General features: G+C 40.0%; 1 protein-coding gene across 1 annotated transcript; it reads left to right on the top strand.

Annotated features, from left to right (window-relative positions):
- Positions 1-41,935: 41,935 nt before the first annotated feature.
- On the top strand, positions 41,936-117,085 carry ELL2 (elongation factor for RNA polymerase II 2). The gene is made up of 12 exons (XM_060093173.1): positions 41,936-42,218; positions 62,468-62,515; positions 86,518-86,639; positions 91,605-91,768; positions 99,207-99,466; positions 102,058-102,182; positions 102,343-102,430; positions 104,204-104,771; positions 107,364-107,430; positions 110,698-110,869; positions 113,044-113,088; positions 113,180-117,085. Exons 1-12 carry the CDS (start codon positions 42,072-42,074, stop codon positions 113,294-113,296), a joined length of 1,923 nt encoding a protein of 640 aa, XP_059949156.1. The 5' UTR covers positions 41,936-42,071; the 3' UTR covers positions 113,297-117,085.
- Positions 117,086-144,179: the final 27,094 nt, after the last annotated feature.

Raw genomic sequence — 144,179 nt, 5'->3', positions numbered from 1 at the left:
CAGACTCCCCTGGTCTGAAAAGCTTCAAAAGTCATAGGCTCAGTGTCTTGTACATTACACAAAAGATTATTAGGTTATTTAGGTTCAAGTCTGAAGGTGCTGTAGTTATAAAAGGAAGTTCAGAAAATGTATTAGAGAATGTGACTCAGAATCTGAAAGGCAAGTCTTGGGAATGGGGGCATGATTTCTAGCAGATTCATGTTCCTGCAATATATTAAAAACATATTTCTTAACAAAATGTCTTATACTGTAGGTTTGCTCTTTGGGAAAACCTGATACATAAAAAATAGCCATTATAATTTTCAGTGCAATAAAGAGAACTGGATACCCAATATCTGCTAAGTTCCTTATATAGTCCCAAGTGTTATATATCTTTCTCTTTTACTTTTCTTAGGGAAATAAACATATCTTTTTCCCACAACGTGAAAAAAAAATCTCATTGTCCAAAGTTTGGTTGCAACTGTATGGGCAGGAATTCCTGTCACACGTCTGACGTGTGAATTCTTTCCTGCAGAGCACGCTCTGTAACCTGATCCTTGGGTCATCTTCCCTCTTGCTTCATTCTCCCCAGCTAACTCCTCAGTCAAAAGAATGTACTTCTAGACCCAAGGAATCATAGAACTAGCATAAAATGTGCAACATAATCTTTTAATGATTTGTTTTCACATCCCTCTCTATCTGGCATCTTTATCTTACCTTTGCTTGATAGTGCCTAACAGTGCCTGGCTCAGAGTGAGTACTCAAAAAATGTTGACTGAACGAGCAAATAGAGCATCCCAAGGAAAAGACATTAGAAATGAGCTGGCACATTATAATGGAAGAAAAATTGATGGTCCGAGATGTTAAGTAATGTTCCAAGAACACAAAGCCATTAATGGGAATCTCAGGACTAAGTTTTTTGATCTGAAATGTTCATCCACTAAACAAGAGTTTTCAGCCATTTTTTAATAATATGTACCTGGGAGACATGTTCTCAGGGCATAGCCTGGTATGTGGTCAATTCTAAAATATCACTATAGTCCCCACTCTAAGCATATCAAGTGTTTTTTTCTTTTTAATGATCATTAGCAAGCATCATTATGTGAATTCTTAATAATTATAAAATTTTAGAGATATGCCTTAAAACAGATGGTGACAAACTAGTGTGTTCAGGCACCAAACAAGCTGAAACCATTAAACTAGACTAGACTAATATGTACAGGTCTTTTTCCCTGAAGCCACCCACTTGATTTTACCTCAGAGTCATTCTTCTTTAAGTCACCAGATCTTGAGTTGGTGTGTCCCTCTGTTTTATGCTCCTTGGTTATGTACATATACCTCTCTAGACTGTACTTAAAGCTGGAAATTGTATCACTCATTTTTGTATCACCAGTGCCTACCCCAAAGCCACGCACTCAGGAGATGTCAGTTTATAAAACAAGTGAGGATATTCACATGCAAGATGATGAACTTAGATACTCACCTTACACCATACATGAAAATTAATTCAAATGGATCTTAGACTTAAATATAAGTGCTAAATAGAAGAAAATCTCTAAGGTATTAAATTAGGCAAAGATTTTTTTTTAGATAGACAACAAAAACACAAAAAAATTGATAAATTGGACCTCAACCAACTTTAAAACTTTTGCACTACAAAAGACATCATGAAGAAAATAAAAAGACAAGCTACAGACTGAGAAAATACTTGCAAACACATATCTGATGAAGGATTTACATCCAAAATATATAAAGAACTCCTACAACTCAATAATAAAAAGACAAATGACTCCCTTAAAAATGGGCAAAATAGGGGCTTCCCTGGTGGCGCAGTGGTTGAGAGTCCGCCTGCCAATGCAGGGGACACGGGTTCGTGCCCCGGTCCGGGAAGGTCCCACATGCCGCGGAGCGGCTAGGCCCGTGAGCCATGGCCGCTGAGCCTGCGCGTCCGGAGCCTGTGCTCCATAATGGGAGAGGCCACAACAGTGAGAAGCCTGAGTACCGCAAAAAAAAAAGAAAAGGCAAAATATAAGAGCTGATATTTCACTAAAGAAGATATGCAAATAGATAATGGCTAATAAAGATATGAAAAGATGTTCAACATCTTTAGTCATTGGGGAATGCAAATTAAAACAAGTATGAGATATCATTCACACCCACTAGAATGGTTATAATAAATAAGGCAGACAATAACAAATGTTGGTGAGGTGTATAGAAATGGGACCCCTCATACATTGTTACTGGGAATTTAAAATGGTGCATCCACTATAAAAAACAGTTTAGCAGTTTATCAAAGCTAAACATAAGACTACCAAAAGAACCAGCAATTCTACTCCTAGACATCTACACAAAAGAAATAAGAACATATGTCTCCACCAAGCCTGACACAGAAATGTTCCCAATAAACAGGTGACTAGATATACTAAATGTGGTATATCCATATAACAGAATCCCATTCAACAAGATAAAGGAAGGAACTATCAACACAAGCTACATCACAGATGAACTCAAAAACATTAGACAGAGAGAAAGAAGCCAGATACAAGAGACCACATATTGTATGATTCTATTTATATGAAGCATCCAGAAAAGGCAAATTTATAGACATAAAATAGATTAGTAGTTGCCTGGGCTGGAGAATGGGAATGGAGATAATTGCAAATGGGCATAAGGGATCTTGTTGGGAGGATGAAAATGTTTAAAAACTGATTTATAGTGATGGTTGCCCCATTTGGTAAAGTTACTAATAATCATTGAATTATACACTTGAAATGGATGAACTTTATGATATGTAAAATATATATCTCTATGTGGTTTTTGAAAAAGACAAGTGAATGGATCACTGCTCCACTTATATCCCTTGAAAAGATTGTTGTCTTCATTGTCATTTAGTATTCCGTTATACAGATATACCACCAACTACTAGAAGCTCTCTACTCTCCTTATCTTTAAGATTCTTACCCTTCTCCACCCCCCCACCAAAACTCTCTCAAAATCCCTTAGTATATTTTAACACACTTGCCCCAGTCCTTCCATTCACAGGCAAACGTGTGTCCTTTGACAATGGCTCAGCCACATTTTTATAGAGCCTCTCTATTCAGTACAGGTCCCTGGCCCCCAGAATGCTGACTGTTGGACAGAAAAGATAGGATTCGCATCAACAACTATGAAATAGAGGTTCTGAGGATGGCAAGATCCTACTGGATGTGGATGGGAGAAAACAGAAAGTCTTTCTGCAAGAGATGTCATCCAAACAAGACATTGCCTGACAAGTCAGAACTCCCACACCTGGAAATGCGCAGTGCAAGACCTCCTTGACCAGGGCCAGTGGCTGAGTACCTCTCTTTTGAGTGCTGTGAGCTACAGATCTTTGTTCCTGATCTTCCTCTTTTCTTGCCCAACCATGTTCACCTGCTGTTGGCTCTGTTATCATGCCTAACTACTCAAACTCAGGCAGACAAGGAGCAAATAACTGAGCTTTCATTTGAGCCCTGTGATTGTTATCTCCACATCCTCAATACATAATTGTGTCTTAGAAAGTACTATTTCACAAATGCTGTTTTTCTCAAATTAAAGCTCCTGTCACCTAGAGATGGTGCCACAGAGGGGAGGGCTAGAAGAGCAAGAGAAGGGGAAGTCCTGCCAGAACCCAAGCACTAAAGCTCTGGAAAAAGACACCTTCTTAAGTGATAAACATGTCAGAAGGGTACGCTTTCCCCTGATAAGTGTGAATCAAAAATCAGTATGCAGTATCTTATGTTTGACCACACACAGAAAATGAATCCTGGCTTTAGTGGGAAACCCAATGAACCAGAAGTTTGACCCTTAGAGAAGCTGCTGAATCACTGTATGGAAAAATATTACTTAATTTGCTTCTTTGGTTCCAAAGAATTCTTAGATTTTGAACAAAACAGGTAAAGTGTCACTGTTTTCAATATTTCTGTCCTTTACTATTTATCATGCAATGATCAAATTCAGTTATTAAGCAAATACAGAGTACGTACAATATACCAGACACTGGGCTAACATTGATGAATGAGATATATAAGGATGAAAGATGTGTAAGGATTTCAAGTATAGTTCAGTGTTTATAAAAGTATGGCCAGTGGATCACTTGCATCGGAATAACCTGAAGAGTTTTAAAAGGCAGATTCCTGGACCCCTCTCAGGCGAAATGAATCAGAATCTTTGTGAGTAGAGCCCAGGAATACACATTTTAACAAGCTCTACAGGTGATCTTCTTTTTTTTGAAAGCCTAATTTTTAATGAAATGCAGTACTTTATATACAGAACTCAATAGTAATAACAATCAGACATGTGCCATAATAACAATGTACTTATCACAAAATAAGAATCATTGCTGTGCTCCTAGAGAGACCCACATCACAAACAAATGTAACACAGTAGAATAACAGATGTCTCCCTTAGGTTCATTGGTAATTATGTGCCAGAGTGCTCTTGTATAATATTTTCAGTGATGACAATTTTTACATATAAGCTTCTAGAATAAACAGTCTCCAAAGAAACCACTATAAAATTATTGATATCATGAAAATAATGATCACTGTTAAAGGAGGACACAAAGGAGGATGAAATTGATCCACCAGAGCCAGGAAAAGTATCATAGAGGAAATACTGGAGTTGGGTCTTACAGCTAGAACTTTAAGCTGGGTCAACCAGTTTTGAAGCTTTGTCTTAGTCAGGATTCTCTAAGCATCACACTCAAGAACTGGATGAATCAAGTTGTTGTTGCCACTGCTGATCCTAAAAAGACTTGGCTTCTGCCATCCACTCTGGAACCAGTAGAATGATGCCTTGTGACCAGGCTGTTTCCTCCCTTAGCTCACTTCTGAGTCAAGGTCTTCCTTGACGCAGCAAACTGGTATCATTCAAGCCACATATCTAGACACTAGCTACAGGGGAGAAGTAGCTTGTTAGTTTTGTTTTTATGCAACCTTGGGAAGGTGAAATTCACAATGGAGGGAAATATCAAAACATGGAGCGGATGGTCAAGAGATTTTGAGCTGCTATGAATGTCATATGTCTACCACAGAGTCTAACTCCAGAATCTAGGGTTTTAGCCACTCTGCTATACTGCTTCGTACTGTGGCCAGGGGTAAGCAGTACTCTTATTGCCCAGATCTGAGTCTTGCATAGAATGTAGGAGGTTGCCTTAATCTGTTCCAGTTGCTATAACAAAAATACCATAAACTGGGTGATTTACTAACAACAGATATACTACTTCTCACAGTTCTAGATGCTAAGCCCAATACAAAGGCCCCAGCAGATTCGGTGTCTAGTGAGGGCCCACTTCTTGTTTCATAGACTGTCTTTTTCCCTGCATCCTCACACGGCTAAGGGATCTCTCTGTGGTCTCCTTCATAAAGGCACTAATCCCATTCAAGAGGGCTCTGCCCTCATGAACTAGTCATCTCCCAAAGGCCTCATCTCCCAATACTTTCACCTTGGGGATTAGGATTCCAATGTATGAATTTTGGAGAGGCATAAACATTCAATCAATTGCAGAAGTGTTTGGAATAGGAAGGGATGAGCACTACACAGCAGATAGTCTAACCCCCAAAAAGACTTAATATAACTATTTCCAAAGTCCCCTCTCCTTTAATAATACCTAAGCAATCTGAACTGGCACAGTAAATGTGAATGCAAAAATCCTCCCCTTTGCTAATGACCTAAGACCACAAGAAGTAACTGAATCTGTTGATCAATTGCTTCAGAAATTAATAATCCAGTATCATGTATGCCAAGACCCAAATACTCATTTTTCACCTACAAATTTTAGCAGCACTCAGATGGAAAATACGAAATAATTCAATAGGCCAACCAATGTAATTATCTGAGGTTATACCTTGAAGATAATTTGGCAGCCTTATCAGGCTGCAGACCAGCTCAAATTAAAACATTGTACATGATTCATATTAAAGTTCTATAGAAGCAGCAGGTAACTATTGATACTTATCAATGGAACTTGTCTTTTCTGCTTGTGATATAAAATTTAGGAATTCAACACCATGCTTGTCTAAACATTTAAGCATATAAAACCCTATGTGGGGTGGGATGAGTTCCACTGGGGTGGGTGTTCTATTCTTATAAAATTGTCGACACCTACAAGCTTCATTTTTAGATCATACCTCACTCCTTCTCCATGCACTTAAACCACAACTCCTTTGTTCTTGAGCTCATATCAATTGTCTTGATCAGGTTACTGACATCCAAAAAGCTGCTCCAAGGGGTTGAACAATGGGAAGCTATGTACTTTACTTTTGTTTCCAGAAAAAAAAAAAAGGTTTCTTCATGGTCATTATAAGAATCAACCATATGAAGAATATTTCTAACTTTTTTTTTTTTTTTTTTTTTTTTTTGCTGTACACGGGCCTCTCACTGCTGTGGCCTCTCCCGTTGCGGAGCACAGGCTCCGGATGCACAGGCTCCGCGGCCATGGCTTGCGGGCCCAGCCGCTCCGCGGCATGTGGGATCTTCCGGGATCGGGGCACGAACCCGTGTCCCCTGCATCAGCAGGCGGACTCTCAACCACTGCGCCACCATGGAAGCCCTACTTTTTAAAGTCCTTTAGAAAATATTGCCCAGTGTGGTACTTAACGTTCTTATGTGAAGATTCTCACATAAGATTACTCTCCCGCTTGTAAAAATGTGTAGTCTTCTGACAGCAAATACTCTTCCATTTATGACATAATGAAAAGTATATAGAACATGCAGTTTTCATTTTTTTACTATCTACCAGGAACCTTGAAACTAAATTTACTGCTCAATTGCAATAATTACCTTTAGCTGTTTTTTTTTGGTATAATTAACTTTTTTCCTTTATTATTTGGTTCATATTCTCTTACTAGCGTGTTATTAATTTCAAAGTCTCAAGTTATTTTTTTCAGTTTTTATTTCTATTGGTTAAATTTAACATAAAATTTACTCCCTTTAAATGTACAGTTTGATAAGTTTTCACAATTGCATATAATCAATTGTAGATTATTACCACAATCAAGTTATAGAACATTCCTGATACCGATCAGGGTTCTTGGCCTTCCCCAATCAACAGAAATTGATAAGAGGTGAAACAAGAAACTCAGGCAAGGCTTTACTGGGGCCCCTGCTGTAGCAGGGGGTAGTGAAAGCAAGTAACACGTTCCTTTGTTTGCTCCCCAAGGGGGGTGCAAGCTGGTTCCTTATACGGGGTGAGGATAGGGGTATGTCCAGGGGTCAGGCCAGCAGGGGTGGCTTAGGTTTGCCCACTCCTTTGCTGGTGTTGAGTGCAGGGGGCAGGCACAGTACCCTACTTTTGCTCCCGACACCCTGTTTTTGCTGCCAGCTCTTCAGAAGTGGCAGTTGGATTTGTGGGGGCTTTTTGTATCTTGTTGTCCATAATTTGCCCCAACTGCACATGCATGCAGATATTTTTAGTCCCTTATAGTTTCTTTATATATTGTTGCTGGAGGAGACGTTTGTCCAGGTGCAAGCTCTGCAGCAAAGGGTCCCAGGCCCCAGCCTGTCTCGTTTCCAGCACCCCAAAAAGTTTCGTCTCTGCAGTGATCCCTTCCCTTGACAACCAGCCTCAGGCAACCACTGATCTACTTTCCATCACTACAGTTTTACCTCTTCTAGAATTTCATGAGTGGGATCATACAGAATATAATTTTGTGAATTCTTTCACTTAGCTTAAGATTCTTGAAATATATCCATGTTATTTTGTATCAATGTTCCATTCCATTATTAATTACCAAATAGAATTTCATAGTATGGTTATACTACAACTTGATTATCCACTAACCAGTTGATGGACAATTGGATTGTTTCATTGGAGACTACTATGAGTACTGGGGTTATAAACATTCACATACTCTCACAGTTTTTGTATGGACATATGTTTTCATTTCTCATGGGTAAATACCTAGGAAGTAGGACTGCTGGGTCCTATGGTAAGTAAATGCTTATTGTATAAGGCAATGTCAAGTTGTTTTCCAAAGTAGCTGAGCCACTTTGCAATCCCATGAGCGATGTATGAGAGTTCCAATTACTCCACATCTTTATCAACACTTGATGTTGACAGGCTTTTTAATTTTAGTCATTCTGTCAAATGTGTAGTAATTTGCTTTTCCCTGATGACTAGTGATGCTGAGTATCTTTTCATGTGCTTATTGGTCATATTCTTATATTCTTTTCTGAAGTATCTGTTCAAATCCTTTGCGTATTTGTATTAGGTTGTTTTTTTTCTTATTATTGGTTATAAGAGTTTTTTTTTTATATATTCTGAATTCAAGCATTTTGTCAGATATATGTTTTGCAAATACCTCCAACCAGTCTGTGATGCCTTTTCATTTTCTTAACTGCATCATTCATGGAACAAAAGTTTTAAATTTTCATAAAGTCAATTTTGTCAATTGCTTCCTTTTATGATTCTGATTTCTTGTGATCTATTTGAGAACTCTGATTAACCCAAGCTTTTTCAACCTCCGTACTATTGACATTTTGGACCAGATTATTCTTTGTTGTGTGGTTGTCCTGTGCGTCATAGGACATTTATCAGCATGTCTGGCCTCTACTCATTAAATACCAATAGCATGCTCCCCACCCTAATTGTGACAATGAAAAATGTCTCCAGACATTGTCAAATGTCCTTTGAAGGGAAAAGTTGCCCCTGGTTGAGAACCACTGGCCTAACCCAATGTCACAAAGATTTTCTACTATTTTTTTTAGAAGTTTTATAGCTTTAGCTCTTACATTTAGGCTTACAATTCATGTCAAGTTAATTCCTGTGTAAGGTTAATGTAAGAATCAAAATTCCCTTTTTCCAGACAGATATTCAATTGTTCTAGCACCATTTGTTAAAAAGATTATCCTTTTCCCCATTGGACTACCTTGGCACATTATTCAAAACTCATTTGATCTTATAATGGCGATCTATTACTGAGCTCTCTGTTCTGTTCCATTTCCGTATGTCTATCCTTATGCCAATACCACACAGTCTTGATTATTGTAGCTTTATAATAAATCATGAAATTAGGTAGTCTAAATACCTCATTCTTCTTTTTCAAAAAAGTTTTGGCTAATCTGGGTCCTTTCCCTTTCCATGCATCTTAAAACAAGCTTGTCAATTTCTTTTTTTGTTTAATAAACTTTTTATTTTTGAATAATTTTAGATTTGCAGAAAAGTTGCAAAGATAGTATGGAGAGCTCCCATATATCCCTCACCCAGTTTCTGTTTCCAGATGTTACCATCTTACATTACTGTGGTACATCTGTCAAAGCTAAGAAACCAACATTGGTACATTGCTACTAACTAAACTAAACTCTTTATTTCGATTTCACTGGTTTTTCTATGAATATCCTCTTTCTGTTCCAGGATCCAATCTAGAATACCATATTGCTTTCAGTCATCACATTTCCCCTCTCTCTTTTTCTCAGACTTTCCTTGTTTTTCACACATGATCTTAATGGTCTTGAGGAGTACTGGTCAGGTATTCTGTAAAATGTCCCCCAGGCCTTCCCTGGTGGCACAGTGGTTGAGAGTCCGCCTGCCGATGCAGGGGACACAGGTTCGTGCCCCGGTCCAGGAAGATCCCACATGCCGCGGAGCGGCTAGGCCCGTGAGCCATGGCCACTGAGCCTGCGCGTCCGGAGCCTGTGCTCCGCAATGGGAGAGGCCACAACAGTGAGAGGCCTGCGTACTGCAAAAAAAAAAAAAAAAAAAAAAGTCCCCCAATTTGGTTTATCTAATGATTTTCTCATGATTAGACTGGGGTTATGGGTTTTCAAAAAATGCCACAGAGGTTAAGTGTACTTCTCATCACATAATATCAGGGGAGACCTACTATCCACATGGCATCACTAATGATGTTAACCTTGAAATCAATTTCCTTTTTAAAAGCCTGCTTTGATTATTTATTTATTTATTTATTTATTTATTTATTTATTTATTTTTGGCTGCGTTGGGTCTTTGTTGCTGTGCGTGGGCCTTCTCTAGTTGTGGTGAGCGGGGGCTACTCTTCGTTACAGTGCATGGGCTTCTCATTGTGGTAGCTTCTCTTGCTGCAGAGCATGGGCTCTAGGCGTCCGGGCTTCAGGAGTTGTGGCTTGCGGGCTCTGGAGCGCAGGCTCAGTAGTTGTGGTGCACGGGCTTAGTTGCTCCGCAGCATGTGGGGTTTTCCGAGCAGGGCTCGAACCTGTATCCCCTGCATGGGCAGGCGGATTCTTAACCACTGCGCCACCAGGGAAGCTTGCCTGCTTTGATTCTGATTGGGATTGCAATGACTCCACATGCCAATTTGGGGAGAGGTACCATCTTAACGATGTGGAGTTTTCCAACCCAAGGACATGGTTTATCTCTTTACTTATTTAGGTCTTCTTTAATTTCTCTCACCTCCTCTAAGAATGTATTTCTTACCAGGATCTGCCCGCTTCCATTCATTGCCCTGTGCCTTCAAGTAGCTACATTATTATTATTATTATTACTCACATGTTCCAGAGTCTACAGTTGTTAACCGGAATAAGGTCAGTTCAGTAAGATCTAACTCAGCCATTACTGAAAACAGAGCCCAACATTGCCTCAAACTTTTTAAAGGTAGACAGGAAAAAGTGGACAGACAAATTTATATTATTATCCTTAAAATACCCTTATAATAGAGTCATAATCACAATCTGTGCTGACCCAACCTGCAATCTTAAAGTTCACCAACAATCAATAGATAGTTTGCGATCATAAAACAGACTTTTTCTCTGAGGCAAATGAATTTGACTATATGAAATTGATGGCTTTATACTTGGTTGAAATTTCAAATCCTAAAAGATCAAACATGGGAGAATAATATTAAAATCTTGGTAAAATTATTCAATGCTGCCCACACTGTGGTAGAATGGGCATAACTCTGTAGAGTAATATATTTTTAATGGGAATACAGTCTGGTTAACTCTTTTGGAACACAAAAAGCATTAAAATTATTATCTTTGACCTAGTAATTCCACTTCTGACACTCTATCCAATGAAAACAATGCTAAATAGAGTCAGAGAGAAGAGTGACCCTTATACAAATATTTTCGCTAAAACATTTTTTATAATGTAAAAAAATGATACTACTTAAATGTCCAATAGGAAAAGAAATAATTATATTCACACAGCCATTTAATAATGATGTTTATGCAATTATTCTACAACAAGGAGGCAAAAATAAAATGGAGAAAAGATAGTCTCTTCAACAAGTGTGCTAGGAAAACTGGACAGCTACTTGTAAAACAATGAGATGAGAACATTTACTCACAGCATGTACAAAAATAAACTCAAAATGGATTAAGCACCTAAATGTAAGACCTGAAACCATGAAACTCCTAGAAGAGAACATGAGCAGAACACCCTTTGACATAAATCATAGCAATATTTTTTTGGATCTGTCTTCTAAGGCAAAAGAAATAAAAGCAAAAATAAACAAATGGGACCTAATTAAACTTAAAAGCTTTTGCACAGCAAAAGAAACAGCTGACAAAATGAAAAGACAACCTACAGAATGGGAGAAAATATTTGCAAATGATATAACTGACAAGGGGTTAATATCCAAAATACATAAACAACTCATACAACTCAATATGAAAAAAACAAACAACCCAATCAAAAAATGAGCAGAAGACCTGAATAGACATTTTTCCAAATAAGATGTACAGATGGCTAATAGGCACACAAAAAGATGCTCAACATTACTAATTATTAGAAAATGCAAATCAAAACAACAATGAGATATCACCTCATACCTGTCAGAATGGCAATCATTGAAAAGTCTACAAAAAACAAATGTTGGAAAGGATGTGGAGAAAAGGGGACTCTTGGACACCGTTGATGGGAATGTTAAGTTGGTACAGCCAATATTGAAAACAGTATGGAGGTTCTAAAAACTAAAAATAGAACTACCATATGACCCAGCAATTCCACTCCTGGGTATAGATCCAGAAAAAAGTAAAAACATTAATTCAAAAAGATACATGCACCCCAATGTTCACAGCAGCATTATTTGCAACAGCCACGATACAGAAGCAGCCCATGTGCCCATCAACAGACAAATGGATAAAGGAGATGTGGTATATAAATATACAATGGAATATTAGCCCTAAAAAAGAATGAAATTCTGCCATTTGCCACAACGTGGATGGACCTAGAGAATATCATGCTTATTTAGTGCAATAAGTCAGAAAGAGAAAGACAGATACTATATCACTTATATGTGGAATCTAAAAAATAATAAATGAATGTATATGCAAAACAGAAACAGACTCAACAGGTATGGAGAACAAATGAGTGGTTACCAGTGGGGAGAGGAAAGAGGATGGGGCAAATTAGGGGTATGGGATAAAAAGATACAAACTACTATGCATAAGATGGATAAGAAACAAGGATATATTATATAGCACAAGGAATTATAACCCTTAACCTGTAATAATTTTAAATGGAGTATAATCTATAAAAATATTGAATCACTACACTGTACACCTGAAATTAATATGGTATTGTAAATCAACTATACTTCAAAAATAAATAAATTAATTAATTAAATAAAAATGATTTTATAAAAAGCTTTCAGTATTATAATATTAAGCATATATAATGCTATATGAGTTCAACTCTATTTTTTTTAAGCATAGAACAAAAGACTAGAAGTTAATATGCATAATTTTAATGGTGGATAGTGAGACTGTAGTAGTTTTCTTCTTCTTCTTCTTCCTATTTGCTATTTTTTAATAGTGAGGCAAGAAAACAACAAAGTTTTTTTCAAAAAAATTTACCTTATTATTGAATTTCTGAGCTGGAAAAAACTTTAGAAAACTAGTTGACCCCCTGTACTTCATTGATAAGAAAATTTCCTTATCAATAGGAGGCACAGAGAGTTTAAAATATTTGTCTAAGTACACAAAGTGAGTTGGTAGTACTCTAAAACTGATTGTCTCCTGACTCTTTGGATATGATATCACATTCTGGTCATTTTTGTTGTGTCCCAGCCTCCATTTCTAGGGTTAAGGGGATGGCATGGTTCACATGAGCAATATTTAATTAAAACCATTTAAAATTTATTAAATAAAACACCCCAAACAAGGTTAATTTTAATATAAATGCTCTAGAACCTGGAAAATGGAAGGAATTTTAGAGTTGTTTTTCCAATGACTATTTCAAATGCTAAGTAAAAGTGGAGTTTTATCCTAGAAAGCTTTTTAGTTTTGAGATTTAAGATGCCTAATAAAGAACCTATATTATATTTATTTATTAAAAGCTCATCATTCCCTTGTTAGAGTTACTACTGTTTGTTTGCGATTGCCCAAACAGAAATGACAGGGTACAATGTGATCTTATAAATCAGGACTTTCTGTTATGAACTGGTTCACCTTTACTGTTCAGCTCTCATGAACTAAATGATACTGGGCCAGTATTACTAATAATTATCTACTAAATCGTACATTGGACATAACAACTTTTAACTTGGTTTCAAATATCCCAAATAATTTTTCCTGAAGTCTTTCTAAATATAAAAACAAAATCTTAGTTTAATATTTCATACCATTGGAAGATAATCCAAAGGGAATGTATAAGGTTAGTAGAGTGTTTATCTTATCAAAAGTTGTCTGGTCTCTTTGGGTTACTGTTTGGATTCCAGCTAATCAGGCCTATTTACTAGTTTAAGAACTTTCAGCAATTAACAGTATTCAAACAGCACCAATCTGCTATGTTATTTCAGCTGGGAAAACAGCTATATGAACCAATACAGTTTCCCTACTAAAAATAAGTGATAACACTTTCCACTCACTGAGGAGTTAGTTTTTAAGTATGTCACACTGTCACACTGCATAACAAAACCAAAGAGCGTGAAATATCTCAATAATAAAAAACCCAAAAGACATGCCGTGTTTTCAGATTTTAAAAAATAATAAAGTAATTTTGCCAACAAAAACATCATTGCAGGAAGACAAAACAAATACAAAGTGAATTTCAGAGGTAGGCTGTGGTCCCTTTGCCTTCAAGAACCACTACTTTCCTTGTTTGTAAGACTGCTTGGTTTTATTAGCAATTTTTAACAGACAGTAGCTCAAATCAACAATTCATTTGCTCTTCAGACTTTGACACTTCCCCAGCTGCTAGGCCTGTGCTTAACTAAACAAGTACAGTAGTGCAAGTAGAACATTTATGTAACACAGAAACTATAAATGTTCTTTGAGAAACAAAGAGGCCTACTCATTCTAGAAGATATGACAAAGGGCTAAGAGCATTATATTTTCAAACAGATTTAGAACTCCTGTGAGGAATATATCTCTTAAACTTGTTGTAGTTAAAAGCATCATATCATTTGTTTACTGAAAATAAAATATCCTTTCTTTTCTCTAAATACTTTTTTTAAATTAATTTAGCATCTATCTGGTGTTAGACACTGTACTAAGAACTTGACATGTATTCTTTCATTTAATCCTTGAAACAATCCCATGCGGTGTAGATACTAACATTTATCTTAATTTTGTAAATGGAGAAACTGAGACTTAAGGTCACTCAACTATGAAATACTGGAACATGGTTTGAACTCATGAGGTCTGACTTCAGAGCCTGTGCTCTTACTCACTGTGGGCAAATCAAAATGACACTAAAGAATTTTTAGAATAGAAGATATAGCAAAATACCTGAAATAAACATTACTGATAATAAAATCATAAAACACATCCTATCTATGGCCTTTCTTTTCCTGCTGACAGATATTTAGTGACTTCCCTTTCCAGTGCTAATTCTTTCTTCCCCCTCTGCCCCTTCTTCTTCCATAACACACATGCATGCATATACACACTCACACATTTACACACACACACACACATAGCTTCACTAATAGTACCTGTGGTACTTAAAAATAGGGCAGGAAAAAGTTAATGTTCTACTTCAAAAAATGGACTAAATGCTAAGTGGGCCTCAGAGCTTGTGGGGTAGGGAGAGGAAGAGAGATCCTTATTTGAACAATCGATTAGTTGTTCCCACTTGTTTGTTTACTTCTAGGTAAACTCATTTACAGGTATATAGGAACAAGAAAAAAAGTCTCCACAGAACAGCTGGTTCCTGGATTTCCTTCACTTCTCTGTTCAAGCCAGAAGGCCTGCTGTTTACCTGACAGAAACAAATGTAGTGGGTTTTCCAGAACCGAATTAAAAATGAATTTTCTCGGGCTTCCCTGGTGGTGCAGTGGTTGAGAGTCCACCTGCTGATGCAGGGGACACAGGTTCATGCCCCGGTCCGGGAGGATCCCACATGCCATGGAGCGGCTGGGCCCATGAGCCATGGCCACTGAGCTTGCGCGTCCAGAGCCTGTGCTCTGCAACGGGAGAGGCCACAACAGTGAGAGGCCCGCGTACCACAAAAAAAAAAAAAAAGAATTTTCTCTAAATAAACTTAGCTCTTAGTGAAGCAGATCCCGTAGGCTATCATTTTGCAGTTTAAAGAACTTCCTGTGATGAAGCAAATGTTTAACATCTCAGTCTGATACAGAGGCCATTAGCCACATGTGACTGCTGAGCACTTGAAAGGTGGCTAGTGGGACTTGGAAACAAACTGTTTAACTTTCTCATTTTAAACAATCACCTATAGCTAATGACTATCATTTGGACAGAATAGCTCTAGACTCATCTCAATAACTACCATTCACTGAGTATCTACTATGTGCTATAAGGCTACATTTGAGGAAGGTACAATTTTGTCCCCATTTTACAGATAAGGAAATTGAAGCTAAGAGAGAATAAGTGACTTGCTCATGGCTTTACAACTAAGTGGTAAATTCTGGATTTTCCAGCCATGTCTGTCCCTCTCAAGGCCTGATGCTTTCACTACCAATTGTTCTCAACACTGGCTGGATATTAGCTGGTGTGCTTTTCAAAAATACTCATCCCTGGGCTTCCCTGGTGGCGCAGTGGTTGAGAGTCCGCCTGCCGATGCAGGGGACACGGGTTCGTGCCCCGGTCCAGGAGGATGCCACATGCCGCGGAGCAGCTGGGCCCGTGAGCCATGGCCACTGGGCCTGTGCATCCGGAGCCTGTGCTCCGCAATGGGAGAGGCCACAACAGTGAGAGGCCCGCGTACATGGAAAAAAAAAACAAGCTAGAAAGATTATGCTTAGTGAGGAAGGCATGTTGCAAGCTGAGGTATGCTGAAAGCTAGGCCTTTTGTCCCAAACAGCCAAGTTGTGAATGCAAAGGAAAAGTTCTTTAAGGAAATTAAAAATGCTACTCCAAGGAACAAACAAATGGTAAGACAGCAAAACAACCTTTTTGCTGATATGGAGACAGATTTAGTAGTCTGGATAGATTAAACCAGCCACAACATTCCCTTAAGCCAGCGGTCCCCAACCTTTTTGGCACCAGGGACCAATTTCGTGGAAGACAATTTTTCCACACACGGAGGAGGCGGGGTGGTGGAGGGGGTGTGTGTGATGGTTCAGGCGGTAATGCGAGCGATGCGGAGCGGCAGATGAAGCTTTGCTTGCTCGCCCACTGCTCACCTCCTGCTGTGCGGCCCGTTTCTAACAGGCCGTGGACCAGTAACAGTCCATGGCCCGGGGCTTGGGGACCCCTGCCTTAAGCCAAACCTTAACCCACAGCAAGGCCCTAATTCTCTTCAATTCTATGAAGGCTGCGAGAGGTGAGGAAGCTGCCGAAGCAAAGTTTCAAGCTAGCAGAGGTTGGTTCATGAGGTTTAAAAAAAGAAGTCATCTCCATAACATCAAAGTGCAAGGTGAAGCAGCAAGTGCTGATGTAGAAGCTGCAGGAGATTATCCAGAAGATCTAGCTAAGAACATTAATGATGGTGGCTACACTAAACAACAGATTTTCAATGTAGATGAAACACCCTTCTATTGAAAAAAGATGTCCTGTAGGACTTTCATAGTCAGAGAGGAAAAGTCAATGCGTGGCTTTAAATTTTCAAAGGACTCTCTTGTTAGGGGCCAAAGAAGCTGGTGGCTTGAAGTTGAAGCCAATGTTTACTTATCATTCTAAAAATCCTAGGGCCCTTAAGAATTATGCTAAATCTACTCTACCTGTGCTCTATAAAGGGAACAACAAAGCCTGGATGAAAGTATATTTGTTGACGACATGGTTTATTGAATATTTTATGTCCATTTTGAGGCCTACTACTCAGAAAATAAAAGATTCCTTTCAAAATATTACTGCTCATTGACATCTGGTCACCCAAGAACTCTGATGGAGGTGTACTGTGAAATTCATGTTGTTTTCATGCCTGTTAATACATCCATTCTTCAGCCCATGGATCAAGAAGTAGTTTTGACTTTCAAGTCTTATTATTTAAGAATATTTTATAAGGCTACAGTTACCATAGATAGTGATTCCTGTGATGAATCGGGCAAAGTAAACTGAAAACCTTATGGAAAGGATTCACCATTCTAGATGCTATTAAGAACATTAGTAATTAATGGGAAAAGTCAAAATATCAACTTAATAGGAGTTTGGAAGAAGTTGATTCCAACCTCCATAAATGATTTTGAGGGGTTCAAGACTTCAGTGCAGAAAGTAACTGCAGATGTGGTGAAAATAATAAGAGAACTAGGATTAGAATTAGAGCCTGAAGATGTGACTAAATTGTTGCAGTCTCATGAAAAAAAAACTTGAACAGATGAGGAGTTGCTTCTTATGGATGAGCAAAGTAAGTGGTTTCTTTTTTTTTTTTTTTTGGTATTTTGGCCACTCTGTGCAGCATGTGGAATGGTTCTCTGACCAGGGGTCAAATCCAGGCCTCCATAGTGAAAGCACTGAATCCTAACCACTAGGCCTCCAGGAAACTTCTCCAAGAAAGTGGTTTCTTGAGATGGATTCTACTCCTGATAGAAGTAGGTTCTGTGGTAGAAGCAGGTCCTGGTAGAAGAAGATGCTGAGAAAATTGCTGAAATGACAACAAAGAATCTAAAATATTACATAAACTTAGTTGATAAATTAGAGGCAGGGTTTAAGAGGATTGACTCCAATTTTGAAAAAGTTCCAGTGTGGGTAAAATGCTATTGAACAGCATTGTAATCTATAGAGAACTCATTTGTGAAAGGAAGAGTCAATTGATGTGGCAAACTTCATTGCTGTCTTACCTTAAGACAGGCATCAATATCAAGGTAAGACCCTCCACCAGCAAAAAGATTACAACTAGCTGAAGGCTCAGATGATAGTTAGTATTTTTTAGAAATACAGTATTTTTATTTTTATTATTTTTTAAAATAAATTTATTTATTTATTTATTTTTGGCTGTGTTGAGTCTTCATTGTTGCGCATGGACTTTCTCTAGTTGCAGCGAGTGGGGGCTGCTCTTCATTGCGGTGCACGGGCTTCTCGTCGCTGTGGCTTCTCTTGTTGCGGAGCACGGGCTCTAGGCACATGGGCCTCAGTAGTTGTGGCTCGCAGGCTCAGTAGTTGTGGCTCCCGGGCTCTAGAGCTCAGGCTCAGTAGCTGTGGCGCACAGGCTTAGTTGCTCCGCGGCATGTGGGATCTTGCCGGACCAGGGCTCGAACCCATGTCCCCTGCATTGGCAGAAGGATTCTTAACCACTGAGCCACCAGGGAAGTCCAGAGATATAGTATTTTTAAATTAAGGTATGTACCTTGTTTTTTTAGACTTAATGCTATCGCACACTTTATAGCCTACAATATAGTGTAAACACAACGTTTACATGCACTGGGGAACCAAAAAATTCGTGTGACTTGCTTTACTGTGATATCCTCTTCATTGTGGTAATCTGGAACCAAACCTGTGAAATCTCTTAGGCATGCCTGTATTTTTTGTTTCAGGGGTAGTAAAGGCTTGAAAGTGATAAAATAAGAAGAGAAAATGAGAATATTGAATAAGAAGAGAAAATGAGAATATTGACCAAAAGTTGAACAGAGGAATTTATACCATACTCATATGTACTCCAAGAGTCCTAATAAGCACTGGAAACCTGCATTTATCCTTGTCTTGGGCTAGGAGACCACTAAATTGCGTTCTGGGGGTTGAAAAGAAAGTCAACAATGCAAAGGAAACTGCCACAAAAATAGAAAATGCTGCTGTAAACATTATCTTTCAGACTAGCCAAGTATGCCTCTCTCTCCTACAATAAAGAAATAACAAATAAAAATAATTTGTGGTTTAAATTATCCTTAGGAATGGTGCGTGGCTATAAAATGCACTATGGAAATCATCTCTTCATTCAGGAACTCAGCACAGCTGTGCCAATAAGGAGGCTGTGTATGTTCTGAAGCTAACTGAAATTGTGTTCTAAGAATCTGCCTTTAGAACTAACAGCTCTGAAAGCAATGAGCAAAAAAATCTCAAGGATTATTGTAGCAAATGGCTTCAAATAGAAACATCTAGTCTGTTGGCAAGTGCCTTTTAGAAGGCAGGACTTGAATTCTCTTGAGACAAAAACACCAATCATTCCTGTGGCCTGCTGCTTACAAAAGTTACAAAACATAGGTTTTTGAGCTACAGCTGCAGATTCAAAAATTGTCCCAGTAGATTTTGCTTTAGTAATATAAAAAGTAAAACACCCCAAAGAGAGCAGAAAGAATTAGCTAAGGATGTTAGAGATGTGAAAGAAGATAATGGTAGAAAAAAGCCACTTCAAACATCTCCAGACTTGAATTATAAGCCAAGGTTTCTTTTGAATCTTACATCTACCTCACTCCCTGTCCCCACTCCAGGCCTTTTCCCCCACTTTCTTAATAGTAATATATGCCCAAGGCTTAAAAATAACACAAAAGTATGTAAAATAAAGTGTTAAAATCTTATAACCGCTATCTACCCTCAATCCTATTCTAAATACCTAGAAATTTAAAAAAATCATTGTCTAGCTCATAAAAGGTTAAAGGAACACTGTGTCCAGTGTGTAGTGAGTCTGTTTCTCCAGCCTCAGATTTTCTATTAGGGCCACTTGTATAAGCTAGAAAACAGGAGACAAAGAATCAAAAGATGGAGGCTCTACTCCCCACTTCTTCCCAACCATTTTTACGCCTTTAAGCAAAGCACTTCCCTCCCTGGGATGCTTTTCCCGGTCTGGAAAATAAGGAAGGTGAAAACGCTGGTTCTTGGTTCACTTTGAACTCAAACCTTCTGTACCAGCACTGTCTAACAGAAACACAAATGAGCTACAAATGAGAGCCAAGTTAGTAATTTTAATTTTTTTAATAACTACATTTAAAAAATAAAAAGAGGGCTCCCATGGTGGCGTAGTGGTTGAGAGTCCACCTGCCGATGCAGGGGACACGGGTCCGTGACTCGGTCCGGGAGGATCCCACGTGCCGCGGAGCGGCTGGGCCTGTGAGCCATGGCCGCTGAGCCTGCGCGTCCGGAGCCTGGGCTCCGCAACGGGAGAGGCCACAGCAGTGAGAGGCCCGCGTATAGCAAAATAAATAAATAAAATAAATAAATAAATAAATAAAAAGAAACAGATGAAGGTAATTTTAATAATTGCATCCCAATACAGTCAAAATATTACCCTTTCAACATGTAATCAATATTAAAACATTAACATTTTAACAATAATATTAACAGTTTACATTCTATTTTTCAAACTTAGTCTTCAAAATCTAGTGTGTATTTGACAAAAGACATCTCCATTCAGATTAGCTACATTTCAAGTGCTCAGAAACCACATGTGGATAATTGCTACTGTTTGAGCAGCACAGTTTTATATCAGTGCTGGACGTTATTTGAAAAAAGCTCTATTTCAGTGAGTAGCTCACTTCTGCATCTCTATACTTGATTGCCTCTGTTGCCAACAAAACATTATTATTGATTATCATTTGTTGACAATATCTAATTATCAGTGAAAAAGTATTCAACCTACCTAGACTACACATAGAGTTTCAGTATCAGAGCTTTGACTAAACCTAGTGCTGTTTCCCTATAATACATTTCGTCTTCAAGGGAATTTTTCTTGTCTGGCTAAGTCATTCCTATTGAATTTTAGATCACTTACCCTGAGCTTCATAGAACAATTAGGATAGAGTATCATTGTTAATTAACAATTTGAAAAGTATCCTATGCTTTTAAAAGCAGATTAAATCACTCACTTGTATCCTATCAATAATGTTCTCCACCTCTCAATCCTCTTACTAAAAAAATACCTAACATATTATAAAGCATATAGCATTACCAAGCAATGAAAGTCTAGCAAGTGAAACATCACTTAAACATTGTACTGTTTATTAATAAATTCAACAAATAACACTTGATTACCTTCCATAGGCCAAGACCTGTGCTTGGTTTTGAGGATTCCTACCTTGGTGGTTTAATTTCAAAGATTCCATCAGAGTAGTCCATTATCAGAGGCTTTGGAATTTATGTATTGGGGTAAGAGTGTAAGTTTGTATTTTATGGTATCTTTTCCTACAGACAAGCCTTCCCCCTCTCCCACCCCACCCCCAGCCAAGTCAGACACATTTTTAAATAGAACCCTTTCTATCTCTCCAAGTCTATTCTGCCTATAAAACAAAATATGCTGAAATATACTATATACCACCTTGGGTGTGCGCTATAAATTTAAAAGTACTACATATTCATTGTAAAAGAAAATATTCAAACAACTCAGAAGTATATAAAGTAAAAAGTGAAAATTCTCCCCTCTCTTAATGCATTATTCCCAGATGCACCCCTCAGAGGTGACCACAAAGAGAATTTTACAAATATCATCCCAGAACTCTCCAAGCATATATAAATATGTATACACAGACATATACATATGCAAATTTTGAGAAAGTATTTTTAAAGTAACACATGATTATGAAGAAAATGCAAATAATACAGAAGCATATAAAAATGGAGTGATCATATGCACACAGACTATTTGAGGGAGTATTTTAAAACAAAGTAACACATGATTATGGAGAAAATGCAAATTATGGTAAAAAGCAAGTTGTAAAATACAAAGTAAAAATTTCCCTATCACACAGTCCCACTACCCAAATATGGGAATAAAAAATGCCCATAGTTCTTTCTGTGTGTGTTCCCTTTGTGAAATTTTCTATGAATACACAACAATACACATACATATACACACACATATGCATATATATGCCCAATATACACTTGAATATATATAAAATATATATATGCTTAATGTAGATCTGAAATAGGTCCTTACTGTGAAATCAGTATATACATAGATAAGTATACAAAACAACAAAGTGAACCCCCTTGCAATCACCACCCAGATGGAAAAGCAAAACATTGCCAGCCTCTTAGAAGCCCTCTTTATGACTCTTAATCACTACCCTCTCCCACCCTCCATTTCAAAGACTTCCACTAGCCTGACTTTTAGGGTAATCAATTCCTTGTTTTTCTTCTTAATTTTACCACCTAAGCACACATCATTAAGGACTATAACTTTTCCTATTTTCAGATTTTTAAATAAATGAAGTCATACTATATGCATTCTTTTGTGTCTTGTTTCTTTTATTTTCAATATTTATTTATTTTTAGCTTAATACATCTTGGGAATCTTAGTCAATATATAGAGAATTACCTCATCCTTTTAATTCCATGATATAGAATTGAACAAATGGCCTGATAAATACCATATTATTTTCACTCTTTTTCTTTCTTTCTTTTTTTTTTTTTTTTTTTTGCGGTATGCGGGCCTCTCACTGTTGTGGCCTCTCCCGTTGCGGAGCACAGGCTCCGGACGCGCAGGCTCAGCGGCCATGGCTCACGGGCCCAGCCGCTCTGCGGCATGTGGGATCCTCCTGGACCGGGGCACAAACCCGTGTCCCCTGCATCAGCAGGCGGACTCTCAACCACTGCGCCACCAGGGAAGCCCTATTTTTACTCTTTTTGAGCATTATGAATAACGTTATAAATAACACGTTGGGCATTCATTTTCACAAATCAACTACTTTAACTCAAAAAGTAATTTTACTGCTAATATAAAATGAAATGAGGTGGCATGTTAATTATTTCAGAATTCTAGAACAAATTTCAGTTCCAATACAATAAAATTTTAACAAGGGATGATCCTGTCTTCTAAATTCTAGACTGCTTTCCAAAACTTACATTTTGCTTAGAGCACATTGGTGGTGTGTTTTTCAAAGTATAGTCCTAAATTGCTATCACCACAGTTACTGAAGGATCTTATTAAAATGCACATTTCCGGGCCTCCCTGGTGGCGCAGTGGTTGAGAGTCCGCCTGCCGATGCAGGGGATACGGGTTCGTGCCCCGGTCTGGGAGGATCCCATATGCCGCGGAGCGGCTGGGCCCGTGAGCCATGGCCGCTGGGCCTGCGCATCCGGAGCCTGTGCTCCGCAACGGGAGGGGCCCCAACAGTGAGAGGCCCGCATACCGCAAAAAGAAAAAAAAAAAAAATGCACATTTCCCAGCATTCAATATCTTTGGAGATGGGCCTGATAAATTAGTTAAGATACAGTCTAAACTGCTATAACCAAGAGACTACAAAACATAGTAGTACCAACAAGATAGAAGTTTACGTCCTTCTCACTTAACAGTTCAGTACAGCACAGGCTGGTCAATGTGGAGAAGGCAGCTCTATTCCACAAAGCTGTCCAGGGAATCAAATTAATGCTGTCTTGTTACTCTGCCAATCTTTGGGACATGGCCTTGCTTGTATGGTAGAAGCTGGTGCCTGACCATGTCCATGGGCTATCACATTCTTATCAGAGGGAAGGGAAAAGCAAGGAAGTAGAGGGCAAACCATTTGTCAGGAAGTGCAGAAGTTGTGCACATTCCATTCCCAGAAAAATATGGCCACAGCTAGTTACAAGGCAAGCTGGGAATAGGTGGCTTCTGGCTCTGCTGGCCATGTGCCCTCTAACACTGGAAGTGGCAGGGTTTAATTACTAAGAGGAAGAAGAGGATGGATACTGGGGAGGGGGTGCAATTAGTCTCTGCAGCACCTGGAAATCTACTTTGTTAGGTGCTCCAAGTCCTCTGTCCTCAAGGTGTGACCGGTCACTGGGCTGGAGAAATGCTCTTTTATATTTGGTTTAACCTCACTTCTCCCAAGTACCCCTGGAACTTCGTGAGCTATCTACACTTACTAAGAAAACCAGGAATCAGTTTTTTTAAAAAAAAGCAATATCAATAAAGTGCTAATTATATACCAAGAACTTTACATGAATTACTTCATTTAATCATTACAACAAGTTTAAGGTACTGTTTACTACCCCCCCCCATTACAGATAAGGAAACTATGACTTGGGAAGTTCCTTGACCAAGCTGTACAATTAGTCTATAATTAGTAAGGGTTGGGACTTGAACTCAGAGCCTATGTGCTTAACCTTAGTCTGTACAGTGAAGCATTACATTTAAATGAACATCTATCCTTTAAAATCTATATATGTTCAATATAAAATTTACTGATGTTAATAGTTTTGACAGAAAGAAGCAAAATTTGGGGCAATTGTTGGGAGATGATACCCAAGGCTGGCCCAGTCCTAATATTAATGATACTATTAATTGACACTGAGCATTTATACTCTGTAAGGCACTGTTCTAAGTGCTTCACCCTTGCAATGACCCTGAGTTAGGCCCTCTAATCAATCATCTTCAGTTTACAGATAAGGAAACTGGGGCATACAGATGTTAAGTCACTTGGCCAAGGTCACACGGCTGATAAGAGTAATATGCTTAACCACTAGCCTATACCACCAACATGCAAAGAGAAGCAGGCATAGTCTCTTGGGACTTCTGATAATTATGAGTCATATTTACCAAAGTTCTGATACATATTGCCTTTTTTACAGGGTATTTCTTAGGTAACAAGTTTTATGTGGGAAGTTGGAGGCTGTCTGATACACAGATAAGGCAATTAGCAAGTCCTCTGAACATTATGACGACAAACGTCTTACTTCATCATTATCAATTAATATTTATCAATTTCTATACTAAGTCCTGGAGCTCAACTGGGCGTATCTGGTTCTTATTTTCATCATGGCCCCTTTAAGTAAAATGATTCTCCCAAATTTGCATTTGACTTTGGTCATGCAAGGCACACTCCAGGATGAGTGGATGGTACTAAGACAAGGAATGTTGTATTTCCCTCCAATGACCAGTGTTATTTTTGCTCCCTAAGCTTCATCTTACCTCATTGCTTCAGTGAACTTGGAACTGCCACCTCATGTTTTGCTGCCTTCTAGAGACAATTCTCACTATAAGAAAAGAATAGGCATTATGATTATATGAATTATTGAGAATTTCCAATGTACTGTATACACCTTTGGGGGCATGAATTAAAGGGGTAGCATGAAGAAGTTTCTCTGTGGTGAGAGAACAGTTCCATATCTTGATTACGGTGGTAGGTACACAGATGTATACATGGAATGAAATTGCATCCCATACACACACACACAAACACACACACACACGCAAATGTATGCAAGTATAAAATGATGAAAATGGAATCAAGTCTGTAGTATAGTTAACATTATTATACAATGTCAATTTCCTGGTTTTTATATTATATTACAATCTTATTACCTATTGTATTACATATAAGATGTCACCACTGGGAGTTGGGTGAAGGGTACGTAGGAGTCTGTGAACTATTTTTCCAACTTCTTGTGAGTCTACAGTTATTTTCAAATAAAATGTTTTAATGGTGGGGGGGTGGAGAGGGTGGAAAAGTGGTTCCAAGACCAGCTCTGGCCATCAGCTGAGAACTTGGTAGAAAAACAGAATCTCAGGCCCTACCCCAGACCTACTAAATTAGAATCTGCATTTTAACAAGAACCTCAGGTGATTCATATGTACATTAAAGTTGAGAAGCACTGCTATACAAGAAATAAAAGTCATATTCAAGTATTTCTCACTCTTTCAAAAAAGTTTCTTCATTTCAGTGTCAGAAAGGTTATTCCAGAGGTCCAGGCCTGCTTCATTGGTGTTCAACCAGTTTGGTCACACAGGGTACCAGCTCAGAAGACCCTCCTCCCCTTAATACTCTATCTTGAAATTCTTAATAATTTTATCTTTGCCTTTGTGTTTTTTAAGTGAAGTCCTATGAGACCACAGCCCATGCACTAGGAGCTTGGAGCCTCAACTTACCCACCAGCCCACTTCCCTGCCTCACTGAGATGGGTTCTCAGCTGCCCTGGCACTTTAGAACCCTCACCCCAACCCCCCTGGTCCTCACCCAGCTATTACTACTGAACTCCAGACCCAGCAGGGGTCTGAGAATAGATAGAAGGGTTGCATAGCTCCCTGAGACATCTCAGGGTGATGCATGTGGCAGGCATCCCAGTCCCAGACTGGCAGTGCCACAGGGTGTTCACAATGTAACTGTGGGTGAAAGAGAGCCTCTCACCCACCTCTGATCAAGGTATTTAGCAAGTTCCAGCATGGAGGTGGCACTACCCTCAGCGGTCCCCCGTCCGCCATGGATTCCCGCGGGCAGTAAGCCCAGGGGAAAGGGAGATATCTGGCAAGAATTCTCTGCCTCCTTCCAGGACATGGGTCTGTCCCATGGCTGGTGGAAGGGGAATGCCAGCAGCTGGTGGGTGGTATATGTGTTTAGTCACACGATGGGACTCTTTCAGAATCTGCGTTTGCCAGGTTAAGCATCCCTATGCCTGCAGGTGTGAAACATTAAATAGCAAATAAAAACAACGTTACAAATTGGAAAGACTGTGGAAGAAAGAAAAAAGCTTTATATTTTACTTCTCTTGCTTTTTGAACAAGAGCTCCACATTTTCATTTTGTACTAGGCCTGGCAAATTGTGTAATCAGTGCCACAGAGGGATTGGGAATCAGAAAATGAACTTTCAGCACCTGCATGGTAAGTACCTGGGCCCAATGGTGAACTCTAATGGGTACCAACAGCAGCCTTCATTGTAAGATGGCTCCAGGAATACTTTGGCAACATAAGGTGTGCTTGTCCCTCTCTTTAAAGAAGACTTTCCAAAACGGAAAACATCAGCCAGCACCAAGAATTATAAGCACAGTTCTCCCTATTCTTTCTGTTTATGCCTACTTCTACCCAGGCACGTTTCCATATTTTCTAATTGTAAGAAAAGACATAATCAGCAGTAAATTTTCTTCCACTTTTAAAAATTAAAATTCCCAAGTGGAAGAATACAGAAAAAAAAAGTGGGATTTTGGAATAAGTCTGGGAAGAGAGAGAGAAAGAAAGGACTTAAGGTTTTAGAGACTATATTTATTTTCCTATATGTTTAGGTCTTCCTTAATTCATTCATAAAATAATTACTCATTGAGCCACGCCCTAAAAGATCACTAGTGAATTTAATTTCCTCTGAAGCATTTTTGGAATCCTGCACTCTTTCCGTAAATAAATTTAAATCCTTGCCTTTTTCAACTCTTCCCCATAATTTATTTATGAATAAAAAAGTGATATTCAGAAATAACACACATCATTTATTATTTATTGTCTTGTAGAAAGTTCTTAGTAATGGTTGTTTTAGGATATGGAATTACAGGTGATTTTAGTTTTCCTCTTACTATTTCCCCATTTGTCTGCAGTCAGTATTATAGGGGGCATTAGCAACATTACATGATAGGGCCATAATTCCTCTGATACTCATTATTCTTTAATACTAACTACTTGGATTTTCTTCAGAAATGTACTTTGATCTTTTGGATACATCCATCCGTTCACTAACAGGAGTGATAAAGCTAAGTATGAACTTCCCACATTTAAGGGGTGCTAATTCATTCAACAGCCCAATTAAGTCACCACCTGATAACCCAATTTATTACAACATATCAGACTCCAAACACCCAATTAATTAACTCCTCTGCTCTACACGAGCATACATATCCTGACTCTGTTAACTGAATCATGAAGTTTGTTTTTTTTTAAACCAGTGATTTCCATATTATGTTGTAGGGCAGTGAGTCAAAGCAGCCTAAAAACTCCTTATTATCTTTTCAATTGAAAAATTGCTTGTCTTAGAATTATGGGGAAACTACCATAATAAAGTATATTCAGTATGTACTAACTAAATAATTGTAACTATTAATTTGTCCTACTTTCAACAGCTTTCAAATAACTTCTGTCTTCCCACAGTATTTTTTAGACAGAACTTAAACTGTAAAATGAAAGGACAAGAAGCACAAGCATTTAAGAGGGTAACACTGCTAATGAGGCTAGACTTTGAGAATAATCCAGTCTGGTGGTCCTCAATCCTCACTGCACCTTAGAGTCCCCTGAAGTTTTTTAAATATACAGATGCCTGAGCCCAACCCCAGATCAATTAAATCAGACTCTTAGAGAGGGGATTAGGCATGGCAATCTATTTTATATACTAGTCACCATTCTGAATGCTTTTACATAATCATTTAATACTACACCTCATAACATAGGTACAATTTATCATCATCTCCACTTTACTTGTGAGGAATTGAGGTTTAAGGAGGTAAACTGAAGTAAGCGACAGATCTAGGATCATTCCAGGCTGCGTCACAACCTGCGTTATGCTATGAATTTCACAACCCTTCAAGCTATCCTCCCAAAGACTAGAACGCTGCCATATAATTCTTACCCAGGATATATATACTCAGAAGAAACAGTCAGAAATGAATAAATGTATAAAATGCAGACTGGCTTTAGGGAGAGCTAAAAGCACCAGTAAAATAGAGGCGATGACATAAATTTTGTAAAAGACACCTTGAAACAATGAAAATTAGGACAGCATAGTCTGGCTGGTAGTAATCAGGATAATGCTATCATTTATTGAGTGCAATTTTAGAGAAAAGAAAACTAAGGCAGAGAGAGGATAAGTAACTTGCCGAGGATCACACAACTAGTAAGTGACAGGGCAAGGATCTAAACTGAGGAAATGTGGCAGCCAAACCCATGCAACCGGAAAACAGGGAATGAGAAAAACAAGCCAACTTAGTGATGAAGCTCACAAATATTTATTTAGGCCAACTGTGCAAAATGAAGCCTTCTTTCTCAAGCAGCTAAACCTGATTATTAATATAATTTCATGTTGAATAAAAATGCATGAGTAAAATAGAAACTTCTCTTCCTTAAGAGGCTGACAATTAAGTGGGAGAGTTAAAGTAGAGCAAGATGAGATTCAAAAATTAGGTAAGAGATAGAATTGGATGTTCTTTAAAGTACCTTCCAACTCTGGAAGACTCTATGAATCTCTTTTTTGCCTTACCAAAGTTGTGCTTTGAAAAGTTTCAGAAGGTACTACATAAACCACAAGCACGGGGCTTCCAAGGAGGAGAAAGAACATCTGGCTTGGGTGTTATTATTCTGCAATCTGCAGAACTTTGTCTGAATTTGAACACCAAGTCAACAAATCTGACTCCTTTTGTTACATACAGGAAGAACCAATTTACATCATTATCATATTCATTTGTGCAGTTGCATTGTGTCCAGAAACTACAAATTCTCCATCTTACCTAACTATCATTAAAGGGAGGGAAAAATCCTAACCAAAAGATATTCAAGCTGTTGTTGTGAGCAGATAGAAAGGATGCAGTGCTAGGTCTACAAAATACCTTGTGGAGAAGCTGGATTTTGATTGCTTGTGTTTGATGGGATTTTCAAATTACCTTCAAAAGTAGGTCATAAGTGCCTGCCTGAATTAGAGGAAGACTCTCTAGGGACTCCTGCTGTGTTTTAAGAAATCTCCTTTGGAGCACAGGCAGCCTTGTCCCCAGAAAGGAATATATGCAACAATTTCTATCTTGTCTCTAACATGACCAGAATGGGTAGAGACACAGGATTCAACACCCTCTGGCTATTGTCCAGGGACCAATTACTATATTCACAGCTAACTTAATGGGATCCTGAGCAACATCATTAAGGGCACAGTAGGCAATAAATGATTATTAAGAACCTTGTGAAATTCCCTAGGTAGCTATGCCTGGTCTACCTCTCTTATCTAATGCCATCTGTTGATGCACAGATGACCTGGAAATGGAAATTGTGTAACTAATAACTTCTAATTGAAAGAAATCTAATGTAAGCTTCTGTATACTGTTCATTGTATGTTACATCTTAGTTCACATCTAGGGAATCTAAACTAGTTATGGCTAATTGCTTTGGAACTCTGAAGATCAATCATTAGGTTTCATAACACCTACTTGTTCTAAGTGAAACAGTATTTTAAAAATTAAGTTGAGTGACAATAGTTTTTGTTAGGAGAATTTTGTAACTTCTTGAGAGATGACTCAGGGTGCCAAACAGAGTGAGGTTGTTAAAATGCAGATTCTTGGCCACTCCCCAGACCTGCTAAATCCAAACCTTCAGGGCTGGAGTCTAGGGACCTAAATTTTAACAAGCTCCCCAGGGGATCCTTATATACTGCAAAGTTTGAGAACTTCTGCCCTAGGGTATCACTAAATCAAAGCTAAAAATCACCTCTTACTACCAAATGCTATAAAATGTTGAACTTTTAGCACAACTTTAATTGGCTATAGGAAATCAGCACTTCTTAGTATTAGCAAAATTCCAGTCACAATTTGACTTTCTCATATTTAGGGGCATGATTCAGCAAGTAGCAAAGATGTCATCAGCATCCCTACAGAAATCTGGCCCATCCTGTACAAGGCTGCTGCAAACAGGCTCCCTCTCCACCTCCTGACTGGTACTATGATCGGTATGACCCAAACTTCATCACTGTCTTTTTCCTTCATCATCATGTTCTCTCTGTTTCTCTAAAGTAAGGACAATGTTAATTTGGGGTATCACATAAAAGCCAGTACACTTTTCCTTTAATGATATTTAAAATTTTTTCTTATATTGTTCTTTTCAGTATATATACTGACTGAATAGCACAAAAACTTGTCCCTATGGTGGCAAAATTCTTTGCCCTCCTAACAAATATTCTGCTTTTCAATAATATTCATAAGTCTATCTGAGCTAACAAAATGACAAAAAACTCAAACAAACCAAAAAACCAAGGATTTTGGGTTCAGCAGCCTAAGAGAAAGACCATGTCCACAAGATATATGAAGCTATCCCCTCAGGCACATGAGAATTATTTCACCCAATTCAACGTGTAATCCTATCATGGGCAGAGAATTTTTTGCCTTTTGGAGAATATCAGAAGCCTGAAAACTTATAAAACTATTAAAGAATTGGTAACAGGCAAGAACCTTTTATTACAGAAGTTTCCATGTTCGTTTGTTTTTCAGGAAGAAATACAGCAAGTACAAACACTTGATGAAAACAACATTTATCTACCTAACTGAGCTCACACAGAAACTAGAAATTGAAACATACCTGTCCAAAAAAAAAAAGTTCAATTGCTTAGGCACTAGAAATCAAACCTCTTTCATTAAGAAAATTCTCCCAATCAGACACCATTCAGCATGGCTCTATTAGCGTCACTTCTCAAAAGGCAGAAATCTTAAATAGTATGAATCATAACAGCTGGCTTCCACCAACTGCCACTCCACCAGACAGGAAGCTGGTCGTCAATTGGGTGGTAGGGTGTCACTGTCCGGGCAGCTCAGCCAGGGTGGTGGTGGGGGTCGTGAGAGGAGGGGAAGCCCATCTAGGGAAGTTTTGCTGGTACTAGCTTAGTAAATGGTTCTTTCGCAAATTTTTGCATTTAGACTGTGATGCAAAGAAAGCTCTAGTTAAATGTCATAGTCCACTGGGGTCTTTTTCTATCCAGGGAAGGAATATAAGAAGTATGGCTACAACCCATGCTGAATTTATAATCAATACATAAACTGAATGAAGACAGAAGACATTGAAATTGTTGAGAAATAATCCATTTGCTTAGATAATAAGATTTAAAAGGAAATTGACTAGAATGCTATAGAGAATTTGTTTCTTCATAGCAGAGGTGTTTAAAGTTAATTCTGTAAAGCTACAATAATCATGACAATGTATGGTATTGGGAAAAGGATAGACACATAGATCAATAAAGAAAAGAGTCCAGAAATAGACCCACATCAATACTATGGCCAACTGATTTTTGACATAGGTGCAAAGGCATTTCAATGGAGAAAAGACCACCTTTTTAACAAATGGTGTAAATCTATTATGCGGGAAAAGAAAATGAACCTAGACACTTATCTCACATCTTTTACAAAAATTAACTTAAAATGGGCCACAGACTTAAACGTAAATGTAAAACATTTAGGGGAAACATATGGAAAATTTTCATGGCTTTGAGATAGGCAGAGAGTTCTTAGATTTAACACTAAGAGTACTGTCTTTAAAAATTTTTGATAAATTGGACTTCATCAAAATTAAAAACTTTTTTTGCTCTTCAAAATGATACATTTTGCTCTGCAAAAGATACTTTAAGAGAATTAAAAAACAAACCAGAGACTGGGGGAAAATATTTGCAAATCACATACCTGACAAAGAACTTATATCCAGATTACACAAAGAATTTTCAAACCTCAACAATATGAAGACAAACAACCCAATTTTAAACATTGGCAAAAGATCTGAAAAGACCCTTCAAAAAAGAAGATATAAGAATAGCAAATAAGCACCTGAAAAGGTACCCTCCATCATTAGTCATTAGGGAAATTCAAATTAAAACCACAGTGAGACACTAATATGCATCCTCTGGAATGACTAAAATTAAAAACAAAAAGTTAACAACATAAAGTGTTGGTAAGTACACAGAGAAGCCCAAACTCCAAAATAAATAAATAAATAAAAAGGAAATGGGATAGCCACTTTGGAAAATAGTTTGGCAGTTTATTATAAAGTTAAACACACACTTACTATATGCAGTTATTCCCACTATTAGGTATTTGCCCAAAGGGGTAAAACTCATGTTCACATAAAAACCACTTGTGAATGCTTATAGCAGTTTTATTCAGAATCACCAAAAATTAGACAGAATGCAAATATCCTTCAACTGATAACCAAACTGTGATGCATCCATAATGGAATACTATTTTGCAATAAAAAGAAACAAACTACAGATATATTCATCCACATGGATGAATCTCAAATGCATTATGCTAAGTGGAAGAAGCCAGACCAAAAAGGCTACATACTGTATAATTCCATTTATGTGACATTCTGATAAAACAAAACTGTAGGAATAGAGAACTGATCAGTGGTTGTCAGGGGTTAAGAGGGAGGGGAGAAGGGTCTGACTACAAAGGAACAGCATGAGGGAGTTTGTTGGGAGTAATAGAACTATTCTGTTTGTCTAAAACAAAAGTAAATTTTACTGTACGTAAATTAAAAATAAATTTTAAAGAGTTTCTTCTGAGCTAACACTTGAATATTTTACAGCAAACCTTCTGGAATTGCCATTGCAAACCAAGACATGCTTCAATTTTTCTATTTTCAAAGTAAATTTCCAATGCCATGTTCTGTTTTGGAAAACAGTCAAAAATAACATTCAATTGATCTATTCAAACTGATATGCTTAGAGTGAGTGTGTAAAAAACAGGTTAATTTTAAAACCACAAGACAGAAACTTTTTTTTTTTTAAGATTCAGGAAACTAAAAATGAAGCAAAGATACTGATCAATTCAAAATCTACATAGGACAAACCTCTTCCTCCATGCAGAATACAAGAAATGTCAACATTTGACAAAGCTAAATCATGCTGCTTGGCTTTCTATACTATTGAAGTTTAATACAATCTGCTGACGCCAGTACAATTTTTTTTACCACGGGTCAGAGTTACAATAGATCATTAACATTCTGGACTGTTGTTTTTAAGAAATGTGACTATCCCTGTTAGAGACTAATACTTTTTTTTAAAATTGAGATATATAAATGATATACAACATTGTGTGAGCTTAAGGTGTACAACATATTGATTTTGATACATTTATATTACGATATGAGGCTAATACTCTTTTGCAGGTAAATCAAATCATACTTTATACTTTTAATATTTTTTATGTTGTCTCAGTTGAGAAATTTTTTTTTAAGATTTTTATTATTTTTTTTCTTTATTTATTTTTGGCTGTGTTGGGTCTTTGTTGCTGCGTGCAGGCTTTCTCTAGTTGCGGTGAGCGGGGGCTACTCTTCCTTGAGGAGCACGAGCTTTTCATTGCGGTGGCTTCTCTTGTTGCAGAGCAAAGGCCCTAAGCATGCGGGCTTCAGTAGTTGTGGCACGCAGGCTCAGTAGTTGTGGCACATGGGCTTAGTTGCTCCGTGGCATAAGGTATCTTCCTGGACCAGGGCTCAAACCCGCATCCCCTGCATTGGCAGGCAGACTCCCAACCACTGCACCACCAGGGAAGTCCCTCAGTTGAGAAATATTGAAGAGAACTATCACAATTCAAATAACCGGAGTATTTAAATTACCTAAAATAATTTTACACATAAGAGAAGTGATTTATTCAAGGCAAAGATAGAGAATCAAGAGGTACAGAATAAGAAACAGAGAGCAGTTCTCCTCATTCTCAGTTAATGGCCCTGCTTCCAAGACCAGATTACAGATTGATTGATTGATTGGCTGCATCGGGTCTTAGTTGTGGCACGGGGATCCTTCGTTGTAGTGCATGGGCTTCTCTCTAGTTCTGGCATGCACACGGGCTTCAGTCATTGCGGTGTGCTGGCTCTCTAGTTGTGGTGTGAGGGCTCCAGAGCACATGGGCTCTGTAGCTGTGGCATGCGGGCTTAATTGCCCCATGGCATGTGGGATCTTAGTTCCCTGACCAGGAATCAAACCAGCGTCCCTGCATTGCAAGACAGATTCTTAACCACTGGACCACCAGGGAAGTCCCCAGACTACAGATTATAAGCACATTTCTGTTAATTAGTCATCATTAAAATTAATTTGCTATAACAATTTGAAGGGGGCAGTACTATGCAACCATATCAGCCCTTGGAGAAAAATGTATTCCTTTCCTTTTCCAGGCGTATAATATTCCCTACAATTGAACTGAAGTTTTTGATCCACTCAGGATGGACAATAGTCAATGTACAGCCATGAAACTGTATTCAGTAAATATGTGACTACTACCGGTAGCAACAATCTCTTACTCTTAAATACTTTTTGCAAATAATCACTTTTTTTTGAATTTTATTTTATTGATTCTTTTATACAGCAGGTTCTTATTAGTTATCCATTTTATACATATTAGTGTATACATGTCAATCCCAATCTCCCAATTCATCACCCCACCCGCCACTTTCCCCCCTTGGTTAGGAATTAGTGCCTGAATGGTGCTTCTCATCTAATATCCCTTGTTCTCATATCTTACGTCCCCTGTTAGACTATACTGCCCTGTTTTGAATTCTGTAAATATTCTAACCTATAAGGATCATGTTGGTTTTTATATTTCCAAAATCCAAAGCAACAACGAAAGCCATGACAGATCAAAAGATCAAAGATGATAAATATGATACTTGAATAAACTGCTGACTGAAAACAAAATGGGATCCGGGCAAATGCAATTCTAATTCTCTAAGTAGAAACAGAAAAGCTTCTGTGTTCATATGTGTGATATATATATTTTCTACTTTTTGCCATAATATGTTCTGGAAACCATGCTATAAAGTGAGTGGTATTTTGCTTTTGGAAAAAGTGATATCATTGGGGATTGTGCTTTTGACCAAAGACTCATTATCAAATAAATCATAGATATGAACAATATGCAATAAAAGCAAAGATATAACAAGTATAAATCCTTATAATTTAAAATTATAAGACAAGCATTTTCTCTTTTTCTTTTTTTTGGCTGTGCCAGGCAGCTTGCAGGATCTCAGTTCCCCAACCAGGGACTGAACCTGCACCCTAGGCAGTAAAAGCCCAGAGTCCTAACCACTGGACCACCAGGGAATTCCCAAGATGCGCATTTTAAATGGGCACCTGTGCACACATTAGTTATACCAAGGGTTCCAACAAATTATCTATGCCACACATAAAAATAGAATTAGCTTTCATAAATCTCACTAAAGTCAATATGCTAGCTACAATAAACCAAAGCTAAATGAAACATTTTATTTACTTTCTAACTATTTAACAGAACATTTGGTGTTTGTGTGGAAGGGGTGATTCAAATGAACTTAAGTCCTTCTTTCAAGACCAACAACAATATAAAATAGATAACTAATAAGAACCTGCTGTATAAAAAAATAAATTAAATTAAAAAATTTAAAAAAAGACCAACAACAAAACCAACCCCCAAGCTGCCCCCCAAAGTAGAACCAACCATTTTCTTTTTATTAATTTTACTGTGACAACCTGACACATTCAGTGTAATTCCTCAGAACTTAGAGCCATGTTCAAAGACAGAAGTGCTAGATTTGGAAAAGGAAATTTTAGGTTCTGACCAAGCTCTGTCACTTACCAATTGGGTGATCACAGCCTCTCTGAGCCTCAGTTACCTTAAAGGTAAAATTAGTATAAAACAATGACTATCTCGCAGAGTACAGAGAAAATTCAAAGAGATAATATAACTTAATTGTTTTTAAAATGCAAAGTCCCATCAGGAATTCAAGCTATTATTAATTATCAATATTGTTCTAGATGTTGATGGCATTTGGTCCACTATTAGTATGTTTTAAAGTGAAAAGCTGAACAGGCATTTTGCCCCATCTAATCTTCCTACTTCCTCAGTTTATTCAGAAATGCATGTGCTCCTTTTCAGTACAAAACAGCATGGAAACAGTTAAGAGTTGTGAGGCCACTCTTTACCACGCTTCTCATTCTCAGAGCTTATTTGACACCTTTCAGGGCACTTTGCACTATGCTGAAAAGCCACAAAAACAATTATCATGTGGGAGAAAGGGACATTTTGATCACTATATTGTGCAATTCTGTGGACAGGACATTTTTCTCAGTCGGTACAGAGGGAAAGAGTTTTATTGGTGTGCAGGAGAATTAAACCAAAGTCATTTCGCTTTCAAAAGACATACAACTTCCTAGAGACTGCTCTTCAAGTGGGAAAGGCAAGGAACAAAGAGGGAGAGAAGCCCAGAAAAGTGTCAGTCAAGACTGGATATCTCTGTCTTAAGAAGCCAGAGCTGTATTTTCCATATAGCTGAGAGACTGAGAGAGAACCCCGCCCACCTCACCTTCTACACAGCACCACCCACAGAAAGAAGGAATTTGAACTGGAGGGGAGGAAGTGAGAGGGGGTTGGGGGCAGGGGGATACTTACTCCCAGATTACAATTTTTGAAAAGAACCAGAGGGTCCTAGGAGGAGGAAAGGACTTTGGAGACTAAGAGACTGTAGAGAGAGTAGTCTAGAGCTGGGATAGCTTCCCCCAAGATTGGGAAGGCGAAGAGGCTGCCAATATCAGGAAGGGTTCGGCCCAAGTCCACTGTCTTTTCAGCTCCCCAGGAAAGGACACGCCTGGGAGAGGAGAGTTGGACCTAGTACCCCAGTTCCCAGATGAGCTATACCTCTCAGGAAATCACATAGACCACCATCATAAATATTTCAGTGCTAAGTAGTGACTAGGGAAAGTTTCAGCCTCCCTTCTCATAATCCCTATCAACGCCACCCTCAACACAATGGCCATATAAACACAGAATCTAAAGTAAAACCAGTATGTTTGCTATGTAAACCCAGTTTTAATTCACATCCCCTGGTTCCTTCCATCCAGATTGCACCCAATCTTAAACCCTTCCTAAAGGGAAATTCTTGAGCTTCTAATGGATTATACCAGCACCAACGGACATAGACCAGAGAGCCTTCCGCATATATTCTGGGACCTCTGTAACACCTGTAGATTTATTGTTCTACCACACAGAGAGATGGGGGGCTCAGAGCCACATTTACCAATAATGATGATGATGATGATGATGATGATAAATAATGCAATATGACATTTCTTACACTTGAGTGGAATGGAGTAAAAAACAATCACACGTAATACAATTGCTCAGCTTAAAATTTGTGTTTAGGCAACAAATATTTATGTCCCTTCTGTAGGTATTTCACTTTTATTCTCTATGAACATTTGGTGAAGTTCCTTTAAAACCATCAAGCTTCTACTTCAGCTGTGTCCAAGGAAAGGAGATTTTTGCTTCTCAGCTGTAACTCCCAGCTGTAACTCCATAACGTCTGTGTTCTCTTTTCATAACAGAAGCCACTGCCTTGTATTAAGACATTAGTAGAGGACTTCCCTGGTGGCGCAGTGGTTGAGAGTCCGCCTGCCGATGCAGGGGACATAGGTTCGTGGCCCTGTCTGGGAGGATCCTACATGCCGCGGAGCGGCTGGGCCCGTGCGCCATGGCCGCTGAGCCTGCGCGTCCGGAGCCTGTGCTCCGCAACGGGAGAGGCCACAACGGTAATAGGCCCGTGTACCAGAAAAAAAAAAAAAAAAAAAAAGACATTAGTAGAAACTATTTTATAAGTGGCTTTAAGAAATAACTCAAAAAACTACTAAGACATGTATAAGACAGAATGGCCTTCAGCACTGAAAAGCAGAGACTGAAAACCAGAAAGCTGTGGGCTAACTCAGGCCAAGAGACTTTTTTAACGTCCACAAAACGTTTATTGACATTTTTAGTAAGGTGCCAACAAATAAACTCAGAAAGCCCATGTAAAAATCTTCGATTTACAGCTTTTCTTGAAAAATTAGAAGATCGGACAACACTGGGTCTCTGCAGGTTCACCTGGCAACAATCAGCCAAACCAGAAAATCACTGAGCCCTTTAAACACCCCCAGCTCACCACAGTCCAGCACCTTCAGTCCCTGCGGCAAACTGGCCACTTCACTCATTTCGGGTACCTAATGGTCCCTGAAGGCATCTGAAATGGTGACCTCAGTTCCAAAGGATAAGTAAGAAATGCTCATTAAATACGTGGCAACCCAGAATGAAGGGTGGCCCAGCACTTGAAGACCAGCAATGGCCTTGATGTTCACACAACCTCTCTCTGCACCGCACACTAGACATCAGAGATGGAGCAAGTCCCGAACAAGGTTACTTCCTTTTCACTTTTTTCTTCCACTGAATTATCATATAAGACAGATTTCTTCTCAGTTATTAAGTCCAAACAATAGCTACGCAGTGTATATAGTGACTATAATGACACTTAAAGAGCTGATTCAGACCCTGCCTCTCCTGGTTGTAATAAGTTTTGCAGGTTGCTTTTTTTTTTTGCGGTACGTGGGCCTCTCACTGCTGTGGCCTCTCCCGTAGCGGAGCACAGGCTCCGGACGCGCAGGCTCCGGACGCGCAGGCTCAACGGCCATGGCTCACGGGCCCAGCCGCTCCGCGGCATGTGGGATCTTCCCGGACCGGGGAACGAACCCGTGTCCCCTGCATTGGCAGGCGGACTCTCAACCACTGTGCCACCAGGGAAGCCCCTAGGCAAGTTGCTTTTAAACTAAGTGTCTCAGTCTCCTCATTCGTAAAATGAATGAGTTTAGCTAGAATGATCATTAAGATCACTTTTAGTTGGCCTCTCCCCATCTATACCACTTCTACTTATCTAGAATGTATCTACTCAACCCTCAAAAAATCTTCAAGTTCCACACGGCCATGAAACTTCTGCAGACTTCTTTCTTTGAAGTTTTAAGCTCATAAACACTACCACCCAAATTAGCACTTACTAATTCTCTAATCACTTTGAGTTTGTTGGTTCATTCCCCATATTCAAACAGATCTCTTTAAATAAGAGACTACACTGTTTATTTTTTAAATCTTCAACAGTATTTTACATTTATTTAGCATTCAATAATTATTAATTAAACTGAATAATGATACAGAAAATATCTATAAAGTGGCAAACTTCCCAAAGAGCAACTTTCACCAGCCTCCTGAGAAGGAATTAAACTTATCAGCATCACAACTTGCCCATTTGATTCAGGCAGGCATAATGTGTACTATGCAATGAAGAGACACACAACTAGATTACCCTATTGTTTTGTACATGTTCATTGCTTCCTTCCATAGTCGAAATGCTCAAAAGAGGAAAAATACAAACAATAACTCACTACAATAATATACTGTATTACTCACTGAAAGATTAGGTTACTCACTAAAATACAGCATGAGAAAAATTTTCCTACCACAATTAAGAAAATCAATTTCTATTAAGGGGCTGTGGGTCAGACATTTAAAAACTACAGTGAAAACCACCCTTGCTCCTCCCCCACCCCTTGGATGTCATCAGAAGTTCTGAGTAAGAGGAGGCCAAGTTAAGATGCCATGTGGGCGGGGATTTACCCACCTTCACCAGAAAAGCAATGGTATACAGGTTTTACTTGTTCTGGTCAAACTCTCCTCCCCACCTCCAAATAATTTTAAAACTTTAGATATGTGGTCAGTCAGTCCTTCCCTGTCAAAGAGCAAAGCAAACAGGAGAAAAGAATAATTCAAGTATAAGATTACTTTAAAAAATTTTTTTGTGATTGCCTTAATTTATTCAATGAATTTAAGATAATTAACACTCTAGTAAACTAAATTAACAAGTGTTAATCACGCCTTAACAGCTAGCGAATCTAGTGGATTGAAGCTAAATCAATTTTAAAAATGCTCTCCTGTGATGTAGCAACACTTAATACAGGTGTTTCCACTTAACCCATATTCTGTGGAAGGAGAATTCTTCTGTAATTTGTATTATACACATACAATGCTTGAGGGTCTGAATCAAGAGGTAGTGTACATGTAGGCTAGAGGATTTATTAAGGGGAGGGGGTGAATCATGAAAAAAATCCCACTTGGATCTTTCTGGAAAATCATAGCCCTATCCAATTTAAAAGTATGGGAAATACTGATTAAATGCCTATAAATTTTTCTGGGGAATCCCTGTAAAACGCAACAAGGTTTTACAATCTGAGGGAAACAAAAATCGTCTCAAATTTAAAAAATTATCATTTTTAAAAACTGCCTTGCAACAGTTTCAAGGGTTTGAACGGTTTGTTTTTATCTGGTGGTGCTGGTCACCCTGTTAATTCATCCCCTCTGACGGGAAGCATGTCAGTCCCTCCACACACAGCCTGAAGAGGGCTCCTGATTAGGCTTCCTCCTTTAGCCACGCCTACACATGGAGCATCGCGAGGAACGGAAAGTATGCCCAGCCTCCGCAGCCCCTCACACACCCATCTCCTACGCTTAACATCAATAGCTTAAACTCTAGGTTTTCCCACATCCCTGTCAAATGAAATGGACAGAACTCAAACGAACCGGAGAATGATGTCGCTGTTTCTCTTAATTTAGGTCAAGGACACTTACACTCTTCTACTGCCCTTTGAAAGGAAAATCCTAACTGCCGCTCCAAGTCCCATTAAAAGGCACAACCCTGCTCCTATGGCGAACTCCAAAGGAACGGAATACCGTTTCTCTGGGATCACAACAGGGCATGGCGTGGGAAAACCCTTTAAATTCCGTTTTCTTTAGTATATGCCCACCACACCAAAGGGATTTAACCTTTAGGCATGGTGTTGTACTTAAGATGCTCCACACAATCTAGCAGAAACTCTTAAAACCAAGGGCCAACTCACTAATTTCAAATTTAGGGTGAAATGACGGAGAAGGGCACCCTCCCCCATTTCGGTCGCTCAGCAATAGCAATGAGTTTTGAGGAGAGACTCTCCAGTGACTCCGCCTAGAGCGACCTCCTTCACACGCACACATCCTACTCCACAAACTAACGCAGCCGTCGGGGGACGAAGTCCTTACTTGGCCTCACAATTGGGGTGGGGATCCTCCTCTCCAAGGACCACCAGCGCAGGAAGAGACTCTCCCCTACACTCCCGGCTCTCTACTATTATACCCCCAAGGGGCGGGGCTTCGACCCCAGGTAACTAGACCAGGCAATCTGGACACCCAATTAGCAGGGGATCCCCCAAACGAGCCTGGCCAATAGCGGCCAGTGGGCCAAGACGACCAGACGTGACGTCAGGTACGATTAAGTTGGCGCGTCACCTCGACGTCAGCCTCCTACCTCTCGGACGTCCCGTCCCGGGAGCAAACTCCAGCGACTTTGGGCTCCGCCCCCGTGAGAGTGGAGGGCGGCCAATGAGGACGGCTCTGAGGGGACCGGGGCCAATGAGACGAGCCCGGGGCGGGGCACGAGGCCGGAGGGTGGGGCGGGTGGCGGCGGTGGCAGCTCGAGGTCTGGCTGCGCGCAGTATATGACAGTACGTCAGCAGCGGGATGGCCGTAGCTGTGGCGGCGGCTGCAGAAGCCCGAGCAGCTGCGGCCGCAGTGGAGGCTAGAGCCCGAGCGGCGTCGGCGGCGGCACCCCGGGGAGTTTAAGATGGCGGCAGGGGGGGCGGCGGGCCTGCGGGAGGAGCAGCGCTATGGGCTGTCGTGCGGGAGGCTGGGACAGGACAACACCACCGTACTGCATGTGAAGCTCACCGAGACGGCGATCCGCGCGCTCGAGACCTACCAGAGCCACGAGGTGAGCTGGGCAGCTGACCGGGCTCGGGAAGGAAGAGGGCGTCCCGCGCCGCCCCGCCGCGCCTCTCCCTGCCCCCGGCACTTGGCTCGGGGCCGGTGGAGCAGGGGCTCGCCGAGGCTGCCGTCAGCGCCCGCGGCGGCAGGGCTGGGCAGGGCCGGGCAGGGCCGGGCAGGGCCGGGCAGGGTCGCTGACGCCGCCGTCCCGGGCCAGCTGGGCGCCTGGGCGTTGGGAGGCGGGCGGGCGGGCGGCCCCTGGCGGCGGGGCCGAGGCAGCCGCAGCCCTGGCTCGGCTGCGCAGCCGCTGCGGGACTTTCCGACGGCGCCCGGGTTTTCTAGCCTTTTCTGTCCCAGTGAGGGAGAAAGGCAACAGGGAGACGAGTGAGATGGCTCTTCTGCCCAGGGCGTGTCGGGGGTGGGGAGGGGTCGGAGGGCAGCGTCCGGGTAACGAACCCGAGAGGACCGGCGGGCACTAACCGTCAGCGTTTTGGGGGTACCGCCGCGGACCAGCAGAGACCGGGACACAGGCGCTCCGCGTATGAAGGTGGGACACACATTGTACTCGCAAGAACTTGGGGATACAGGCGCTGAGCGTATGGGACCGGGGCGGGGGGCACACCGTGTACTCGGAAAGGCTGAGGCACAGACGCTCCGCGTATGAGGGAGGAGGGCGACACACCTTACACTTCCAGAGACTCGGGCATACGGGCGCTTCTCGTTCCCAGAGACACAAGACCGCGTAGCGGGAGCCACACACAGCCAGCGCTCACCCGGGAGCAGAGACATCGGTTACTGAGGAGAGAGTCTCCGTGGCTCCTCATACCCGAAAGACGCGTCGCTCGCGTCTGAGGCGGATTCACAGACATGGAGACTTGGATCGAGGGGCGGGGGCGGGGATACACTGCGTCCCGGGCGGACTCGGGTTTCTCACCCCGCACCGCGTCCCGGAGAGAGATCCATGGACACACACAACTCGAGCACAGCGAAGGCTCACGTACTCGGTAGTTGGAGGACAAACCCAGGGATGCGTTTTCACGTTTAAAAAAAAAAAAAGTGAGGGAGAGAGTGGGAGGCATAGCGAAGAAACGCCGCAACCGGAGTGCCTGGGGAAGCCGTTTATGGAGATGCAGTACTGTGAATGGGTGAGGGAGACAGAGTGGACGCATCGCATAAGGGGAGGGATATACCATATGAGGAACCGGTAACAGTCACTCTTAGAAGAGAGACCGTCCGTGCAGCAGAGAACCCACAGGGCATCCCGACAAATAGCTGAGTCCATGCCAAGCAAACACGCTCCGATTAACTGATCTCATAAAGCAAGGCCAGAGGGACACCCGGACACGCTCATAGTTATTCAGGTAAAAGTGGAGAAAGGAATTAACATCTGTTGAGCTCCCACTAGTGCCAGGCCCTTTAAATGCTTGGAAGGAAGGCCCAGAGTTGGAGGCAAAACTGCAGGAGAGGTGTGAACCTGGGCCAAGGGAGACTTACCTTCAGGGGGCCCCTACATAAGCATGCACACAGGAGGAGGCACACAGTTGTGCACAGGTTGAGGAGTACATGAGCTCACATGATAGTGTACATGTAAACAGCAGGAGAGACTCAGAAATGAGCATGCCCTCAGGATGGCACTCACAGAACTGAGTGGACACATGGATGTACATTCCAGGGCATATGAGTTACCCACCAGAGAAGCATAGGCCAAAAACACTGAGACTCGGGGGTGGAGGGAGGAGTGCATGCACAGGGAGAAAGATACTTTTCCTACACACCATGAAGTCTCAGGGGAAAAAGGTCTCATGTATGACTGGGAAGTCATGCAGCGATAGGAATGCAAGGAAATACAAGAAATAAAAACTGCATGTGTCAGTAGCTACTCCCAGACAGGTTCATCTGCAGGGAAGAGACCAGCACCAGCATGGAGTGGGAGGCCCATCTGGGGGAAGCCAGATAGGCAGGCAGAGGGACACAGGGGCAGACACTGGAGAGAAACTCAGCCCTGCAAGATGGAGAGATAAGCTTGCCTGTTCCAAGAGGAGGGTGTGGGAAGGAATGACAGTGGGAAGAAGGTAGGTCAGGGTATGTAAAGAGAAAAACACCAGAGAGGAAGAAGCCAGCAAGGAGGAGGCCAACCTCCAGTCAGAAACGGACCCAGGGAGCAGATAAAGACTGACACACAGGGGTGGGGAGAGGCATCTCTGGGGACAGTAGGTCAGCCAGCCACCTTGGGGGGACAACTGGCGAACTGTACAGCTGATCACAACAAGATTGACAGACACTGACCCGGAAGAGGTGGGTGAGGAGGCCCGCACAGGGAGGGGACGGTACCCAGGGAGAGAGAGGTGACAGAGAAGCCCCCAGTGCTCACTGAGAATGCTGTTTATTTTTCTCCCTTCATTTCTGCCTCCTGCACCTTAGTGTGTATGTGCTTGGGATTAAAGTTGGAATGCTTGGATTCTAAAAGCCCCACTGTCTTAAGAAACAGCAGATCAAAAATTCTTCCTCGTCCAACCCACCACTTAGTTCTTCATTTTTTTTAAGTTATTTATTTATTTTTACAGTCAAAGGTACCAAAGTCAATGGCTTTCCTTGCTCCTGACTACTTCTATTGCCTATTAATATCATTACCATCTGTTTCCATCTCTGTGCATGCAAATTAATGTATCTAGTCAATCAGTACAGAGGCAGAGAAGGGAAAGGGAGAAGACTTTTCCAACTCCCTCTGCCCTTCTGAGTTGGACCCAGGTAGATTGAGACAGTCCGTGGATTCCTTTTCTTCTAAAAGTTGGTAGTAGAAGCAGTACTATGCAGGGAGAGGAGGAAGAAATAAGCTGACTTGGCCGTTGAAGTTGGACACTGCCTTGTTTCTGACTTAACCAGTTCCTGTCCCCAGGCCTCACTGTCACTTTGGCCACAGAAACACTTCTTAAGGGGCTTAGAAAAGCAGGATTTGGGGTGAGACTGTTAACTTCAGACAGCTGAAAAGTGGGAAGAGACAGAAGAAAAAGAAATGAGGTACTGTTGGAACTTACTACAGTAACCTCTGGTGTGTTCAGCCAAGTCTCCCACAATGTGTCCTCAGTGTCCCACCTGACTAGGGCCAGACCAGGGCTCCCCCATCAACACAGTAAAGTTGCCAGCAGTGGGCATATGGCCGAGCTTTTATCCTCCAGTAGAAGGATACATACTTGGTCTTTTACGCTTTCGCTTTCCACCCTTATCAAATTAGGGCTCCTAACTTTAAATTGTAGCTGCGTTTGGAAAAATGTTGGAATGCATTGACTAGTCAGGGAGAAGTTTCTATTCTCTCCTGGGGATGGGGGCATGATGGCTTTAACTTCTCATATAAAACTGCCCCTACCACTCCTGTGCTTAGATAGGAAGGTGCTTGATGCTTGACAAGTGGCCTCCAAGTGGCTTTGGCCCATGCAATGTTATGACTGTTATGCCTCCTCTTCTGATGACTTTCTAAGAGCCAGAAATTTCAACAGGTTAATTTCCTAAATTAAGCATCAGAGAGTTATTTTTATCCAGATTATTTTGTCCATTGGATTTACTCTCCTAAATTAATCCACTTGACATAAGACTTCAGGGAGGTAAATTTAAGAATTTTAGGAAACTATGACTTAGGCTAAATACAGATGTTCTTTAGATATAATTGAGCAAGTATCTGAACTTATTAGAGTTCGTGGAAACAGAATCTTTTAATTAGAAACAATTCCTCACTGTTTCGAAAGACAAACGAACCTAATTGACCTTCATTACTCAAGTTTTCTATTTTTAGAGAAGAAATGAGGAAAGCTAACTTGGGAACCTTTTAAACAGACTGGGGTGCGGGATAGAGACACTGTGATTCCAGGAATGGGAGTTATAGTTGGAGTAAATATCTCCTAAAAGTTGTTTTCCACTCAGTTTGAATACAGAGACAGTTTCAAGTTGATTATATATAAAAAAGTGTTAACTGGAAAGTTATTTTCATGGTTTGCAGAATGAACTCAGAATACTTATACAGGTATTTAGTATATATTGCAAAACTACTTTTTTTTTCCTATAGATAAGTTATTTTGAATGAAGGTGCAAGTTACTAAATAAAAATCACGTATTACAACTTTATAGTCATTCTAAACTGATGTCTGAATTTATGGTCTATATAAGCCTCACATATTTTAAATGAACATATGTTACTGTAATTACATATCTCTCCCAAATGTATCCTAAAACTATTTCAAATTAAACCTCAAAATTCTCAAATTTATTTTAGCCAATTCCTTCAGTAATTTGTAGCTGGCTTTATTTTGACATTTGAGTAACTCATTTGGTAGTAACAAAAATCTTATAAAAATTTTGTTTTCAGATTCTCTTATTGCTGAGCCTGTTGATTTTTTTTTAATGTTTACTCAAAGTTTCAAAGGTGGTGGCTCAAATAATACTGTCATGTTTATCCAACTATTACATAAAAAGTCTTGCATAGATGCATCTGGAAGCAGGGGCCATTCATTCTCTATGCCTGAAGATGAGAAAGGAGATGACTTTAAGAAGGATTCTGTTAACACATTCTCTTGCCAACTCCAATTATTGGCTTTAAATTTCCCTGCTTTGATTAGTGTCTTCTAGGAAAATGATAGTGTTTTGAAAATTTGTACAAATATACTTACGTTTAATTTTGCATGAGGAATTCAGTCTCTTTCAGTATTACTAGATACTGTTATTTCCAGTCAAAGCATAAAGTCTTATTTAAACCTCTAAAGTTACTGTCCTTCACAATAGCTCCCTTTAATGTGTTCCATGATCTTAGAAAATCACTGATCCCACAGGTCATGGAGTAGGAGATATCCTCTCCTTTCCTATCTTTTTACCTCGTGAACGTATCGGCATTTGATTCATTGTGGTTTAAGGCACAAAAAGACTCATACCTTACTTTTTCCTATCTCTTCCTTTTTGTGCCTGCCCTCAAACAATTTTGAGTGTGTACATGTGTGTTCAATAATCTGCTTTTACAAATACAGAAGACCCTGTTCTCCTTAAGGCACCACTCAAGCATCCAGACCTGCCAGCAGAGAGCTGCCGCTGCTGCTGACATGTTTACTAAGTAAAACAATGAGGTTTGCCTTAGCAGATTCCTTTTGTTGCAGTTTTTAAATATAGCCGGTTTTAATTAAAATAAGTTAATCTTACTGACTTTAACTTAGACCCATCTTCAGGCTGAACTTGATATTAAAATGCTTTTTATCAAGTAAAGTCAAGTTTGTGCCCCATTTTGCAATAAGTGTTTGAAAAGTTTTTTCAGCTGATCAGGTGTTCAGTGCAAAGAAGGGTGCTCCTCCTAGTGAAAAGCAGTAGCCAGATTGCCCAAAGAGATAGACAGGGAACCTTGGCACCAGAACTGAGAGGAGAAAGAAAGAACATATGTGAAGGATTGGAACATGTTCAAGAAAAGAATTTAAAAGGAAAGGGGTGTAAAATTCTCGGAATGATTTACAGGAAAGCTTATCAAGGACAGTCACCAGATCCAACCTTTCCATTTCCTCCATTTGCACTTGTGAAAAACTATGGAAGCTGTGCTCATAGCGCTTATTAGGTAATTTGTGATAAAGCCGGCAAAGTGAGGAAAATGAGAATTTCAGGAGAACCACTGCTGGGTCATTTTTAACAACTTGCAGTGACTACAGAGAGGCTCAGGACTGTGGCACCAGAGTTCAGCCCAATTATTTGCCAGTTTGGGTCAAATGTATTTGGAGTATTTGAGAAGATGTCCCTAAAATGTGATGATATGGGCATTTCTTCATGTAAGGTGAGCTGAGTTTTAGAATAAAGAAAAGAGCATGTATATAACCACAGCACATTTGACTCTCCTGCATACCTCAGTTCCATAGGACATTTCCCATGACTTAATGCAAAAATCTAGAAAAGCAGGTCTGGAGTAGAATACAGTAAATTAATGACTGTGTCTCTACAGCCAAATTGAAGCTGAAAAACATGGCATAAATCAGGTCAGATTTACGGAGAATTGCTTTCTTTTCTTTCCCTCCCTCCCTTCCTTTCAATTTATCTACCTATCTATCTATTTTGGTTGTGGCATTATGGCTCTTTAGAGCCACGTTAAATCTTTAGGAAGAACTGGTTTAAGGGCTTCCACTAATATTTTGCCAGCAAAAGCCAAACCTGGAATCTCATGGCTAGCAGTTTAATATAGGATATAAAAAGAGAGAATCTTATTAATTAGACTATATGCTCCAAAAGATTCATGAATCAAATTAGCACGTTGAATTGAACTCAGTAGTCAGAGCATTTGCTACTAGTTGAATAATAACTCGGTTGTTAGACAAAGAGCATAAGTTTCTTTCTTTCTTTTTTTTTTTTTTTTTGTTTTTGTTTTTGCGGTACGCGGGCCTCTCACTGTTGTGGCCTCTCCCGTTGCGGAGCACAGGCTCCGGACGCGCAGGCCCAGCGGCCATGGCTCACGGGCCCAGCCGCTCCGCAGCATGTGGGATCTTCCCGGACTGGGGCACGAACCCGTGTCCCCTGCATCGGCAGGCGGACTCTCAACCACTGCGCCACCCGGGAAGCCCCATAAGTTTCTTTCTTGTTGGGGATCCTATATGTTATTGGTCTAAAAAACATCTTTGGGTCTTAGGATTTTAACAGGCAGAGACTAGATGGGGGGAATCACATCTCCAGCAGAAGGAATGGCACAGGAAAGGAAAGGACAACAGTAGAAAAGCTAAGGCAGGCTTTGAGAATAGCAAGGAAGACCCTTGTTCCACTTAACCTCGAGTGTAGGAGAAAATATAGTTGGATTTAAGAGAGGAAAGGGAGACTGGAGCAGGTTGGAGTTTATTCTTTCAAAACTGGAGAGACAGTAGAAATTTAAGGTGATTTGAGCTAATGCTTTAGGATTATACTGGCCTCAGTGTGCATGATGAGTATAAGATGAATCTGGAAGGCAGTAGACAAGTTAGGAGGAAGTATGTGGTCCAGGTCAGAGATGAGTGGGATCTAAACTAGGATGCTAGTGAGAGACAAGACATTACAGATGAATAGAATCTATAGAATTCAATAACAGATTTTAAAGGAACAGGGTTAAATGGAAATTTCTAGCCATCAGCACTAGGAGGGGTACCCTTAGTAAAAAAAGGGAAATCAGAAGCTGTTGGGAGGGTGGGGTGGGGGAGATAAAGTACCATTTTAGTGGACGTTCACTCAGCCTGTTGTTTGGTGATGAGACTTAGGTTTGATTAGATGTTTTATATTTGAGAAGTATATTTGGGTCTGAGGCTAGACTAGAACAATGCCATATTATTTACATGTCTCAAACTTTTCCATTTGGATGGAAATTTTGGGGATTGGTAATGTTTTGGGTGAAGTTGAAATTATTAGGTGGAAGAAATTTTGGTTTTAAACAGGGATTTTCAAATTTTGCTCGGATTTTTATCGGCTTCCTTTATCCAATAACGTTCTCTATAAATTGCACTTAAGACTGTCATAGAGTACAGATAATATGAAAATTGAATTTGATTTTAACGTGAAGATCAGACTTTCCATGGTTTCTGTCCCAAGTGATTATTGAAACATTAAGTAACTCTCTACAATGTGCCTGGATTTACATTTCAAGCATCATTTTTAATTGATTCCTAAAGGCCTTGCAAGGGTCAGTGTTTTCACTTCCAGATTACTTTCATTTCTGTTTTGGTGTTTTGATTCTCTTTTTTTTTGTTTGACAGTTTGTGAAAAACAAACCAAAAAATAATCATGAGTACATGAAACTTCTGTTATACATATACATTGTTATGGACTGGTTATGGGCACTTGGTTCATGGTCCATGGAGATAACCTTGGCTAGAAGACTTTTCCCATGAAGAGTGAGCTTGTTCAAGGGTGGAGCCAGGCATGAACTTTCTAATAAGATTCTTTGAGATACTTTAGGATCTAAATATGCTTAATTGTAAATTTACGTGTTAGCAGATTTTTAAAAGACATTTACTTAGTATCATGGCTTTTGGTTTTCATTGTTGGAAACCATGATGCCTCAGATAGCCAGAAAACACATCCATGTGGTAAAAACTCAGTTGAGTGTCTTGAGATGTTTTTTCTTTAATAAAAGACGAAGAGGTAGGAACAGGAATTATAACTATAACTGTCAAATATGCATTTGTTCATTTAGCCAATGTTTATTTATCTTCTGATATGTGCCAGGCATAGTACTAGGCACTGGATATATAAAGTTGAATAAGTCAGGATGGTCCAGAAAGTGCTCATGCCTTAGTAGAAACAAGCAGACATCATACATACATACATACATACATACATACATACATACATACAATAAAGTCTCTGTGCAAGGGGACACCTAAAGAGAGGATTATGTTTGAGGATATGTCTGAGAAATAGTGTCTGCTTTTTCATCTCCCATCCTCTGCTCAGCCCACTCCAGCTGGGTTGTGTCCATCACATCCCTGAGATTGCACCTGACTAGGTCCCTTGTTGTCAAATCTAGTGGTTATCTCTCTGTTCCTGTCTTACCTGACCTCAGCATCATGCCATCCATTTGACTACTCCTTCCTGTTAGAAACACTTTCCTGATTTTCCTCCCATTTCCCTGGCCATTCTTTCTCAGTCTCCTCTGCTGATTATCCACTGCTTAACTGGCCTCTGAAAGTTGGAGATCCCAGTTCCCTTCTCTTTATCTATTCACTTCCCTAGGTGAGCTCATCTAGTCCTATGGATTTAAATGTCATCTATATGTTAATGACCTCCAAATATTTATCTCCAGCTCTGACCTTCCTCCATTTCCAGGCACTAATTTTCAACACCTGATCTCTTTATCAAAGTTTAATAGGTTATCTAAATTTAACAGACCCAAACACAATTCCTTTTTTTTTAAACATCTTTATTGGAGTATAATTGCTTTATAATGGTGTGTTAGTTTCTGCTTTATAACAAAGTGAATCAGCTATGCATATACAAATATCCCCATATCTCCTCCCTCTTGCGTCTCCCTCTCACCCTCCCCCCATCCCACCCCTCTAAGTGGTCACAGAGCACCTAGCTGATCTCCCTGTGTTATGTGGCTGCTTCCCACTAGCTATCTATTTTACATTTGGTAGTGTATATATGTCCATGCCACTCTCTCACTTCATCCCAGCTTACTCTTCCCCCTCCCCGTGTCCTCAAGTCCATTCTCTACATCTGCGTCTTTATTCCTGTCCTGCCCCTAGGTTCTTCAGACCTTTTTTTAGATTCCATATATATGTGTTAGCATACGGTATTTGTTTTTCTCTTTGACTTACTTCACTCTGTATGAGAGTCTCTAGGTCCATCCACCTCACTACAAATAACTCAATTTTGTTTCTTTTTATGGCTGAGTAATATTCCATTGTATATATGTACCACATGTTCTTTATGCATTCATCTGTCGATGGACACTTAGGTTGCTTCCATGTCCTGGCTATTGTAAATAGTGCTGCAATGAACATTGTGGTACATGACTCTTTTTGAATTATGGTTTTCTCAGGGTATATGCCCAGTAGTGGGATTGCTGGGTCATATGGTAGTTCTATTTTTAGTTTTTTAACGAACATCCATACTGTTCTCCATAATGGCTGTATCAATTTACATTCCCACCAACAGTGCAAGAGGGTTCCCTTTTCTCCATACCCTCTGCAGCATTTGTTGTTTGTAGATTTTTTTTTTTTTTTTTTTTTTTTTGTTACGCGGGCCTCTCACTGTTGTGGCCTCTCCCCCTGCAGAGCACAGGCTCCGGACGCACAGGCTCAGCGGCCGTGGCTCACGGGCCCAGCCGCTCCGCGGCATGCGGGATCCTCCCAGACCGGGGCACGAACCCGTGTCCCCTGCATCGGCAGGCGGACTCTCAACCACTGCGCCACCAGGGAAGCCCTGTTTGTAGAGTTTTTGATGACGGCCATTCAGACTGGTGTGAGGTGGTACCTCATTGGAGTTTTGATTTGCATTTCTCTAATGATTGGTGAGGTTGAGCATCCTTTCATGTGTTTGTTGGCAATCTGTATATCTTCTTTGGAGAAATGTCTATTTAGGTCTTCTGCCCATTTTTGGATTGGGTTGTTTGTTTTTTTGATATTGAGTTTCATGAGCTGCTTGTAAATTTTGGAGATTAATCCTTTGTCAGTTGCTTCATTTACAAATATTTTCTCTCATTCTGAGGGTTGTCTTTTCATCTTGTTTATGTTTTCCTTTGCTGTGCAAAAGCTTTGAAGTTTCATTAGGTCCCATTTGTTTATTTTTGTTTTTATTTTCATTTCTCTAGGAGGTGGGTCAAAAAGGATCTTGCTGTGATTTATGTCACAGAGTGTTCTGCCTATGTTTTCCTCTAAGAGTTTTATAATGTCTGGCCTTGCATTTAAGTCTTTAATCCATTTTGAGTTTATTTTTGCCAAGCACAACTCTTGATTTCACCCTTCAAACCTACATCTTCATGAGTGTTGCCCATTTCAGTAAGTGGCAGTACTCATCACCAGTTGACTAGTAATTGGCTAGTATTCCTTGATTTATCTCCTCTTTTCTTGACTTAGTTGATCTATCAGCAAGTTCTGTCATTCTTCAAAAATCTGAAATCTAACTTCATCCATCACCACCACTCCAGTCCCAGCCACCATTATCTCTCTTGAGGACCACTGCCATGGACTTCCATCTAGCCTCCAGGCTTGCACTCTTCCCCCAATAGTCCATTCTCCACACAGCAGCCAAAGCGATCTTTTTAAAACACTAAGTGTGTATGATCATGTAGTTTCCAAGTTTCAAGCCTTCTAATGGCTCCCTTTGTTGTAGATGCTTCATTTTACAAATTTCTACTATTTTAAAAATAATACCCATCTTCCAATCCAAGTTTATTTTACTGTTTCTCCTTATACTTTACTAGAGATCATGATCCCAAAGAACAAATCTTCATTTGTATTTATAATCAGATTTGACATGTAAGCTAATTACACAATTATAAAGTCCACATTAAGCACTCTCTTAGAAAAAAATGATGGGATATTATGCTTCAAATATTGTTATAAGGGCTTGTTCACAGTAACTAACTTTTTAGGTGGTTGTTCAGTTTGGATTTTTGCCTTCCATATTCCTTTAAAGAGTTGTATGAAATAGTAACGTTTAAGACAATAATAATTTTTTTAAATTTGGCCTGCATCAGATAGCTACAGTTTTCCAGAAACTATCTTTAAAAACAAGGACTGTGTTAAATAAATTAGATTTTTGACTTCTCCCTACTGTTTCAAGAATCTCCTTTATATTTCATTCTTTTCTATGCTGTAAAGGCTAGAAAGAAATTATTCTTTATTCCAAATGCTCTTTAATCTGGTTCTTCCAAATCTGCAGAGAAGGAGTTTCTGCGATGTGTAAGGTTGGATTGACTGACAAAGCAAAATACTAGATTTTGTGAAACTTAATGACTCCCTCTCTCTCCCCCGGGGGGTGGGGGAGCATCTAATAAAAGAATGGGGCAAAGAAGGAGATACCGTTTACTAAGGTATCTTTGGATTACCTCAAAATTTCACATTCATACTATCATTCTAAACATATTACCAGCTTTTGACGAGAGCTGGGTATATTTGATTTCAGGATTAACTGATTTCCTGTGCTACTGTCTACTTATACTCCCATCTTTTTTTTTTTTCCTCTTCTTTCCCTGCTTAGATTTTATTTTTATTACCGTGGTTAAAATATAATTATTGGATAGTCTTTGGTTTCTCTATCAGATGATATTTTAAAGAGCAGAATTAAATGACTTCTTAAATAAAAGAATTATAACCAGGGGCTTCCCTGGTGGCGCAGTGGTTGAGAGTCCACCTGCCAATGCAGGGGACATGGGTTCCCCAGTCTGGGAAGATCCCACATGCCGCGGAGCGGCTGGGCCCGTGAGCCATGGCCACTGAGCCTGCACATCTGGAGCCTGTGCTCCGCAACGGGAGAGGCCACAACAGTGAGAAGCCCGCATACCGCAAAAAAAAAAAAAAAAAAAAAAAAAAAAAAAGTGGGGCAAGAATTATAACCACAGTTCTTTAAATGGTATAGTACCTCTTTTAGGAAAGAAAGATCTATCTTAAATTGTATCCCAGGATAAGTCATAAATACTTTTTACTATTTACTTGCGTAAGTGAAAAGAAATTCAAGTGCCTGATATTTTCCTTAAGTTGTAGTGCAAAACCAAAAAAGTGATCCCCAAAGAGCTATTGATTCTTATCAGTTCTTAATTCTGTAGCATTCAGATATTTCACATTTATATAACTGTTGTTAAGAAGTAGCAGGAGAGGCTAGCTGTGTAGAGGGCTTAGTTCTTAAAGGGAGACAGGCCAGGGTTTGAGCTCCAGGTCACTTATTAGCTGTGTAACCTTATGTGATTTCACAGGATTTACCTGTGGAATCCTGTGGAAATAATAGTATCTACTCCACAAGGGTGTTCTGAGAATTCCCACAGGTGATAGTAAAAGTGATTACACTGGCCTGACACATTTTAAGTGCTCAGTAAATAGTAACTAGGTGGCTTTAACCATTTCCTAAAATAATCTCACTTAAAGCAGTCAACTGACCCATCACCATTTATAGAGTTTTCTGGTTTTGACATAAAGTTCCAAAATTATATTTGACTTCGGAATTTTTTTTTGCACTATCTTTAAATATTCTTTTTTTAAATTAATTTTATTTTATTTTTGGCTGCCTTGGGTCTTCACTGCTGCATGTGGGCTTTCTCTAGTTGCGGCGAGCGGGAGCTGCTCTTCATTGAGGTGCGCGGGCTTCTCATGGTGGTGGCTTATCTTGTCGAGGAGCACAGGCTCTAGGCATGTGGCCTTCAATAGTTGTGGCACGCGGGCTTAGTAGTTGTGGTGCACAGGCTTAGTTGCTCTGTGGCATGTGGGAATCTTCCCGGACCAGGGCTTGAACCCATGTCTCCTGCATTGGCAGGCGGATTCTTAACCACTGTGCCACACCAGGGAAGCCCTTTTTGCACTGTCTTTAGCTTGACTTATAATGCAGCTTAGGTACGCAAATAAAATATGAAGTATTTAATAAATACCTATTGGTTAATTTTAAATAATTCAAGAGTTCACCTTAAGTTGAGTCAAAGCTCCATGATGGGTTCAGAAGGGAAGCTGAAGGTATTTCAAGTACATCTCTAACCTTAGAGAATAAAATTAGAAAGATCTCTTTAATGTGTTTCTTAGAGAAATCACTCTTTTCTAGAACGAATGCTATTTCTTATGGTTGTATGTTGACAAAACCAATAGTGGTTGATAGAATAAAAGTAACCATAGGTTTAATTTGGATGGATAAACAATATGTAAATAATCAAGAGATGGTTATAACAACTTTTATAGGATAAGTAACTCTCTTTTATTTATCCCCAAAGAAACCTGAGCTTTGCTTCTTCCCTCCTACCCTAAAAGAATCGTGTCAGAAATTAATATTACTCAGCACAATTAAAATTACTTAGTAAAATTACTTAGTAAATTACATATTACTTTTATAGTCCTTATATATTGCAAGACATAGTCCCTGGAAATAAGTGGACATAGATTTCTTTGGTCATAGAGCAGGTTTTTGTGTTTGTTAGTTTTGGGGTTTTTTTGCGGTACGCGGGCCTCTCACTGCTGTGGCCTCTCCCGCTGCGGAGCACAGGCTCCGGACGCGCAGGCCCAGCGGCCATGGCTCACGGGCCCAGCCGCTCCGCGGCATGTGGGATCATCCCGGACGAGGGCACAAACCCGTGTCCCCTGCATCGGCAGGCGGACTCTCAACCACTGCGCCACCGGGAAGCCCATAGAGCAGTTTTTATTGCAGTAGAATTGGCTTATTATAGTGGCAGATGTCAAGAACTAAACTTTTGAGCATTTTAGTATTGTCTACACCTTTATTCTAAGCTTAAGAATGCCCTACATTCTCTGAGAAATACAGAGGGTTAATTCAAGGAAATCTAAAATCAGTGAACCAACCAAGAGTTTAACAGAATCTTTTGACTATAAAACATCACCTTGTTGAAGCATTTCTCAAAACGGTTTCCCTAGCCAGTTCCAGTCTGCATTGTTTCTTGGATGGATGAAGATACTAGATCACTATCTTATTTATAGCTCAAGTACTAGTCAGTTAAACCCTAGAGTTACTTGATTTTCAAAATAGCTAGTTGGTGCAAATATTTAATTAAAGCTAAAAATCAAAAGTTGAAGTCCTATTGAAATTCCATTTGTAATGGAACTGTACTTAGTAAGTTAAACATTATTCTAAAACATGCCTATCATATTTGGCCACCTGTAATTACATTATCTTGTAAAACTGGATCACATTAAAAAATATACAATGAGTTGAGGTTATGTTTGTGCAGTTAAACTTAGACTAAAAAACATTTAGGTGAAAAACTAACGTGCTTGAGACATTTGCTTATAGTGGTATTGACTTTTATTTATTTTTTTTTAAATGTTCAATTTTTAAAAAAGATTTATTTATTATTTATTTATTTTTGGCTGCGTTGGGTCTCAGTTGCTGCATGCGGAATCTTTCGTTGTGGTGCGCGGGATCTTTACTGTGGCACTCGGTCTTCTCTCTAGTTGTGGCCTGCGGGTTTTCTCTTCTCTAGTTGTGGCACGCAGGCTCCAGGGCACATGGGCTCTATAGTTTGAGGCGAGGGCTCTAGTTGAGGTGCGTGAGCTCAGTAGTTGTGGCGCTTGGGCTTACTTGCCCCACAGCATGTGGGATCTTAGTTCCCTGACCAGGGATCGAACCCACGTCCCCTGCATTGTAAGGTGGATTCTTTACCACTGGACTACCAGGTAAGTCCTGGTATTGACTTTTACAACTTATTCCGGGTACCTTTCCCATTAACACAGTCGTCAGAAGCATAAAAAGTGGTATAGCGTTCTAGCTGGCTCTCTTGCTGCATTTTTTAAAACGTTCAAGAACTGTAGCATAGTACCTAACATCTTCTTGTCTAAAATTGGGATTAAAATCAATAAAGGATTTGAGGTTCTCATATGTACTTTTCTCTTCTAGGTTGTTAGATATCTTAAAGTTTTTCAGCAACAGTAATCCTAGTTTATCCTGTTTGGATAAGCACCCACAACTACTCCATAGATGAGGGTTTTGTTTTTTTAATGAAGAATGTTAACACAAATATTTATATATGTTCCTTTACTCTACATGGTCCTTACAGAAAAAAAAACTGTTGTTTTTTTAGTTTTTATTTATCAGAAGCTGAACCTTGGAAATTATAATGATTTTATAAAATTCATTTTCTTTGGAAACAAAATGCCAGAAGAATTGAATGAGCATTTAAGTGCTTTTCATGTTCAGCCCTAGGAGGTAACCTGTTACAGAGGCAAGATAAGGAAAGGGTACTGTATTTGAAATTCAGAAGTCTGGATTTGAGGTCCAACTCTGCTAACCACTAGCTTGGTGATTCTGAGCAATGAACTTTGCCTGTTGGAGACTCGTTTATCTCCCTCTGAAATGGGGGATGATGGTGTCTTCCTACCACCCACGGCTGGTTTTAGGAGGTCTCACTTGAGACTATGGATATAAAAATACTCTGTACATTACAAAACTATGTAAACAAAAACAAGTTATAATTTTTGTTGAGGAAGCAAGCAATACAGATAGAACTCTAAGCATATCAGGAGGTTAGGTCCTAAATTCAGGTCATGAGGCAAAAGATTGGATAGAGCCCACGAGCCACAACTACTGAAGCCCGCATGCCTAGAGCCTGTGCTCCGCAACAAGTGAAGCCACCGCAATGAGAAGCCCGCGCACCGCAATGAAGAGTAACCCCTGCTCACCGCAACTAGAAAAAGCCTGCGTGCAGCAACGAAGACCCCATGCAGCCAAAAATAAAGAAATAAATTTATTTTTTAAAAAAAATTACTCTTGAGAATCCCTAAGTTGATGTAAAGCATAGTGGTATTGTTTTGTCTATACAACCCAGACTAGTAATCTATAAAGTATATAATGCGTATAGTTGTATACCGCATATATAAAGAGGACATAGCCAAAGTGATTTTATAATACTTTTTTATCATAATGTAGATAAATACTTGTAAGTTAAATATGTGTTAGACTCTTTTGTATCATAACAACTAGGAGTAAGAAAACCTATGAAAAAAATACACCCCCAGTGTAGTGGTACAATAGACACAGGCATCTGGAAAAAAACAATAGCTAATGGTAGCTAAAGTGGGCATAGTTCAGAGTTAGCAAAATGGTGGCAGCAGTGTTTTGTTTGGTGAGAAAAAGGTTTAACATTTTAAAATTTGAGTCCTTTCTCAGTTGGGCGTTCATTCCCCAGGTGCTCGCCACTGCCCTGTTGCTTTACACCCAGTCTCTTTCACATTTACCTGCAATGGGTCCTTAAACTCATTGAGTCTTTGATTTCTGATTTATCTAAAACAAGGCCTAGCTGAGGAAATTAATCTTAAGCTTGAATGTTAAGTGATTAGTATGGATTGGCAAAATAGTGTTTGGGAAGGTATGCCAGGTTGAAAGAACAGATAGATAGGAGGTAGAAATAGAGAGGAAATTGTTTACAAAACAAACAGACTGAAAAAGGTTAATACTGCTGAGCCACAGTTGGGAAGTGGAAGATGAAATTGGTTGGTCCTGTAGCTGGACTGTCTGCTTTCTACGTGGAGGAGTTTGTTTTGCTTTGATAGAACCCACTGCAGGCTATGTGACATGCTGAGGGTGGTATCTGAGAAAGCTTCTGTTAGCTATTTGAATGAGTAACATTTGGAAGGAATTGAAGGAAGGGAGGAAGGCCTTTGTCTAGTTGCTTGGTGATAGGGACCTGAAACAGGCTAGGAGCTTTCAAAGTAGAGACTAAGCTTAATATGAGGGAGCCTGGGGCAGACTGGCCCCAGATGATGATTGAGAGCCCTGAGCCACCTTTGCTTCTTTTGTGCATATGTGCGCGTGTACACCTGATACTCAAGCTTTCATCACATTTTATCATTCTTTCTTGGGAAGGTCTGCTCGTTCCACCATCTCCTGTTTGCTCCAGATGAAGCCATACTAATTTAGGCCTTTATCACCAGAGTGTTCCTAAATAAAACATCCCCTGGAGCTGATGTCTAATCCTTTTCCCTAGCCCCGATTGATCTCCCTGTCTGTCTTTCTTACACATGACTGAAAGAGCTGCTTTCCCTGAAACACTTCATTCTTTCAGCAACTTACTTTCTTATTCCAAAAATCAGAAGAGCCTCCAATTGTTTATCATGTCAAAGACAAGACTTAAAGGCCATCCCTAAAGGGGTAATGGAAGGGTTTAGGATAGGGTTATTTCACAGGGTGATGAACCTTTAGAAATTATGAGGTCTGAAATTTAAATTACTGTCCTATTTATTCTGTAGTGGGTAGAAGCTAAAACTGAAGACAAATTTTGAGGTCAAGGAGAGATTAGCCAGGGATCACCAGGTCCAATTCTCATCCTTTATGCTATGTTTCACGTGCGAAAAGACCTGCCGTCTGCCTGCACAGTACCCACTCCTGTCTCCTTGCTTTTTTGCTTTGGACACTCCCTCTCCCTGGAGTTTGTCTTTTCAAAATTGCTACTCAAGAGCCATCTTTTCCATGAGCCTTTTCTCTTCTCTAGTATCTCTTCTAACCGATACTTTTCTCCTTTGTGAGAATCCTTACTGCACCTCCCAGCAGTACTTAGCCTAGTACAATATTTAATCGTTTTCAAATGTTCTCCAACTAAAATGCGAACTCACTGGCATAAAGGAGTAAGTGCCCATGGATCTACCGTAACAGATGTGTGTGGAGCCCAAGACAGTAGAAGAAAAACAGTATGGCAAAACAGGAAGATTGAGTCCTAGATTCTGGTCCTAGCTTAGTTATTAATGGGACACATGGCCCATTGTGGTTAAGGGTGGGGGGTGGGGCTGGGCACCAACTGGAGTACCTCTGGACCTGGAATTCTGTGATTCTAGCAGTGTGCGATTGCCTAATAGAATGTGGTGAGGGGAGAGGGAGAAGAGGCTGTGCGTTAAACTTAAGGTTGTGAGCCTGGAGAACCAAAAAGATAGAAGCATCCTTGCCCGAAAGTAGGAAAGGGGCGCCAGTTTGGCGAGGGGCAGAGGTGGTTTAGTGTTTGCCAATTTTGCTGTCATTGAGAGTTTCTAATGCAAAATGTCCAAGGCTGTGATAAGTTGCAAGTTGCAGAGAGATGCCAAGTTGAGGAATAGGGAAGAGATTCAGAGTCATCACCAAATAGGCAAGGTGAGCCTCCAGGAGAGACTGGATCTAGAAAGAGGAAAGTGAAAGGCATGATCAAAGAGCCAGGAGTGGTGTCTCCAAGTGACATCCAGTGGAGAAGTGAGCAATTTGAAAATTGAGGAAAGTTAGCATTTGTTTGGCCAAGAAGAATTGATGAACTTGATAGAGAAGTTCAAATTCCAGTGGTGAGCTGAAGATAACCTGCCTGCAAGGAGTCAGAGAGGAAAGCGTAACCAGCCTCAGAGGAGATGTTCAGTGTTTGTGATTTGAAGAGAGAGCAGGAGGCAGGGCTGATTGAAATATTCTGAAAGCTAGAACCTCGACCTGTCTTACCTAAATTGTAGTGCCACCTACTTACACACAAAGCGGGCCTCCCCAGGGTTTCTGCACACAAGCTACCATTACTTTAGGTAGAGGTTTAGCTATGGAAGGTAGGTTTGGGTGAGGTTTTCTCCCTCTAAGGAAATTCAAGTTAGCGTTAATCTATATTTTATATTTTCATAAAACACCCTGAATTAGAATGAATCACTATGAAAAATTGTTACCTACTTCTCCCACACCAAGAAATAAATTTTGTCACCCAGTAGTGCTTTGATTCTGCTGGTAAGTCTAAAGTTAAATAATCTTTTTATGGTGGTAGAACAATGGTAATAGTATCTATTATGTTTTCTTCAAGAAGATGTTTATCCATTTTTATAAATAATAATAGAATGGTTAATGCTACCACTTGATTTTATATTCAGATGATCTGTCTTTTAAAGTACTTATCCTTTCCTTATTTCTCTTTAGTTTATTGTAATCCTGATTAGTAAACTTTTAAATCTGTAGAGAAGTTTTGGGAAGTACCTAGTAAGTAGTAGTTAATGTGCAGTGGCTGAGGGAGGGGCACATTGGTGCCTCTGTATTTTTCTTTAAGGTAGAGTTGAGACCAGAAACCACTGCTTTTGTTTTTGTGCATTGGGTTTGGATATGAGGGTATGAAGAATAGTTTACAGGCTGATGTGTTACTATTAAAATGTTACCCAAATCTGATTTCCCCATGAATTTCTGTTAGCAGTTTGGAAAAGCGTTCCAATAGTGGTGAACCAGCCCCATACTGGTGACTTTGGGTACAGGAAATCATGCCTGAGACTATGGTAGATATTTACAGTTTCAGCTTTTGTTCTAAATACACAACTCGAGGGTTTCCCTGGTGGCGCAGTGGTTGAGAGTCCACCTGCCGATGCAGGGGACACGGGTTCGTGCCCCGGTCCGGGAAGATCCCACATGCCGCGGAGCGGCTGGGCCCGTGAGCCATGGCCGCTGAGCCTGCGCGTCCGGAGCCTGTGCTCCGCAAAGGGAGAGGCCACAAGAATGAGAGGCCCGCGTACCGCAAAAAAAAATAAATAAATAAAGATAAATAAATAAATAAATACACAACTGTATGAGAAAATATAAAAATTATGAACAGGACAAAGCTCGTAATAAAACAAAACATTGTTCTAGAAATTATATTCTCCTGGTGAGAAGCTTGTGAGAAGATTGGTAACCTGTTTGACCCTCAACTAAAAACTAATCTCTGGTAAAATGTGAGAAAATGGAAACCACAGTTCATTCTCAAATATTTTAATTTTATATTTCTAGCGTCCTCTTAAGAGTTTTGCAAAGTTTCTTTGACTATCTCTTGCTTTCCCCTACCTTTTTAAAAAACATATCAAGAAACTAAGCAATAATACTTTTTCATGTAAAATTGAATTAGTACACTAATCATTTTTTGCCAAATAATGTCAGTCATTTTCAAAAACGTGATTAGCTACACTGCCAAAAGATACCTTCGGTTGTGTATTCAGAGAAATGTCAGTAGTGCAGTATCATTTATCAAGGCATCTTAATATAATGACATATAAACCTAAGTATGTAATGAAAAGGTTTTCACAGACTATAGCACTGACCAAGTGCATAGGTTTAGAGTTTAATCATTTAGTTCCGTGTCCCAGTAACCAAGGTTGACGTGTTTGTTTCTTATGTTTCTTTTAATAGAATTTAATTCCTTTTCGACCTTCAATTCAGTTCCAAGGGCTCCAAGGGGTGAGTACTCTTGTTTTGGCAAGAAAATCTAATCTTACACATTATTATATTTACGTCTTAAAATTTGTTTTCATCTGTGCCTCTTAATATAATGTCACTCATATTTTGTGAACTTTGTGACTAAATGTAAATTTATGACACCTTTAAGACTTGAATTATCTTCTTGATTTAGTTAAGTAATTCAGGTATAGATATTGAGAGTAGTTTTTTTCCAAGTCATAGATAATTGATTTTTTAACCTTTCTATTGAAGTGTAACATACATCATAGTATTATGAGATTATATTTTGTTTACCACAATTAAGTAACCATAAAGAATTATTAATTTCAGGCAAGTTATGATTATGTGATTGTTGTTAATATTAACAAACTTTTGCTGTCTATGGACTTTAATACTAGGAAATGAAATGTATATATAGAAAACTGAATTTTTCTAGTACACAGAATAAACAAAGTATTGTCTATTTTATTGCTGGATTTAAAAGTATAATAAATGATAACTCCTAATAAAATGCACCTATGAATTTTGTATTTGTAATAGATAAACTTTACAGGAGTAGTGTCAATATTATTTCATAATTATTACTATTACTATTTAACATTAATAAAATAAATAGACTCAATCATTCCTTCATTTAAATTAATATGCATTTCTGAATTTGTCTCTATATACTGTCTACAGTATGGAGATTTGGAATATCTGTAAATGGATTTTAGAGCTCTAGAGAAAAGGCAACCTGAGGGGGGAAGATCATATTCCTATTTATTATAAATCTATACACTTGTGAATTTTTGTTTATGTCACAAAATGTAAAAATTCAATGTGAATAAATACAGTCTTTCTAAACTTTATAACTTGAAAACATTTCAAGAGTCAAGAGATTAATTGTATCATTCAACACCAACTAAGAGTACTTCTAAATCTTGTGGAATGCTAACTTGAAGGAGATGTTTGTGTGTGGATGTCAGAGGTTTGCTTCTTGATAGCTTTACAATGAAGTCCTTTTTTTTCTCTCCCCAGTAACTGAGTGTTCATGAATGGGATCCTAAATGGAACAAGCATTCTTCTGAATTTTGTTTCATAGCTTTTTAGGTAGTCTCTAGCACATGCTGATACTATTTTTGAGGTATTAGTGTTGGTTGTTTACTTGAGGCTTCTTGAATTTTCTTACAGATTTTAATGGCATCAACAATATCTGAAGGGATGTTCGAGAGGCAGGCCTGACTTCTTGAGCTCAGCAGGGCTACCCATTTCAGTAAAGGGTTATCTGGGAAGAGAGGGCAGTACCCAGGGGAGAAGAGTAGGGTTTGAGCTGCTTTTCCCTCAGTAGCAGCTGACACCTTGTTTGGTGTCTGCTTCTTCCCTCTTCCCTTAATTCTTTCATTCTCCCAGTTGGGACGTGGAGGCCAGGGAAATGCAAGTGAAGGACATTTTCTTAGGCACTAGGTTAGACTGAATAAGGAGGAACCAATATGTGCAGGCTTCCAAGCTCTTGATGCAGAAACATGTAGCTTTTAGCAGTCTTAGAAGGAATATGGTTTTCTGTAGCATACCAGTTACCCTCCAGGCCCTAGGTACCTTTACAAAGCAGGCAGTTTCTGTTTGAAACCTTGGACCCCCCTTTCTGAAATCTCCTACGTACCTCCCCCAAACTTTCCTATCTCTGTGTCCAAGCTTCCCCAGTTTATCTTTGCAAGCTCCATTCTCTCTTCCTACTCTATTCTTTGTCTGAGTATAGTTCACTGATAAAAGTAATTTAGATATAAGTGACTGATAGGTGTAAATCTTAATGGGTGGTTGAATTTTAACAGATAAGCTTTTTAACCAAATGAATGGTTACTGGAGTTGGGAGAGTATGAGTGTAGGGAGAGGAGGGAGTGCTGCAGGATGAGAGCTATAGGATACTTGGCCCTACCTTGCTTATTCTGCATTCTGTCTTCTCCATCCCCTCACCCCCCACCACAGTCCCCTTTTTATTATTCTAACTGGGAACAAAATATATGGACTCAGCATTGTTTCAGAGCCTGCAGCTGCATTCCATCCACCCCTCCCCCCCTTCTCTTTGCAGCGCTCTCACCAGCCCTTTGGGACTTAGTAAAAACAAAGAGTCATTACTGGGGAGAGAGTGGGTTGGCACAGCCCACAGGGAATACACAGAGCCACAAATGTGAGGGTCTTCTGTACAGTGTTCCTCTGTTTTTCTTGAGAGCCACGATAATTTAACATTGCCGGTGCTGATTGCTTTAAAAACTATCTGAAGAAGTATACTTACAGTTTTCCTACGTGGAAAGTGTTTAGGACTTTAAATTGGAAGGTTTCAATTTAGATTTCCCACAAAAGAGTTTTTCTCAATGAGAAATTTTAGTTGTCTTTTTTTTTTTTTTTTTTTGTGGTACGCGGGCCTCTCACTGTTGTGGCCTCTCCCGTTCTCCGGACTCACAGGCTCAGCGGCCATGGCTCATGGGCCTAGCCGCTCCACGGCATGTGGGATCTTCCTGGACCGGGACACGAACCCGTGTCCCCTGCATCGGCAGGCGGACTCTCAACCACAGCGCCACCAGGGAAGCCCTTAGTTGTCTTTTAATATAGTGTTTCAGACACTTTGAAAGTTTCTCTAGAAAGAATGTGGCAAGTCTAACAAATTTACAGGCTTTACATCAAATGTGATTGAAAATATACATTAACTATCATGATAGTGTCCTATATAGTCATATTTGAAATACAACTGAAATATTGTTAAAATATCATTTCAAAAGTGAACATTTAGTGTTAAGATTATTTCCTCTTTCCCTGATGCTAAGCACTGCATGTTTATGCTGTTCCTTGTTACTAATTACAGGATTTTTTCCCCCTCTGTAATGTCTTTAGAAGGTCAGAATTTGGGTCTTGGCTTTTAACTTTTAAGCATATTTACTTTTGTGCCTGAACACGTTCTCTTTTTCTTTTTTTAAATAAATTCATTAATTTTATTTATTTATTATTTTTGGCTGTGTTGGGTCTTCGTTGCTGTGCGCAGGCTTTCTCTAGTTGCGGCGAGCAGGGCCTACTCTTCGTTGCGGTGCACGGGCTTCTCATTGCAGTGGCTTCTCTTGTTGTGGAGCATGGGCTCTGGGTGTGCAGGCTTCAGTAGTTGTGGCACGCGGGCTCAGTAGTTGTGGCTCACGGGCTCTAGAGTGCAGGCTCAGTAGTTGTGGCGCATAGGCTTAGTTGCTCTGTGGCATGTGGGATCTTCCTGGACCAGGGCTCGAACCCTTGTCCCCTGCATTGGAAGGCGGATTCTTAACCACTGCACCACCAGGGAAGCCCTGAACACGTTCTCTTAAATTGAAGTTTTCTTCTAAAAAAAAAATGCAGACTGGACCATTAAACAAAGTATAGCAATATGCTCTTAAAAGAGTGAAAATTCTGAGAATCATTGATTACCTGGATTTTTATCATCACAGTTGGGCAGCAGCTTTTATAGCATAAAAAATAAAAATTTGTCTTTCACACTTCATCTCACCCTTTTCCCTTGGTGGAAAAGCGTAGTCAGGAAATTGAATGGTCGTTGAAGACATTTTATGGATTCTGAAAAGATGAGGAAATATCTATAGGAACAGTTAATTGTGTTTTCAAAACTCATGAATATCAGGAGCTGAATAAATCAGCCAAAAATACCTTGTTGATTTTTAAGAGTATGGCTCAACCAATTATCCTTGCAGTTCTGATCCATACCTAGGATACTCATAACTAAAGGTGTACTAGGATTGTACATTTTCAGACAATTCTAATTGAATAGAAAAGGTAGCTGGTAAGATTCACATGGCTACGGTATTGAGGTGTTCAAGTTATAACATTCAGAGGGGTGTAATGGTATAATGCACATGGTTTCCAAAAGCTGCATCTTTATTGTTGAGCAAGCTTTATCCAAATCATGGTAGTTCTGTCTCATATTTTCACTGGATACTGAAAATGTGGCAGGTGAAAATTTTCCAAAAATGTGTGTTTCAGTAAAGTTTTAAAAGCTAATTACTCTTGGCTTCCCTGGTGGCGCAGTGGTTGAGAGTCCGCCTGCCGATGCAGGGGACATGGGTTCGTGCCCCGGTCCGGGAGGATCCCACATGCTGCGGAGCGGCTGGGCCCGTGAGCCATGGCCGCTGAGCCTGTGCGTCTGGAGCCTGTGCTCCGCAACGGGAGAGGCCACAACAGTGAGAGGCCCACATACCGAAAAAAAAAAACAAAACAAAACTAATTACTCTTTATTTTTATGTTTGTTGAAAGTTTCTTATCTAAAGACACACAGCTGATGGACACACAGCTGTAACTACTGTCTAGGCCTATACTCTGCCAGGGAAAATTCTCCCCACTATACCACACAGCTGTAAAAGGAGAGGTATTGGAAGTAAGTTAACTCAGTATTTTCAAGTAACGGCAGTTGTTACTGATGCAGTTATCTACTAACATAATTACTCAATAAACTATAAACAGGTGCCTAATCAGTGAGTGTGCTAATAGCTTTATTGTTCTGTTTGTTTCTTATTTATTGCACAAACATTCTTTTAGCCCTTACAGGTGCCAAGTACTTTCCTAAGTGCTTTGTGTGCAAAGATACAGGGATGGGTAAGACATGGGGTGTGCCCTCAGGGAACTCAGAATCTGACAAACATATATAGACTAATACTCAGGAAAGAATTAATAATGTAGGACTTATCCAGAACCCTCCTTTCAGAACTTCTGTAGATACAGGGGACTCTCAGGAACAAGGCTTATGTATTTCTGATTGGTATGAATCAGGGTTTTAAACAAAGGTTTCGGTAGATGCAAAATATTATATCCTGGAAATAGGTATGTAAAATTCCAGAAGGTCTATTAAAATCTATGTACACACTCATACACAAAAAGGTAGATCTGTGATATGTTTATAAATCAGATAAAATCTGAAATGGCAACGTTTTCAACAGCAAATAATGGCCACATCTGTTGGCCTGTGTCAGCCTTGCAGAGTGGACTTGCCTGTGGCATCAGGGACTCATGTGCAGGGAATGATTGTCCCAGGGCAGTGAGAAATAATGTTAACTTTGTCACAGTAAATAGGATTCCAGACCTCAGTATTAACTCAGTATTTGTTATGAGAATGTTGTTCCAAAATTCTCTCTAATTTAATTGCTTACTTCAGACTCAGCAATCCGAGAGGCTTTAAAAAATACAAGTTCGCTTTGCATATGTAATTTAGAAATTAACCTTAAGATGAGGACAGAAAATATTGTCTATAAGTACCATGTCACGTCTCCTGTGAAATACTGAGTAACACACACTTTTCTAAGAATGAGCAAGGAACAGCCAGTCAAACAGCTTTTAAATGTACGCCTTCCAAAAAGGCACACTGACCTTCTGAAGATGAAATCAGCATTTAACTGCTAACTTTAAAGGCTTGCATAGTGTTAAAATTTTTGCAGTAGAGCCATTAACTCTAAAGAACAGAGTTGGATTTTCTTTCTTTTTTTTTTCTTAACTTGCAAACTTAGCAAAGCATTCAGAAATATTTTGTTAATTATTTATTTTCCTTTTGGGGGGCTGGAGAGAAGATTGGGTTTGAAAAACTAAATTATACAGTATTTGAAATTAGTAGCCAGTTTCAACCCACCTGAAAATACTTCCCACAGACTACCCTTCTCTAATCTACTTGATACTCGGGAAGCAAAGATAACTATCTGCTTGAAACAGCAGCAGAGATAAAAATAAATCCCCAGCACTGTCATTCCTTCTTAGATGATATGCCTGCACTCTGCTTTCCCCTGCTGTTTTTGGTTTGGCTAGTCCACTGGTTTTGCCAACAGTTGTGTTTAGTCAGTCTGCTCAAAGGTTGCTGACTAACAGCTACCTTTATACACTCAGCTCTGAATGTAGTTAATACTACAAAGGTGTTCAAATTAAATCCTTTTATGGCAGTTCTGTTCTAATTTTTTTAATATTACAGTGGTTAACGTGTAGATAACATATTTGCGTTGAATTATAACCCATTAACCACATGTTAATTTACTAAGGTATTAATACAATAGTAAATTACCCAATTTGAAAGAAATACTTAACTTTGATATATCAAAGGTTATATAAGTTTTTATGTATATAGTATAATATACAGTGTGTGTGTATATATATATATATATGTATATATATGTAAAATGTCATATTTGGCCAGTGGTATGGGCTGACATTCTGGAAACTCCTATTATTTCAAACAATAACTGAATAATAGTTTGAAGCTATTGACCAACTTCTCTATTTTATGTTGCCACCCACCTCTGCTCTCCTTTTCTTTCTGGATAAGAATTGCCTGTGGGGTTTCTAAATAAAAAAGAGTAGAGAGCTAAGTTCACAAATCATGGCCAGGTACCACTACAGACACCAGTGACATAAAGGAGACATGCAGAATGGTGAGGGTGGGAGGGTGACTTTGACTGTATGGTCGTGTTGCCTGAGGAAGCTATCTCAGCGTACACCACACAGGCTCCAGTGTGGGCCACAGCAGGACAAGCCTCCCAAAGCACGATCATAAAGGAGTTGAAGACTAAGTCATCCTGCTCTGTCCTTCACCAAACTGCAGTCACTTTGGAAAGCAGCCATTGGAACTATGATTGAAAACTGAATTTGCTACAAATACCATTAACTGCATTCTTAGCGGTCAGTTAAGCTTACTATCTTCATTCAACAAGCGTTTGTGAATATTTGCACTGTACCAAGCACCACGGTAGACAGTGTTTGGACAAAGGTAAATAGGACCTTGAAATTCCAACTCTTGTTCCTGACACCATCTGTTTGTCAATAAAATCTGCCACTGATGGCTTTGCCTTTTTGTTTCCCACCAAAAACTGAAACTTGCGAAATTCAGTTGTCTATGTTACAGACATTGTCACTTAACAGCACTTCATTTAAGCTTGGAAAATAATAATCTTTAACCATTTTATAACACCTATGGTTCTTATAGCTAACCCACCCCTAAATTTGAGCCACAAGCAGTATGTAAATATCTCTTGACTTCTTACTATGTGCAAGGCCTTATCCTTATAAGAGCTTTATTAAAGAGGTTATAAGAGCTCTACTAAAAAGAAAAGTCAAAATTTAAAGCAGGAAAAACAACCTAGCAGAATATGTCCAAGCCCCAGATCTTATTTCAAACAATATTTAACACAACAACAAAATTACTATATGTTGTTGATTCCAAGGCTTCTTTTCTTTTTAACATTTAACATCTTTGGAATTAGAATGTATCTCATTATCAACAGCGTCTTAGTACTGTGTCATAGTTTGTCAGCATTTTATATTATGCAGTGGTACATAGTCATACAGTTGCTGGCACCTTAACTACAGCAATGCAGTGGAAGTATTTAGAGAGTTCCTATATTCTGCAATAAGATTTTATCTAACTAGAATCTTTTCAAAAGTTTTCTTTCCTGACCCCACCCTGGGTCTGGTTTGCTTTTTTAGCTCCATATGTTACATAATCTGGAGAATTTATAGGGAAGGTAAATTTTTATAACTATTCTTGTGATTTAAACTGGAAGGAACAAGAATATGAAATTAAAATGTTCTCAAATTTGTTTTTACGCTAAAAACCTTATAAAAGTAATTTGTTTTGAAAACAAGTTTAGAAGAAAAGAGTTTTACTGACTTAAAAGACCTAAAAAGCTCATAGACATGCTTTGAGGCTAATGAATTTGCCCTTATCAGGCTAGGAATTTTCAAATCTCTCTAACTAGTCTTATACTTTGTACTGTATTTACCAGAAATGCACAGTCATCTATTATTTTGCTTATAGATTCTAACTTTTTCAATAAGTATAACTAAAATTTATTGAATATTTATTACATGCTAAGAATCCTATACTAAGCACTTTATATATATTATTCTCATTTAATCCTCACAGGGATGTCATGAAGCAGATATTCCTGTTCTGTTAGTGTGTTAACTATGGCTCTGAAGTTAAACCACTTGTAAAAGCTCACACAATTAGTGAGTAAAGTAGCTGGCACACAAACCTAGGCATCTAGTTCCAGAGCCTGTTTTCATCACTACACTGATCTACCTGCCTATAATAAATGTTCAATGAGCATTTTATTCTGACATTCATACGAACATTTGTTGAGTATCTCCCCAGCTAGCAAGAGGAAGCAGAACAGTCAGGGAGGTCTCAGAGAGGTGGTAAGCACGTGTGGCAAAAGTTGCCACCTTCTTAAGGAGCTCGAATTTCACCTTGGAGATCAGTGCTTCTTATCTATAAAGTCTCCCTGGGGGTCTATGATGAGGTCTGGAAGTCTGGCTTTAAAAATTTTTCCCCCTGGATTTCATTATAATAGCTAGGTTCACTATAATTAAGAATATGATAAGAATATGCACGTATGTAGGTATGTACACATTCTCTTCTCAGGAGAAGGTTCATAATTTTCATCATTTTCTGAAGGGGACCACTGACTACAGTAGATTCTTTCAAACACATTTAGTAACAAGTCACAGTAAGAAAAAACATTTTACATTGTGACACTTTACAGATATCAGTGTACACATTCACACAGCTAAAATAAAAGTTTCACAGCACAGTATTTATCCTTTACCAGTATACTCTGACATTTTCTATTTCAATTTAAAAGAATCCTGATCACAATCCACTAAAATAATGTCATAACCTTCCAATGGGTCACAGTCTGTGCTTTAAAAAACAATACAGGAGATGATCATCTTTTTTTTTTTTAATTTTAGAAATTTTAGCCAGGGAGTCATGTGATCAGATTTGCATTTTAACGTGTTTATCCAGTAGCTACCTTAACTTAGTTATTCCTTCTGTATGGGGAGAAAGGAAAGAGAGGAGTTGAGGATGGCGCCATATTTATGATGAGCATTTGGTTGGATGGTGAGGCCATTATTCAAGATCTAAAATAGATGAAAGAACAGACTGAGGCAGAACTCATGGGGTGTTTAGTTTGGGACATGATGTCCATGAGGTGTTCAGATAATAACTTCATACCTTGTTCTATCAAGATGGAGCTGTCCAGGAGACTTGGTATTGGGGGATTTGGAACAAAAGGATTTTCAAGAAGCTGCTCCAAAGGACATTTTATAGTATTTAATTATACTTGGCAGTCCAGTAGTGAGAAGAAAAAAAGTGTATTTATAGTGGAATTCTGTTAATAAAGCTCTATTTAAAGACTTATTTTTTTTCAATTGTTAAGAATGCTGGTTTAGTTGTGAATACTTATGAGTGTTGATACTTTTAATTCTTAAGCCCTTTTTGCCAAATTTTGTTCACACTAGTTAAGAACAATGGCAGGCTAATAGAGATAAACAGTGGCATATTGATTTAGTGGAAGAGTACACAACAGTGAAAAGCAGTGACTTAGAGCTCTATGCAATATGGCAGTGAAAACTCTTAAGTGGGTAGAAGACTACATATGTATGGTATGACACCATTTTTATAAAATTTAATAACAGGCGAAGTCAAATAATATATTGTGTGGGTACACATGTGATAAAATTATTAAAAACAATAAAGGAATGATAATCACAAAAATTAGAATAGTTATTATCTCTGGTAGAGAAAGCCAGGCAGAAGGGATAGGAGAGGAGCAATGGGTAGATATATTATTGCTAATGTTTTCTTAAGTTGGACAGTGAATTCACAGGTGTTCACTATGTCGTCAAACTTCATAACAGGCTATATTGATTTTGAAGAAACAGATGTTACATAAAGTTCTTGTTATCATTAACTTTAAATATAATAATATAAATATATATACTTGTATATTTATAATCTGTCATCTTCATGGATTAAATGAGAAAAACCAGAACATATTTCAATAGATGCCAAAATGGCATTTGATAAAAATTCAATATTAAATCTGGATTAAAACTTTAGTTAAGTAGGGAATAGAAAGAAGAATTCTTTCTTAACATGATGAAAATTATCTTTATCAATCTAATAGCCAGTTAGCATACTTAGTGATTAGACAACAGAAATATCCTTTTACTTATTTATTTGTTTGTTTGTTTGTTTGGCTGTGTTGGGTCTTCGTTGCTGCGCATGGGCTTTCTCTAGTTGAGGGAAGTGGGGGCTACTCCTTTTTGCTGTGTGCAGACTTCTCATTGTCGTGGCTTCTCTTGTTGCAGAGCGTGGGCTCTAGAGTGCAGGCTCAGTAGTTGTGGCACACGGACTTAGCTGCTCCGCGGCATGTGGGATCTTTCTGGGCCAGGGATCGAACCTGTGTCCCCTGCATTGGCAGGCAGATTCTTAACCACTGTGCCACCAGGGAAGCCCAGAAATATCCTTTTTAATGTTAGCAATAAAATACACATGGCCACTCTCGTCTCTGTAGTTTGATATTGTTTGGAGAATGCTCATTAATGTAATGAAAAAGAAAATTAACTAAAAGCTATGGATAATAGATAAGTGGGGGCAAATTTGCCAGTATCTGCAGATAAACCAAGTGAAAAACTATAAAAACTTACAGGATTTCCTTCAGTAAGGTGGTCAGTTCAGAAATAACTGTTTAAAAACCACTGGCTTAATAGTGGTAGGGTGGAGTGAAGAGGAGTTTCTTTTAAAATGGGAGAAATAGCAGAACATTTATAAACTGATGGGAGTCATCCAGTAGAAAGCAAAAGTTGATATGAGAAAGAGCAAGACTTGCTGGAGCAATGTCCTCAAGTAGGTTGGAGAGATGGGGTCTAGTTGCTCAGAGGAGAGATTGGCTTTAGATACGAGCAAAGAAAGTTCTTGTATGGTAGCTAGTGGGAAGGTATGTATATGGGTGCAGATTTTGAAATTCTTATTGTTTGTTAAACCATTTCTTTAGCCGTATCTCAAACCTGAAGTCAAAACACCTAGGCCAAAGTCTTATCTTAGAGGTTAGCAAAGTGGCACACAGAAAGTGCCCAATAAGTGATATATATAATTTTAAAAAATCACTGGCCTCCCTAAGCACTAGCAATTAGGAGTTTCAGTGTAAAAATCTCATCTATGGTAGCAACAAAAAATTATAAAATACCGAATATTAAGTGTAGTCAAGTTAGTCTGTCTAAAGAACTGTAATACTTTGCTGATGGGTATAAGAGAATATATAAGTGGTAAATGGCAAGACTGTCCATGGATTTAGGTTGGAAACTTTTGAAGTTGTCATTTCTTCTTCCTTATTAATAATAAGATATCATATATACCATTATAATAATTTAAAAAATAAATACACAAACACAAATAGAAATCTGCAAAAGAAAATGAAATGCTATACAGCAGAATGTCATTGCTTTACTAATTACCCTACTAATGAGATAGATTTGTTTATCTATATTTCCTAATTGTTCTATAAGCATAAAAGAGATGTTTTGAGATGCCAAGTTTAAATATGTCAAGAATCTAGGAGAAAGGCTGAATATTCAAGGTTTAAAAACAGGTTGACAAGGAAAAGAGAAAGCAGGTCTTGAAGTTATCTATACCTAGACACCAGCTAAATATCTTTCTAGTCAACTGCTTAATGAGTTGCTTTGTCATCTATCAGTGGAGAAAGAAAGTTTTCTCCCCTCTGTGATCTTTCTCCCCAGCGGAAGGAAGGTAAAGACAGAGTTGCTGGTGTTATCAAGAACATGGGAGAAGAGGCCACTTTCCTTTCTGAGTTAACAGTTGACATTTTGGAACAGTGGTCTTGTGAAGTGCCCTGGGAATGGGTCCAGTCTAGAAAGAATAGATTATGGGAATGAATAGTAGTAGTCAGTTGAATTTAAAAAGATAAGATTCCTAGGGAGCTTCAGGCAATAAAACTCAGAATGCAATAGAGAACTGATTAAAGATAGCTAAATTGGGCTCACAGTGTTAGAGGGTTGGTACTTAATTAAGCAGCCATAGGAAAAGGGCAGTCTTTTATAGAACTTAGAAAGTTGAGAGTGTCCAATAATCACTCAATAAGTTATACTGGGGATATCTTACTTTAGAGTGAGAATGTAAGGCATAGCCGTATTTATGAATATAGTAATACTCTACTAATCAATACTAAGAAATTCTTTCTTAATACTAATCTGAATGCATTTTAGTTTTCTCTTAATCTCGTTGTATTAGCAATTCATTAAAGTCAGTTTTCACAGATTAGGAAGGAGGGACAGGAACTTGAGGTGTTCCATTTCCACTGAACAGTAAGATGATGCTGACATATTTCCACAGCTGTTTAAACGTTTTGTATTTGGCTGTAAAGAAAAACTTTCTACTAGGGATGCTTGGTGTTTTGTTTTACTTTTTCAGGAAGATAGTGTTCTGTTCCTTCCTTAGAGAACTTGAAAAATAAGATAATTGTGAATCCAGGATTAATTTTGGATAAAGTCTTAAACTTAACAATTTCAGAATCTGTAAAAAAAAAAATATATATATATATATATATATATATATATATATATATATATATAACTTTTTTCAAAAATATTTAAGGCGATTGAGTCATGAGGAGCCAAATGTCTCATGAAACCTAGTGATATGGTGATCTTTTTTAAGGGGCAATGCAATGAATTATTGCCAAGAGGATAAAATGTTTTGCTACCTTGTATAATTTCATTGTTCTAGAGGGACTCATGTTGTCTGCCTCCTAGCAGAATCAAATAACTATCTAGAAGATAATCAATCAACAGTTTTATGATATAAATTATTAAAATACAGTAATTACCTTAGTTGTTCATATGTAAAATATCTTCACCCTTCCTTTACCAACATGTCTCTTTCTCTATTTGAAGGGATGGGTTTTCTGACTTTGCCAATGGCCCAGGCATACTATCCTTAAAAATGAATCATTTTTGTCCTGTATTTCTTACAATAATAAATCAATTGATCTAAGAGACTTCACAGGCCCTGTTATTTACATCAGAACTGCTAAGTCTCTTAGAAATGAGAATTGCAGTTTCTAATTTAGTTCTTGATCTACTGGGCATATCAATGTAAAATCAGAAATAGTTAAACTTCTTGAAGGCTTGAAGGAAATCAGCAAGTGAATTTGATGTTTGAAAGCTGAAAAGAAATAAATTTTCTATTGAAATGGACCCTACCTTAGGAACGTATTTTCAGGGTAGATGTTTGGAAAGAGATCTATAAAAATTAGAATACTATAGGTTTTATTCATTTTTCAAGACTATCTATAGCTTTGACACACAAAAAAAACCCCACAAACTTTAAAATATTGTTTGCATTTATGAAGAGTGAATACTTTAAAGTCACAAAGTTGTGGCTCCATAAGAGCTCTTAATTCTATTTTGTTTCTTTGTTGTGCTGTAGCTGCTGAAGGTAGCATTTTTTTTAACGGATAGGGCACTTGGGAAGCAAGGAGTATTTGCTACCCTTCTAGAGTAGCAGCAGGCATCTGTAATTTTTCAGCCTTCCATGGACACCTGTTGTGGTTAATTCATTCTTGTACCTTATCTCTGTGTATGTTGAGTTTGGAACAATTAGAAATATTGCTAGCCTTTTGGATTGTTTGTTTTCCCAGATAGCTTCTTTGGCTTTTATTTAAGCTAACACGTAAGTTTTGACCTTGAAGGTTTCTAGCCCCTTACTTTTGTAAATACCAAGAATTCAGAATAAGTATATTATCAACTTTTGATTATTCACAGGGCGCTTATCAGTCCATTACCATTTTAAAATTACTTTAAAAATCAAATACATCATTATTTGCTGAGGAATACATCATTATTTGCATCATTATTTGCAAGCACTTTAGATGAGTTATCTCTTTAAACTCCAACAATCATATAGTGTGAATAATATCATTATCCACATTCTACTGATGAGGAAACTGAGAATTAATGAGGTTAAGTTGTTTGCCCAAGGTAACAGATGGTAGATTCCAGAGCCAGCATTGGAAACTGGGCAGGATTGCTCCAGAGCCTGTAATCTAGAATACTAGATGTGGTCTGATTGCCCTGTTCCCTTGTCATCTGTGTGTAAAACAGAAGGTCTCACTTTTTTCTTCTCAAACCATTGAGGTGTACCCAACTTAGAACTGGAAATACAAAGGGATCCAATTGTAAAGAAAGCATTTTAAAAAGGAAAGGGAGGACTTCTCTGGTGGCGCAGTGTTTAAGAATCCGCCTGCCAGTGCAGGTGACACGGGTTCAATCCCTGGTCCCACATGCCGCGGAGCAGCTAAGCCCGTGCACCACAACTACCAAGCCTGCTCTCTAGAGTCCATAAGCCACAACTACTGAAGCCCGCATGCCTGCAGTCCGTGCTCTATAACAAGAGAAGCCACCGCAATGAGAAGCCCGCGCACCTCAACAAAGATCTAACGCAGCCAAAAATAAATAAATAAAACAAATAATTTTTTTTGTTAAAAAAATAAAATAGGGCCTCCCTGGTGGCGCAAGTGGTTGAGAGTCCGCCTGCCGATGCAGGGGATACGGGTTCGTGCCCCGGTCTGGGAGGATCCCATATGCTGCGGAGCGGCTGGGCCCGTGAGCCATGGCCGCTGAGCCTGCGCGTCCGGAGCCTGCGCGTCCGGAGCCTGTGCTCCGCAAAGGGGGAGGCCACAACAGTGAGAGGCCCGCATATCGCAAAAAAATAAAATAAAATAAAATAAAATAAAATAAAATAAAATAAAATAAAAAGGAAAGGGAATAAGGCAGAAGGACACCATTTCCTATCTTTGGTATCCTTCAAATATTTGGCACTAATTCCCATCAAGAAATGGCACATAAGACTTCATATTTATACACATTCTTTTGTAATTGTCATTTAAGATGTGACTAAAATGTAATTAATAAAATGATATCCCCTGACTATCGTACATCTTGTTGCTGTTTCTCTTTCCTTAACATGCAGCCATGGTTTTGTGTCTTTGGTCCCCAGAGCCTGGGTTCTGTGATGTTACCACAGTGGCTGCCTCAGCAGTCCCAGTTCCAGTCCGCTCAACCAGAGCGGCTCTGACTCTATTTGTAATACATGGTGGGTTTCCCCATAAGATTTACTTTGAAAAAAGCATTCTGTAGCTTAAAAAATTTTTTTTAATAAGTTGATGTTGAAAACAGAAAATTAAGAATTGAATTTATTTCCAAATCTATATGGAAATATTCTTCAGACTTAAATACAATTTATGTTATTGAACTTATAAGTTTTCATGGCAACATTGATTGAGTTGGAATGAAACCATATGTTTTGCAAAATCTAAGGCCTGGGCCACTTTTACCAATTTATGTTAATCTTGAGTGTTCACATCTGTCAAGTACCAGTCTTCCTTCCTAGGTTTAAACAATCATTGCTGAATGCCATACATGACTTCTATTCCACCCATGTTTCACCAGCAGTTCCTCCTGGCATATTACAGAAAGCTTTTCTCAAGACTCCAGTAGAACAAGGAGAGAAGATTAGCAATGAATTTAGAAATTGACATTCATACTTAAGATTTTTTTTCCTTGTAGAATTCAGGTTTGGGCTTTGTTTCTGAGAAACAAACCAGTTTTTTAAACAAAATTCTGTTTCCTACTTGACCAGGAGAATTGCTAAGTTTAGAATTATTTAGTGTGGTTTCCCTAAGTCCTTTAAAATGCAAAGTGATTTTAAAGACGCTGGATCATATTTTCAACAGAATTTGGTAAGGCCAGAGTATTCTGTGAGTATTTTTATAAAGATGAAGATACTTTTAAAAAAAGAAAAATGTATAATATATAATAAATTTAAGTTCCACCAGGCAACCACTTGACCTAGGTTTGTGGGCTAAACATAGCACAAGGAGGTAAAAAAACTTTTTCATTCTGATGTTTGTACCACACAGTGCATGCTGTTTGGGATTTTTTTTTCCTCCTTTCATTTTGCTATTTATTTTGCCTGCTCTGCAGAGCCCTGGTTTTCCTCTGATCTATTTCAGTTATAGCTCTAATTTATTAGTAGTCCTGGCGTAAGTCTTCTTCAGAGTGAATTTAATCTAGTCCCAAGTTTCTTCAGATTAATCCAACATATATTTATTAGGTATCTGTCATGTTCCAGATATGTATGAAAGTAAGACCATGGTCCTTGCCTCCAAAGAATTCATAGTCTAGTGGGGAGGGAGACACAAACAAGTACTTAGCATGCAGTAGAAGTGAGCCCAAGGAGCTGTGGGGACAGAAAAGGGAACCCATCGCACTGGGGAAGGGAAAGGCTCCTGAACTGAGTGTTAAACAAAGGATAAGCTAGTGCAAGCCAAGATAAGAAGTGGAGACATCAAATACAAGGTGGAGAGTGAGGCCCAAGTCTATTGGGAAGGAACCACATGTGTCCTATGAAATCTTAACAAACTTCTCAGATTCTCTTGGTGGCTCTCTCACTTTTCTTCTAAAAGCTACTTTGGCATTTAGCTCAATTTTGCAGTCATTTTTAAATACAAATTTTCTGTTCTCTCACACTCCATAGTCTGTATACCTTTTCCCTGTTCTCTAGTATCTGCTATTTGCATCTTTCCCCTGCCACTAACTGTCATCCCCCCCTTTTTCCTGGAAATACCGAGCTACCAGCGAACTAAACCCAGCCACCTGGGCCCTTCTAAATAATTTTTGGCCGTGAAGTTACAAAATGAGTCATAACAAAACTCATTTTGAAGCCCCTTTTTAGCTGGTGAAACCAGCATTGGTCAATTGTATTTTAGTGCACTTAGCTAGTATGGATTCAGTTACATTAAGGTACTCATCATCATATCCAAGAATAAATATACACACACATACATACACACATGAGTATATATACACATACATGTATATATGTATATGTGTATGCACACACACACTCAAACAACTCTATTTTTCCAGGGGAAAATGCCTTGGTATCATCCTTGATTTCTCTCTTTCTTTCATTCCTCACAGTCAGTATGTCTAGGAATCCTGCTGCCTCTGTGTGCAAAATATATCCCGATTCCTCCACTTCTCCCCATCTCCTGTTTGAAGCCCTCATCATCCCGCTCCTGAATTTCTGTACATATGCCACAATGGCAGGGATCTTTGTGGTTTTATTCATTAATGTGTCACAGAAACCTAGAATAGTGCCTGACACAGCAGGCAATCAGTTAATATTTGTGGAATAAATGAATTAAATGAACAAATTAATCAATGTCACCTTGGATGACATTGACATATGTTGGATATACCAACATTTAGAAGGTTGGTTTCATATTAAAGAGAACCATATTAAGAAAGCCAAAAATTACTCAAGGCAGTTTTTTTCAGTTTCAGTTATATAGCAACTTGGGTGTATTTGACTTTTAAAAATTAGCACTTTACTCCTGTAAGGTGGTATTGCTTACTTGTAACCAATTAAAATTAGTTTTGAAATGTTGCCATCAACGATGTTATCCCCAAAACAGCCATAAATATAAAATAATACATTTTGGATGAGAATGCAGTTCAAAGGAATGAGTTTTCTGATAAGACTATATCCTATGGAAGTAACAGAACCAAGAAGTCTCGTTACTGGCCTACTGTACCCTTTCATCGAGAATTTTTTAAGAAGTTCTATTACTGGATTTAAGGAGCTACATGAAGCTTAATAGAAAAAGCTAGACTACTTTACTTTTTTCCTTAATACTATACATCTTGCCAAAGAGGAAGAATGCAAGGAAATAAATGGACTTATTTTGTCCTGAATTATTCATATTAATTGGTACATGGCCTGCGTTTTTGGGATAACTGCCAGTATTTCCTTTTGTGCAGATAAATTTAGCATTTTGCACTACTCTCAGTAAAGCCTCTATCATGTGGAAATTTCAGATGTTTATGATATGTGTGGGATCTTCTCCACTCGCTGTCATTCCTTGTCAATAGGAATATTTATCTTTTACTGATTTCTCTAATACTTAAACTTGATCAACTGCCAGTGAAATATACCCTCCCCTCCCCTCCCCTCCCTAGTCCCCCACCTCCACCGCAGCATTGGTTTCTACATCTGGTCTGATCCGAGAGGGTTTTTTTTCCTTCCCTAAACCCATAATGTTAGGCCTAAACTCATAACCGCAGCTCTAGTTTGAAAAATAGGACTTGTGGCTTTCAGATTGAGATTTCTATTTTCTGTTCTGATTCTAGGTTTATTCTGTCCCTAAACTCTGGAACCTGAACAGTACATGCAAATATCAATACATTTCTCTAGCTAAACCGAATTTTCTAGATTATTAAGAAATTACAGAATTATTTTTTTTTCAGAAATTACAGAATTATTAAAAGTCAGGAAAGGATTTGAAAACAATGGAGAATTCTAATGTTTAAGTGTTTGTAGCACTTTTTGTATCCAAACTAAGATATATAGTTTATCTATAGTAAAATAATAGATATTTTAGTCAAATAATATTAAGAGACAGGCTGGCCTCCTAAGATACTATAGGAGTGGAAGAAGTGGGTTCTGAGGTCATAAAAATTAGGAAACCACTATTCAGTATGAAAGAACCTACAGCAAAGTAAATGATTTTGTTTAAGCTGGCATTTCCCAAACTTATTTGAGGATAGAACCCCTTTTTAATATAAGGAAACTTTTCAACATGCTTTATAATATTGGTGGAAAGAAAGACACTTCAGTTCTAGTCCTGGCTGAGGCTTTAATCACCATTTTTATTCATTCAGCAAGTACATATGGAGTGACTATGCCACACACTATTCAAGATGCTGGCAGTACAGGGAACAAACCAGACAAAAGCCTCTGTCCTTCTAAGGATTATTCTAGCCAGAGGAGAAAGACAACAAACAAAATCTGTAAGTAGTGCAGGTACTAAGTGTTTTAGACAAACATGGAGCCAGGGTCAGGAGGTCAGGAGTACAGGGGTTACAAATTTAAATAGAGACGTAACCTTGGGCAAGTCACGTCACTTCTCTCTGTTTCAAATCTGTAAAATGAAGACATTCGACTAGATGATCTCAAAGGCCCTGCCAGCAGGTCTGCTTTTAAGGACCGAGAGTTGTCATGTCAAACTCTGTGGTATTGCTGGGTCACGAACATCTCATTGAGCATTTGCAGTCACCTTAGTAGAAAAGGCTGGATATTAGAACTTATAGAATTGCTGTCAAATAAAAGCTTACGTAAATTTAAATCATTTGTAATACCCACAACAGAACAAAGTGTTTATATTAAATAAATGAGGGAAAAAAACCTTGATGGTCCTATTTTTAATCTAGTGTGTACCTCAGTCCAGTGGAGAAACCTCTGCAGTAAAAGTACCAGTGGCTTTTAAGCAGATGTTAGCATGCCTCTGTGAGAAATTTGTAGCAGTGTGTACATTGCACTTGTGTCCTATATCCTTACGTAAATAGGAGGTCTGTGACTTGATATTGAAATGACCTTTCAGGCAGGATCCCAGTGCCACATGCCTGAACTTCTGTCTCAGAATAATTAGAAGCTTTGACTTACACATCTTGGTATACAGTGTTTATGTTAATTATAAATGTCTGAAAGTTTCCTGAAACTTTGTCTTCGTAGCTTTTTATCAAAGACAGACTGGAGTTTGGGAGGAGGGTTGTGGATTGTGGTCCTAAGCCTTTGATTTTCAGGCTCTCATATTTGGAATGAAAATTAAAATCTACGTTTCGAGTTGCCCAGAATATGGTAGTATATTTTTATATTTTTCATTGTGAATAAGAAACTGTTTGGAATCATAGTCTTTGATACTTTTAAAATAATACTTCATTCTTAAGACATTTAGCTAAAAATTTCCAGTAGACCATGGATTGCTAAATATAAAGGTATTCCCACTGACTTATAGGAAAAGCTCAAAATATTATAATTAAAATTGAGAAGTTCCTATCGTACAAAGGGATGCTCCTCCAAGATTATTTCTAAATCAGACCTCAGAATTTCTTTTCCCATGGTGATTAGCCCTGTCTCCAGAAGCTGATCCTAGGCCCGCCAATAACAGTCATTTCATTTTAACTCCCTCTCTTCATATTCCATATTCAAAGGCCAGTTTATAAGAAAATGCTTCGTAACCATTCTGGAAGAAATGACTGACTCCTATTTCACCATCTAGACAAGCTGTGGAATAGGTTCCTATATATTAGAGAGAGGAGCAGTAAGTATCCACAAGTTCCTCTGAAAGTCTAGTCTCTGAAGTGGGGACTCTGATCCCACTTTAGCTGTGACCCTCAGCAGTCCTACAGGCTCTGGTCCACTCAGAGGTCCCCATAGTTCACTCCTTCACCCCTCCTGCCTGCCCTAATTGTCACACACAACCTGCTCTTTCCATTAAGGCTTTGCCCAAGGAGCCAAACTGTTAGGCCAGCTATAAACATAAGTACTTTTTGTACATACATTTCATTCTGAAGAGTATATTCAGATATTAATGCAAATAAACTTTGTATCTAATTTGTGCCATCTCCTTCAGGAAATTAGATATACTAAATCTATAGACTGTATAATTTAAGCTTTTGAAATTTTAAAGATATGAAGATTGCTAGGCAACATCTTGCTCTCAGATCTTTTACAGGAAAAGCCTGAGATTAGGTCAGGCTGTACCATCTGCATTGCTGTTGATCTGAAAACCACAGAGGAAAGGAGATGTAGAAACTTAGTTGTGGCAACTCAGAGCTTCATGTTCTCATCATTCCTTAACCTCCAACCCCACCCCAGCTCCTTGGCTGGAGAAAAATACCATGATATGCATCAAGATTCACCTTTGGGTTCCATCATGAACATAATTTGCCCTGATGCCTGCCCCTGCCCCTGTCTGCTCACTGCTCACGTACACACCACAGAGTGGGACAGTGGGTTGGAGAGACTTCTGAGAAGTCCTGCTGTCATTCTCCATGCTACTACCTCTGTTTTTCTTAAACAGGTACTTTTATTTCTTTAAAGATACCATTTCCCCCTCCACTTCTTCATTAATTCTCAGAAGTCAGTAAAGTCAGAATTCCCCGACTTCTTTTCTACCTCTAGCTCTAATCCATAGTTTCTTAACTTGGGCCTTACTGACATCTTAGACTGGGTAACTCTTTGTTGTGGGACTGTCCTGTGTACTGTAAAGTGTTGGGCACTGTCTCTGGCCTCCAGTAGACGCCAGTAGCACCCTCCCACACCACATGTCCCCTGGGGGCAAAACTGCCCCTTGTTGAAAACTGCTGTTCTAATCTATGTGGGATACAAACTTTCAAACACTTCAGTGGGTACATAGCATGGGTTGTGTATTTTTTTTTATTTTGTTTCTTTTTGATCTGATTCTTTCCTATTCTGTTCTTTATGATATTTTTTAAATGACTATAGCTTTTTTTCTATTCAAGATTCTTTTAAAGAATAAGAATATGAAAGTCTTCTATGCCCACCATCAGGCCAGACCCTAATGCTTTGAGTGGTGTGCACAGTAATTAATTCATACAAGGTATTTTTGTTATTAAATCCTCCAAATTTACACAAAGACATTCTGTGTGTGTGTTTAAAAATGAAAAAAATGTATAGGAAGATAATTTTTCACCTTAAGAAGTGTAAATGTTACTTAAGAGGAATCACAATTTAGATGATAAGAAAGGAAAAATCTACACTTAAGTATATAAAGGTTCGTTAAGAACTTTCCTGAATGAAATGCTCTGTTTAGTAGATGTCTGAGCTTAAGGACTCCAGTAATTAAGTGAAAAGTTTTCAGTGAAAGAATACCGAACATTTGTAGAATTTGAGTACAGACTCTAGTCACTCCTGCAAAATACAAAAAAAACTGTATGCTTCTACTTTTTTAAAATACAACTTAGAATCTCCCAAAACAGGCAGTCTTTCATACTCTGATATGTAAAGTGCTCCTGCATTCCCAGACCTGAGCCGCACAGGAAGGAAGACCTTAGGCCTAAACTGAAGCCAGAGCCTAGCCTGGAGATGAGCCTACAACCACTGTGGAAAATCTCCTCAACCAGGTTATGCAGATCTACAGGGACAGTTGAGGGGGAAGGTGAATGGAAGCTAAGTGAGTCATGGCTGAGGAAGGGATGTCATTCAAGTGTTCACACCTACATTACCTGTCTACTTCCTGTCCTAGACCTTAAGGAAGCTTTGGGCTACCGGGCACATCCTTTCTCTGACAGCAGAGCCCTGCTATTATTAGGGGAAAAAAGCAGACGTCAGTGAATGCTATTACACCAGCCTGTGGACAGACTTGCTGTTCCCTTGCATCTCACACAAGCATTCCTTTGGCTCCTGCTCTCTATCTCTATAGGATTAAGAAGTAAAACATTCCATTTCGTTTCACCGATGTGTGTTTGCTGACTAGGTGTTCAGTTTGCATGCCCAATAAGACAGCCTGATGAATACTTACAGAGTAAATTAAGACTTGTTCTTAATTTACAAAGTTCCAGCATTTTAGAACTAGGGGAAATTTGGGGAAATAAAAGAGTAACTTTAGGGCCCCCCAGAGATATAATTTATAGAGTGGATAATTAATGTAGAAGCTTGTTACTCTAGCAATTAGAACTAATTTAAAAAGGGAGTCAAAGATAGTTTAAATTCATGAGTGATGGAGGATCTATGGAGTATTATCTAATATTCAACATCTTTGGTGAAATTTCGGCTCTCAAGGTCTGCATGGGTCTTCTGAATTAATCTCCTTTGAAAAGATGTTTACCTTTGACTTCTTTCTTTTTTCTTCTCCTTGTTCGTTGATTCCTTCAACAAACATTTATTGCATGTCTGCTATGTACCAAAGACTGCAAATTGTCTCCCTTCTTAGCTTTCTTCACTCTTTTAGGGGGAGGGGTGTGGGATGGAGTTGGTGGCTTTAAATTATTTTCTGTAGACAAAAGATTAGGAGTCTTTTTAGAGTGAGCAAATCAGAGTTGCAGGATGTCCTCAGGGCCAAGTAGAGTTCATACACGCTTATGCTTACTAGCATATTCATGAGTGATATATATATATATATTTATATATATATATATATATATATATATATATGCCAGATATATATATATCTGGCAGCCAGTTAGCTCTTAGTCTTAATCTTCCATTGGTGTAAAGGGCAGATTTGGAGGAGAAGAAAGAGAATTAGAAAACACTTTCTCCCTCCTTGCTTGTCTACTAAATTGCCAAGACCATATATTTGGAGGCTGGAGAGCAGGAAGTCGTATTTTACTTTCTTTCCAAGCATCCTATTCATAATTATCATCTAACACCATGGTGGCCCCTGTAGACCCAAGGGAAGAAAGGTCTTGGGAGCTGGGAAGAGTGGAGCAGTTGAAAGACAGAAGTTTCCAGTTCATTTATTCACAAAATGTTTATTAAGCTCCTCCTATGTGCCAGGAAAATGTACCCGGTACAGGGGTTCAGTAATCGAGAGCAACCCTGTCCCTTCACTTATGGGGCTTCCCATCTAGCAGAGAAACCAGACCTTGAGCAAGAGCATAGGAAACATCTGCCTGTTCCACAGTGTTGCCTAGGGCTCAGCCTTGGAGTGCCCTGCAGAATAATCTCTGTAGGCTGCTGACCTTGTTCTGTAAACATGAGGATGAGTACAAGAATCATAGGGCAGGGAGAAACACCCAGCTGCGTTTTGGTGTGAATGTAATTATGGTATTCACCTTATACTGCTAGTTATTCTTCAAAAATATTGCTCCAAGAAGTAAGAATTAAAATGAAATGCGTATGTAATAAGACAGCAAAAGATTGGGATATGGACTCTATCTCGAGACCATCTAAATATCTAGAAGCTATTTAGCAGCAGGCCATGTAGCCAAAGGCAGAACCTGTGTATCTCAAAAGAGGAAGGGCTTTTTAGCAAGTTCACTAATAACTCTTCATTGAACTATAACCATTTTCTAGTTTGAAAAGAAGGGGGTTCCTCTTATAAACTCATTACTGAGCCGATATGATTACTGACACTTTAGGGTAGAAAATGGAAATAAGAACGTGGTGAGTTCCAAGCATGCTCATCAGATTCCTTGAATGATTTGGTAATATAAATACTATAAATTTAGATGCTCAAGAGGGCTTTGGTAAAAAATGAATGTCACTTGAAAAACAGTTAAGTCAGTCATCAGATCATTCTATAGCAAATTTATAATTTGAGGTATTTCTCTCTTTGTCCCCCTTTTAGCTTGTCAAAATCCCTAAAAATGATCCCCCCAACGAAGTGCATACCTTTAACTTCTATTTGTCAAATGTGGGTAAAGACAACCCTCAAGGCAGCTTTGACTGCATCCAGCAAACCTTCTCCAGGTAAGTGCGTTCCAAGGTATGCTGAAGGGAAAATGATTTTTCTTTGAGGGTTTTCTTTTTAAATTCTACAATAAAATACATGGTAGTCATTCCCTAAATATTTACTGACTTGAATGGTAGGGCTCGTTTATTTATTTGAGAAATATTGAGCACATACTATGTGCTAGAAATTATATTTGTCACTGTGGGATATAATCACAAAAATTTTAAGATTCTTGCCCTTGAGGAATTTTTAAGGTATAGATTTTATACCTATAAAACATGGTTTATTTTGTTTATTTTAATTAAAGACAAGTTTGAGGGGTTTTTAAGTTTTTATTCACTGAATATAAATAAGAGTGCTTTATAGTATCCTCAGGACTCACACTCATAGATAAAGGAGGAAAATATACGTGTGCCTTATATATCCCCTTCCTCCTTCGCTGTGCAAGGCTTGTTTTAAGATAGGTTTTAAAAAATCTTTATTCTGCAGCAGAATGGAAACTAGAAATTAACCCCAGTATAGCAGTCATTTCTGATTTTCAGGGGAAAAAAGGAGGGAGGAAGACAAAAATACACACCCATAGCCCAGGGTACCCATTGGAACCCTTATCTACTTAGGTCCTCTGTAAACAATAAGCTACTTGTTTCACTCTTCTTTGCTGTGGTTGTTTCTGATTAAAGAACGGCCCCTCGTAGGAGTTTGTTCTGCCTGTGGATAAAGACAAGGCCTTAGAGCCCCCAACCTCCCGAGAAACACTGACATTGGCCGAAAGTTCCCCAAGGCCCCCAGGGCCGTCCATCCCTATCTCTCCTCTGTGTCATACTTGAAACTTTAATTGCTTGCTGTGTGTGGGAGAAAGGAAGGGAAAGTTGTGTTCCAAGTGAGGACGGAAGGCAGAGATACAAAATAAGACACTTCACTGAGAGAGGTCTAAATTTCTTCTCCCATTTAAGGTGACTAAATAACTTTTTGCTTTATCTTAATCTGCCATTTTCCCTGAGTATATGTTAATTTTGCTTTCTAAAAATTGCCTTCCCCCAAACTTATATTTTTTGGTATAAATTGCATGTGTTTTAGACTCTGTAGACTTTTCTGCACTGTCCACGGTGATAGCCACTGGCCACATGGGGCTATTTACATTTCAATTGATAAAAATGAAATAAAATTTAAAATTTAGTTCTTCACTCATACTAACTACATATTATAGGCTAAATAACCACATGGCTAATGGTTCTCATAGTAGACAGCACAAACACAGAACATTTTAAATTGCAGAAATTTCTGTGGGACAGCATTGTAATAGATCATAGAATCACCAAGTACAAGGGTCCTCGATGATTGTGTGGTTTCACCCCTTCACTTCACAGGTTGCACAGCTGGTTGGTTAGTGACTGGGCTGAATGAGAACTGAGTTCTAACTCCTACTTCAGTGTTCTTTACACACCACAGGGCACACCGATTTCTAATTGTGCCATTACCTGTAACACTTGTCTTAAGAGAATTATTTTAGTACAGTGAGAACGTTTTGACATCAAGTTGAACTATGTCCCATTAGGAATTTCATTAAGGAACTTAATTCCCTCTTCAAAACCAGGCCTATCGTAGGTAATATGGTTTCTCCCTTACATCATAAATACCCTGTGTGTTTATTACATCATAAATACCCTGTGTGTTTATGTCTACCTTGTTTGGAGAAAGATTTAAGGTCACTTTACAAAACTATACATGATGTGCCAACAGAAAAGAAACAATTATTGTGAGAAAATTGTCATAAATACATTCGTATGATCCAAGTGTAGTATGAATATAAATTGAAATTTGCCATCATAAAAACAAAAGCACTCAGAGTTCCAGTTTTCATCCTGGCAAGAAAACCTTTTTATAATCTGGCTCCACCTTTTCTATTCAGTTTGATTTTTTATTTTCCATATATCTTGTCTCTCCTACAGTTGTGCAAGCTCCTTAAGGGCAGGGGCTTTCTTACACCCATTTTCCAGTCTTACAGTGTTGGCTGAGCTCCATAAATAGATGTTCAAAAATATATATATCAACTAGTCTCCTTTCTTCTCTTTCTTTTTAAATCTCCTTGGGCCTCACTTTTCTCAAATGTAAGATGGTGGAAATCCCACACTCAAAAATTCCTTGAATCTGCCCGTTCACAGGCCTAGTGAAACTACATAATACAGCTCTGTAAGTAATGCATACTCAAGTATAGGAAACAGTGAGCTAGGCTAGAGAAGGACTGTAGGAACATTTATACACATATGTCAAAGTATTTAAACTTTTAAGGTAACTAAGTTCAAAAGGGATGAGTGGAGAATTCTGGAGAGTACCTTCTTGCCCACAGGGTTTATGGCTCTATTTTGTTTTCATGTAAAGATCTGTTTCTTGACCTTGGATGGTGAAAACTGTATCTTCATTGTGAATGGTAATAGGTTCAGCTTATTCTCACTATGTAAATTACTTAGTAAATAATAGGGGGAGATGTTGAAATCCAAACTTCCTGCCACCAGACCTTCACACTGCAGACTTTACTCTACTGCAGTCTTTTCTTCCTACTCACCCTCCCTCCCTACCCCTTCCTTTCCTTTCACTGGTTTTTCAGCTCAAGTAGGCCTCATTAAAAAAAGACAATAAAAACAAAAACGGGGCTTCCCTGGTGGCTCAGTGGTTGAGGGTCCGCCTGCCGAAGCAGGGGACACGGGTTCGTGCCCCGGTCCGGGAGGATCCCACATGCTGCGGAGCGGCTGGGCCCGTGAGCCATGGCCGCTGAGCCTGCGCAGTCCGGAGCCTGTGCTCCGCAGCGGGAGAGGCCACAGCAGTGAGTGGCCCGCGTACCGCAAAAAAACAAAAACAAAAACCGCCTTCTCACTTCTGGACCCGAAGTCTGGCTTCAGTCCCCACCATTCCACTGAAATACGCTCCCCAAAGAGAGCCTTTACCTCCTTGCCCATGAACCCAGGGGATGCTTATTGGTTCCTTATTATTCTGGACTTGTTGCCAACATTTCACACTGTGGACCACTCTCTGATTCTTGAAGTATTCTATTCCCGTGGCTTCCATGACACACTGTTCTTCTAATTTCCCTCTACCTCTCTGGTCTCCTGCGGCCTTTTTATCTTCCTATTGATTATTTTAAATATTAGTGTTATTCACAGTCCATTCCCTCCTGAGACTGCTCCTTACTTCTTCAAAGTCACCAACCATGTCCAACACTGAATTCACTTTCTCTCTCCCATCCGTACTCCGGTGTCTCACATGGCAGCTCCACACACCTAGTAACCTGGGCACAATCTTTAACCATCGACACCCCCCCCTCCCCGACCCCCCCCCCCCAAGGCCATGGCTAATCTCTGACCAAATCCTGTCAATGCTGCCTCCTCACTATCTCTGGAATCTGTTTACTGTTCTGCATTCACACTGGTTCAAGCCATTGCTTCTTGTCTGTAATCATTCAATAGCCTCTTAACTGGTCTCCTGCTTTCACAAGAGTGCCCCCTTCCTTCCAATCTGTTCTTCATCCAGATTGATTTTTCTACGGAATAAATAGACTGTTTTCAGTCTCTGTTATTCTTGGGGAAAAGTCCAAAATTTATACTATGACCTCCAAAGCCCTGTGTGATGCACTTCTTATACCCTCTTTTCAGCCTCACCTCTAATTGTTCTTGCCAGCTCTCTTTGGTCAAGCTGAAAACCTTCTCCTTGTTTCCTCTCAGCCTGCACACACTGGTTATCCCTTTAGAACACTTTTGTCCTTCCCCCTTGTCTAGTTATCCCTCTAGATCAGCTCAATCACCACTTCCTCTAGGAAGCCTTTGCCTTGCCCACAAGTCCAGGTGAAGTACCTTCCTGGGGGTTCCCTGTCCCCTGTCACTTGTCACACTGCATCATTATTTCCAGTGTGCTCATCCTTGTCACCCATTAGAGAGCTCCTTGAAGGAGGGACCCCATCTGTCAGTCCTTGTCACAGCCCAGGTACCTCACACATTGCCTGGCACACAGTCTCTGCCCAATAAATATTTATGAGATGAACAAACTGATTTTTTTTAAATAGCATTTGTACAGACAGTTATTAGCAACTTACAAAAATTTTATCAACCCTTATTTCTTAGCATCATAACAAAGCTACTTCCAATTAAGTTTAGAAATAGAATATCAGACCTGTAGTGACATTTTCATTACTTCTACATTCTAGTCTGTTTTAAGGCCATAATAATTTCTTTTTAAAATACTAGCATAACTGTTACCATAATCCCCTAATATTAGCATAATACTTTGAATACAGAGCCGTCTTCCTGGCCAGTGTTAATATTCGTGATTGTGTAAATAAAAGGTTTCTTTTTTTAATATTTCTGCAAAAATCTCCTGTCCAGTATTTTTCAGTATTTGCTATATCAAAAGATCATCTTATAGAGATTTAACAATGGTAAATATAAAGTTTAAAATTTTTTAGGGTATTTGGGTGAATAGTAATAAATTAAACTATGATATTTGGCAGTATTTTAGCCTTAAACTTAATATCTTATTAAAAATAAAAAGCATTATTATGGTGGGTCTGTTTCACCTAGTCAGTTCTAAAGCATACATATTATGGTTCCATTAAAAGTAAACTTTTAACATTTCTCACATCAGTGGTAGGTAACTCTTTTAAAAATGACAGTAGAACTACAGTGCCCATCAAGACTCTGGTCTTCATTCCAAGTACTGATTCTTTTTTTTTCCCAACATTTCATGGATTTGGTCTCTAAGATCTCATTTCACCCATTCTATCCAGAATATGGGAAAAAAAAATGTGATATCAAATGAAGAGGAGAAACTTAAAAATTTTTAAGTAAGCTTTACATTTTAAAATGACTAATATTAGTTATTTTGAATTGCAAAGTTATTATTAAAGCTGCTGGTTTTAGGATTATACAATTTCTGCTTGCCTTTATTATGCAAAATGTGGGACATATCTAACAAGGCACCATCTTACCTGACAGCTCTGGAGCGTCCCAGCTCAATTGCCTGGGATTTATACAAGATAAAATTACAGTGTGTGCAACAAATGACTCGTATCAGATGACACGAGAAAGAATGACCCAGGCAGAGGAGGAATCCCGCAACCGAAGCACAAAAGTTATCAAACCTGGTGGACCATATGTAGGTTTGTATAGATACCTTTCTCCTTCTTGCTGATTGATTGGAATAATTCAAGATCACTCTAGGTAAATATTGGTAATATTACTTAATGAAAACACAGAAATTAGTTTTCAGAACACTTTGAAAAACATGGTCAAAAGTCATTTATTCTCTTCATACTGCTGATAAATTGAAGAGATTGAAAAGTTTTATTTCTTTCATAAATCCCAGATCCTCTATTGGCCATTTGTTATTACTTTACAATACTGGGATCTGCTCAAGTTACTTTACTATGTGAGTTTGTAATAGTGGTACAGTTGTGTTTTCTTTGTCACTGGATGATGTAATTTCAGTGGTGGACAGTATAGTTCTTATTTTGTACTTCTGGAGAGTTATTTTTATAGTAAAATCTATTAGTAGAACTTATGAGTTTTCTATTAGCAGAACTTCAAAGGATCTTTGCACAACAAGGAGGTTTTATTGCAAAAGTATAAAATGTGCTTATAGCAAAGCATTAGGGTGATGCCTCTTTGGTACCTCAATTGTGATGTCATCTCAATTATGGATCCTCATCCTCATCTCTCCATTAATTAAGAACCTGCCCTACCCCCAACACCTTTATCATCAGCTCACTCAAATATCCATCAAATTGAGGGGAATTAAGACCAGACCAGCAAGATGAGTTTCTCCTTTACAAGCAGTGACCCTGACAGTTTTAAAGAGTTAATTCACAGTGACTATTAACAGTAATAGAGAGAATCACCCAGAGTGAGGATGAGCTCTGTGAGGCCTCGGTCAGTTTAATAACACAAGTCACTGGATAGTAAATGTTGAAAGGATATTAATTTGAAAATGTAAATGCTAACAAAAAGTCTCTTGAATAACCAGATCCCTTAATCAACATCTTTCCATGGTTTGGTATAATTCTACTTCTGTATTTTCCCATTGCTGACCCAGCTACAATGCATTCAGCTTTGAGAAGCTCCACTAGTATCTTTAATAAGTATTTCTTTGGAACAGAGCCAGTGCTCCTGGGACTTGGTGCTTAGCTTAGATACATTTAGTTTGGTTTAACAACAATTCATGGCTTCCCCAGGTATCTGTACCCACGGGGCCCAGTTCCCTGCCCAGTAAGTTACTAGCAATGAGATTTTTCATCTTCTCTTTCCTGCTGAATGAGGTAACAACTTCCAACCTCCTTTCTTTCTTCTTTATTCTCATAGGTAACTTAATTAACTTTAGTAGGCTAAATCTCAAATTGTTTTTAAAATGTATAAGATCTGCTGCTCTAAATTTAAGTGCAAGCTATGAATTTGCTGTCCCTATTGCTTTGAGAGTGTTTTTTAAGTCCAATACCACCAATTTATAAACAGTAAGACAAATTGGTGTGTTTGACAAAGGAATAGAAGACTCCAGCAATCAAAATGATTTTTTTTCTTCCCAACATAACTATCTGAAAACCTTCACCTTGATTTATTCCAAAGCTTGAAAATTAGCAATGATCACCGTACTTTTCCATTGAAAGATCCTTGGGCGTCCCCTATGTTCATGTGTTTTTGTTTGTTTTGATAGGGTCGGTACAGCTTACACAAGAGACTTTTCAACACCCAGAATTATGCAGGCCATACATGCCCTGATGGTATGGGAATTTTGGAACTTGCAGGGTTTCTTATAGGCACTACAAATAATTTATATACATTTTTTAGAGTGACCACATAGAATTTGAGGCTATCTAAATTTAAATCTGAACCAGATTACATCTATACCATTTTAAGAGGAGCAAACATATGTTCCTCCCTGCAGAGCCCCACAGTGACCTCTGCCAGCCAAGTGCTCTCTTTAACCTTCTCCTGTGTGCTGTGTCCTCTGTGCCCTGGGCTACTCACCATCACAGCAGTGTTCTTCTCTGGTCTTAAATCTTGTCATTAACCTCCTCAGCCCTTTATTCTCTAGGTCAGGTAACCCCAGCTCCTTTTAACTTTCCTTAATATGGCCTGTATCCCAAGCCTTTAATTATTTTTATTGCTCTCCTCTGGACTGCCTCCAGTTCTTCATCTCAGAATTCCAAACTGCACACACCACTCCTAAGAAAAGACTAATCAATTCTGAATACAGTAGAGCAAAAGACTAGTATCCGGATTGGCTTTTCTGCTGTTTCTTTCTTTTTATATATATATATATTTTTTTTTTAATTTTTTAAAATTTATTTATTTATTTATTTATTTAGTTTTGGCTGTGTTGGGTCTTCGTTTCTGTGTGAGGGCTTTCTATAGTTGCGGCAAGTGGGGGCCACTCTTCATCGCAGTGCGCGGGCCTCTCACTATCACGGCCTCTCTTGTTGCGGAGCACAGGTTCCAGACACCCAGGCTCAGTAGTTGTGGCTCACGGGCCCAGTTGCTCCGCGGCATGTGGGATCTTCCCAGACCAGGGCTTGAACCCGTGTCGCCTGCACTGGCAGGCAGATTCTCAACCACTGCGCCACCAGGGAAGCCCTCTGGTGTTTCTTTTTGATTTTTTTACTCTTCTTTATTATGGCATGTTTTGATCTTTTTCTTCTAACCTTATCCATTGCCAGGCCTTTACCATGTTTCTTTCCTTCCAGGCAGCTCAGTTTGTATCCTTCTGCTTTTTTCAATATCTCAAAACTGACCCATTCAGTTCTTTAAAATGCTAGTCGGTCACCCTTCAACACTAATATTACTCAGCACTTCCTGAGTGCTTGCGATGCACAAGGCCCTGGTTAGCACCTTACCTGTAGTTATTCATCTAAATCTCACAATCACCCCATGAGCTGGGTTATGATTGCCTCTCCATTTTACATATTAAGTTGTTGGTATCAGCAAAGAGCAAATGATAAGAGTTTGGCCTCATTAACAAGTTATGATTTTTCATAAGACAATAGGAGATACCTCTTTAGTTCTTAATTGAATATATCATATAAAATGATACCAAAAGCTGACCTCTGCCAGCTTAGAAGCCTCTGCAGAGCAAGGTTTCTTTCAATAGTGTCAGCCCGAGTAGAGGACAAATAGGAATAATGTTGGTCTCACTGTGGGGGTTATGGTGGCATCATCCAGTCCTCTGATAGTTGAATTAGGGCACAAGCCCAGTGTAAGGAAGGGAAGGCTGTGCTCTTAGGGGTCAGCTTGCCTAGGCAACCAGGAATGTAAGTTTCTGTGACCCTTTAGTGGGCTTGGGGTGGGAGTGGGGGAAGGCCTATTTTGCCTGGAGAGGAGCACAGGAGAAGCTTTAACCTGGAAAACATTGTTATCATTTCTTCAGTAATATTTCCAGTTCTACTTATGCCATTTATATCAATGATGAGCATTGTTGTGTTGTTATAATCCTTCCCCTTTGTTTAAAAAAAAGAAAAAAAAAACTTATCACTTCTAGTTTACCAGTATCTTAAGTCTGCTCACTGATTCCTATCTAAATTCTGGAAATTTATTGAATTGTAAATTTTGGTTATTTTATATACCTAATATCTATTTAGGTATATAAAATAACCCAACCAACCTAATTTCTAGGATCCTTTTTCCAGTTTTCCCAACTTTTCCCCCCATCCTCCTTATTTTTGATATTAGTACATGTTTGAGTGACCTTGGACAAATCAATTAACATCTGGAGACCTTAATTTTCTCAAATATTAAAATAAGGGGTTTGGGGCTTCCCCGGTGGTGCAGTGGTTAAGAATCCGCCTGCCAGTGCAGGGGATACAGGTTCGAGCCCTGGTCCGGGAAGATCCCACATGCCGTGGAGCAGCTAAGCCCGTGCACCACAACTACTGAAGCCCGTGCACCTAGAGTCCTCGCTCCACAGCAAGAGAAGCCACCGCAATGAGAAGCCGGCACCACAACGAAGAGTAGCCCCCCGTCGCCACAACTAAAGAAAGCCTGCCCGCAGCAACGAAGACCCAATGCAGCCATAAATAAATAAATAAATAAACTTATTAAAAAATAAATTAAATAAGGGGTTTTGAACTTAGAATAACATCTAAGTTCCTTTGTAGTTCTAACAGTCTATGACTGTTGTTTATATATGTTTTGATAGTAAACCTTTTGAAGAAGTGATCTCAAATGCTAAGTAGTGGAGATGGATTCCATTGCAGTGGATTATGTATTTAACCATGACAGAGTCACACCACTGTCGAGGTCCTGCCAGTGTTTTTAAAACCTTGGGTCAGTGTTGCCAGGGCTTTTAGTTAGGTTCCACAGAACAGAAAAACAACTGCAGAAGACGGTTGCCGTCCCTGCTCTCTTTCTGACGGTCTGTTTTAACACCTTCCTTTCAGATTGTTTATTCAGAGTCATTAGACGGAGGGCTAAGTACTTTTACCATCTCATATTAAATGGAGAAGCTAGCAGTGGACTCCTTGTTATGAAACAAAACAGTTCAGATATAGTCCCAGATTACCCAACTCTGTCTGACCCGCTGCTGCTGTTTATATAAGGAGCCCAGGGGATTGATTAGCAGTTGGGTCTGGGAAGAGAATTAGGTTCTCCCACAGGCTTTATTAAAAGGGCTTTCCTGAGGCAAATGTAAAAAATAAAAATAAAGCCTTTCTTCTGCCCGCTTTGAACCACATTTTCCTGCTCTTTTTTTGCTTTAGCATCTCAATTCTGTAACTGCTTAGAGTACTAATGTTTTCTTCATTTATAGCCTTTCTTACCTTAAATCAGAGGACTCCTTCCTAGTTGAATAGGCACAAATTGATGGGGAGGCAGGGAGCAAGTGATCTTTGTGCCAAACTCTGTGGCCCGGTGTGGCGGGATTCTTCTTTGATCCTTTGAAAGAAATGGGTTACCCTGCAACTTGCTGTTTAAAATGAGGTAGAGATGAAGTGAGTGTTTTGTGGGTAGGAGGTTCATGGCCCAACGATGGCCTCGCATGAGGCCCCAGGTGAGACTCCAGTGCTGCCACAGCCCTGCCCAGATTCGAATTGCTTCTTAGGCATCATACTTTGATCCCTTTTAAGGGCCAAGTGAACCTCCCTTATTTGGTAGCCCTATGTCTACTTTGGGAGGGTGGGGTAAACTCCGGAGACCTTGGGGCTCTCTTGAGACTGTGGACCAGAGGTGGGTGAGACCTACAAAAGGGGTAGGGCAGCCTGCAACACAGTGATAGTCCTGTTTCTGTTTTTATTTGTATTTGCCTTCCTTGCTGGCCTGAATTCATTCTAAATGACCAGTCATGGTGTGTGTGAGTCTAGTTAAAAATGATTCTCTGCTCATCCCCCTCCCCAGAGACGAGTGTGGGAGAGGGATCCATAGTCAGCTTGGTTTGGGGGAGTGGAAGTTAAACAGGTTTCAGGGCGGAGGGGAGTGTGGAATTTATAGCGTTTCCTAAACTTGTCTGACCTAACTCTATTCTTTCTTTCCAAAAATTCCTATTGAAAGTTCAAGGAAGTAGTACTGTTTGCTGACACTATTGCAGCTGAGAAGTGGTGGGTTGGAAGGTTTGCCATTGCCACTTCAGAAATTTCAGTGTGTCTTCAGACTCTGGCAGCCTGGTAATGTGCAAAAATACAGGACAGGCCACCTTGATTCTGCTCCTCTGTCTGCTTGTTCACTTGCTGTCATTCACTTTGACACTTTGCTGGTCATTTCACTTTTCAAGTCATCAAAATCTAGGTCTGCTGATAGACAAAGCAGCCATAGCACTGCCCACAGGAAGCTTGCAGCCCAACATGAAGCAAGGGCAGACATTAGGCATTTGTTCATAAAACCTTTCCAACAAAGAAGTACAAGTAGGAAAATTTGGATATTAATCACAGAACCTTCCAAATGCTAAGTCAACACTCTACTATTTGAGCTTATCCCATTGAAATCCTCAGTTTTCTCATCTGTGAAATAGGACGAAGGCCTACCTCATCGGGTTACTTTATGAGACTTTATACGTGTAAAGCTCTTAGCACGGTGCCCCTCCCCCATCCCATAATTGGTGCAAGATAAATATTAGTTCCCTGCACATCTGACATTGATCTATCTCTGAATTAAGAAAAATACAGAAAACAGATCTAAATCTATCTCCAAAGCTCTAATTGTACCTTAATTTAATAACTTTTCTTACCACTGGGCAGTGACCCTTTAATGTTGAGTTCCTTTGTTGTGCAGTATTTTGATCTGATATTTACAATTGGTTACCTCCAGATAGTAAAGAAATATAAGAGCCAGTGAGACCTTTCTTTCTCCTTTAGGTAGGATTGTATCAAACAAACAGCCCCTCTGGCCAGGCCTTGGGAACCCAGCATGGACAGAACTACTATTCAGTAAAGCCCCATTAAGCTGTTTTCACCCAAGCCAACAGCACTTTAGAGACTGCTTTTACTTATCCATTGTTTCTAATTGCTAGTATTGTCCCTAATGCAGTTGTTCCACCTCGTATGTCATTACCAGTTCTTCCCCCTCTTTAACCAATGCGCATAGAGTTGGAGGCTTTAGTAGTGACGTATGAGATTTCACTTCAGAAATCATAAAGTGAGGGTCTAATACAGTTTCATTCTAATCTCTCTTTCTTCAGCAAGGAATGGTTACCAGGTATTGTCAGTGACCAGCCATGTACTGATGGCTTCACACATCCATATAGTATTCAGGTCACTACCGCCCACAGTATTTTCTAGAAATAGCCACTTGCCAAACACTTGTCATTGTTAAGTTTAAGCAGAAAGTGTGTTAATTATGTGAATGGCACTGGCCTGTGCAGAAATGGTGTGAATGCCTGCTTTTACCACTTTCCATTCCTCTAACTCACCTTGTAGTCTCAGCACCACAGAGGAGAGATCTGCTTGTCTGGCCCTCTTAGACTGTGTTGGTTGGTTGGTTGGTTGATTGGTTTTGTTTTTGCTTTTTGACTCCTAGAGTATGTTATGTCTGTTGAAAAGGAAGATCACCCATGAATGCCCTGGTGAATGTTGACCCCAAATTATGCCCGACTCTCCTCTTTGTGGCTTCTGAATCTGTGAAATTAAGCTAATGACTGAGCTCAGCCAACAGTGTGTCCTTAGTGAGATAGACAGGTATTTTTCACATTTCACATATTCGTTGTATTCATATCTGCCAACGAAATGACATACAATATGTAGGTTTAAGTTCTGTAAGTAGCACAGGTGAGCATGGAGATTACTTTATTTCCACTTAACATCAAATGCCTACAACCTTAAAATTTCCAGTGTGTTGCTATGGTGTGTGTCACTATTATCCGTGTGTATAGCTAAGTGGCCAAAATATTTTTATAATACATATTTATTCCAATAAATGCTTCTGTCAAAAAATTCTGAATCCACATTTTAGGCCATTTATTCAGAATGCTTTCTGTTTGCATATCTTTTTAAAGTAAAAACTGAAATATGAAGTCTTTATTCCTTCCAGAATGAAGAGGTGCCTAAATCAGAGTTGTGGAAATTGAGATGCTCATTATGTTATCACCCGCAAATGTGTAACAATGTCATTTCTACTGGACTTTAGGGAAAAGAGTGCAAATTCGGAAAGCACCTCAAGCTGTTTCAGATGCAGTGCCTGAGAGGAAAAGATCAACCCCCATGAACCCTGCAAATACCATTCGAAAGACACATAGCAGCAGCAGTGTTTCTCAGCGGCCATATCGGGACAGGGTGATTCACTTACTGGCACTGAAGGCCTATAAGAAACCTGAGCTGCTAGCTCGACTGCAGAAAGACGGTGTCAATCAGAAAGACAAGAACTCCCTTGGAGCAATTCTGCAACAGGTGAGGACAGCTGGAGAGAGTTCCTTCTGCTTACCTTCTTGTTGGGGAGTTCATTTGAGAAGGCTTGTTGCTGTTGTTGTTGTTATCATTATTATTGAGGTAGAGAAATTTCAGGCTCGTTTTGATCAATGATATGTGAATATTAAGTTAAATCATCTTGATTTAAACACTTAATTAAAAACTAATTGAAATGTAGACATTTATACTAGGTTTTATAAGTTAGAGCCTTCTGAATTATCAAGTTTCGAGCCATTATCTTCATTTGGGTTAAACAAACTTTGCCCTGAAATTCCATTAAAAAAAAGTAAACGAAGTTTTGGTTATCTGCTTTTAGTCTTGAATCCGCTGAACTATTGCCATAATTTTTATTGGTTTATGTAGGTGAAGTTATACAATGTGTTTTTATTGGTCTTTGGTCGGTATAAGCTAGAATATTTTTACCTGCTAAATAGTTTTGAATGTGTCTTGCCCTGCATGCTGTTTTCACCTGTAATACTCTACCTTTTTCAACCATTGGGTATGCTGAAATCAGTCACCTGTCTTCATTAAAGGATATGAATATGTAAAGTATTAGCACTGATCAGTTACCGTATAATCACAAACTTAAGTATAAAAGTAAGTAATTTTGTTAAAATCAACAGTTCATCAGACTGTAGCTTCCTGTATTTTCGAGAATGACTTGGTGTCATAAATGTTGATTAGTATTCAAGTCCACCAGAAATGGAAGTCTGCTTTCTTTATTTTTTTCTAAAGCAGTAACATTTCCAAAGTTGTTCTTAAATTTCATCATTAAAAAATAAAATAAAATAAACCTGCAGGTTTTCATGTATTATTCAAAGAATAACATTTTTAAGTCCTTTTCATCTGTTTTTCTTATATTCAAGACATGATACCAAGTGTCATGAAAGAGTGAAACCATAATCTCCAGTTCTGGGTTAACCAATCCCCAAGGTATCTTTGGCAATTTCAGGGATCTTATTAAGTCATTTGAGCACTTTTTGGAAACACTTAATTGAAACCCATTTGTCACATAGCAGTTTTAAGAGCTCAAGAGACAGGATGAAAGAATGAATGATGATGAGGGTATAGGTGTGTGTGTGTGTGTGTGTTCAGTTTTTTATTTGGGGAAGGGGGGAGGTTCAGGTTATAAGTCAAAATATTTGGTGACTGAATCTCCAGAAAGGTGGTAAATTACCTCCTAGGTTAGAGGATGAGAGGGCAAAATGATGGCAGAGGCAGTTCACCCAGAGGCTGCTACTGATGTATGTCAGTAGTCATGTGATCATGAATATGTGTATAGATATAATTTTTAAATGTAGGTATACTTAATTCCTGAGCATGTGGGATATGAGTGTCATTACTGTTGTTTACTTGATAGAATCTAGAGCATAGTCTCATCCTAGCTCCATATTAGAATCCCTTAGAGAACTTTTTTAAAATGCCAGTTCCTGGATTTCACCCCAGACCAACTAAATGGAGCAACTGAATGGATACTGAGCCATTGACTGAGATGGGGAGGGATGGAAAAGGAACAAGAGTATGCAGAGGAATCAGGAATCCTGTCGTACATACATGCTATTTTGACGATGTCTATTAGACATATCTAAATGGAGATGGATATTCAGTAGGTAGTTATATATATATATGAGAGTCTGGTGTCCAGAGGACAGTTGAAGCTGGAGTTATAACTTAGGAGCTAGCAGAATATAGATTGTAAGATCGTTGTATTTATTCCACTTTGAGAAATCTGGTTGTATCTCATGTTAATTTATTTGCAAAGTTGAATTTTAAGATAAGCCTATCATTTTCTACTGTACATCAACATTAATGTTAGTATTCAGCTGAGCTGTGAGAAAAGCATAAACTGTCATATTATATTTTATAGTACTTTTAAAAGACACAGAAAGAAGTGACGTTATTAAAAAGACCATTCCAGTAGGAAATGAAAAGAAGAATATCTTTCTGCCAGCCTTGAAAATGACTCTCGGTTCGGCCCCTGAATCCATACATTCATGTTGTTAATGGATCCTGGGCCTGGATGCGCAAGGAACCGTAGTTAAGGGATAAGACAAGATTACACTTGCAAATAATAACAGTAATTTGGGGGTTATTTTGGTTTCTGTTTCCGTTTATTGGTTTGGGGGAATTTCAAGGACTTTGAAAAAGTGGTTCTTCAGGAGAACTGGCAGCTATAACGAGCAAGCTTAGCAAGCCAAGAAGATGACAGACAAGATTATCAGAATTGATACTGTTTATGGAGATAATTTCTGTTGGTTACTGGAAGGGAACGTTTGTAAACCAACATAAGATTAAAAAAAAAAATCTTCCTCCACTTTTTGCGTAATGTAGGATTACTATTTAACAAATGCAGTGGCCATCCAGGAAAAAAATATTTAACCATGTATATAAAGTTTTATTTAATTCCCCAAATGAAGTCAAAAAGCATTTATTGAGATCTGGCATATGCAAAGCTAGCAGTCCCTTTGGAGCCATTTGATATAGTTATTTTCAGTATAAATCCAAAAGGTTGCCTGTTTTAGGTTAAGAAATAGCAAAAAGAACTAATGCTGTCTTTTCATACCATGTACCAGGTAGCCAATCTGAATCCTAAGGACCTCTCATACACCTTAAAGGATTATGTTTTTAAAGAGCTCCAAAAAGATTGGCCTGGATATAATGAAATAGACAGACGGTCATTAGAGTCAGTGCTCTCGAGGTATGTTATTTTTTTTTTCCTTTAAAAATTATGCAAATAAGTGATTATTATAGTCATTGTTATTTTAGTGTTGAGATGGGAAAAAAGAAGCAAGGGTAGGCTTTCTATCATGAACATTTGAAAATTGTCCCCCTAACTGGAACATGTGTGTCCTTTCCAGAAAACTAAATCCATCTCAGAATGCTGCCAGCACCAGCCGTTCAGAATCTCCTGTATGTTCTAGTAGAGACACTGCATCTTCTCCTCAGGTATTGCATAAAATTATATAATCATAGCCCTGAAGTGGACTTTAGGGGCCACCTTGTTCAGGTTTTCTGATTTATACGTGAGAGAAATGAGACCCAGAAAAGCCACACAGCTTCCCTACCCAAAGTTCATGGCAGAGCTTACTCTAGAATTCAGGTCCCAGCTCCCAGCCCAGAACTCTTTTTCACCATATAACACTACATTAAGTCAAGGTACTTAATGTCTACTCTGATTTTCAATCCTTGAAGTTCACATTTTGTTGTAAGATTATCTACTTTTCCATTTGATCACTAACTTATCCAGTCCCATATCCAGTCTTAGATTATATAGAAAATAGAAGATATTTAAATTTGCCTAAAGCACGTTCTAGAAAAATATTCTTGGGGAAAAATGTTTTTAAAATAAGCAAATAAAAAACTGCTATTTCCATATGTTTTCTTAAAGTACTTTTTGATTAGATCCCAATCAGAATATTCCACTGAGACTCCATTCCAGCTTAGAGTTTCCCCAAAAAGATTCAGTTGGAAAAAGATGGGGAGATCCTGGGCAACATAAGAGGTCAAGCCCACCTGGTTCTCAGACAACCTTGAACTCTCAGGTCTTTGAGACTGGCAGTGAGACAAACCGCTCTACCCCAGTGCTGTTGACAGAGTGCTCCTCTCTCTGGACCCCCCTCCCAAGGCTTAGGGAGGCAGGACAGATGTGTGGAGAACAGTTAGCGTGCCCTGGGCAAAAGGCTATTCACATGTCAGAAAATGTTAGAAACCTATTGTGAGGAACAGAGGAGGAACAAAATAAAAGCAATTCTGTCCTTGCATGTATGTTGTCTACAGAACCCTCAAATGCCAACTACTATAAAGCTAGTTATACTCTGATCTAATTGTGTACTAGGTGTGAGATCAGTGGCCCTAAATTCAACACAGAATAAATTAATGTGATGATTAACTATTATTTTCTTTCAAGCTAAAGTTTTAGCCACAGTATTACATTGGATGTATGCTTTGTACTTTTCAACTATCTGACTTTCCTTTTTATTTTAAATACTGTTATTGTTGTTGCTGGATTGGGCTAATATTAGCATGATTTTTGAAATTTTTTGAAATAGTAACTCCATATAATTTTTATGGACTAGTTATTCAGACTTATCTTTCAATTCAGTGAAAAGATATATTAAGGGAGAAAAAATTGGATGGCATTTCAGCAATGATAGAGGTATGTAGAGAAATTATTCTGAATGTGCTGGTTGTTGCCATCTTAAGACAGCCAAAATATGTATAACTGGAGCATGTTAGCACATGTGAAGAGATCAAATAAGTGTAGGCTTTTATTGCCCTGTACTTACCCTTGTTGGTTCTGACAACCAATAATGTTAAAAACTGCTTCTTCCTCTCACTGAATATAACTAGGTCAGCTGTGGCCAGCAGAGGAAGGAGGAGGCCACCTCTATTTAATATACTCCTGAGTGGTATAATCCACATAAATTGGCCTAGTCTCTCAAGGAACTTAGGGTGGGGCTGTATGATCAGAAAGTATAAGTACTTCAAGAAATATATTTGCCAGATTCTGCTTTTTTACATTAGACATGAAAACTTAATATAGATTGTTTGTGCTTAAGCTTGGAGGATGGTTAACACAACGCTGGTAATGAATTTAAATTGGTTATAAATTTAAGTATGAATAAAATTACTCAGTTGTTCTTCTAGTAACGAGTGACACATGTATTGAATTTTAGTGCAAACTGGCTCATCTGTTTTCCCTGTTCCCCCCCACCCCAGAAACGGCTTTTAGATTCAGATTTCATTGATCCTTTAATGAATAAAAAAGCTCGAATATCTCACCTGACAAATAGAGTGCCGCCAACATTAAATGGTCATTTGAATCCCACCAGTGAAAAATCTGCTGCAGGCCCCCCGCTGCCCCCTGCAGCCGCTGCCATCCCCACGCCTCCACCGCTGCCTTCAACCCACCTGCCTGTCTCCAATCCTCCTCAGACTGTAAATTCTCACTCCAATTCCCCTAGCACTCCAGAAGGCCGGGGGACTCAAGACCTACCTGTTGACAGTTTTAGTCAAAATGGTAGTATCTATGAGGACCAGCAAGACAAATATACCTCTAGGACTTCTCTGGAAACCTTACCACCTGGTTCAGTTCTACTAAAATGTCCAAAGCCTATGGAGGAAAACCATTCGTCTCACAAAAAGTCCAAGAAGAAGTCTAAAAGACACAAGGAAAAGGACCAAATAAAAAAGCATGACATTGAGATGATTGAGGAAAAGGAAGAGGACCTTAAAAGAGAAGAGGAAATTGCCAAGCTGAACAACTCCAGTCTGGATTCCAATGAAGGTATTTAGCATTTGTAAAAACCAACTACATGGGTTAAATGAATGGGAAGAGCGGACTATCCTGAATATGAGATTCTGCTGCTTGTAATTAGTAATGCTTTTTTATCAAATGACCTTCTGTTTAGTTATTAATCTTAGTATTGTCCTTTTGAGCAAATTTTTTTCTTGCATTTTACAGCAGTCATTTTCTGTCTCTTTTTAGCCAACTATTAAACATGGTTTCTATGTTTCTTAAGATGGTGACATTTGAAAATGACCCTGTCATCCTCCAGAGACCCCCTTTTAGAAGGTGAACTTTGTTGCGCTTTTCCAGAGCTGTCACAGTATTGTGCAACCTCAACATGACCTATTATATGCCATTCTTGAACTGATTTAACCAGACACACAATTAGCAATAAAAGTACTCAGCTCCTTCTTTACCAAGAAGCAGGGTCAACCCTGCTTTAATTAATGATAGCACAGGGGAAATGTCAAATTCTTTATAAAACAGGCGAGGTAAAATTATAGATGCAGATCCATAACATCATCTTCATTCAGAGTGAAAGCACTTTGTCTTCTGCAAGGCTGTTGGTGATTAGCTTCATAGATCTTGGGATTTTTTTTTTCAATTTTGAGAACACTTTTAGTTAGCTAACATCAACCGTTATTAATAAATTTAACCATTTCAAGCTTTTGGAAGCTTTCAAAGCCAAATATCTAGAGACCCAAAGAAGCCTAAAATAATGCTTTACCTCTAAAGAAAAGCTAATCAGTAGAAAGACTGCTTACCTGAGGGTAGTGATCTTTAAAACCTAATGACACAATTAGATTTTTCTTATTTTATATATATAGAACTTAATGTCTTGCATACCAACATACAGAAGATCCAAACCCATCATTTAGGACTGCTGCCAATTTTAAACCCAGCATAACTAAGGTAAAATTTCCCAGGAAAATACAACTTTAGAAAAAGTACTTTAATGATTAGACTTTAAGGAATTTTATCTTTCTGTAATTTGCCCACAGTAGTGAAAGTCTGTAATCCTTAGATTTAACTGACCATTTTTACCATAGGAGAGAAGCTTTGACTATGGAATAGTATGATGCAGTGCCTTTATTGACCTGGATTGAGTATATTGCTTGTCAAAGCATATATGTTGAAATATGTAGATCAGCATGGTAGTATATAGTGGCCCAAGAGGTAGGTGTAAGCTTTTTCCCTCAAACACTATCGTACTTGAATTTGCCAGATCAGGAAGAGAAAAAAAGGTAATGAAACTTCATGTTCAGAGTTAGTAAGCCAGATTCCTGGGTATGCCCCACTCTCCACACTTCCCACCATCAGATGGTAATCCTGAGTCAGAGACTGGATCCCAGAATGTTGAGAACCATAGCAGAGTTCGAGTTTTCTCAGAGCTGGAAGCCAAGAGAAGCAGGCCTAGTCTCTGAATCCTTCACTGAGGATGTAGTACCTTTCAAAGCCAATCGAGATTATCACAAACTGAGGATAGATTCAGACCCACATCCTCTGCTCTACTGCAATTTATCTGGTGTCTGTGGCAAAGGAGAAGCCAGGTGATGTGCACTTGATGCCTTTTCCTTTAAGGCTCAGGCTGTTTTAAAAACAAGCTTTTACCTAAGCCTGAATCAAATACACATACACACACACACACACACACACACACACACACACACACACACAGACGCACGCATGCACACAAAATAAGCCCACAGAGTCTGCATAATTAGTTTCGTGTGCTTTGTCCTTTAAAATATTAAACCAAGAAATTATTAAATTCTCACTCGTTTTATATTGAACATGTATGTTTTGCTAGCAGGCAGGGTTTGGGTTCGAGTTATTAATTTAATTCTACTTTGAATGATAAAAAATTAACCTAATAAAAACGTCTAATCATACCCTCTGGAAAATGGTACATTCAAACAAATGGAATACTGAGGGGTTTTATACACTATCACAGTGCAGTCCTGAGCAACTGGCACTTTCTTTTGTCCTCTTAAAAACAAATCTGTGTAGTATTATGAGGGTTAGAGATTAGAGGAGTATAAGTTGGTGTTCACTAATAACTTATTTTAAATTACTTTAAACTGATAGGAAAACTTCCTGCCCAATTCCACTGTCTTCCTACAAAAAGAATAGCAGTAAAAATACAGCCATCGAAATAGTCTGCTACCTGACTGACTTCACCATCTTATCTGCCTTGTTTGAATCCTATGAAAAGTAGATGTTGATGTAAAGTTTGTATCTCCCATTGTCTGGCTGCATCTGCCACCACAATCTTTGAATTGCTGGGCAGATGCCACAACTGTTGTTGAAAGAATAGAAGATTGACCTTGGGTTAAGATGGAATTCCTTTATTGTGCAGACACTGCAGTAGCCACAGGGTGCTTTCAATGCCTGGCGTCGGTTCTGCTGGCGCTGGTCATAGGGCCTCTATTGTTCTTGTTCAATTGTATTCCTTGCTTACTATTGCTTATTGAGATGGAAGCATAGAATTTGAGGAAAAGTGTTCCAGATGTTTCTGATCTATTTTAGAATTATAGCCATTTTGTAACCATACCCTTTGGTGAACGCTTGAATTTTTTTTCTTTGTAGGAGTTAAAGAGGATTGCACTGCCTCCACGGAAGCTTCTTCAACAATTGAACTCCCAGATTATTTGATGTAAGTTCAGATGTCTGCTGATGGGAGAGAACTATTTAATTTTAGAAAGTGTGCAAATTCTTTTCCCATAATTTGCAAATCAGAAAAGTAAGAAGTTCCAGAAATAGAGTCCTGGAGCCACCCCTGCAATTGAAAGGCTGCCATTAAGCCTGCTCGTCCCCAGTCCACCCTTGTCGGCTTGAGCAGGTTGTGCCTCTCCCTGCTGTGAGCTGTGCTCAGTGGCCTTTAAGTATAGAGAAGCCTGTCCTTTGTTCCAGGGCCAGGCCAAGCGTTTGATTATGGAAGGTTTCAGGGATCTGACTTTTCAAAGTCAAACAGTTTATCAATGCACAGTCATTTACTTGGGCCCCCCAAAGGGACAGTTTATTAGTGAGAAAGTACTTAAACCTCTGCAGTTAACACAAAGTAGAGAGATGGATTTTTATTTAAATAAAGCTTTGCCATCAAATTAACTTTAAGAGGAGAGAGCAGTAAAATTTGATCATTTCACTTTAATACCGGTTATAGTATTTTTCTTGTTATGACAACAAGTTGCTCAGTGCTAAGCTGGGGACTTTTTTATAACTGGTTATCACAGAAATTATAACTTGGACACATAATTCTAGCTTTTTTACAGATTCAAAGACTTCTGTAAGAAGAAAATAATTAAGTTGCAAAAGCCTGGAAAAATGGAGAGTGAAAGAGCAAACATTTGCCTACCAATAGCTTTGAAAATGAACAGATATACAAATAGCTTAAATGTAGACTGGAAATGGAATCTGGGCTGTATGAACATTTTTTTCTCTATCTCATCTCATGGTGGACAAAGTTAATTAGACTATGCAGTTTAGCGCGCCATGCCCCATGAAATGTTCATTTCCAGAGTAGAGAACATTTTATACTAAAAGTGTGTTACTTTTGCTTGACAGTAGTGTTGAAAGCTATACTTATTGGGGAATGATATAGCATGAAACCGTAATGCTGGTTATCATCTCTTAACTAAAAGGAACCCAAGAAACCATGCTGAGTACTCTCTCATCTGAGGTGGTGTATGGTTTTAGAGTTCTGTTGGGGAGCTTGGAAAAGCTGTTACCACTGTGTTGGCCCCAGAAGGGCTGGATGGGGGACAGTGCCTGGCTCCACTGACGTGGGCATTCACCTCTCCAAATGCGTTTCCTTAAAAGTCTTGTGAAAGTTGGCCCCCTCAAATAACAGCTGCAGTACTGTGTTCTCATTCTCTTATGACGGAATTTGAATTTCTCTTTTTTGTAATAGTGCTGTATACTTGTTACATAGGACAAAATCATGTGGGGAGACTGAAAAATGATTCTAACCTTTCCCCCATGGATTCAGTGTTGCCGTGTTTTGTCAACTTAAGCAGTTAATTCTATATTTAATAACTTGTTTTTAACGTACTGATCTACAGATGGTTGCTGCATCTGCCTCAGTGCATTTCTGTATGTTTGTCATTTTCTAGCTCTTTTAAAATCATGAAAGTACATAACCTATGTGATTGTTTGCTTAAGAGCAATTTATTTTAACAAAAGCTATCTTATATAAACATTGCAAGTTTTCTTAAAATGATGAGAAAGCATGAATTTTCAGAAAAATCACCAAAAATACAGAACTTAAACTTGTTTCTTAAGAAAACTAAAAGGACATACTATAAAACCTTTAATGATCAGCCTCTGAATAATTCATACTTAACCACAGTATTCCTAATTTTTATATAATAAGAATACTTCTGTTACTTGTGGTTGTGAATTATCCAAAGTATTTAACATTTTATTCCATCACTACATTAAGCGCCAGCTGTAGAACCATAACAATTTTTATTAAAAATAGTGACATGCTTTTCATTAAAATGCCAGTATAACCAAATAATCTTCTATAATAGCAACACAACTGTTGGCCAGTTTGGTACTTTTCCCTGAGGGAATTATTAAATAAAATATGGAGGGTATGGCCTCAGGTGTGATTTTGAGAAAGTAACAAATTAGACCTGAGTTTCACAATCAGTTTAGCCATTTTGCTTATGTATGCTTATCCCCAGGAACCTCTTTCTCCGCCCTGCCCGCCCCCCGCTCCCGGGCTCTCTCTGGTCTGCAGTCAGGACAGCCCGTGTCTAGAGACGCCTGTTTCACTGCTTGGCTGGTGGTTTTCCTTTTATAGCAAGGACACTAGCATACTACCACTGTCTCAGTTACACTTAGAAAATTAAACCTCCACACTGTCTAACTCAGCATGAATAAAAATATTAATGAGGACATTAAGGTTGCTCACCGCATCACTTTTCTCACATTTCCAACTAGGCATCTGTGCTATTGCATTTTAAATAAAACTGGTAAGAATGTCTAAAACCATTTTGGAGAGGACTGAACTCCCAAAGTTTTCCACAATGAAGAGTACATGTATACCCACTGGGGCACCCTGAAGCTCCTGCCACCTGCCTGAAATTGCTTTGATATCTCAATTTTTATCTCAAAAAGTGAAGGGTATTTTGCATTCCATGACAGGAGCACAGTACAAAGACCCAGGCCCAGAGCCACAAACAAATAATATTAACTTTAATATTAAAATGCTGTTTTGACTTACCACCACTGAATAAACTGACACTCTGGGAAGGTGGCCTTCATTCACTAGGTTCCTAGAGATATTCACACCCTGAAGTAAAACATTTGTGGCCTTTTTATTAGGAAAATAAACTAATACTATAAAACTGGCTTTCTGTTACACAGAGTATGACATTACGTGTTTGAAAAGAACTAGAGAAATACACCTTTTTTCCCCTTTTTAATTTTTTCTGGTCTCTCATTTTTAAAAAAATGATAAAGCAGCAGGTCTACAAAGAGCTTTGACTTCAGCACTTAGTGACTGTGTGACATTCTCCTGGTTTCACATTACCCCTCCAATCCTTCTGTCTCCATGTGACTCGTAACAGATGGGTTGGCCTCTGCCACTAGCATGGTAGTAAATTATTTGGGGTAGAGAAAGGTTTAGGAAGCTACATGTGCGTAAGTGTTGTCTTCTAGTTGCACTTTAATTCCATTGCCACCATGTTTTTTTCACATTTATTCTTCTTCACTGAAGTTCTTAAGCTCTCCTGTGGGATAATTTTACGAGGAAGGTCTTTGAAGGAGTGACAAGGCAGCAAGCAGTGGCAGAGTGGCATTCAGTCTAGGGAAACATGCATAGATTTAGTTTCTAAATATTTGGTTTAAATCTCAGACTTCTGCATCATGTTTATTCTGTAGCTACTCTCCATTTATCTTTTGTCTTTTTTATTAGAAAATATATTGCTATTGTCTCCTATGAGCAACGCCAGAATTACAAGGATGACTTCAATGCTGAGTATGATGAGTATAGGGCCTTGCATGCCAGGATGGAGACTGTGGCTAGAAGATTTATCAAACTGGATGCACAACGAAAGCGCCATTCTCCAGGCTCAAAGGAGTATCAGGTAAACACATTTGTTCCTAGACGGACTGACTTTCATATTTTACCTTCTTTCTTTCTCTGCCCTTCCCATCCCGAGCCATCCTCCTAGCCTTCAGAGCAAGTCTTCTCGCAGACCAGCCTCTCTGCAGCTTTTGGCCTTCATTTCAAATTAGCTAGGAAGGGCTTCCCTGGTGGCGCAGTGGTTGAGAGTCCGCCTGCCGATGCAGGGGACACGAGTTCATGCCCTGGTCCGGGAAGATCCCACATGCCGCGGAGCGGCTGGGCCCGTGAGCCATGGCCGCTGGGCCTGTGCGTCCGGAGCCTGTGCTCTGCAGGGGGAGAGGCCACAACAGTGAGAGGCCCGCGTAACAAAAATAAATAAATAAATAAAATTAGCTAGGAAAATAAATATTTGAAATAGTTCTTGAAAATAAGTGAACATGATGAGCCTATATTTCCTCCAGTGAAAAAACTATACTTTCATATAATATGTATAATATATACTTACATACTTACTGTAATATAATATGTAGTGTATTGAGAAAAATACAGACAACAAAATGGGAAAAACAAAAAGCAAGGTTTGGCATCAAAATATATGACCGCATTGCCAACTCAACTCAGACTATAGCTCTTACATCTGGTGCTACTTCCCAAAATTACTATTTCAAGTAAATTTAAAAAAAAATTTTTTTAAACCTCAGTCTGGCATAGAATATAAAGGGGGCTTAATACCACTCAGGTTTGGGGTTTAAGTGAAGAAAAGCATGGTGCTTCCAGCTTCCCGTGACTGCCATTTGTTAACAGGTATTAATCTGTTTTCACTTGCCTACATTAAGTGGTAATATTACTACAGCTGACAAAGAGCAGTAGAAGCCTGACCTGCCTACCGATTGTTGTTAGAGTTCTTAGCCAAAGGATTGATATAAATGGATGTTTCCCGCCTTGTGTATGACAGATAACTTTGTCACACTTCACAGCTGCAAATGGTGCCTCCATCCTAGCCCACTGTTGTTCTGACAGGAACCTACATGAGAAAATGGGGTGGGTTTTCCCACAATGGGGAAAACAGCCTGGGAGCATCCATGCCCTAGAAATTCATTATGTCTTCTATTAGTGGGCCTTAATCTTTTAAACAACGTGCCTAGAGTTATAGAAAACTTTGCCAGAGGAGTGAGTGGTTGGCAGTGCAAGAGGTCAGTGATATGGTTTTGGGTTTATTTTTTTCTATATAGTTATTTAGCAGTATACCATGATTATATTTAAACTAAAATGTAATTCTAAGAATTGCTTAGTGGTTGGGAGCAGGCTCCAAAGCCAGACTGCTTGGATTTGATTCCCAGCTCTACTTGTGTGACCTTGGGCAAGCTACTTAACTTGACTGAAAATTCTCAAAATGCCCATCCATAAAGTGAGGTGATTATAGAGTTGTACAGAATAACTGTTAGCATTTGGAAACTGCTTAGCTCCATAGTACATCAGGTTATGTAGTACATAAGGGTTAGCTCTCTTCCCCTACCACCCAATTTTCCTCCCTAGAGGCAATCAGTATTACTGGTTTCCATCGTATTCTTTCAGAGGTCTGTTTGAGTATAAGATATATATACACAAGCAAATTCACAAATATACCATATGTAATTGAATCTAAGATGTCATCATTTATAAGATGCACCATTGTCTTATGTTCCAGTAAGTTAAGGTATGATACATTATCAGATTTCAATAAAAATTCCTAGAATATAATATTCTATTCCTCCCTTACACACAAATGATACCAAACTTATAGATTGTTCTGTACTTTGCTTTTTTCACTAGACAATATATACCTTAGAGAATTTTTTTATGTAAGCACATAAAGCACTTGCCCCTTTTTTAATGGCCTCTTAGTACTCCTTTGTATGGATTAATGGACATTTAGATTTTGTTTACTTTCTTTTGCTTTACAAACAGTGCTGCAGTGAGTAACCTTGTACATGTGTCATTTCACTCAGGCACAATTAAATCTGAAAGAAAAGTATAAGTGCTGAGTCAGTTTTGCATTTGCTGTTTTAACGCAGTTGCCAAATTGCCCTCCTTAAAGACTGTACCAATTTACATTTCCATCATTAATATTTCCCACACCCTTGCCAATTGTGTTATCTGTTTACATTGCAAAGAAAAAAGTTCTCTTCTGATTTCTAATTATTAATTTTCTAGAGTGTTCATGAAGAAGTCTTACAAGAATATCGGAAGATAAAACAGGTAAGTATCATCACTATTAGTTTTCTGACCTTTAGTTGAGAAGTGTTATGAATTCCACAGTCTTACCCCTCGCTGTTCTTTTCATCCACAGTCTAGTCCCAATTACCATGAAGAAAAATACAGATGCGAGTATCTTCATAACAAGCTGGCTCACATCAAAAGACTAATAGGTGAATTTGACCAACAGCAAGCAGAGTCATGGCACTAGAGCTCTGCTTGGACCAGAAGATGTGAATAAACTTAAGCTTATTTATTTAAAATTCCAAATAAGTTGCTCTCAAATTCTAAAAAATGAAACTTTGCCTGTTGGAAGTTTCAGTATTAGTAAACTTGAGTTACCTTCCCCCCCCCCCTCATTTTACTTTGTTTCCTTGCATTTTTGAAGCTGCTTTTTTCTGGTCCTTTTTTCCTACTTAAGACTTGTGTTTGTCAATAGAAATAATTTTTTTTTGTAGATATTGGGGATCCAGTGTCTGTACTTCAAATCAATTTTTTTCCTTAAAAAACTATGTTTGTCATTAGAAATGATTTTTTTTAGATATTGGGGATCTAGTGTCCACACTTCAAAAGTATGTGTGTTTAAAAAAAAAACAGTAATGTACAAGGTGAAATGCTTTTGGATAAACATAAGCCTATTTTCTGACCTTTCTTAATATGAACTCTTTGCCTTAAATGGTAGAACATTTAGAAATTTGCACAAAATACAAAAAAACTTAAAACATTGTTTTGGAGGGTTAAGAAATAGAAAGGTGTGTATGTGTATAGATCTATATACACATGTGTATATATAGTCTGACTTGATCTAGAACAGTAAATCTGCCCTGCAAATTAACCCCCCATTGCAATGGTTGCCTTAAGGTGTTTGCTAGTTGTGTACCTAGTGTGGTTAATCATTAGCTACACTGCTTCCCACTTGATTAGAGCAATGGGAAGCACACTGTGGCCTACCAGCGTCTGAAAGCGTGTGCTCGACCTGTATGTGTGCAGAGGTGGTGTGGATGTGCGCGTGCGTGAAGGAAAAAAGCTGCTACTCTCAGTAGGCCAAACGCTCAGGTGAAACAACTGATGAGTGTCACTGTAGGTTTTTTTTCCTATCAAATTGCTACTCTATCGTGGAAGACAAAAGCATTTCCATTTCAACAGTTTGTCAACTTTATTAATGTTGGGCAAAATTGATATGTTATGAAAATGAAACAGATCTATAGTTTGGGGCAAAATTATAAAATTAAATGTGTAGGTAACCTATTTATATACTGCTATAAAGTATTTTTTGAAGAGAGATATGCAAAGAAGCTATTACCTACATGAAATGTATATTTAAAGTTTTTTTTTTCATCCTGGGTGCCAGGAATAAAAAAGAGTGGATATATTTAACCATAACATACTGTGATTCATCAAACAGCACAAACTTTCATTTCATGGAGTTTATCTGTTGACGTTGATTTAAACTATCATTTGTTTTATCATGTGGGAACATAAGTTATGTGGTCAAAAATATAAGGATTTTGAACTAATGTTGATTCAAGTTGTGTTGTCTTATCGTATTGTTTTTCAAAGTGCTGCCAGTTTAAAAGGGAAGCATTATGTTTACAAATATGTTTTGAAATGTTTGCCAAAATTTTGGTGGTATCTTTAATAAAGATGTTTGTCTCCAGCATCCAAAACAATAAAAAAATAAATAACTTTGTTGTGTATCACTGTAAACCAGAAAATGTTGGTGTCTAGAAAACCTGAGAGGGCATGTAGATGAAATTTTCTCTTTGGAGTTCTTCTAAAACATTAACAGGAAAGAGTAGATAATATAGTAAAAGTATACGAAAGTATACTATACAAAGACTGAAACAAGACCCTGTGCACTATAACTCTGTAACATTACCACAGCAATTTGATTTCTACGTAGCATGAAATGCTACGTAGCATGAAATTCTCCTAGGGAATTCGATTTTCTTTTAGCATTGAGATCCCTGGTGCTCTTCCTTTTACCTCAGAATTGGTACAATCATTACTAAGCGTTCACTGATATCAAACTTTCAGTTGGAAAAAAAAAAGCAGTAAAGGAAACTTAATTGGGGATAAATTTGGCCCTCATATCATATGGTAGAGTCTCCTGAGGGATTTTTCTGTAGGTAATGACCTCATTGGTGTCATTTCTTAGACATCATGGCCTTTTAATCAAAGATAGTGTGCTGCTACTTGCTATGAGTGGTGTTTCTCAAAAGCAAGGTGCTTGGACCACTTGCATCACCCAAATTAGAATCTCTGAGGATAGGGCCCACATAGCCCCATTTTCATAAGTATCCTCCAAGTAGTTTTGCAAGCTAAAGTGTGAGAACAATTGGCTTGGAAGTAACACTAAACCTTTAGGTCTCTAAATCTCAAAGTCTTGAACTGAAGAAGTTCGGCTATTGGCTTTTTTTCCCTAAGCCCCTCCCTGTCAGCAGGTGCAACTCACTTTTCCTCTCTACATCATTTGTGGCACCCTCTCAGTTGTTTCACTGCTAACACTTATTTTAGAACTTGTTTACAAACAAGGCAAACCTTCCAGTTGGCTAATTGTTAGCCCTTGGAGCTCCTACCCATCTACATCAGCACATCTTCTGGTTTACAAATTGGGTAATAATGGAAGCTGGAGATGCTTTATGAAAATCCAGCATTGCACACCCGTAGACTTGACCACCTACCTATAAAAGCCTTAATTTAGATGTTTGTTGTGTACATTGGGCAGATCCTTGCAAAATGTATATCTATCATCAGTTGCAAATTTGAGAGTTGTGAATCCCTGCATCTGCTATTACCTAAGGCTGCATCTCTTTTAAAGATGGGCGTGAGCCTATTAAGATATTTATAATCATTCTTCATCTCCTACTGCAAGATTTTTAGATTCTCTCAAATAATTGCTGCAGGAATGGGTGGCCACTTAGTATCCGTTACTCTGGTAGAATTTATTTAGTTTTTTGTTTTTTTGGTTTTTTTGAGAGAAATAGTAAGTGTAAAATAGCATTGTCAAGATGAGACAATGAGTTGTTGGGTTATTATTTGCTCATCACATTTCATCTAAAATAATTGGAAGCACTCTTGGTGATTTTTACCAACAACCATAAATTAACTCCAGAATGAGCGAGCAGCTGATTTAATACAAACCCAAAATAACATTAACTAGATGTGGTTTTGTTTCATGTGATGACTTCACTTCCTATCTCGTTGGTGATTTATTTCCCCTGGAATACTTTAGAGGGGTTCACTTTCAACTGTAAGTAGTGATAGATGTTCAGTACTTGCTCTCACAAAAGTAAGCGGTGTGGTCAGTTGATATCATAGCTCCATGCATTGATTATAAACATCCAGTATTAATTTTCCTTCATCTCTGATTGATCTTTTAACCTTAATAGTTTTCTTTTCCCTTAAAATATTTCACCTTATTCTGTAAAACAAATGCGTACCTTCATGTGTGAAGCAAGGTGTTGCGATGAGGTTTAGACACGAATGGTCCATCAGTTCTGACACTCTGCTTGGTTGCCTTACCCCTTCCACTAGTGCGTCCTTTGTTTCTGGAACTTGGCTGAAACTCTTCAGCCAGTTCATTGTCTTTCCAGCCGTGTGAGTGTTGAGTCACATATGAGTGGTTTTTGCCTTTACTACTTTTAAAGTTCTTACTGTTTATTACTTGCCTAAGTGTTACTAAATCCTTTTATTCTGTACCAGATGGGGAAAAACTATAGCCAGCTTTGGGAGGAACCTTTTGGGAAAAGATATTAACTGACACGACTAAATGAAGGCAACAGACGATGTTATCAATGTTCTTTGTAACCTGAAAACTGAACAAGGCTATGAGGCTCATTTCAAAATATTTTGAAAGTGTTAAAAATATAAACATATAGATCTACGCTGCTTCTCAGTTCTACCCAAACCATGTTAGCAAGGTAAAATGTCACAGAGACTTTTCAGTTAACTGAGCTCAGCAGCTGGGGTGGCCCCTATTGTTCTACACCAATTTCAGTTCAATAAAAACGTTAACTTTGCAATTCTGGTACGCGTTTTTCCTTTGTCTCATTTCAAGGCTCTTAATTTTGTCTTAGAAAAAAACATCCCACAACAAAGTTCTCTCTGATGCCCTAATGTAAATGATCTTCCTGGGACAGAGATATTACTTGTTGGTGACTCTAGGAGTGGGAACACAGGGTATTTGCCCCAGGACCCCCTGCTGCCTGTTTTACAAGTGGAGGACATGCCCTCCAAAGGCAGTATCTCCTAGGGGAACAATAATCAGTTACCATTTATTGAGGGTTTTCTGTGGGTTACACACTTTGTATGTGTTGTCACGTTTCTCCTCAGCACAACCCTGCTATCCCCATTTTATAGGCAAGTAAACTGAGGCTTAGAGAAGTTAAGACACTTGCCCATCACACAGCTAGTAAACAGTGGAGACTGGGAAGCCTGACTCCATTATCTGTTCTTAACCACTTTTCCATACTGCCACTCATACGCTGGTACCTATTTAGGGTTAGGGTAACCGTCACAAAGTGACAAGTCCAGTAACACCACACAGGGCTAGACTCTTATGATTCAAGGGAGACTAGAATGTGGGTGTTGGAGTGAAACCTAATGGATCATTCTCAGTGAGTTGATTTTGTCAGAAATGATAAATTTGAAGGAAGGCCAAAATACTTTTTGAGAAAACATGTGTGTCCTTTATTTTCGAATGTGTGCTATCTTAACAGTGGGCTGTTGGAAGGAGATAGGGGCAGTGCAGGTAGAGAGAAGCAGCAGGGTTACAGTCTTGGGATCACATCATTTTCTCTTCATATTAAAAGGCTGTCTCAGTAAAAGACTTCAGCTCTAAGGGGTATCCAGTGTGAATTAGACATAAGGACATTCTAGCTGGATCCTTAACATGCAGTTTCTACAAGTTTTCTGAATGACTAATGGAGGAGGAAAGGAAGCAAGCCTCAATTAAGCACTAGTATTAAAAACCCAGAGTGCTCAGTGCCAGCCATGATTCTGGTTGGGTTTATGAGGAGCCCCAGGAATGAATGAGGTTCCCAATGTTGTAATTATTTCAGCAGCCCTCCCTCCCCCACTGGACATTTGACATTGTACTTGTCTTTTAACTCAACTTCTTTCCTCAGCTATAGGGTGAAAATATGCCTTCTAACTGGGATATGGAAGGGGCTCAATTATTGTTTGTAAAGTACTTGGGAGTTCTGAAGACCAGCAATCTGCTGAATGCAATAGGGAGAGTTTGTTGGAGCATTATTTTTCTAGGTGAGGATGAGTCTGTTTTGATTGATTACAAAGGGGACAAAGGTTGAGAGAAGCTTAAGTTTTCGAGGTGGAGTGTTTGGGGTTTTATTGATGTAGACCTACACGTACCTGCCCCACTCATTTTACCTTTCTGAGACTGGGGCCGGAGGCTGGCCGTGGCAGTAGGTGGCTCTGATATTTTATGATTGCTTAATTCTCCATTTGGAGTCAGATGATTCCGCTGTATGATGGTGGAGATGTGTTATTATTTACAACTCCTGCCTGTTTAATTCAGTGTGGTGGCCAGGCTGGTTTGTCTTGCTGATACTTGGGACAATCTGGGCATCTGGAGAAGGATGATAAGAATTCCTTATCTGGTCTGTGAAATACGGGAGAGTGCTTCCTGAAGACTGAGCCCACATTATCGGCCACCATGTTTGAGTTCGAAAGTTGGGGCCTCTAAGAAATGACGGACTGCCTTTCTATACTTCATGGACTCCAGGGGGCTTACAGAATTCCACTGTGGTATAGATAGGCAGCATGATCTACCAGTCTCATCTCCTGCCACTCCCACTCCATGCCAGTCACAAGGGCCTGCCTTCAGGGTCTGGAGTAACCCTTGCTCCGCCCATCCCCAGGCTTTACTTAGCGCTTGCAGTCCTGCACCACTGGCTCTACCCTCCATCCCTCTCTCACTTAGCTAAGGCCTCCTCACCCCTAAGATCTCCCCCTTGAATATCACTTTCTCCAGGAAGCATTCTCTAACCTTTCAGACTAACTTGGGTCACCCTAGTATATGTTCTCGTTCATCTTATACTTCTTTGTGGCATTTAATCACAATTATAATTAAATACTAATTGTATTATTAATTAAATAAGTTCCATGAGAGTAGAGACTGCCTTGTTCACTGGTGTGTCCCCAGCTCCTAGCCTGGTGCCTGGCATAGAGAAGGTGCTCAATAGTAATTTACTGAAAGAATGAATGAGGCAGGCTATCCATATATGTCATTTAAAATTCATGTGGCCAGAGGATTTGGATTACTGCGAAAGTCTGCCATATCATTCAGGTTTGTGTGCCTTGCCACTTTATCTTCCCGAAGTCATGATTAAGGAATGAGTTACTGATGGCAGATTGACTTTGGGAATCCCTTTGCCCTGAATAACTAACTGGACACCTTCAAAGGGTACAGCTCTCTCCAACACTGGCATTCATACCTCTAGTCACCTCTGGAATATGAGCATCTACGTGGTCTATAATGGTTTGGAACATAAAATGAAATGGTTTAAAAAGTTATTTTTATTGTTTATCGTAACTGACAGATAGGTTCTGGTTTCATTCCCCCACTTCTCAGGGACAAGGTTAGAGGATGGCAGTCTAAGCGTCTCTAGCCTGATGTTTCTTTAAATTTGACATGTGCTTTTCCTGACCTTTTTTTTTAATGCCTGGTGCTTCCATAACCTTCCAAGCAGTAGACACTCTGAGGATAATCAAAGGACTTTAGAATTCCTGCAGTGATAGAGCTAGCAGGGCCTGTCAACAGCACCTAGAACAAACAATGGTCTTCATTTCATAGATGATGAAATGAAGGTGTTTAAATGACAGCCACCAGAGCAGGAGGAGACCTCAGGATCTTACACTCTTCCCAAGGGAGGAGCTGAGAACAGCCCAGCAGCCACTGCTGGCAAGTGGTAGGAAGACAGGGAGGAGGGGGAAAGTGCCAAACAAGAGGCGTCACACCACCAGCCCTTCAGAGCACAGAGTCAGGCTGCAGAGCACAGGTGAGCCTGCGAAGCCCTCCAGCTGCAGCTTCCCACCCTGAGTGGGGTAGGACCTGCCTCGGGGCTGTCGTGATCACATACATGTGGAGTGGTGCTTGGCACCTAGTAAGTTTTCTATACATATTTTTTTGCTGTTTATTTTCTAATTATTTCTTTCCATCTTTTATTTCGACTTGGAGAGTTTTGTAGCAATATACCTGACAAACAAGCAGCCAGCCAGAACTGAAAACCCTATTAGATTTTCGCATAACCGTGATTGAGTCCCTGTGGTAGATAAACACAACCTAGAGCATTTCAAAGTCTCTGCTCCCGATTGCTCTACAGAATGTTTTCTCTGTGAACTTGTTCAAGCACCACATATAGCTTCTCTTAACATCACCGCTCCCAGTAACTTACAGTGCTGATGCATTTGTTCCAGACTAAAGCTTAACTTTTAATATTCTCTCTGTTAATTCTCTTTTCCACGTGTCTTCATAGGGGAGAGGTTTTTTTTTATTCCTCTTTTTTTTATTGTGGTAAAATATATATAAATCATATTTATTTTAACCATTTATAAATATGCAGTTCAGTGGCATTAAATACAGTCACAGTGTTGTGTAACCATCACCACTGTCTATAACCAAAACTTTTTCATCATCCTCAACAAAAACTCTGTAACCATCAAACAGTAACAACCCCATTTTCCCTCCCACCAGCCCTTAGTAACCTCTATTCTATTTTCTGTCTCTATGAATTTGCCTATTCTAGGTACCTCGTGTAAGTGGAATCTACAATATTTGTCCTTCTATGTCTGGCTTATTTCACTAAACCTAGTGTTTTCAAGGTTCATCCATGTTATAGCATGTAACAAAAAGAGCCTTGTCTGTAAGTGCTTCTCGCCATCTAGTTACCAGAGGGGGCTGACAGGGTTCATTTCAGTTACGACGCTTTGCGGAAAAGTCTCCTGTGAAAATGACTCTCCCTCTTACACCTGTAAGCTTTCCCTTCTCCTCCCAAGGAAAAGAGTTCATTTAAGGCAGCCTTGTCAAAGGGGTGCCAAGAGGGGTCTCCAGGGCTCTCATGGCCACCCGAGCTACAGACTCTGCAGCTGAGAACAAGTGTGAGGGGGCACTAGGGACAGTGGGCAAAGCTCCTCCTGTCTCCACTCTTCTCCCTTCCCCTCTCGGCCCCTGTTGACAAGCCCTCCCCACCTGCTCTTCCCTTCTCTTCACTCACTGTTCTCACCTGAATGATCTATTATGGCCCCTCCCTTCTGTTAACCTGCACGTATTACCATTTCTCCTCTGTTTTTGGTTAAAGATGACTTGGCTTATCAATAGTGAGAAGGCCAGTTCAGAACCAGGGACCTACAAGCAAGACATGCAAAGTCTGGAAGTAAAGTTGAAGATGCCTTGCAGCGTAGAGAGCTAAAAATGGAACCTGGAGTCCTACACCCCGGGGCTGAGACCTGGTTCTGAGATTTACCAACCTGAGACCCAGGGCAATTTGCCCAAACTCCTGAATCTTCCATCATCACTGGTAGGTTGGGATAATATCTATACACCATGGTTATATTAGGATGAAACAGAGATTGTTGCATCCAACTAGAGGGACTGGGTAGGGCAATCTCACAAACCCACTTTCGTGGCTGTTTCTCTGTCCCCAGGGATGAGATCTCTGGCAAGTCTCATAATTCCTCTAGGACAGCTACTCTTAGATGGGTAAGTCCTGTGGTCACTTTTAGCATAGGTCTCATTTCAGAAACCAGTAAGTCCAGTCTGGTGTAATAGCCAAAACTCTGAAATGCATTTAAAATTAAATCTTCTCCCCTCTTCCAGCTTAGGCCTGATTTAGGCTGGGAGCCAAGTGCTTCTTGCCACCCTCCCCCCCTCCTCCCACCTCTTGGCACCTCCCAGGGCTGAAGCAACAGAGGGCAGGGGCAAGGCATAAGGGGAAGGAGAGGGCCTATTTGACGGCGCCTCTGAAATCTGCCCTTGGCTGCTTCTGGGCCTTGTCAGAGCCCATCCCCCGGTGCCTGGGACAGCACCCTGCTGAGCTCTCCAGCCTCTCAGGGTGTTTTCAAGGCATCTCCTTGGGGTGGCCCTCCAACAGCACACCCCCGACCTCTTCAGGCAGGAAACTAGCAGCTTAGAGCCCTTTTCTGAAGAACCAGGCCAGCATACGCCAACTAGAGGTGTTTGGTCTCTCATCACCCTCCCACCCCAGCCGCAAACAAAAGTAAGCACTTCGGGCCTGCTACCTATGCAGGTGTAGTGACCTCCAAATGCATCCTCCACTCTGGTGGAGGGCTGGAGGTTTCTCAGACATAAATCAGTTTCCAGCCCCCTCTGTGACCCCTAAGCTTGCAGAGTCACAGAGCAGGTTTTCTTTTTGACTTTATAGAAGAATGATTACATGTAAAAAGCTGTACATATTTAACGTGTACAATTCAATGAGTTTGAGGATAAGTGTATACCGTGAAAGCAGCAAGGCCACAAACGTACCCATCACCTCCCAAAGTTTCCTCTTGCCCCCTTTATTATCATTATTTGTGTGTGTGTACACGCACGGGATAAAAATATTTAACAGAAGATCTATCCTCTTAGCAAATTTTAAGTATACAGTACAGTATTGTTAGCCAGAGGCACTGTGCTGTATAGTGGATCTCAGAACTTATTTCTCTTGCATACCTGAAACTGTGTTCCCTTCGACCATCACCTCCCATCTCCACCCCAGGCCCGGGTTAATCACCGTTCTACTCTGCTTCTATGAGTCTTGACTATTTTAGATTCTACACATAATTGAGAAAACATAGTATCTGTCTTTCTCTGTCTGGCTGATTTCATTTAGCATAATGTCCTCCAGGTCCATTCATGTTCTCACAAATGGAAAGATTCCTTTTTTAAGGCTGAATAATATTCCACTGTATGTATTTACCACATTGTCTCTACCCGTTCATTCGTCTATAAACATTTAGGTTGTTTCCATATCTCAGCTATTGTGAATAGTGTTGCAATGAACATGGGAGTACAGGTGTCTCTTTGTGAACTTAATTTCAATTCCTTTGGATAAACATCCAGAAGTGGGATTGCTGGATCATATGGTAGTTCTATTTTTAAGTTTTTATAGAACTTCCACAGTGTTTTCCACAGCGGCTGCACCAATTTGCATTCCTGCCAACAGTGCACCAGGTTCCCTTTTCTCTGCATCCTTGCCAACATCTAAGTGGTCTCCACGAAGCCACTCTCATTAGCCTGTGGTGAGGGGAAGCACACTCTCAACTCTCCATAGAAACCCTCTGATTTCCCACAGCAGCTGACTGCTCAACATCAAGCCCGTACGCCACTGTGGAGCCAGAAGCTAAGGAGAACAAAACTGGGTTTTCTGATAACCTCCTCTACAAGCCCAGCATCTTGCTTTATGTTATGGGGGTAGATGCCATCTATTGTCTTGTGACTTCATCCAAAGCTGTCAGAAAGAGTCCTGTGTTAAACCCTGTCATATATGCTCTTGAGTTCCTCAGTCTCAGCATTCGTGCATTCATCCAATAGTTACATGCAACTAGGCATGGTGCTAGGTGGCGGGAATGTACCAGTGAACAGGACAAATGCGAATTACACAAATTATTTGATTCCAATTGTGGTAAATGCTGCAAAATAAATCTCTGAGAATGAATAATAAGGAGACATAGGGCAGTGAGGGAATGGGGCAAGGCCTCCCCGGGGAACTGGGATGGAAACTAATACTTGAAGGATGAGAGGAGTCAGAAGAGAGGAAAACGTACCAGGAAGAGAGAACATGTTGGAAAGGCCCCAGAGGAAGGCCTTTAGCACTCACTGAATTCATGTTTATGCAAATCGCTTCTCATTCACAAGAGCCAATTAGGGTCTGGCTTTTTTGGTGTTGAACTTGTTCCCTCAGGTGCTGCTTTGTCCTTGCTAAGCAATTCTGGAGAGATGAGGCCCAGAGACGCCCTGACATGGTTCCCTCCTGAGAACCACTGGAGGTTATTGCCTATCAGAGGCGTTTGGATACTTGAGGTTCTTTCCTGGTGGCCTTCTTATGTGGCTACTAAGTTCTGAGGAAAGTTTCCAAAATAGAGAGACCTCAGTTTAGTAGCCAGTGGCTCCCAAAGCGGTCTGTGAGTTTTCCCGTGGGAAGGTCTGGACTGGGGAGGAACAGTGGCTGCTCTCCCAGGAGTCGGCGAGCCCACAGTCTCCCCTGAGGCCGGAGGCTGGTGCAGAGTGTGCACACGGGGCGCCACGACTGGCAGGTGCCCTCCAGCGCTGGAGGCATTTGGGGCTCTGGTAAGGAGCCTTGGCCACGTTGATAGAGCCCTATCAGCTAGAAGCAGGTTCTCTGAGGAAGAAAGAAACAACATCTGTACTATCAAAACTGCCAACCCGTCACCTCTGTTGTCAGCAGCCAGGGGAACCACCCCTGTGGTGTGACTCTAACAAGGGGATCGGTGGGCAAGCAGGAAACCAAAACAAGAGTGGTGAGAGAAAGATGCCCAAAGGACGGGGAAGCTGAAAAAGCACTTCTGGGAATAAAATGAGGTAAAGCAGGGAGGCGAGGTGGACACCTCCTTAAAGACCACTTTACGAGGTACAGTGCTTTGTGCCTTGGCTGAGCACTTTCTCAGCTGTTCGCAATTGATCCTCCCTTTAAATCCTTTATAGCGTGGCGTGGGACATCCCACCAAGAACAGGCCAGAGGGTGACGTGGTATCAGCTCTAGGACAAGAATACAAATCTTGTTGCCCTACTGCACCCCACTTCCTGTCAGTGTGCCTTGCCCTCCCAGACTTGGTGCTGATCCCCAAGATTTACCTGGTGACAGAGGAGCCCCAGTAAGGCCTCCTCACAGCCCACTCATGTTCTGCCTTCTTGAAACTGTTTTTCCTCTAAGAGTACTGAAGTGAACGAACCTCCTTTTATAGGAGGTAAAATATCCATTTCCTTAGCTGTGCTCTGGGCCAGCTACTCCTCGTTGCCTGGGCTCCTTCAACCAGGTAAATACCTCAATCTGCTCTGAAAATGCCTTCTTCTCTGCTAACACCACCCTTGAGCTCGGGCCATTCCACAGATCACTGATGGTGCTCCCAGGCTTGCTCCACTATTGCAACCATCCCCTCTGTCTGTATTCTGCCCAGAGATGGGGTGCACTGCATCAGAGCCAGACCAAGTGTCCACCTGAGTGGGAACAGAATCTTAAAGGACACTTCTAAGCAAATCAGTTTCACCAGATTCTCTTTCTAAGTCACTGACCATGACTGTTATGGTCATTCGATGAAACAATTAAAATTTGTCCTTTGTCTTTTCTTTTGTTAAAAAAAAAAAGTTATATCTACTCTTGCAAAAATTTCAAACAGTACCTAGTAAATAAAGGAAAAAGTAGAAGACCCCTGTCCTCACTCACCTACCTTAGGCTCCAGAGGGAGCCACTAATGGTACATATGCATGCAGTGTTTTGTCTTCTGTTCAAACAGGATATCAAACTGTAGGTCTGCAACTTCATTTTTTTACTTAACAACATTGCTTGAACATTCCATGTTAGCCCCTGTTGACTTCTTTCATTCTTTTTAACAACGGCATGGTATTCCACTGTTTATATCATAATTTTTTTTTTTTTTTGCAGTACGTGGGCCTCTCACTGTTATGGCCTCTCCCGTTGCGGAGCACAGGCTCCGGACGCGCAGGCTCAGCGGCCATGGCTCACGGGCCCAGCCGCTCCGTGGCATGTGGGATCTTCCCGGACCGGGGCACGAACCCGTGTCCCCTGCATCGGCAGGCGGACTCTCAACCACTGCGCCACCAGGGAAGCCCCCTATATCATAATTTTATAATTTAATCACTCCTGATTGAGAGTCAGATTCTTCCTAGTAAGGGAAAACTGAAATCATCACCAACAATAGCCAAATAAATGCTCTTTTTTCAACTGAATGGTTTAACATTTTAGTCACTATCCCTGCTGACAATCCCTACCTTGCCTCACTCACTAAATCCCCTTAAAGCATGAGAAAAACACAAAATACAAAGACTGTTTACAGGATGTTCAGAAATAATTCACAAATGTAAACATTTTAAATATTGTGCATCAGTTTCTAAAAGTGATCAAGGATATTTTGTTTCTTCAGCAAACTTTGATGCTATGAATGAGGAGAGAAGAAAAAATGTTAATTTCCCTACTGAAAATTTTGGACTATTACATCATGTTATATATTATATTGTATGTTTATTTTATATGTTTATATGTTTAGGATTTACACTAGTTACATTCTGTTCTTTAACCATAATTTTACGTGCATTTGGTTTAGCTCGATAGTGAACAAATTCTAGGCTCTACCTCATCCTTTAACACTATGCCTTCCCCTTTCCTGAGACTTAATTTTGATTCATCTTGTGGTTGACTAGACCTTGTTGTCCACTTTCTTCTCTAATTGAATACCTCTGCTGAGAAATCTGAGGTCAGCCTGCTCTTTTCCCCCTTATAGGAAATTTGCTTTTTCTGCATAGATGCCTAGGGATTCTTACATTGTCCTTAAATTTCAGTAACTTGACTTACATGTCATTGTGTTGCTTATTCTGTGATCAGTTTTTTCCCCTGAAATCTCTTCATCTGCAAAGTCAGATCATACTTTTTATCAGTGGAATTTAATTTAATTTTTGACATTTTTATTTCCTGCTGCATTTGTTCTGTTCTCTACTTCAGGGATACCATTATCTTATATGCTGACTGGATGCTGGCTGTCTTTAATAACTGTCATCTTCTTTCTACTTAATTTCATTTATTTGAGTTTTTTTTTTTTCATCCTGCAAATGCTATTTTATTCTCTCTAGTCTGACCTCTGCTTTGCTGAATACGTTTTCAACATCTGTTCTGTGATCTCATTTCTAGGATGTTTTTATTATCTTCAATTTCTTTCATAACTCTCAGCTTACTTTAACTTCTTTTGCTTATTCTTCTTTGGTCTCTTATATTTCATTTTCAAATTGTTTTTAAAAGATGTATTTTTCTTTTATTTCTTTGGGAGTGGAGATAGATACGCATCTGAGATGATTTGGTTTGCTGGAACAATTCTTTTTAACACTAATCTTCATCTGCATTCTGATTGTTGAGTTTCTTGCCTCCTTTTCGTTTTTTGTTTGTTTTTTTTTATTTGCTTTTGGTGTTATTAGTATGCCTAAGGCTACATGAAAACATAGACTCCGCTCTGAAGGGAATGCACTTCTCTCCTGGCTTGGAGAGGAGGGTAGTTATGGAGGGGAGTCAGTGGGTAAGCTAGGGCAGCTACAGGTTTCAGGTTGGGTCTGATTCCTCAGTTTTTAGCCATATTCATCATATTCTCTCGAGTGAGTGGATCACCCAAACACAATGTCAGTAAGGATCATGAGACACTCTGGCTCTATCTTTTGTTTGGATATTTCTGTTTATTTGTAGTTCCTTGTTTGAATCTGATCAACCACTGCACATCTGGTTGCCATTACCACTTTTTCATCCTCTCTGCCTTTCCTCCTAAATAGGAATTCTGTTTGGGGGAAAAATAAATATGTCTTGCTCAATAATGTCCTTCCATCTGTCTACCATCCTCTCTGCTCTACTATGTAGAACAATCCCCCAGAGGGTGCATTTCTCTTGTGTCCCAACCACACCTTCAGTCCTTGCTCTGAGTAAAAGAGCAGCACCTGGGTCCCTATAGCACTCACTTTGAGAGAAATCTGAATGTTAATTGGAACCCAGAAGGTGTGTCTCAGCTTTCTATAGCCTCCCTTGATTCGGTCCTGATTCACTATTTTGGGCAGATAATGTGATTTGAGATTTTAGCTATTTCCTAGTTTCATTGCAGATGACTTTTTCTATCAAAATGTCATCGTTTTAAATTTCATCCCTTTTGTAGGTTTCATGGAAGGAAGTAAAGAATATATAACTTTACACTACCATCCTTCAGCTAGAACATTATTTTTTTCTTCAAACTCTTTAGTTAATAGGCTCCCTGGATTACAAGCATTTTGCTTCACTTAGTTTCATTCAAACATTGTTATTGATTAGATATTAGATGCAGAACAGTATGTAAGATGCTGCTTAAGATATAAAAATGAGTAAGACTCCAAGACCTACTTTCAAAGAACATATAGTATAACGTGGATAAGATGAGAAATCTATAAGCAACAATAGTAAGATGCATTAAATGGAGTCAGTGAATGATCACCATTGTTGTGATGGTGATAATGATGATGAAAGGCCCTATGGAGAGTGTGATCACACCCTCTGAAGAGATGATAAAAGTTAAAAGGAAAGAGAAGAACTGGTGGGCAACATTCATCCTAAGTAACTTGAGGTAGGGTGTTATGATGACAAGACAATGGGCTTTACAGTACAGACATGGGCTCACCTCTCAGATTGCACAATTACTTTACGCCCTCAGTGAAATCACTCCTCTCTGATCGTCAGTTTTGTCTTTGTTAAAATACTCAATGCTTCCAAACTGTTGTCAGAATCAAATGGAATAATGCATGCCAAGTTCCCTGCACAGTGCCTGGCTCATAGTAAGTGTTTCATAAATGTTTATTTTCTTTCTGAATTAACTCTGTTTATTATACTTCATCCTTTCATTGCCATATCTGTTCTGTCATATTAACTATTTAACACAGAGGAAGATTTTTTTTTAAGATGAGTGTTCTTATGCCCTTGTTAATTCCATCTGCTATATAATTATATAACGCAACTATATCATTGCTCTGTTAACCTTATCTCTAAAAAAATCAAATGAGACAATCATGAAAGTGCTCCTCAAACTGTCAAGTAATAGCTGGTGTAAGGAAATGGTATTATCAAAATGTACACTTTATCTTGTATTCTGTCCTTATAAAAGAAATCCCAGCCCCTCCTTTGAATGGGACACGCCTGTAACAGATTTGAACTGGGCTTACCCTGGTGTGTATTTAGAAAATTTCTCTACCAATTCAAGGCCGTCTCTCTAAGAATATTTAGTATCTGCTTGAGGCTGGTTTAGAACCTCGCCAGTGTTTTCCATAGAGGTGCAATATTATACACATAAAAAAGAAAATAGGTCAAAATCTCCTGTAGGGCTTCCCTGGTGGCGCAGTGGTTGAGAATCTGCCTGCCAATGCAGGGGACACGGGTTCGAGCCCTGGTCTGGGAAGATCCCACATGCCGCGGAGCAACTGGCCCCGTGAGCCACAAATACTGAGCCTGCGCGCCGCAACGGGAGGCCGCGATAGTGAGAGGCCCGCGCACCGTGATGAGGAGTGGCCCCCACTTGCCGCAACTAGAGAAAGCCCTCACACAGAAACGAAGAGCCGACACAGCCATAAATAAATGAATAAATAAATTAAAAAAAAAAAAAGATAGCTCTGCTAAAAAAAAAAAAAAAAAAAAAAAAAAAAAAAAAAAAAATCTCCTGTAGTTGTGCTGCCTGGTTCCTCGGCTAAAGGTCATTCTTAATCCTCCTGCAGCTCCCAGAACACTGTGTGCAGTGTGTTTTTAAAAAATTCCAGGAAGGAAATGGCTTCTTTAAAGAAAAGCAGGGAACACATTTTTATTGGGAGCAAAGGACCCCAAATTTAAAACACTGCAAAGATGAGTTCTAGGGAAACTTCATGGTGGTATTTTTCCTATAGTTAAATTTTGAGACCACATCCCTGGATAGAACCATGGCTGGGACTTTAACCATTATCCTTCTGTGAAAGGGGATGGAAAATGAGAGGATTCCATGGGCCAGTGTCACCACACCCACGTGCAGAGAATGGTATTAGCGTGGCTGGAGAGTTTCTGAGCTGGGACCTACGTGAGACTACGCCACTTCTCAGAAACATAGAAACCAAAAGGAAGTCTGAGAATGCCACAGGGCACACTCAGACTGTTATGAAAGACACGCACTGAACAAAGGGCACAGATAACCGCGAGGCCAACCTGGAAAGCTGCCTCCTTGCCCCCTTGGCATTCCCACTTCTCATGAGGAGCAGCAGCTGCTCCCAGATCTCCGCCTTCAGCCAACCAAGTCCATCTCCCAGAGACACCAGCAGTTCCTCCATCACCCAGAGTACTGTCCCCCAGTTAGATGATACGGCATTCAGAAACGCAGTTATTTTCAGAAGTAAATTTTTTGTTCTCTGAATATGATCTCATTTCCACATTTCCTAAACCTACCATACAGCTTGAACTCCCTTTCTTCTATTCATAGCAGTTCCCTCATCCAGTTTTGACTCAACCTTAATCAAAGGATGTGCCGCAACCTCAGACGTTTGTTTGGAAATACTGTGTGTGTGACTCAGGAACAAATGAGTAAGTAAACATGAGCACACAGGTATCATCCCTTTGATTTATTATCCTTTATTTTCTAAAAGGGATGCTTCTTTCTCCAGGTATTAGCCAATAAGACATACAAAAACAAAACTATATGTATCTACATACATAGACACATACACATATAATACATGTATGTGTCTATGTATGTATATAAAATTTGGCTGATGCCAATATAATTTACTGCAAAAGTTGTACACATTAAAAGAAAAACACGTAGCAACATCTCCTAAAAAAAAATGATGCCAAAATTAAAACCTATGTCACTGAAAGGTTAAAGTATATTACTTCTAAGATCTGTTAAATCCTTTTGCTTCCTGAAGCATACAATCTATATCAGTATTGCCTAATTGCGGACATCAGTACAGTCTTTGCTCCCTTTAAGCCCCTAAAATAAAACTAGCTCCCCCAAACTAAAATAGTAGGTTTTGTTTTTGTTTCTACTCATGTGGGGGAGTGATTGAAAAAGTGTTCACTGTGGAATTAGTAAAAACACCTTGTTTGGCCCACACCGTGTGGCTGCCCCAGGCCTGGGACCTGGGGCTGAAGTTGTACAAAACTGCCCCACCTGGGCTTATTTTGACGCCTGAGCCCAAACATTCCTTGCCTCTTTCTGTTCCTGCTCTCTGTCACATCTTAATGTGGGCCTTAGCTTACCTTTATCTTGCTGTTAGCCCACTTTTTTACCAGCCTTCTTGGCTTCCCTAAGGGCCCTGGAAACCCTCACATAAAGTCAAGGTGACTCTAAAAGTTTATTTGGACACATACTCTAAAACCTTGACCAGCTGTTTGTAGGGATATCTGGTCACCTTAGCAAAAGCACAAGCCTCTAGTTCCCAAATGAATTTTACCTTTATTTCTTGCCACTAAACAGAAGAATGCCATTTGGAGCGAAGCTGTGAAAGTTGGGTTTATATGTAGATACACCAAGAAGATACAAGTAATGCTGTTCATCTTAGTCCATGTGCCTGTCCTTTGGACCAGAAGCAAAGAAGCCACTCTGGTGGGAGTGCTTACCTTGGGTCCACAGACACCCAGGGGGCTCTTAGATGGTATTCCGGGGATCTATATATTTGGATGGGAGAAAGACTCACTCATTTATTTTCACTAACCTGTAACTGAAATTTAGTATTTCTTTCAATTATGAAGATAGGCAACAAAGCATAATAGTTACCTGTGACTTTGTCACCAACCATTGTTGTCAATACCTTGAAATATCATTAACATTCATCACTACTTTGAAGGTACAGTACTTACTAAACCCACCAATACATCTTATTTAATGTATTAAGAAGCATCTGTGTTACTTTATCACTCATTTTTTAAATGTTTGATAACTATTCTTCAATATAATTGGTTTCCTTAGAATCCTATGAATTCTGTTTTATACTTTTAAGAACATCATTCTAAGAAGTGATCCATAGGCCCTGCCAGACTTCCAAAGGGGCTATGGCTTAAAATCAAAGATTGAGACTCTCTGCACTAGGGTTTCACAGACAAATTTGAATCGTTGATTTATAAATACATCAATCACAATTGAAACATGGTGGACGATAATGACCAATGTTTACAGAATTTGATTTAGGCATGGGCTTCTACCAGGTGTTCAACCCTCCTGGGTCAAGAAATTTCAATGAAAGGGTGAAGAGAAAGAGAACCTATTGTCAGCAAGCTTTCGGAACTGCAAGGCAAGCCATTGCATAACTATAGGCTTGGTTCACTGGCTGGCCTCTTTTATTCAGCTTGCTGAGATTACAATATTCCCGTCTTCAAGGATGATTATAGGTTACTAGGCCTGCAGGTTCAAAACTGCCCTCTGCAGCTATTCGTAAATTCCTCTGACTCTTTATTCATTGTCTGTTGAGTTTTCTAGTCATTTGCCCTAGAAGTTCTGGCTTATTACTCTGACTTACAGTTTTACTTAGAATTTTACAATGCAAGACGGTTCTTTGTCTTCAACAGAAGTTGACTCCATATAGTCAGGTCCTACTGGACTTGAGATGATTCTTCCCTTAATTTCAGCTGATTCATATTCTCAATGGCTGACTCAGCGTCATGACTCAATAATGACAACAGCATTTTAAACTGACGAAATTTGAAGAGAACCGTGAACAGAAATAGATGGGGAAAACATGTAAAACAAGTGACAGGAATAAAAGAAATACCAAATGAATGACTACCACTGTTCCTCTGTCTTGGAATAAAATAGAAACTTTACTAATAATAAGACATAATTTGCATCTGAGTAGAGCTTTTATAGTCATTATTTTGTCCGATGTCCAAAACAACTCTGTAAACAGTTACAAAAACTGAATCTCAGAAAACCCATAGGCCCCAGACTAAAAAGTGGGGCACCAGCCAGGGAAGGGGGCTAAGCTTTCTACCCTTGGGGCATGGGCTTCTCCTCACAACACAAAATCTGAAGAGCCCAGAGCCCTTGAGGGTGCAGATCTAGGAAAACCAAGTAAATAAGACAAACAAGAACTGTGTGCTGATTGAAAACTAAATGACACTGGGGAGTGCAAAATTGTAAACATAGGCGCAAATCCCATGTTTTCTTGAGAGAGTTCCTAATGTTTATAGCACTCATTGAAGATGGAAAAGGACAAAGAAGCATTATTGGCCATTCTAAGCAAAAGAAAGAAATGATAATGTACATGGAACATAGGATCCAGCAAAAGAAACTAGAGGTCAAAACCAATTGAGAATCTACTTTAAGTTATATTTCAATTTTTAACAAGTTTATTGCTGATATATTCATAGGTTTGGTTTATGATTATAATTGCATTACCCACTAAGCTGTATGATCTATGATACAAATAATAATGTCTTGAATTTTTAAAATATATTTCCTATATAGCTTTCTGAATAACATCTAACAAAAAATATTATGTGACGTTCTTTGATTTTATTCAAAAATAAGGGAATAACTTCAGGTTTTGGTTATTTGTATCTTGTTTTGTTTTTAGTGATCCCTTTCCCAACTACAGGGAAACCTTAATGCTCATAAAGAGAAAAGGGGGGGGAAAAAAAGGATGATGGGCCCTGGCTGGTTTCTAAGCATTGTGCATACAAGCAGTTGCTACACAGGTTTCCAGATCCTGATTTGAATATCAGGGGCCAGAGTTGTGTGTGTTCCACAAAAGGCCCTTTGAAAACATTCCTTTCCCTTCCTAGTCTGACAAAGCCCTAGAATGACTGACCTTTGAGGGGCAGACGCATTGGTTTGGCCTGGCCTCTGCTCTCCCACGAAGGACTGTGAGCCGTGCTCATCTGCCTGGGATCTGCTGCCTACTTCCTCCATTATATTTAGCTCTTCAGTTATTTTCCTAATGAGCTGTCTGTTTGCCTCCAGCCTTCCAGCCAGAAAATGTGTGTAAATCATACACTAAGTACCCAGTGCTTGGGACCTACAAGGAACTGTTCTATACATTTTGAAACCCACCCACTCTAGAGTTCGTGCTGGGTGTGTCTCTTTATTCTGTTTGCCCTGTGACTGGACAAGAGCACTGCTCTCGAGCTGTCCCCAGCCTCGCACCTCCTTTTTCTCAAATGACCATCCCCATAGTCGCCCTTCCCCACCTCACTAGGAGTGCTAAGGTAGCTAACAGGCAGACCAAGGACGTGTTTAGGACTGCAGCAACAGAGGGAGAAAGTAAAACTTACAAATATTTTAATCAATCAGGTAGTTACCATAGGAGAATATTTTACACTTATGTTGTGGCTTTGAGTAGTCTTTATTTTGAATTATGTATGCTGAGGGAGAATGTAGCTTCATATTTTTGATTTGTAGGGTCTCTATAGCCATCGTCAGGCCCTGCTTTCTCATGTCTGACAGATTGGTTTTTGCTCCCCCTACCCCCCAGTGAATCTTCCACCCAAAGTTGATGTGACGCAGGGAGTTCAATCCTGCTGGAAATCTGGGACTTGCTGAGCCTCAATCTGCCTTAATATGAACTGTTTACCTCCTTTGGTTCCACCTTTCCACCCCAAAAGCCTAAGGAAATTGTAGAAAACCAGTACATTCAGTCTTTAAAGCCAAATGATATTTTTGGTGGTGCTTCACGATCTATTTTCATGGAGTTGATGAACACCAATATACAAGGTTATCTCTTCACATATGTAAAACAGTGCATGACTCTTACCTCTCACGTCTCCTGAAAGACTTATGTGCATATTTTAATTAGGTCCCATAAGACCCACTACATGAAATGGAGATTGACTTTTTTTTTTTTTTGCGGTACGCGGGCCTCTCACGGTTGTGTCCTCTCCCGTTGCGGAGCACAGGCTCCGGACGCGCAAGGTCAGCGGCCATGGCTCACGGGCCCAGCCGCTCCGTGGCAAGCGGGATCCTCCCGGACCGAGGCACGAACCCATGTCCCCTGCATCGGCAGGCGGACTCTCAACCACTGCGCCACCAGGGAAGCCCGAGATGGACATTTTTAATTTTTCTTAATATCTTTATTGGAGTATAATTGCTTTACAATGTTGTGTTTGTTTCTGTTGTATAACAAAGTGAATCAGCTATACGTATATATATATCCGCATATCCCCTCCCTCTTGCATCTCCCACCCTCCGTATCCCACCTCTCTAGGTGGTCACAAAGCACCGAGCTGATCTCCCTGTGCTATGCGGCTGCTTCCCACTAGCTATCTATTTTACATTTGGTAGTGTGTATATGTCCATGCCACTCTCTCACTTCATCCCAGCTTACCCTTCCCCCTCCCTGGGTCCTCAAGTCCATTCTCTACGTCTGTGTCTTTATTCCTGTCCTGCCCCTAGGTTCTTCAGAACCACTTTTTTTTAGACTCCATATATATGTGTTCACATACGGTGTTTGTTTTTCTCTTTCTGACTTACTTCACTCTATATGACAGACTCTAGGTCCATCCACCTCACTACAAATAACTCAATTTCGTTTCTTTCTGTGGCTGAGTAATATTCCATCGTATATATGTGCCACATCTTCTTCATCCATTCATCTGTCGATGGACACTTAGGTTGCTTCCATGTCCTGGCTATTGTAAATAGTGCTGCAATGAACATTGTGGTACATGACTCCTTTTGAATTACGGTTTTCTCAGGGTATATGCCCAGTAGTGGGACTGCTGGGTCACATGGTAGTTCTATTTTTAGTTTTTTAAGGAACCTCCATACTGTTCTCCATAGTGGCTGTATCAATTTACATTCCCACCAACAGTGCAAGAGGGTTCCCTTCTCTCCACACCCTCTCCAGCATTTATTGTTTGTAGATTTTTTTTTTTTTTTCGGTACGCGGACCTCTCACTGTTGTGGCCCCTCCCGTTGCGGAACACAGGCTCCGGACGCGCAGGCTCAGCGGCCATGGCTCACGGGCCTGGCCGCTCCGCGGCATGTGGGATCTTCCTGGACTGGGGCACGAACCCGTGTTCCCTGCATCGGCAGGCGGACTCTCAACCACTGCGCCACCAGGGAAGCCCTGTTTGTTGATTTTTTGATGACGGCCATTCTGACCGGTGTGAAGTGATACCTCACTGTAGTTTTGATTTGCATTTCTCTAATGATTAGTGATGTTGAGCATCCTTTCATGTGTTTGTTGGCAATCTGTATACCTTCTTTGGAGAAATGACATTTTTTATTTTAAGACCTAAGAGGTGCTATGTAACCAAGCTCTCCCTAAACCTTGAAAACCAGTCTGCACACCAAGGTGGAAAAGCCCACCACCTCTGTGTCCATGAGAGTGAACTCAGATGGGCAGCGGCTGCTGTTCTTAAGTGGTTTTCTGCTCGAGGCAACACCAAAGGGTGAAAAAAAGCTAGAGAAGATTCGGGGTTGATTTAGCAACTATTGATATTGTAAAATATTGTGTGAGTGTCTGATTTTTAAAAAGCTTTGATATGTTGATATATAAATCTGCACAAAAAGTAAACCAGGTGGCGAATGTACATCTTTCAGAGGACTCACGAGAGCATTTCTTAAAAAAACAAAAAACCTCAGTACACTGTCCAGAGCATTTAAAGTATAGTGTAGATTTTAAATTTTAATTTAAGAATAGTTTTGAAAAACTAAAACTATATGTAGAAGATCTAATGATTTGATTTGCAGTGAGAATCTTAAAATCACATTTTCAGAGCTCACACAACCGATCCATCCCCTGACCCCCAACACCCCACCTCTACCAATTCTTTCCCTGGTAACTTGATGTTGGGGAGAAATGAAAGGACAGAAGTTGCCAGGTCTACTTGATATTATGTGCCTACTTCTCCTCCTCCTGCCCTGACAGGAAGAAATCATGAGGCTGGGATTCGGTAAACATGAGGTTCTTGCTCAGTGCTCTGGGGAAGGTAAACCCAAGCTCTGGCAGAGGGGAAAATGCCTCCCAGTTTCCAAAACTGGACAGTCAGGCCTAGTTTGATCCACGGGATCCGGCTGCACCAAAGCAAGCCTGGGTGGCCACACTGTGGCCACATCAAAGCAGAACACCAAGCAATTTGGGGACATTTCCCCTGCAAGTTTTGGATGGAAATGCGAATGGGAGGAGAGGCTGTGACGGCCCCAACCTCTTACCCTTCAGGTCCCGGTCGTCTCAGGACCTCCAGGATAGACTGCTCCCCTCTGTGGTTTGGGATTCGCTTGTTGAGACAAAGTGTGTGTTCAGCCTCACACACGAATGAACAGCAGATGAAGAAGTAAGCCTCACTGACCACTGCTTCCCCAAGAGATCGCTCTCCCACGCCCCTCATGGAAAGCCCTCCACAGAAAAATCAATCTTCTGGTCTTTCAATCTGCCTCCTGTCCTAGTCAGAGGTTGCCAAGCATTACGGGGGGCTCCTATCGCAAAGCAAACAAGGCCTGAGCAGCCGGAAGGAGAGAGAGAGCTGCTTTTTAAAAGCTTGTAAATGCTGTTATATTTTTAAAACCACTTACTGAAGAGGTGAGTTATTTTCTCCTCCTCCTTCCCCAGAAGCCCAGCCATTAAGCTTACCTGGAAACCTGTCCAGGAAGCATGTGGCAAATAGCAACCAGGCAATAAAAACATCTGCATCTGTCATCTAATAGGAGATCGTATCGGCAAGGTCATATTTGGGTAGAGGAAGAAGAGGAAACCTAATTAGTTTGCAGGCCCTGGCTATTCAGAGGGACGGTTCACGTGTGCATTTGGAAAGGGGGCTCTGTTCTTAGCTTGGCTGGAAGGGCACTTGATTTTGGTCTAAGTTGGAAATGAGAGAGATTTGAGATCAGATGCTCATCATACTGAAGACTACCCTGTGGAACGAAGAAGCACAAGAAGAATAAAAAGGAGTTAGCAGACACTGCCTCCGCTCTGGAAGAACTTCCAATCTGTTGGAGATGTGATGGACACAGAGAATGACCTGAGAGCATTGCTTTTTAAGTTTCAAGAGCAAAATAATATAGTATAAAGGGGCATCTACAGGGGGGACAAGAAGATTTCATAGTGAAGGTGATTTTGAATAGTCTTGAGTGACAGTGAGGATAGCAAAGAAGATGGGAGAAGAGATGGGGAGGGTAGCTGCCGTGGTATGTGAGCCAGGCACATGTGCTGAAGAGATGAAACAAAATCACCAAAAGATGTGTTGAGAGAATGGAAAATGTATAGTGTTGTGGATCTGGATAGTTTTGTGCCCATGACTGTAGGGGTAAGAAGGGCTGATGACTCCTCTGTCTCCTCATAACCTTAGCTCCAGACTCAAAAAAACCCTTCACATTATGAATGCCATGAAAGCTGTTTTTCTGTTTTTGTCTTTTTTTTTTTTTTGCTGTTTCTAAAGAGCTTATTCCTAATGTGTATTTCATTTCCAACCAACACCCTTTCTATATCAGATGAGGTGATAAAATGTGTAATTATAGAGAAGCAGAAAAGTGTGACTCAGCTATTTCCCCACGTGGCTTTGACCACAGACGCAGGGCTTGGGGAACTACAGCTGGCATGAAAGAAGCAGCAGGAAGAGGAGACCACTGAAAAAATGGTGTGTTAATACTTGCTGCATCCATCCCCTTTGCTTTACCCCAGAATATGTCCTTTTTCTGATTCAGCATGAAGAACGGTAGCTAATGAAAATCTGTAATTCTGGAAGGTAAGCTATCTGAAAACTTGTGAAAAATCAGCTGAAACCAATAACGCGAGCTGTGGGACAATCCCTGGGCTTTCCACTCAACAGTCATCAGTTCTATCAGGGGCATCTGTACGAGTCACTAAAACATGGCCACAGTTACTTGGAAATGAGAAACCACGGAGAATCAGACACTAAAAATATCACCAGGAAATCTCCACAATGCAAACAATTCTCAGGAAGAGAAGACAGGTGCATGATAAAAGCCTGGCTGACATGCCACAGTCCTCTCAAATTACAGAAAATCAATGCTATCAACCTGAGAATATCGAGCAATAGTCCAACCAGCCTCTCGGCCTACGTGCTTCACAAATGCCAGATTCATCAGGCGCCATCACCCAAAGAACACTCACCTGAGCGCTGGGGAATGCAGCATGGTCTTGGCAAGCCTTCTCGAATTGTAGGGGGACACCTGACCTCAGCTCCTCTGAAAATGGAATGAGGCACTTAGACCAGCACCTGGTCCTCCCAGCCACCTTGCAAAGGATAAGAGACAAAAGTTTAAAGGCATGAATTGGAAGACATAGTTGTACCTCTGACATACCATGGTCTCGGGAGGTTCACTTGAGCCCTCTAGGAGTTTCAGTTTCCCCATTTCCAAAATGATATAGAATAGACAACGTGTGTGTGTGTGTGTGTGTGTGTGTGCGTGCGGCCTTACTGTTCTCTACTGCCCTGATGCATTGGGATCAATCATAATCTACTACTTAGCCAAGTGTGAGTTTGCATTTTTCCCCTCTCAAATAAAATACATATGTATAAACACAATACACACAAACACACTCATAAAGAATGAGAATTCTTTCATTTTCTTCAATCCCAGTATGTTTCTCTGAGTGAAGAAGAAAAGGGTAGAATTCCTGTTACAAGCCAAGAATTGCTCATAAGGTTGCATACATTCATGAGAACATATGACCCATATGAGCATCACTCTTCCTGTGTGCCCTGAGGGTTAGGTTTGGGGGTTAGTTTAGTTGGGTAAAGCTAAACTGTGCTGGACTTGGTTTTCCAAGTATTTGGGGTTATTTCTTTGTTTGCTCACTCACCTGAGACGTCCATATCCTTGTGTCTGAAAGGTGCTGTGTGTGTACTCATATCCCTCCCATGGGCTCCCACCCAATCCTACTAAAGCAAGAGGTGAGCAGGGCCGCTGGAGACACCACCGCCCGCCCGAGAGGCCTGGAAGGAAAAGGGAGCTCAAGAAAGGCCACAGACTGTTTCCTACCTTCTCTGGTCTCCAAAGGTCCTTCTTCTCAGTAAAAACATAAAAGGCCCTCAAAATAATAATAGTTGCACGAGGTAAATAAGGGGATTGGATATCACTAGAAAAAAGTCCTGGGGGGAACGATTAGCTAAAACTAGTAACGAGGGTAACGAGGATACAGGGAACTTCTTGGGGATGTATTTCCCCCTAAATATGGCAAAGAAGAGTCAGGAGTAGCCTGTTGGAGAGGCGGGTAAGGGAACCACCTTTGCAAGGCCCAGGGACGCTCCCTGATGTACCTTCAAGTCCAGGCCAGCGGCTGTTCCCAACTCTCTCCTGCCGATGAAAAGCTTTCCCGCGGCCCCAGCTCCTCCCAAGTTAAACCTCTTCAGGCGCTTCACCTGATGTAAATCCAGGGTATTATTCAGGTTCCTTCTTGTTCACCTGTTCAAACCCTTTCGAACACTCCCAGGTCTGTTGTTTCTCTCGACTTTTAACTCCATCTTGTCTCTTTCCCCCAGTATCAAAATTCGGCCATAACCCTAAGAACACATCAACTCCAGCTGTCTACATTCTCTCCTCGGTGTTGAAAAAAAAGCTCTGCGCCTGTCTCCTCACCTACATGTCTTGCTCCCATGCCCGGTCCAGGCACCACTGTCCCCCTGAACAACCCCTCCTGGGCTTCCTGCCAGAAAATATTTTGCAAGTTTCACTTGAATTTGTACATGGCATACTTCAGAACATGTAAATAATATATAAGGCCAACCTATTTTTGGAGCTAAGAGCGACAAAAATCTCAAAACTACAATCTGCCCTAAGCTGGTTTTGCCCTTAAAAAAAAAAAAAGTTCTTATGAAATACCCGAATTTCTTCAGTTAATACAAATACAGACGGTGACCTAAAAGTTCAAGTAATGGCCCAAAGTGAGGGGAAGTGTAATGTTGATTCTGATTTACAGAAAGTGAACCTGACTCATGGCAAGGTCCTGCAATCTCGCATGAACTCATTCTGCCTGTAAATGCGCCGGAATCAATGGTGAGCAAATGTCAACTCTGGCCAGGCAGGCAGAAGCAGTTTGTTTTCCGTTGTGCGGAAACGCCAGATCCCCATGGTTTCTGACAAAGGCCCTCGTCAAGCCGGTGTGTCATCATTTGTGTTTGCCACGGCGGCAGCTCGACCTGCGCGAGGACCCGCTTCCCAACTTCCCGGCATCTCTTTGGCTTCCTCGGAGCGAAGGCAGGCGGGCCAGGCCCACGCGGGAAGCAGCGCCACCTGCTGGAAGCCGAGTGACGGAGCAGCGGACTGGAGTTGATGGAGGAGACCAAAAAGTCCTGTCGGTGCCATTGGCTTTGAGGCAACGGCCACGGCCAGGCCTGACTGGAAAAAGAACAAAAACACTAGCAGAAATATGCACCCTTTATCCAAACCAGCCCTTAAGGCCACACGCCATCCCTTCCTCACCATAGAATGCGGGTGGTGTGTGTGCACATGTGTGGAGGTATAGCGAGATTGCATATTCAGGAGTGTCTCTACTGACCTTCCAGAGGTAGGGAAGGTGATATCATGGTCATCCTCCTCGCTGGACCTCTAAGCAACTCCACAGCTGACAGAAACGTTTACATACAATATCCCAGTTAATCTCCCACTACTCTGTACAAGAAGATAAAAGTCTCAACCTAATGAGCTGCCAGCTCCCTGATTCTCCTAGAATTACTCATAACTTAACCACGTTTGAGGATGACAGCTAACTAATGAGCTTTCCCCTTTTCAAAAGACTTTGCCCACATGGAAACAAAGGCTGTCACAATCCCCCAGCCAGACAGAACTGGCTGTCAGCGTGGAGGAGATCAAGGGCTGAGTCCGAGATCAAGTAAACTGCAGCCAGCTGTGGGAAGGAGAAGTCTGCAATCAAACCTCAGCGGCTTCCAAGTGGCTGGTAGTGGGAAACTCACAGGAAACTCATGGCCTGTGCAGGTCTTTGCCAGAAGCTCTTTGGCTCTTTAGAGATGTGCTCACTTACGTCACAATCATGAGGAAACTTTCCCGGCCTAAGAGGTTACTGACCTGAACCCATGAGCATCTGTGGAAGCAGGAGGCCTGAAAGACAAAGCAAAGGTGTGTTGGATGAAGGGTGCTGCTACTTTGGCAACGTGGAAGTGTTTGCTGACAGTGCTAGGGACAGCAGTGACACAACACATTGATTCTTCGGGATTTTCCCGGCGATTGAATAAAAAGAGCTACAGCAGGGGGCCTCCCTGGTGGCGCAAGTGGTTGAGAGTCTGCCTGCCGATGCAGGGGATACGGGTTCGTGCCCCGGTCTGGGAGGATCCCATATGCCGCGGAGCGGCTGGGCCCGTGAGCCATGGCCGCTGAGCCTGCGCGTCCGGAGCCTGCGCGTCCGGAGCCTGTGCTCCGCAACGGGGGAGGCCACAACAGTGAGAGGCCCGCATACCGCAAAAAAAAAAAAAAAAAAAAAAAAAAAGAGCTACAGTATCTTGAGAGCTTACTTAGGCCAGGCAGTAGGCTAAGTGCTTTACCTTTGTGGGGTTTGTTGTTGTTGTTTGTTTGTTTTCATGGGATCCTCGCAAATGCTGTATAAGAGATGCACTATGATCAGTCCCGTTTTACAGATGAGGAAACTGAGGCCCAGAAAGGTTAAGAGGTCTAAGATTACACAACACAAAGGAGTCAAGGCCAGACTCAGGCCCAGGTCCCTCTGGCCCAAAGACTATGCGCCTATCGTTTCCTCTACTGCCTCTCAGCTGTCAACGCCCTACTAGGCCCTGAACTAGAGTATATTTTACTGTTCGTTTCAGGGCCAAAATGATTCATCAGCCACATGACCACACCACTCATTTTCACTGACCCCCTGAGCATGAAAGCAGGGCTTGAGGAAAGACCTTTCATCCACTTTGCTTTGAGCCAGGGCAACAGACTGGGAATGGTTGGAACAAATACTTCTGGGTCAGAGGTCAGGGGACAGACTGGACTCTGGCGGCAAAAACAAACAAGGCCTCTCAGGGGGGCTCTTGGTGCCCTGAGGGGCCTCACGGGTGGAGCCTGCACATGCCTCTCTGGATGGGATGCACCCGGGTGTGAGGGGCGGGCCTGGCCCATTCTTAAGTGCGGGGCGGGGGTGAGGGATGAGGAGAGCGCTGTACCGGAGACAGCGTCCAGTTCTGGCACATACCAGCTGTGGAACACGTGACAGACAGACGCAAGGAACCACGGACGGCGGCGCCATTTCTGAGGACTTCGGGGATTCCGCGCTCGCCACCGCGTTGTAGGAACGCGGCGCTGAGCTGTGGGCTAACGTGAGCGGTGAAGGAGGCCGTGCGGACGGGCTCCGGGGTCTGCGGATGAAGAGCGTCAGGGTTATGTCACTTCCACCAGCACCACCACAAAGTACTATTATGCTCATTAATCCTGGCGCGCACTTTTACATGCCAGCTGGCGGAGGGACCTTGCCAGTCTTTCGCCCTCCGGTGAAAACTTTCCGGACAGCGTTCCACAGTTTGAAGTTTCCCGGAAAGCAGCTTGACCTGGTCGGGTTATCCGACGGGCCTGTCCCTTACAGCCGTCCCACACATCCCGAGTTCAGTTCCACCAACGCCACTGCTCATCTCCCCACGAAGCCAACCAGTCCTAAAGGCGAAAGAAAATAGTGCCGGGTTTACATCTAAAGGCTCCGAGAGGCGCAGATGGATGGCAGTGAGCGGGGAGTGGTGCTGCGGCGCAGTCCTTCCCGGAGAAGCAAGGAAGCGGAGAGCCGGCCAACCCCCTCTTCCCTGGCCTCCGGGGAAGGCCCATCCCCCGCTGCGGGTTCCGGGCAGCCACACGGAAACTGGCGCTCAGCATGAGCCTCAAGCCCTCGGAGGAAAGCCTGTTGTCTGGGAGGCGCTGGGGGACGCCACACAGCGCTGTTTCTTCCTAAACCTTTTTGTTGTTGTTGTTGTTTGTTCTTCCTTGAATGTTATCTAGATCGTGGAAAGCTATTTCCACGAACCGATTTTTAAAGATCCCATATGATGAGGGAAGAACCCGTCCACAGTATTAATGCAGGGGAATTGTTACCTGCAGGCTGGTGCCTCCTATGATGTTTGAGTTTATCGACGTGCAGAGGCAGAGGGCAATACGGTAAAGGAAGGTTTGTTAGGCTCTGACGTGAAAAATAGAGAACAGCTGCGTGCTAAAGTGTATTCTGGTTGGATCTGACAATACAAAAGAGAAATGGGGAACCTAATCGGTGTGACTCAGTCACGGTGGATGCATGATCTCATGCATGGGTCAAAACCCATGGAACTGCACGGCACAGGGAGTGAACCCTAGTGTAAATGATGGACTTTAGTTAATAAGTGTTTCAAAATTGCTTCATCAGTGGTAACAACTGTGCCGACTAATGCAGAATGTTAGTGATAGGACAGGAAAGGAGGATAGATGGGAAATAT

This window comes from Mesoplodon densirostris, chromosome 3 (genome assembly GCF_025265405.1).
Source record: "Mesoplodon densirostris isolate mMesDen1 chromosome 3, mMesDen1 primary haplotype, whole genome shotgun sequence".
Lineage (NCBI taxonomy): Eukaryota > Metazoa > Chordata > Mammalia > Artiodactyla > Ziphiidae > Mesoplodon > Mesoplodon densirostris.
The sequence above is the reverse complement of the archived record's forward strand: the minus strand, read 5'-3'. Positions and strand labels throughout refer to the sequence as shown.

What these genes read in the sequence shown, in the direction of transcription:
- ELL2 (XM_060093173.1), top strand. Translation starts at nt 42,072, where the DNA reads ATGGCGGCAGGGGGGGCGGCGGGCCTGCGGGAGGAGCAGCGCTATGGG. An exon ending in ATCCAGCAAACCTTCTCCAG is followed by an intron (nt 86,640 to 91,604) that starts GTAAGTGCGTTC and finishes CTTACCTGACAG; the next exon opens with CTCTGGAGCGTCCCAGCTCA. An exon ending in ACCTGGTGGACCATATGTAG is followed by an intron (nt 91,769 to 99,206) that starts GTTTGTATAGAT and finishes ACTGGACTTTAG; the next exon opens with GGAAAAGAGTGCAAATTCGG.